The 144179-nt window shown below is 36.6% G+C and overlaps 1 protein-coding gene and 1 long non-coding RNA gene across 3 annotated transcripts; one reads left to right on the forward strand and one right to left on the reverse strand.

Moving 5' to 3' along the window:
• Nucleotides 1–31445: 31445 nt before the first annotated feature.
• LOC107309549 (uncharacterized) lies at nucleotides 31446–106174 on the reverse strand. 2 transcript variants are annotated; one of them, XR_014942812.1, is made up of 5 exons: nucleotides 106092–106174; nucleotides 103902–104018; nucleotides 98352–98506; nucleotides 35735–35774; nucleotides 34912–35631 (listed from the first exon to the last, which is right to left on the reverse strand). It is a non-coding gene; the product is annotated as an uncharacterized LOC107309549 (long non-coding RNA). The 2 variants fall into 2 exon arrangements; XR_014942811.1 differs by having other exon boundaries at nucleotides 31446–35774.
• Nucleotides 99648–102286, forward strand: LOC116652925 (uncharacterized). The gene is made up of 4 exons (XM_085537833.1): nucleotides 99648–100626; nucleotides 100847–100960; nucleotides 101112–101230; nucleotides 101400–102286. Exons 1-4 carry the CDS (start codon nucleotides 100163–100165, stop codon nucleotides 101825–101827), a joined length of 1125 nt encoding a protein of 374 aa, XP_085393959.1. The 5' UTR covers nucleotides 99648–100162; the 3' UTR covers nucleotides 101828–102286.
• Nucleotides 106175–144179: the final 38005 nt, after the last annotated feature.

The raw sequence follows: 144179 nt of genomic DNA on the forward strand, positions 1-144179 counted from the left end.
GTGAAAATCAATCTATTACTAAATATAAATTGAATAATCTGAAGCTCTTTTTTGCAATGGATCATCACAATCTTTTTATTTTTATTATTTTGGAAAACATTGTTTCAGAATAGTCAGTAAGGCAACTACTCCCTCTGAAATATGGCATATATTCTATGTATTCTATAATTTCTTCCAGAATTAACTTTCTACCAATCTACGTTCATTTCTGCTTCTTCATGAAAATGAAATCCTTGAAACATGGATAGAAAGGACTATTATAAATGAAAGTAGACTATAAAATTTATATTTCACTGCTCTCAAGGAGTTTTTCTCCCAGTCTGTATAAATATCTGAGATTGCCCTTGGCCTTCCCCTGCACACTGCACTTGGCCTTATTGAACCTCAGCAGGTTCACCACATGCCCACTTCTCCAGCCTATTCAGGTCCCTCTGGATGATTTCCCTTCCCTCCAATGGATTGACTGAATTGCTCATCTTGGTGTCATCCTCAGACTTGCTGAGGTTGTACTTGATGCCATCAACTGTATCATTGATAGAGATGTTGAATAGCACCGGTCCCAAGACTGACCCTTAAGGGACACTGCTTGTGACTGGCCTCCACCCAGACATAGAACCACTGATTGCAACACTTTGGCTGCAACCAGCCAACCAGTTCTTAATCCATCAAACCGTCCATCTTTCAAATCCACACCTCTCCAGTTTAGAGAAAAGAATGTAAGGAGGGACCATATGTAATATAAGGATTATAACTGCAAGGCCTGATGAATCATTAGGAAGATTTAAATTTTATCGCTAGCCTAAGTCTCTCATGGTCATTCCTCATAGATATTCTCATAATTTCCCACAGAGACCAGCAAAGAAAAGTAAAACTGGCATTAATATACATTCTAGGAAAAACACATGCCAAAACAATTTGAAGTACTATAATTTGAGCCAAGTCATTGCAACAGACAAACATGTGCTTCATAATGAATAAGAAATATGTAATTCTGCAACTGATACTACCTAGTATCTATGGAATAGAAGAAACCTTTCAGGAAGAAAGAAAAACTTTTCAGGCAAGGCTGGATCTGGCCCTGGGCAGCCTGTTCTACCTGTAGATGTCCATGTTCATTGCAGGGTGGTTGGACTAGATGACCTTCAAACGTCCCTTCCAACTGTAAGGAGTCTATAATTCTACGATTCTATAATTCTAAGATTGTAAATGGCCTGTCTATAATATGGGAAATTGACAGATTAAACAAGAGAGTCATTCCAGACAGAATATCTGACTTTGTTCTTTTGTGACATTTGCTTCAATTAGTTAAACAAAGAAACAGATAATGTAAAATAATTATGCAGTTCATTAACCAAATACAATTAGACACTTGAGATTAGACTAACGATTTAAAGATTAGAACATCTGAAAGGAAGTTATACCTAGAGATCTAACATTAAGGAAGTAAATTCAAAGAGCAGCCTATCTTGACCAGTTACTGTATTTTATTATTGTTTAAAAAAAAACCATGTAACTGCTAGCTAGTATTACACACACAGATATGTATATGCAAATATGAGAATGAGTAAGGGCTCTTCTATAGTTCTTTCAAAGAATAACATTTTTACCTTCAAAAGTATAAAATTCTGACCATTTATTTTTCCAAGGATGAGGAAGTTGCTATATCAAAAACAGACTAATCCACTGGAATGGGATTTTGTTCCCCAAAGTTCCCATTAAAATTAATGAGATGTCTTTTCCACAAAAATCAACAGAATGATAGTTCAAAAACTAGGAAAGGTAGGATATTGGTATTGCCAACAACAACAACAGCAACAACAAGGAAAAAATGAATAAAATTTACTTATTTTTACGTGATTCTTTAACACGTGCTGGCTTAAAATAGGCAATTATATTAAAGGTAATGCCATACTTTGAACTTAGAATCAAAATACTAGAGGTATTTTGTATGATTTACAGTTGTGAACTTAGATTCAATTAAATATCCAGCAATACCCTTTCCCTGTTTGACTTAGTAAAGATGACTGTGTATACACCAGAAAAGGGAAGGAGATGAGAGAGGAAAATTTCTTGCATTATTATAGATTCTGTGATATTCTGGACTTCTTTATTTATGTGGATTATATATTTTTGTTAAGAAAATAACACAAATAGAAATCTTCAATTTGAGAACTACATCAAAACAAGGGATAAATTTCTTTCCATGCCTTACATTTTTTCTGAAATAATAGTCTATAACCATTAACACATTACCATTGTCTTATCACTGATTTCTGCTGAAATTATCATGAGAACATAAGTTTTACAGGAAAGTAACATATGCTAGTAATCAATTTATTATTTTATATATAATTCTGCTTGTGACACAACTGCTTTATTTTGTACTCACAGTAAATTAATCTATTTCAAACTTTCCAAACACCACAGATGTTAGTAAGTATTTAGCAATTAAAATGAAATGACCAAGCATGACATCATTGCTTCCAAACTCCTTGATTCAAATACAGATATGTATTAAATAACTGGAAATCTCATACTCAGATAAGAAAATTAAAGTGAAAAATCCTGAAAGTAGCTTATCAATTTTTCTTCCTTAGTTAAAATTTTCTCTTTGCTTGCTTACAATAATGAGCACAATAATTTTTGAAGTGCTACACTGTATTATTTAAGAACACAATGCCACTGTATTTTTTCTCCGGTTAGGTACATGCTGGAGAGAGAGTGGCCATAATGCACCTCTATGAATTGTTTTTTCAATTTATTATAAGTACAAAAAAACATTGTCCTTAAATAATTCTTTCTGTGAAATCAGCAGAAACTTCAGCAAATATACATTACATTGCACAAAAGTGCATTTTCTGGTATTGCTTCCATGCAGAAAAATGCCCCACCATGACACCAGTGAAGAGATCTTATTTCTCAGAATGTTGCACTATATCTTACTGTCTTGTTACTTTCCTAGTAGTAGGAATTTGCAATGGCTAAGCTTTGATTTCTGCCGCAAATACTTCTAAAGGACTTAAACCATCTGGTGGAAAAGACTTCCTTCATCCTTTCTCTGCCATATTCTGTCATTTCTACTGTTTGACTTAGATTAATATCATAGAATAACAGAATCCTTAGAGATGGAAGGGACCTTTAAAGGTCATCTAGTCCAGCCACCCTGCAATGAACAGGGACAACACAGCTAGGTCAAGTTGCCCAGGACCTGAACCAGCTTTGCCTTGAGAGTCTACAGAGACAGGGCATCAACCACATCTCTGGGCAACCTCCTTTAGTGCCTCATCACCCTCACTGTAAAAAAAAACTTTTTCTTTATATCCAGCCTAAATCTACTCTCTTTGAACTTGAAGCCATTTCCCCTTGTTCTATCACCATAGGCTCTGATAGAATCTGTCCCCTTTTCTGTAGTTCCCCTTTACATACTGAAAGCCTGCTACCTGGTCACCTCAAAGACTTCTCCAGGCTGAACAGACCCAGTCTCTCAGCCTGTCCTCTTAGGAGAGGTGCTCCTTTTCCTGGATCAATTTTTGGCCATTTTCTGGATGTACTCCAACAGGTCCATGTCTCTCCTGTACTGTGGACACATTACAGGTGAGGCCTCACCATCACCAGCACAGAATAGAGGGGCAGGGTCACCTCCCTCGGTCTGTTGGCCATGCATTTCTTGATGCAACCCAGGATACAGTTGGCTTTCTGGGATGTAAGGGCACACTGCTGGCTCATGTCCAGCTTCCCACCCACCAGTATCCCCATGTCCTTTTCAGCAGGGCTGCAAACACTCTTTGACTCCCTTTTTTTTTTTTTTTTTTTTTTTTTTTTAAATGAAGTACAGCAAAACATGTAAAAGCTTATTTTAAAATGTCTTGGTTAAAATGAGAAGAAGGAGATGAAGTTGGAGGAAAGCAAGCAATATCAGTGTCCATGCATCAACAAATTACAGGTTGTCTCTTTAGATAATCTCACTGGCCTCAAATTCATTACCCTTACTCACAGTGAATAACTGCACAGATTTAATTTCACAACAAGCTACATGCAAAGTAGTGTATGAAATGCCACTAATGAATGTAGAATCAAGCCCACTGACAGAAACCAGAATGCAATCACTGCTGGATGTAAGACTTGCTGAAACTTGCCCTGTACTAGTATCCTTTATATGCAATCTCCATTCATAAACTTGATCTTTATTTGTAGTAATTTCCTAAACCTTATTTGTATACCATCTACTCATCTTGTTTAACTTGTGAATAATGTATGTTTCTTATACCCACTTAAAACTGAATTCATTATGAGATGATGGAATGAAACACACATGAGCATCATATTTACATGCCTGTTACTATGAGTTTTTGATGACACAAAAGATTCTTAGTTTTGACTCATTACATCAACAATAACTAAAAATCAACAATATCAATAGTTTGAAATATTTTACAACAGAAGAGTTTATAATACAAATGTAAAAAATATCATGGGTTTTTTTGGTTTGTTTTTTTTTTGTTTGTTTGTTTTGTTTTGTATTTTTAGAAGTGGTAATAAGCTCTCATGAGAGTTGTGTCTAAACTAGTAGGATTTATCAGGAAGAATATAGGAGCGTCACCCAATTATGCTGAGAAGGAATAAGGATAGGTAAAGCATAGCTGTAGTTAAAATTGGCAATGGAATTGGAGGACAAGAAGGAACTCTATCTGCATGTTAAAAGCCAAAGATAGATGACAAAAAATATATTTCTACGACTAGAGAAATTTATGACAGAGAAACAGAAAAGGTACCTGGCAGCTTCTTTTTTTTTCTGACTTTATTAGTAAGGCTATTCTCAAGCCCTCCAGATCTCTTAGACACAAGACGGAATCTGGAATAGGAAAGTATAGCGCACAGCACAAGAAGAAAGTAATAGGGACCTCTTGAGCAAATCGGCCATACACATACCCATGAGACTATGGGGTTGTATCCAACATGGTTGCCAGTGTTCAGTGATACCACTGTCTGGTCATGCTCTATTATCCTTAGAAGTTCACGGTGATTGGGGGAAGTTCCTTAGGAATAGGAATAGACAAACATATCTTTCTCCATTAGAGTCAAGAAGAAGGACCTTTGGATCCATTTGATAGTCAGCACGACCCTAATCTCCTGGGAAAGAGATACATCAGCTTTTCTTGGAAATCATATCCAAGGACAAAGAGGACAAGAAGGTGATAATTGGGAACGGTCAACATGAAATTTCTAAGGTAAAGTGTGCTTGATGAATCTGATTCCGTTTTATGATTAGATGACATGCATGAGTGGAGAGAAGTGAAAACTCTTTACTTTGACTTTGGCAAGGTCTTTGACACAGGTTATACTTGAAACAAGCCTTCTTTTAGATGCACATGGGAAGGCTGCAAACCTGGGCAGAGACTTGGTATTATATATGAGAAGAAATACATTTTTAAAATTACATGATTTCAGTGATAACAATTAATTTGTCTTGGAACAGTCAAGATGATGCTCATTCCTGAGGTGGTTCAACAGCTGATTTCTTTTAACAATGAAATGACAGAATCAGTTACCAAAACAAAACAAAACAAAACAATATTTAAACCAGTTAAACTAAACAGTAGAGTATTTTTCTGAAGTTTTCTCCAAGCCAAAATTGTCCCCTACTCCCTCCCCAAAATTTTTAATCAAAGTCCTAAATCTGAGACACTCCCCACTTCTTCCCCCCCACTCCTTTACTCCCCCCAGACTAGTTTTTCACCAGTATTAAATACTGTGTCCTCTGCACTTATTTACTTGTTTTTAACTACTAAAGTTACAAGCTGTTTTTGCTATGTCTGAAGTCCACAGCCACTGGACGTGATTGAGTTTACACTGATGTTACTAAAACAATTTACTTTTTTATGGTGACAGATTTTGTTTACAGTTCAAGGGGGAAAATATCATTTGATTTGCCAGGTTTGAAGAAATGATTTATGTAGCATTTTCTGACTACTGTAATCAAAATTGAAGAACTTATATTACACTCTGTGCACAGTGATCTAAGATCTCATTTATAAACCTAATATAACATATAACAGAATACTGGACAATCAATCAAGAAGTGGAGACACTGATGACTAAATTATACAAAATGTGAAAGATTCATGACTGAACTGCTGAAGCTGGATTTCTTGGGTACTGTAAATATCAGAGAATTCAACCTATTTTAATGCAAGTTCATAAATTCAGTTTACAAGCTAGTGTAAAGAAGAAAAAAGAAATAAAACCACCATGAGTAAAACATTTCTCTCCTAAGAAACATGACTTCCCAGTTTCATATTTTATACACTAATGCACTCCAAGATATAAATATAGTATGCAGGTGAAACTAAATGTAAGTTAATAGGAACCATTTGCATCAGGAAATTAACAATTATTTGTTTCCAAGTTACAACACTGAATTTCAGCTTTGACTTCTTGTCCAACACAGGGAAATCAGAAGCCAAATTATATCTGATTGTTGTTTCTTGCAACTTGTGAATCCAAGCGATTCTGACTAAAAAATCTGACAAATCTCAAATTAATTGAGAGACACTGTTAAAACTAATTTTGATTGCATGAATTATGAAAATGAATTTATTTATGTAGAGGACAAATGTTTCTGTGTGATGTAATGTGGCCTTTGGATAATGGCAAAGCCCTGAACAATGAGGGATTCAAGAGCTGTGTCTGCCAGATCTGAACAGTGATGCCTGAACACCATTGTCACTAGGAACTGATTATTAATTTTCCTTCCATTTTCGTCTTCCTGAATATCACTCTGTGAGGCAAGTGCTATTGATTTCTATGTGCTGGCACAGTAAGGCTTCATGTTCAGACACAGCCTTTGTGTGTTTCTATAATGCAGTTAACAATCAAGAATTTGTGACACTTTCAAGTGAAGCTGAACCACAAAACATTTATATTAAACCTTTACTGAAAGTTCTGTCATGGATCTAAGTGTACTTTAGGAGATTTTGTTGAGTTTTAATGGGATATCACATAGACCTATCTTGACCTTTCTCTAGCAGAAAAATATAGGAGTGGATCTCCTCCCATGCATTGTCTCATGGGGGAATAACTTTTTAATAGTAAAAAGTGAATTACTTCAGTCTTTGACACTTCTGATTAATTCCTTCTTTACCACACTAACCACAGATTTTCAAATATCAAAATTAACATGAAAGTATAAGAGAATTTCTTCTTATGTTCTAGTTTGCCTTTCTTAAGGTAACTTTCTTAGGTGACTTTTTGTTTGATCTGTCTTGTCAAAAATCACTCTCAAGAGTAGAAGTGGAGACTGAGGCTTTTACCAGTGAAATGCCACATGATGCCATCGGTTTTTTTTTAAGTACAACTCTGCACTGAGCTAAGTAAGCTTCTCTGCATGAAACAGCAGTTAATGGCTTACTTTGGCAACCTTGCACACGGTATGGGTTGAATACATTTTCCAGCACATTATCAACAGTTCTCAGCATAACTCAGGAAGAATCCTTTAACACCTTCAAAAATATTTTGCAGTTATATATTTTGAATCAAAATTATGTTTTGTCATTTGACTATATACAACCTCATTTTTGAGTGAGAAAACTAACATTAGATGATAATATGGGTTTTTTTGTATTTTAGGATATATAATTTGAAAACTTTCAGCCTTTCCTAAGTGGAAAGAAATGTTAAATGCTATACCACTGAGATGTACATTTTGTTTGATTGGTTGTTTTGCTTTGGGTTTGTTTGTTTTGGTTTGTTTTTTTGTGTGTGTTTTTTGTTGTTGTTTTGTTTGGTTTTGTTTGGGTTTGTTTCTCTTGTTTCCTACTAGGTATCATATTTTTTTTGTTGTTTGGCAGTTCTCTAACAACACAGGCTTCTTAGCTGGATATAAGGAAAAACTTCTTTACAGAAACAGTTGTTAAGCTCAGGAATAGGCTCCCCAGGGAGGTTGTTGAGTCCCCATCTCTGATTGTGTTTAAAAACCATTTGGATGTGGTGCTCAGGGACATGATTTAGTGGCAGCTGTCAGAGTCATAGGGTTCGGTTGTGATTTGAACTTGATGATTTTTAAGGTCTTTCCCAACCTGAGCCATTCTATGATTCTCTGACTTGCTCTTCCATGCCCCGTTATTCTAAAAAACAAATAAGAAATTGTAACCACAAGGTTAAATGAAAATAGTTGAACATATTTGCTAAAGCCATAGGTACAATCTTATAATAGTAGCATTTTGGTGTGTTTAATAGAGTGTGCAAAATTTCACAGTATCGGAGAGAATTTGCTTTCAGAGTTCATGTATAAAAATGTTTTCATTTCCAAGTTGCTTATGTGTGATGCTTGAATTGACTAAGTTCTAGGAAGAAGGGCACTCTACCCTTAATAAAAAAGCAAGAGTTTTATAATTACAGATTTTTAATATCTCTTTAAAAAATTAGTCAGATACTTCAATTTGTTTACTTGTTCAAAAAACACACAAATACTATCACATTATTCCTACTGGCTTATTTGGAAAAGATTTAGTAATTTCTGATGACATTTCTCTACAGTGAGTAATAGATCCTGCAGCTGTTTCCTCTCAAGTTAAATACCAAATATTTACATTCTTCAATTCTTTCCAAACTATATTTCCACTCATTCATATACAAAATTAATTTCAAGTTACATAGAGAATTTGAAACTTCCTGAATCAAGGCTATATGCAAAGACTTGATACAGGAATCCATGGAACACTGTGATTACAAAGCAACATTCTGAAGATACTTCAGTCTTAATACTCCTCCAGAGATGTCATATACTTGCTGTGCTCTCTTCAAAACAGATGACTCTGCTTCCTTTATCTATGACAAAAGCTGACACTGAATGTCAAATACGAATATGAACACAGTTGCTGAAATACATTTGACATGCATTAAAGCATAGTCAAAACCATGCTACAATGTCAACTCTCTTCTGCAAAAAGAAATAAGCACTGAGCCAATGTGTTCTTTCACCAAGACATGCAAATCCCAGTAGGAAATTTCCAGATTACTAACTAGAGGAGACAGAACTTTTTTCTTTGGAGATTTCTCAGCACAATTCTTGCATTTGGAAAATGATTACAGTTTTATTTCTCAGTATCAAATATGCTAGGATAGATAATCACATTCATCAAGTGTAGTGTGTAATAGGTCTTCTGTACAGACTGATAAAAGCAATGTTATAATCAGCAACCTAAACATACAATTGCACTCTATTACCTGCAGCTGCATTGTAGGAAGCTTCTTAATGCTCTAAGTTAGCATTTCAGTTTTAAACTATTTTTTAACAAATAGAAAGGAATACTGCTGCAAGTATAACCCACGTTCAGGTTAAACTTCACCTGTTTACTTTTTTGTTGTTGTTGTCTTTACCAAAGTAGGAAGCCAAAGGCACTTGCTTTGTAGTTTTTAACTTTTAAAGAGATATTGATAGATAAAAAAGAAAACCATATCTAACCATGTTTGGAATCTTCCAATGGGTGCTGAGAGAATATAAGTCCCTCTCACTAGATTCCAAGGATAATAATGGTATCTCTGAGATAGAAAACAAATCCAACAAGACATCAGAAAAGAAGGAAAAATAAACACAAGTCACAAATCATATATCCTAGGACGTACCTCACTCAGTTGCTCTATTAACTTTTAACTCTTCTCAAATAGTTTCCTCTGTCAGAATAAGAACATCAGAGAACTCTATAATAAATGCACATGAACATATATGGTATTTAAAAGGCAAAAGCAACAAACTTGAAAATAAAATTATTTATTACAAACTTAACAATGACTCTACTAAAAACATCAGGCAGTCACTGAATATGAGATCTCTAAATGGTATCCTTTATGAATGCTATACTTTATACCATTGAAATCCAAACACTGAAATCTCATTTTTGATAGAATCTGTAAGCATACTGACCAATGTAAAAATCATTGCAAAATATGCCCTGACATTTCTTTATATAGAAAGGCATTAAAATCAGCTTATGTTTAAATTAACTAAACCCTGGATATATTAAGGTACACCCTGTAAAATGAATGTTATTACTACTATGTTGTTAATTCTTTTTAAGATTCACCATTTATTTATCTACACCCTTGAAGAAAAATCTATCAAATATAATGCCTCAGCCAGGGGATCAAAGAACAATTCACTTTTTCAGTATATCCAACTTCTCTGCCTGTAAAATATCTAAGAGTACTTTTCTAAATGTAGATTCCTCCCTACTGATAGTTCTCATCTATGTAGGTTTGCCAAGAGTGCAAACACTGAAGAACACAATCAAAAAGATTCACAAAAATCATGTACAGAGAATAGCAAGCAGTGGAAAATGGTCTAAAGGATACATACAAGAATCATAGTCAGATACTATGGAATTCTCTTCTGGATTATAAACAGTCACATCTTCCTTGGTTTTTGTGTTTGTTTGCTTTAAATAAAGTTGATGTTTCTAGACAAAGCATAGCTTAAATTCTAAACTTGAGCACAATACTAACTAAGGAAACTCATCTCTGCTTCTTTGCACTGAAGAACAGGCTCTGTTAAGGTATTAGTTCTTTTTGTGAGAGTCAGCCACAGTTATCTTTTGTGACCTTAAAAACAGGAAATTACATTCCAAATTAAATATTAAATTACTTAATTTTATTGAAGCTCACAGTAAAGTGCATATTGAAGTATGGCACTAGAGGGTGGGTTATCACATGTGACAACTGATGATAGTGGCATGGTTTACATTGCTTTACAAATTATTTCAGCCTATTGATTTATAGGTGAACACACCAGACAATAACAAACCAGTGTGAACTAATTTAAGATTCATACTAGTCCACAGAAAACATCAACATGTGTCAGAATCACTCAACATCAAATGGTATCAACATTGTAATATACTTTCAGAACTAAAAGTTTATATTTGTCTTGTATTATGTTTGATGATGTTTTTACTTAAATACAATGCATGACACAAAAGGCCAGGGTAGAGTTATTTATGTCTCCATTTGTAATGATATATACTTTATCCTCACAAAACATGCTCTTTATGAAATATATTTTCTGCATAAAAGGGATAGCCTCTGCTTTTACCTTTATCCTGCAACATATATAGTGGCATGGAAAAGAAAACATTACTATTGTTCACAAACCATGCTTGGAAATCTGTCTAAAAATGATCTTCTCATACCAAAAAAAAATGACTGAAACTTTACCCTGTTATTGTGAAGAAAGAATGCTATCTTCTTCCTACTATACATTCCATTAACTTCGCTGCTATAAAACTAAGAGCAGTCATGGCTAATATGACGTGAATTCTAGAAACGTTGTTAAGACATCTCTCTTTTTAGGAACATTGAGGCTGCTAATCTAAATCCAAGATTAATTCAAATATGTTAATCCACTGGCTTTGCAGAAAATGAAGGATTGACAAACCCTTACTTTAAGACTCATGGAAAATATTTTCCTATACATCTGAAAGCACAGAGTGGTGCAGCTGGTTACAGGATCATGATAGGTGTGTCAGCCAAATAGACAGAGTACTGTACTGTCAAATCAGATTTCTGTTCTCTGAACTGGAAGCTATCCCCTGTACTTTGTTAGATATATGAGAACATATTTCTTAGACCCTTTAGTCAAAAATAGTAACATGACTTACTCCATTCCACAGATTGTAGAAATTTCCTTTCTCACACTACTTTTCTTCAGTAAAGAAGACCTCTCTAGGCAATCTCATGGCACTTTAATTATTTAGTAGATAAATAATTAATCAAAAGATTGGGAAGATATGACAGGATAAAATGATTTATTTTCTCAAGACGGGGAGGCTACCAGTAGCATCCCTACAGAGATCTCTGAGGGAACATGTGTTTTTCAACATATTCTCAAAAGGGCAGAATAATAAGGTGGTAGGATTTGCTTTTGATGCTAAGCTACTAAAGGTATAATGGGAATAAAGGAATAACTACACAAGTGCTTTCTAATACTGGCAGATGAAACTCATTGTAGATAAATGTAAAATGCTGTACTTTGGATAGGGGAAATCAGTCCTAAGGTTACTGGCAAAATGATGGACTCACAACTGACTTAGTGCTCATATGAAATCTTGGAAGTGTCATAGATTTAAAAAGGTTAGTTTACCATTCAATAGTGGTCAAAAATAATCAATTTAAAGCTAGAAATTACTGAGAAAATAAAACAGGAACCACAGTGATTTCTGCCACATTATGAATTTGTGTGTCAGTAGCATGCAGAATATAGTGTACAGTTCTGGGCACGCTCCATCTGAAAAAAAAAAAAAAAAAAAAAAAAAAGACTCAAAAGATTCAGCAAAATGTTGGAGAAGGCACAGAGTAAGGATGAAAAGAGTTACTTGGAAAGGTTTCTGTGCAGTGAATAGTGGAAAGAGATGATTAAGAGAGACATGAAAGAGGCCTGAAAGGTTACAAGGGGTAGTGAGCAGGAAAAAAAAAATAGGGATCATTTTTCACTGTTTCTTCCAAAACAAGAATTAAGTGATGTCAGATGAAACTAGAGGACAGCAGTTAAAAACAAAAGATTTTTTCCTTCACATGATGGATAGATAATCTGGAAAACAATGACAGGATACAGGAGACAATAAAAATGTATGAATGTTGCAAAACTAATTTGAATTTTCCTCCAAGGATTTGTTCACTGAGGGTTAATAAAATACAGGATACATTCTTTGGTATCTATCATACATACTTATACTTTGTTCCTATATTCTTGCCTAGGTGTAGTTTTGTTACACCTGGAGACGCTATTGGCTACACAGATTATTGATCTCTCACAGCACAATCACTGTGTTCTTATGTCAGATCTGCTCTGCTCCTGGCAGGGCTGTACACAATTATTGTGCCAGGAATTAAATGTTTGCCTCACTGGCAACACTGTCCTAATTAACCTCTTTTTATTACTCATTTGTTAAGGAAGGATAAGGCTTTTTTTTCACATAATGCAATATTAGAACATATATACACATACCAGACTATTTCTGCTGGAGCTGGAAAGGTAGCAAGGAGAGACTGAACTCAAGATAGCTGAAACCTTACCCTGATTGAATACTCTGACTAAAAATGTATTTAAAAAGAAAATAGAAGAGAATTATATATATATATATATATATATATATATATATATATATATATATAGTGTTCAACTTTAGCCAGTTCTTGATGAACTGCAATGTGTAACAGATTGAGCTGTCATTAAGATTAAAGAAGATGTACTTTTTCAGTTGTTCTTCAAAGTAGGAGCATTCTTTATTTGCAGTGAATTAGCAGAAAATCAGCTTTAAATTCATCAAATCCTACTGAGATGCATTCTTTATTACAAGGTAATAGAAGTAGTGGAAGCATTCCTTTGTCTGTTTCCCTTCACCTAGATTAGCTTTTAGTACTGCTTGTTCCTTATCTGCAAACACACACATATATATACACATACACGCATATATATATATACATATATATATATATTCAGAAATCTACAGCTTTTTACTTAATACTAAGAATGGAGTAACTTGAACCGACAGTATTCTTCCTGAAGGTCACTTTCTAAGGCAATAGTATATCTCTAATGTAGAAAGTGAAAACTATTAAAAAGCACTAAAGCTGAAGATACTTACACAGAATATCTTAAATGTTTTTTCATGTTTTAGAAACAATATACGAACATAACTAATTAGCAACATAAAACCTACACAGAAAAAATTCAATTCTTTGTTGGAAATAGTGTTTTTATTCAAAGAAGGAATTAAACATTATCCCAGAAATAGACCACAGCTATTTCTATATAAAGTATGAACTTTGAAAAATGAGAAGCATAAGTCTTGCAATAACTATCTCGCTATATCAAGAATATAGATGAAAAATTTGGTAGTTAAGCTAAATCCCTCTCAAACACATGCTGAAATATCCATTATATTGTGACCATTTGTAGCCTTTTTAAAATTTAATTTTTAAAAATCCTATTAACTGAAAGTATTAATATCTTCATGATTACTTTTGGTCCTTGTTATAATCCAAGATTATGATTTTAGACTGCATCGGCTAGGAGTATGAGTTCTCAAACAAGTAATTACATAAATTTCAGACCTAAGTACATGGGAAGAGGACATATTGGTCCTGCTCAACTTTCTGTGATATCAGCTGCTAACTAGTCTATCTGATACAGCTACTGCAGAACGTTCAGATTTTTATGTACAAAAAAGAAAAAAATCCAGTTTTCTTACCGATTTGTTTCACAGTGACAGGTTCTGAGTTGTCTTTTGCTTTCCTTTTTTTTCACATTACTGAAAACTTGTCTCATGTAACTACATCCACTACATCAGCACTGATTAGAAACTCAATTTAAAAGACTGAAAATTCTAGAAGAGTTAATAATAATATGAAAATGACTTCACTACAAATACTGCATGCTTAGGAACAGAGCCTTAAAACTTTTCTCTTTTACTGTGTCTTCCCTAGAACAATAAAGATACAATTATAAACCTTTTTTATTTCTTAATATGAAGAAGTAAATAAAAGTAATGTTTGCACTGATATTAATTGTATAGCAGCTTTTAAATTTTGACTCAATTCATATTATAAATACATGCCCCAAACCTCACAGACTCACTTGCAGCAATATTCTCCCAGGTTCCACTAACACTACACAAACTGTGCAAGGAGGAAAAATCAGAAACATGCCTAATAAAATGTGCATTGTGGTATCTATGATGGTGGTATCCGGCAGACTGGCAAGTTATCTACTGTGCCAAATCCTACAGAAACCATTTCAAAGTCAGTAGATTAGATTAACTTTTACTCATGTTAACTCTTCTCCCCCACTACTTTTGCATGCAAAATTGCATTCACAAACAATGCCATGTGCCTCCTCCTTACTCTCCCAATATACACCATGCATTAAATGCGTGAAAAAGAAGGGAAGAATGTGGCTAGTACAAGCACTATAATATTTCTCACTTGTAACCTGGCAGAGGTTTCCATAGCTATAACTAACCTTAACTGCATGTTGACACTGAGCTATGCAGAAGGCCTATACTTACTTATTCCTTTCCTTACAGCAAAACTGGGTTAGGTGAAAGGTACTTGCTTCCATGCTGAAGAACTCTACCCCATACACATGGAGTATTCAAATGACTTTCTCAACCAAGATTTCACTGAACACACACACCATTTTCCATCAGCTGGATGAGGAATCCTTTGACTGGGTTCTGACCTGTAATCTGAGGCAAATCTGTTTGTTCATTTATCTGAAGTTGATTAATTTCATTATTGATCACTGCAGCTTTTTTATCATGGCTACACTGTCATAGGTTAATTCTACTTGCTGTGGTCTTGGCACCATATCTACTGAATTATTGACTTTTGTGCATGGTACTCCTTCATTTTGCTTAACCACAGTAATAAATCTTCAGCTCTGTTTTCAAATAAACAACATAGCACTGCTTAAGTGACTTAAACTTCACTCCAAGTAAAAAGTCCTGCAACCATTAACTTGCAAAGCAATTTTGGTTTCTTCTATCCTTAGTATTCTGTTTGCTTCAAAAGTTGTAGTCTTTTATGAACAACAGTTAATTTTCCTGTGATTTTCAGGATAAAAAAGCCTAAGTTTCCTTTAAGAAGTTCTCAAAACAAACAAACAAAAAAAAAAACACCACCACAAATGACCTGATTACTAACTTCATATTCATCTGAGTATTTCCTACAACTCCCAATGACTCTCTGTCATAGAGTTACTTACATTCAAGCCCCACAGTGTGGGAGCAGGAAAACACTGACCTGATATCAGTTAAGTAAGAAGAATACTGCACTAAACAGAGCTAGATTCTTTACTTCAAAAATTTTGACTTTTATTTCAATTAGAGTTCTTTTCACTGAGGAAAAAGCATTGATACTGACAGGAGAAAATTACCTTGCAAATAAATTCAGAGAACCACAGAAACCTCCACACCTATCATTATATATTGTCATTCAAACTCCAACAACAGGGTTCCATATTTGATCACAGAGTGCATCACAAAAAAGAGTAAAGCTCTTTGTTAGCCTACAAAACTAAACAGTCCTTATTTTAAAGATGTTCTTGGAGCAATAAATATTTGTATTCAAATAGCTACTGGGCATGTTCAACTGTTCTATTGTGAAGATTATAAATTACTATTTGCATTTGATTTCAATTCAACCATATTTAACTTTTTCAGATGTTTTGTTGCCATCCTCAAGGAAAACGAAGCTTGCTATTGTAGTCACAGATGCTATATGTGAGAATGATGCTTTTGTCACCAGAATATTATTGTATTTAAAAATATCACTCTATTTTTTTTATGTTGAGAAAGATCCAATGTCTTTGCAAATAACTTCAGAAGAAAATGATATAAGCATACCCCAGTTTACATTGTTATAACAGCTCAAGAGTCTCCATAATGAGTGATTAAATAGCCAGTGTATAATATCAGAAAGAATCACAATAATGTAGTGTTTCATTGGACAGAGTAAGAAACTATAGCATAGTAAAAATTTATTTCTAAAGTATTTTACTGAATACTTTGATTTGATGAACTGTCAGGAAAAGTCTCTGCTGGAGATAAACTGGAAGCTAAACTGAAAAGCAATTAAAAGTAGATTATGACATTAAAAGCAGGGAAATGAAGTGGGGAAGTTATTTTTTGATTACACATTTACTTACAAGTAGAAGTCTTCAAGATGAATCAAACCATAAGCATAAAGTTAAGCTTAAGATCTCTTATTAAATAGATCACTATAGATTTTTTACCATGGCTATAATGTCACTGGTTAATTCTATTTTTTGTGGTCTTATGCTGAATTGTTGAATGTTGTGCATGGTATTGATTCATCTTAGAACAAAAGTCAAAGGTCAGAAAAATGAAAAGATTCAGAGGAAGTGTATAGTGTGATTCTTTAAGGGTATGGTATGATTCATTTAAGCCAAGCACCTGCTTCTTTCATCAGAAAAGTATGAACCCATTGGAACAGGTCCAGGGGAGGCCACAGACATGATCAGAGGGCTGGAGCCCTATTCTAAAGAAATAGAATTATAACTTTCAACGTGTTATCACATCTTCTAATTTAGAGGCAAAATAGAAAGTCTTATATAGAGAGTATTCAGCAGTATTCAAGATATTTGGCCGACCAAATGCAGTAGAATGACAGTTCTCTGTCAAAGGCATTAATGTACTGACCAGAAAAGTAACATCTTCACTCCTTTTCCAAACATAATACTTCATATCAGAAGCTTTCCAAAAGCATATTTTCCCTCTAGAAAAATAATCCCCTATCTTACACAAAAGTTAGTTCCTTCATTTCTACCCAGTCAACACAGTACTAGGCTGATTTCATTAAGTGGTCCAAGGAAGCAGTACATGGTATCAAATATATATATATAAGTATATATATATAGTACCAACTTTTTGCATCCTTTCATGACCTCACTTGTTCAAAAGCCTGAAGTATTTCCCTACCAGAGTTCTCACTTGATTCAGTGTAAGGAGAGGCTTCATTTTCTCTTTTCCCTTTCAAGGACTTAAAAGCTCTTCCTAACTCTTACCTTCTCAAATCCATTGAGATTCGTTTAACAGCATATCTGAACCTCTTGGCAGATTTCAGAAATAAATATTAGGTACTGGAAAGAGAAATTTAATAGCGTGGTGAGGAATATTTTACCTGCAAAAATGTGAATCTTCAGCAGGGATTTTAGCAAGTAGACATTATTCTTCCTTAGACAAAACTTTATAGAAAACTAGAACAAAAGAAAGCTCACCGGTAGCAATTTTAGTAACTTAAGAGAAAGCAGTTAAACACATGGAAAAAGGAAATTCAATATTTGCTACATCTAACTTCCAACACCTTTTTAAAAATAGTCTACCCAGCTTCCTTCAGACAGGCTCCTGGCCCTGCCCAGCATTCCCCTCCCTGTTCCTTCAGCCCAGGACCCTAATTCAGATCAGCGCTGTGTATACATGGGGGCAGTCCCAGTCCCAGGTGCTGAATATCTCCTTGGGGATGAGGCCAGGACCAGAGCAGACCAAGCCATGGGCCCACCAAATTATGTTGCCATTAGGTAGTAAGCACAAAGCCTGCCACTGACTCAATGATTCTTTAGTTCGTTAAATCTGATTTTGCTATTGCTAGAAAAATGCTCAACATGACAACACAAGGATCAAGGCTTGTCTATCTATCTGCAGTTCTCTGGAGTGTGTTACTGTTACTGTAATATGATGAATAATCACTACTAGTTGTATTTTTGTTAAGCTGTTAATATATTCATTGTGCTAATTCAGTTTTGTCCATAACAAGATTTCGAGTTTTAAGAAATGTAACTAACTTTATTTGGATATCTCATTTTCAAAAGTAACATAAAACATTACTGAATTTGAGTGAGTGGAAAGGCTGAAATCTGCTCAGCTAACTGATTTTGTAAACGTCATTCAACTTTGAAGTCTTGTACAGTAACTGTCTTAACGCAATCATCTGAATGCCCATATAATTGAGATTGGTTGTTTTGACAGGGATTAAAGGGAAACATTTTTGAGCTATTGATCTGACTTTCAGAGGTCTCATAAATGCAGCAATATTGTAATTCAGTGGAACTATGTTTCTTTAACTTAAATTATTCATTTAGCTAAAATACCAAAAACTTGATACCTTTTCCAAGATCCATAATTTGTAATTCAGTGCAAGTGTTTTACTGTGATTCCCCAATCTTCATGCTAAAGTAGGGAAAAAAAAAAAAAAAGAAAGAAAAAAAAAAGAAAAAAAAGAAAGAAATGAAAGAGTAAACAGAATCCTGATCCCTTTCTTCCCAGCTCACCCCCACTGAGTACACTATAATTGGACAGCCCTAGAGTGACATCTACAGATCAGAATAATAGGCAAAAGAAGTAAAAGTCGCATCCACTCATACTTTGTTAGCTAGGAAACAAGAGTGAACTAATGATTAAATACTGCATTAGGTAAAAATAGAAGAAAAGGAAATCATTTTACCACAAAACACACTTGCCAGGAAGTAACAGGAACAATTCAGTCTACCTGTCAATTCAGATCTTCTGTCAGCAGTTTCCTACCACCACCACTTCCTAACAGTTTTAGAAAAGCTTAACTCTGCTCTAGGAAAGGAACATCAATTGAGTACAGCTGAGAAATAGTCAGACCTGGGGAAAAAAAGTCACTTGATCAATCACTCTTTTTAGATGACGGATCACAGGAACTAGTAGGAAGTAGAGCTTGAGGAGTGATAGCAAAAAAACTTAGTACAATACACTGTGAAACAACAAAATTGTACATTATCAATAAATATAAAATTCCATGACTTTGCCGGTAGTTGTGCAGACTGAAATACTTGCTTTACACTAATAAGCAGAATCGTTGCTCTCTTTAACTTCATAAAGGGAGGTTGTAGTGAGGTGGGGGAAGGGGTGGGTGGGGGGATCAGTCTTTTCTCTCATGTAGTGATAGGACTAGAAGGAAAGGCCTCAAGTTGTGCCAGGGGAGACTCAGGCTGGATGTCAGGAAATAGTACTTTTCCAAGAGAGTGATCAGGCTCTGGAATGAGCTGCCCAGGGAAGTGACAGAGTCACCAAACATTGTCACGGGTTACTTAGATTTACCTATGCCCGTGACAGGGGAAGCCACCCCGTGGGCCCCCCTCCCGGGGCCCGGAAAGGAGGGGGAAAAAGGGAGTGGGATAAAACAGCGACAATCTAAGGAGGAAAAACTTATTTTACTAAATATGATGCCGAAATACAAGATAACACAATATAATATAATTGAGGCTAACAAATTGAACGAAACAGAGAGAGAGAGTCCCCGAAAACCGAGAGGCCTACTGTGAGCTCTAGGCGACACGGCTGGAACGCTTCCCACTCTCCGAGAAGTTCGAGAGAAGAAGGAGGGCACTCCAGCCTGGGAACGAGATTATACAGCGTCCTGGTCCCGTGACTTATCATTAACCCTGTTGTTCTCTGGGATATGTAGTCTTCTTCTGTGGACTGCACATTCAATAGAAGTATCCATACTTTACATGATGTTATGATGTGGAATACTGATACTGATAGCAAAATTACAAAACCATGACATTCCACCCCTTATTCTACATTATTACATCATGGTAAAAATATATATACATATATATACACGTATGTAAAATTATGATAGCTAAACAGTAGAATTACATGTAACATAACTAAATGTACAACTATAATACTATAATAACTAAAATACACTACACATGCAAACATATATACATATAAATACATAAAATTATTGACTGCACTCCCTCAGCATCAAATTCCCTTGTGGTACACACTGAACATCCCCATCCTTCTGCATTACCCACCAAGTGCACCCAGGTCCCTGGGCAAAGACAGTTCCACGGATAGGTTTGCCCTTTCCAGAAGCTGGAAGGACCCAAACAGCTTTTCCCAACATGTTCTTTACATGTACAACAGGGACCTTATCTCCTTCTACAGTGTGTAGGGGGCTAGATTGACTAGGACCATCACGATTGACAGATCCTCTAGTATTCACCAACCAAGTGGCTTCTGCTAGATTCTTCTCCCAGTGCTTAAATGTTCCGCCACCCATTGCTTTCAACATAGTTTTCAACAACCCATTATATCGTTCAATTTTACCAGAAGCTGGTGCATGGTAGGGAATATGATAAATCCACTCAATGCCATGATCTTTGGCCCAAGTATTTATAAGGGAATTTTTAAAATGTGTCCCATTATCAGATTCAATTCTTTCTGGGGTGCCATGTCGCCACAGGACTTGTTTCTCAAGACCTAATATGGTGTTTCGAGCAGTTGCATGGGGTACTGCGTATGTTTCAAGCCACCCAGTGGTTGCCTCTACCATGGTGAGTACATAACACTTACCACTGCGAGATCGTGGCAAGGTGATATAATCAACCTGCCACGCCTCCCCATATTTATACTTTTGCCACCGCCCTTCCTCCCAGAGAGGTTTCATCCTTTTGGCTTGTTTAATTATGGCACATGTTTCACAATCATGAATAATCTGCGCAATAGCGTCCATGGTTAAGTCCACCCCTCGGTCTCTGGCCCACTTATATGTCGCGTCTCTTCCTTGATGACCTGAGGTCTCATGAGCCCATCGAGCTAGAAATAATTCACCCTTATTCTGCCAGTCCAAGTCAATTTGAGCCACTTCAATTTTGGCAGCTTTATCTACCTGATGGTTGTTTTGTTGTTCTTCAGTAGCCCGACTTTTGGGCACATGTGCATCCACATGACGCACCTTTACAACCATATTCTTTGTTCGGGCAGCAATGTCCTTCCATAATTCAGCGGCCCAAACAGATTTACCCTTCCGTTGCCAGTTGTTTTGTTCCCACCTCTGTAACCACCCCCATAAGGCATTTGCCACCATCCATGAGTCAGTATAAAGATACAGCATTGGCCACCTCTCCCGTTCAGCAACATCTAAGGCCAGCTGGACAGCTTTTACCTCTGCAAACTGACTTGATTCTCCCTTACCTTCGGTGGCCTCTGCAACCTGTCGTGTGGGGCTCCACACAGCAGCTTTCCATTTGCGATGCTTCCCTACAATGCGACATGATCCGTCTGTGAATAGGGCATATTTCTTTTCATTTTCTGGTAATTCGTTGTATGGTGGGGCCTCTTTAGCACGTGATACCTCTTCTGCTGGTGATGTTCCAAACCTTTTATCTTCAGGCCAGTCCATGATTACCTCTAGGATTCCTGGACGATTGAGGTTTCCCATTCGCGCTCGCTGTGTAATCAGCGTAATCCACTTGCTCCAGGTGACATCGGTAGCATGATGAGTGGAGGGAACCTGTCCTTTGAACATCCAGTTCAGCACTGGCAGTCGAGGTGCCAAAAGGAGCTGTGTTTCAGTCCCGACTACTTCGGAAGCAGCCCGAACCCCCTCATACGCGGCTAAGATCTCCTTCTCAGTTGGAGTGTAGCACTCTTCAGACCCCTTATATGATCGACTCCAGAATCCCAGGGGTCGGCCTCGGGTCTCTCCTGAGGCTCTTTGCCACAAACTCCAAGTGGGGCCTTTCTCTCCAGCAGCAGTATAGAGGATGTTCTTTACATCCTGTCCAGTCCGTACTGGCCCCAGTGCTACAGCTCGGGCTATCTCTTGTTTAATCTGTTCAAAAGCCTGCTGCTGCTCAGGGCCCCATGCAAAATCGTTCTTCTTCCGCGTCACCTGATAAAGGGGGCTTACAATGAGGCTGTAGTTTGGAATGTGCATCCTCCAAAAGCCTACTGCACCCAGGAAAGATTGTGTCTCTTTCTTGCTAGTTGGTGGAGACATGGCAGTGATTTTGTCGATCACATCTGTTGGGATGTGACGACGTCCATCCTGCCACTTTATACCTAAGAACTGAATTTCCTGGGCAGGTCCTTTTACTTTGCTTCGCTTAATAGCAAAGCCGGCTTGTAGAAGAATTTGGATGATCTGCTCTCCTTTTGTGAAAACCTCTTCTGCTGTATCACCCCACACAACAATGTCATCAATGTACTGCAGGTGTTCAGGAGCACCACCTTGTTCCAGTACAGTTTGGACCAACCCATGGCAAATGGTTGGGCTGTGTTTCCACCCCTGGGGCAAACGGTTCCAAGTATACTGAATGCCCCTCCAGGTGAAGGCAAACTGTGGCTTACATTCTGCAGCCAAAGGAATAGAGAAGAAGGCATTGGCAATGTCAATGGTGGCATACCATTTGGCTGCTTTTGACTCCAGCTCGTACTGGAGTTCCAACATGTCCGGCACAGCAGCGCTCAATGGGGGTGTGACCTCATTCAGGCCACGGTAGTCTACTGTCAGCCTCCATTCTCCACTGGCTTTACGCACTGGCCATATGGGACTGTTAAAAGGTGAGTGAGTTTTACTGATCACTCCCTGATTCTCCAACTGGCGAATCAAATCATGAATGGGGAGCAAGGAATCCCTGTTGGTGCGATACTGCCGTCTGTGCACTGTCTTTGTAGCAATCGGTACCTGCTGCTCTTTTACTCGTAGCAGCCCCACAACAGACGGGTCCTCTGACAGGCCAGGCAAAACAGACAGCTGCTTAATGTTGTCCATATCTACAGCAGCTATCCCAAAGGCCCATCGATACCCCTTAGGATCCTTGAAATGCCCCCTTCTGAGGTAATCAATACCCAGTATACATGGAGCCCCTGGGCCAGTCACAATAGGATGTTTTTGCCAGTCTTTGCCAGTGAGGCTTATTTCAGCCTCCAGCACAGTCAATTCTTGAGAGCCCCCAGTCACTCCAGAAATATGGATTGATTCTGTCCCTTCATGACTGGAGGGCATTAGGGTGCACTGTGCACCGGTATCCACCAGCGCCTTATATTCCTGTGGTTCTGATGTGCCAGGCCATCGAATCCACACAGTCCAATAAACTCTATTATCCCTTTCCCTCCCCTGACTGAGGGCAGGGCCCCTCTATTGGTTACCTGTGATGACTGGAGCAACTCCACTGGTGGTTGGTATGTCTAGTAGTTCTTTCACCCGTGCTCGTAGTGCAGAAGTGGGCTGATCATGCCACTTCCTCATGTCTTCTCCACGGTCACGTAGGTAGCGCCACATGGAAACACGCGGTGCAATCGTACTGTTGTTCTTTGCTCGAGCTGGGAAGCGTGTGCGTTTAACAGCTGAGACTTTTGATGATGCAGGTGAGGAGTAGGACTGGAATACTTTGATCAGATCCTTCATTAGACCTGGTGGCCCGTACGAGGATTGACCTTCATCAGTTGTTTCTGATACTATTACGGGATCATCATTATGATTAGTTGATGGAAACAATTTCTTGCACATTTCATCTACTCGGTTTTCTAGCCGTGAGATGGCAGAAACTGTGGCATGCAGTTGAGGGAGCTGCTGATCAGTGGTTTGAAGCATTATAATCAGCTCAACAACTCGGGGCCATCTGTCCACGAACCCTTTAGAACCTGTTACCAATGACTGTGCCATTCTCTCTGGTGCTGTACTTGTGATTTTCTGCCACATGTCAGGATCGGCCCTCACTCTCTCAGGGTCAAGTTCACTTGGATCAGGGCTGTACAACATTTTCGCCATGGCCAATTCCCTCAGGCGCTGAATACCTTTTTGGACGGTATTCCAACTATCAAATTTAGGCTTCAAAGCATCCTTATAGGGGTACCTTTCTCTCACGGCTTCTAACAGCCGCAACCAGAGAGTGGCAGCTCCATCCGAACATCTGCTAATCCCTCTGTCGATACCTGCATCTTGGGCAATGTTTCCTAGTTGGCGAGCTTCATTACCATCTAGAGACAAGCTGTTGGCCCCGTTGTCCCAGCAGCGAAGCAACCAAGCAAGGATACCTTCATCTTGACGCCGTGTGAACTCCTTTCTTGAGCCTTGGATTTCAGTCAGCTTCAGAGGTCGACAATAGGTGATTTCCTCCTCATCATCAGTCTCTTCTTCATGCCTCTTGGTTTTTGCCTTTGCTTTTTTCGGTACTGCTCCATGCCCGGCACCTGGGTCTTCTGCAGCCCCCCCCTGTGCTTCTCCTTCTTTTCGTTCTAGACGCGTGGACACCCGTTTCCATTTCTTGCCTTCCACAGGGGCAACTGATATTGCTACTGATGCCTCCTGTGACTGATCAGAATTAACTTGGGCTTGAATCTCAGATCGGAAACTCTCTCTCTCCAGAATAGTATGATACAAAGCACGGTATGCATAAGCCAAACCCCACATAAGGTTTACCTCCTTAGATCTCTGACCCAAATACTCACTTAATTTCTTAGGGTCCCTTAGGTGTTCAAGAGTGAAATCCCATGACACTGCGGGTCCCCATGCTTCTAAGACTTTTCCTAAACCTTTCCATATTCCCTGCCAGTCATCATTCTCTGGTTCTGGAGGAGACTTCCGCATAGAACGAATGCATAGGAACATATATGCATTCATTAATAGTGATAACATGGATGCAAGTATGAACCCTATCTCAGTTATTGAAAGGTGTGTGGAAATCTGAGAGTACAACCTAAATAAAAAGGGTTTTTTTAGCCTGTACAATGAATTAAACATGGTGGTGTTTGTAAAATTGCCTGTTCCATCTGGGATGCAAGTACTTGTAAGATTCGCAATTCCATCTGGGATGCAAGTGTTTGTAAGATTCACAATTCCATCTGGGATGTAGGTGCCAAAATTCTGACCATACCACATCTCATAAAAGTACCAGGCAGGTGTCTCCATCAGTATCCACCTTATTAGGCTATATACCTGCACAATTCCACAACACCAAATTATGGTGTTAATAGTTGACCAATACTTTAAGAAGATCATAATTGCTTTCAATCCCTTAAACAGAGCAACTGGGATGAAGAGTGGATTCATAGCTGGCAGGCTCTGTAAAAGTCAGAGCTAGCTAGCTTTGCTCTAAGGGAGAAAGAAATCCCTTTGTTTTCTACACAAAAGTTAGATAGCAGTGCTGAGAATGTACAGCAGCCCTTAATGTTGACAATTTGTCTGGTATTTCAAGGTCACGTTCTCAGTGAGCAGCTACGAAAAGATAACACTCCCCTAACGAAGCTCTTTAAGAGTAAAGAGAGAGTTGTTCTAAAAGCTAAAAAGCTCTATGCCCGCATTCTCCACCAAAAAATCTGTCACGGGTTACTTAGATTTACCTATGCCCGTGACAGGGGAAGCCACCCCGTGGGCCCCCCTCCCGGGGCCCGGAAAGGAGGGGGAAAAAGGGAGTGGGATAAAACAGCGACAATCTAAGGAGGAAAAACTTATTTTACTAAATATGATGCCGAAATACAAGATAACACAATATAATATAATTGAGGCTAACAAATTGAACGAAACAGAGAGAGAGAGTCCCCGAAAACCGAGAGGCCTACTGTGAGCTCTAGGCGACACGGCTGGAACGCTTCCCACTCTCCGAGAAGTTCGAGAGAAGAAGGAGGGCACTCCAGCCTGGGAACGAGATTATACAGCGTCCTGGTCCCGTGACTTATCATTAACCCTGTTGTTCTCTGGGATATGTAGTCTTCTTCTGTGGACTGCACATTCAATAGAAGTATCCATACTTTACATGATGTTATGATGTGGAATACTGATACTGATAGCAAAATTACAAAACCATGACAAACATGAAGGTGCTCAAGGAACATTTGGATGTTGTGTTGAGGGACATGCTTTAGTGAGAAATATCGGTGATAAGTGGATGGTTGGACTGGATGATCTTGTAGGTCTTTTCCAACCTTGGTGATTCTATGGTTCTATGATCATGAATTACAATTCAGATAGCAAAGCTCTTCTTCTGCTGTAAATGTATTATACCACTGTACTCTAGTTTATGGAATATTTTAAACACATAAATGTTAAACATAGCATTCAAAAATTAGTAGCCATTTCTGAAATAGGGAAGCATTTAATACTGGCTTTAATGCACATATGAAGAAAAATCCATTCTGTTGATAAGGACAATGACACCATGAAAAAAAAAAACAAACACAATGCGTTTTTTTGATCAGATGACATTTCTGGAACTAAACACATGATATTTTAATACCAAAAGAATGCATTAATATAGTAAAACTTAGTCATACACAATGGAGTCATGCTGAAAGTCAGAAAAGTTGGAAATGTCATTAGAACATTCATTAGAAGATAAGTGCCGGTTGCAAAATGATTCATGATCCCTTTAGACACAATAAGAAATGATAGCTAATTTGGAACATGCAAGTTTATTATAGATCAGCAAGCTTTGAAATATGATTCTGAAATGATGCGGCTTTCTTGCTAATACCAGGTTTTGACAGTCGGTGCAATGCTTTGTGTGTGATTAGAGGAAATGTAGGGGAAATTATCAGCTTTTCGTGCTTTTAATTTTATTAATCATGCAAAATCTGGAATAAAATTCTGATATGCATGTACCATAAATTATGTCTGTACTATACAGATTTTTAATAGAAAATAGGGAAAGAAGAATGAATTTTAAAAGGCAGCAGAAAAGATAGGAGCATGAGCAGGGGAAATAGCACAATAAATAACACATTTGCATTAGGCATACAATCCTTGTCAGGAAAGAACAGATGGTTTAAGAAGATTTCAAACTTTCTGGACATGACAGGTTAATTTTTACTGAAAACAAGCTAAAGATAAAGCCAGTCTGAGTGAAGGTGAAATGAAAAAGCTAATGTATGATGTATGATACCTACTTTGGGTCATGCAAACAACTTTGTCAATGAATGCGTATGTGTCCTGTCACTCAGAGTAAATATGGAGCTCAGTCACTAGTATGTGTTCTAACACAAATGAGATACAAGAATTATCTTATTTAAAACCAAATGCCCCCAGAAATCTGTAAGGTAACATTTCTACTCATAGCAATGATGCACATCAAAAAGTCAAGCAAGTCTGATCATCACACAGAATGCTATGGAAGATTTCAATATAACTCCCTTTCTCATATATGCTCAGGGTATTTAAAAAAAAAAAAAAAAAAAAAAAATCAAAGAAGAGTCATATAATCCAAGAGAAGCACAGACACTGCAAGAGTATGCCATGTTAAGAAAACCAAAGCCCACCTGGATAATAATCTGGTCAGGAATGTGAAGGGTGACAAGAGGGATTTCTACAGGTACAGAATAGAACAATGTATCCTGAGTTGTAAGGGACCCACAGGTAACACTGAGCCCAACTTCTGGCTCAATACAGCACCACCCAAAATCCAAAGCTTATGTCTGAGAGAGCACTGTCCTAGCACTTCTTGAACTCCAACACTTAAGGTGGTACCTGCTGCCTTGGACAGCCTGTTCCATGCCCACTGCCCTCTGGTGAAGATCCTTTCCTCATATCCAGCCTGAACATCCACTGATGCAGCTTCATGTACATCTTCCAGAAATTTGTTTTCATGTGTTCTTCTGGGTACCTGGAGGAACTGAATGAATTTTCTAACTTTTCTTAATTCATTTGGTTTTATGCTCCCAAAAGAGTGATGAACATATGTGACTTTTATTTTCATAGCCTCCATTTGTCATAGATGTAAGAAGATATTTTTTGATGTAATTCTCAGTACTATTCCTTCAAGACAAAAAATCCCTGGGGTAAATAAATGTACTTCAGAGAAGCAGAAATCCACTTTACATAGCTAAATGCTTTTAAATGCTATCTCCCTATGAAAAGCCCAGAGAGCCATGCATTTCTGATAACCCAAGAGATTTCCTATATCTTTATGGAGAAAATTGAGTTAAAAAGGTAATACTGAATTTAACCTAAAATTATATGGGACTGAGGTAGTACAACGTTTCAGAAAAATAGCAATTGTTCAAAAAATAAAGAGAAAATACACAGGGAATCATGAAATGTAAGTATTGAGGAAATTAGTTCTTCTTTTTCTGTGGATAATTTTAGGGTTTTGTTTGTTTTTTTTTTAAACTCCTTTTTATTTTTCTTTTCTGTTTTTTGTTTGTTTGTTTGTTTGTTGTTTCCTTTCATGTAGCTCAGCCTATTAAAAAACAAAAATAATATTTCAATTATAAACTATCAAAATGCATCCATATGACAACCAAGAACATCCTTGAGGCAGAATGAAACTCCAAAATCCATTAATATCCTATGAAGTCAATTAGTCAACAAACACTATCAACTAACCATATTTTACATATGGAAAAAAAAAAAAATGTTTGTTTTTTTCTCAAATACAGATCTACATGGGTACCCGTATTATGAAAATATACAGCCAGATTTGTAACATTTGTAACAAGCATTCTGCTTCCCTAATTTTTAATATGACAACACATCCCTCGAAATAATAATCTGCCTTTCAAAATTAATGATCATTAGCACTGTAAATACGTAATTCATTAACACACATATTCTATTAACACTGATAAACACTCCTTGCTCACCACTGTGTTGTGCTTGAAGAATTTTTGAAGTCTCCATTTTGTTTATTTACTTGTTTATTTATTTTGCTGGCAAGATGCAATAAATTATTACTTTCTTAAAGACACGAGAGAAACTTTAAGGCACGCACCATGCTGTCTAAAGAAGGTATTTGAATGAGGCATATCAAGCACCAAGCAGCAAGACAATCTTTGGTCAAAAAAAATACACACCCATACTAAAATTATAATTATCTTCCTAAACAGGGCATAATAGTATAGAATTTCAAACTGGTAATCAATATATTAATAAATATATATCAGTAAATTCTCATTCATTTCTTTGGCTCAGTAGGACACTTACCAAATGCTCAATAGGAATGTTTTCCTACAAGAATCCACTCTGAGTGCAATAGGTCTACAACAAATCTTCTTGTCTATTGAACTGCAAAATCCAAATTCAGAATTGTTAATGGGTTTCTTCCCTGGCCAACCTGACAGCTTTCTACCATGTAATGAATTATTTAAAGCAGTAGATGTTCATTATCTATATTTGAGCAAAACATTTGACACACATTCTCTACTTGCTGTTGGAAGGTCCTTGCAGTTTGAGCTCAGCTTTTTCTAAGTACTTTGTGATCAGGAAGAGGCCCTATAACTGATTCCATCTTTCTGCTTCCCAACCTCAAAATCGCTAACCACATTCATGACAGCAGGGCTGAGGAACTCATTCTCACACTTATTCAGTGGTTGTGAGACGAGAGTAGAAGTACCAGGTCCAAAACAGGACTCACCACAAAAACAAGGACATCTTTAGCAAACTACAGCAAATGCCCAGGAAACCCAGGTGAGCATAAGGACAGAGCACAGGACACATGAGGACAGGCTGACACAGCTGCCTTGAGTCATTCTGGATAAGAAAATAAGGTACATTCTGCTTTCTTCAGCTACATTTTAGGACTCTCCCACAGCCAGGCTCTTCTCTTAGCTCCACAGTGAAATCACAAGAGGAAGTCATTCCATGTTTCACTACAAGCTGTTCTCATTTGAGAAGGGAAAACAAGATTAGAACATCAGGATGGCTCCCAAATAGAAATGAGGATCCTGGAGAAGGTCTGCAGTCCCCTCTATTTCGAGCCTGCATGGTTACTTACCACGCTCCAGCAGCTTCAGCTGCCGCCTGCCTGTTCAGCCCAGCTTGGAGTACGGGTTTGGCCCACATGCCATCCAGATTTCCTCCCTCAATTTATCTGGAACCCCAGAAAACATCCAGAAAATATCTCTTGTTCTTGGATACACTGAGATAAGAGAGACATGAGAGACAACGTATAATTCCATGAAATGAGAGTGAGATCCCCTGTACTTGCTCCATGTCATAGACAAGAATCCATTGTAGAGATGCCTTAAAAGACATGAGTGAGTTCAAATGCAAAGCAACGATCTTGGTTATCTTGATAACAGATGTTGGCTTGTGTCAAGGATCTGCTCAGGATCTTATAAACCTGAGAAGAGGATCAACACTGACAATTGAGCAGCAAACCTGGTATCCCACAACCCCACAGGAACTCATGGGAAGAATCTGTAGATTCTGAGAGAGCCAAACCATCACATGGTGAGGAAGTTGAAAGGTTGTCATGGTTTTGTGATTTTTGGTTATTGGTAATATCATGACATCATGTAGTGCACTGGGAGTTAAAGAGTTAATGCTCCAGTTCTGAGCACCTGTACAGATGGTAAAATTCCTTTAAGGATTTATTCTTTTCCATCTCTCCTATTCTCCACTGCTCATTTGTACAAGGACGATTCATATAATGGTAAAGCTGGAAGAGAATTCTCTGTTCCTGGTAATATTAATACCCAATGGGGAAAGTAAAGCTTCAAATTTCCTTCAAAAAGGACTGATTCACTCCCTGACATTGCCTTACTTGATGCCTTTTTACCTTTCTCAGGTTTCCAGATTGATGGAATGTAGAGAAAGTAATTTGAAGGTTTCATAAGGAAATTCAAAGTAAATTTAACTGTTTTGACCCCAGTTTAATAGATCTCCATCTCCAGCTAGCTTGATTTAATCTGTGAGGAAAGCAAGGAGGAATCTAATGTAATAATATTTTTATCAATGTATTGAAAGAGTATTGCATTCCTTCTCATGACAGTCTTTATATGGGCTCCCTGACCTCTGCAGATGATTCATAAGTTCTACTTTATTGAAAAAGCAATGTTGGTACTGCCTCCAGTGCAAGAAATAGACTTAGTGTCTCTACTAGACATTGGTCCTCTATAGACACTGTTGAGAGATCATTAAGAGCTTTGATAGCAGAGCAATCCCTACGTTACTGAGCTATGTACATCTCTTTCAAGTGAGTTATACATAGAATAGATATAAAATTTGCAAATATTTATTTTCCAAGACATAACACATTAATCCATATAAAATGAAAAGAAATAAGAACGTAGTGAATGTTAAGAAGCAAAGTAGTACTTTCCTTTGGCTGTTATGTAAAGCATAAATCTAAGTATTTTCTGCAAATAACCAAGGCGGCTATTCCCCAGCTTTCATAAATTCACATTTAATTTTGACCTAATTTGTACTATGACGACATCTACCCAGCATAGTACAGATGAAATACAACAAGCAGAAGTTCCACTTTTATAAACGATATAAATGAACTACATTAGGTGCATATAAAATACAATACATTAGATGCAAATAAACTACATTAGCAGTCTACACCAAATTTCAGCATCAGTGAGGACAATCAGCCGAGATTTTGCCCTCATTCTTACTTGTGGCAGAAAGCACTGCTACAAGAAAACAGCAGCACCCAGTTACCTCATGCACATCGAACACAGGGACTGTAGCACAGTCCCTGGGTTTGTGATTCTGCCTTAATAGGCAGCATCTCCAGCAGCACTGGCTTCTACTTACCATTTAAATTGCACTTTCACATATGACTCTATAACTGTTATTTCAGTCATACATAAAGCCAAATTCTATTAAATATATGCAAGCTTTTCTTTTTCAAAGATTGGTACTGTTAGCAATAAAAAAGTGATTGTTATTTTTCTTCATAGGCGTATCTATTTGCCAAATCCGTACATGCAGCTAGTTGTTTCGTTCAATGACCACAAGATGGTAGTCTTGTCTTAAAAATAACATGCTGACGCGGGTTTACTAAATAAGGGAATGACCATCTATCTCCTTTGAGAGCTCAAGGTTTTTCGTATCCTATTTCTTTGAAATAGCTTCACGTCTACTGTTAAAATTAGAGAACGGGAGATTTAAATCTCAGCTCAGTTTTCAACACAAAAATACAATATATTCATAGGGAAATAAAGAAACTACAATTGTGAATTAACACAATCAGTAATTTTAGGAATGCCAAAATATCACTTGTGTTCAGTGTGTAAAGCTCTTTACTCAAAGGACATTCATTTGTATTATGGGCCCGAGTCTGAGAGTTTCTTGTGATAAAAATAATGGGTGAATTATGCATATAAATCTGCTACTTGGGCTTTCATAGCACTAACAATGTACTAAGCATCTCTAGTTCTAAGAATTCGGGACAGGTTCACAAAACATGTTACAATCAAGCAACTAGCTAAAGGAATCTTCTGCGAGTTTTCCTGTTCCATATCTGATTCTAGCAGTTGGTTGTTCAAACTGGGCTGAGCAGCTAACTCCTTTTTCGCATGCATTGATCACCTGGTGACTTGGTTTTATACATTGAAAGGTGGATTTTAAAATATGTTCTTTGAATCAAATATTTAAAGTCAATCTCTTGGCTCAGCAATTCTTACTCATGTGTACTAAGCTAGAATCCCAAAGGTAGGTGTGCAGTGTTTTGAGGGGCAGAACAAGCAAGAAAGCATCCATGAGATTTGGATTGTGGTTGTAGCCCCCAGTTCTTCAAAGCTGAGCTAGTTTTCTTAGCCTTTGGTTCATTCCTAACTAACACCACTGAATAAAAAGTTTATTTTCTTCACCAAAACTGGTAAAACACTCTGCAGTGATGAGTTATGCCAAGTGTAAGGCAAAATAAGTAAATAGGGTGTTCCCCCAGAAATTCTCTGGTACCCAAGATCATTGAGTTACAGACAGATGAATCATTAGGTGTACAGCTTTTCCTGACAAATCTTGTTTTGTAACAAGATTGTGGTCTTCAGCAACAACTCTGTACAAAGTTTGGTTTTGTCTACATAACATCCTACAGTAACTCCTGCCTACGGTGGTCATTGATGGCCTTGTTCAAAACCAGCATCTTTCAATCTCTGTACCTGTAAGACAAAGTTTTTCATGTGTACAGGTTTTGATAACCATAGTTGTCACGAGTATTGCCGGATTTTGCTTCAAACCTACAAGTTTTAAGTACATAGATTATAAGTCTAAAACATATTCAAGTATTGCTGGAAAAAAATAAATAAATCCAAACATGATTTAGGTGGAGACCTATCACCTGTCCATGAAATCAGGAGTGTTGTTACCTATTCTGTCACAATGAGATGACATGGCTGGAAAGGATTTAAATTCTACACTGTTCAAGACTTTGTTCAAAGAAATTTTTCATGAGCATTATGTCTATGGATTGGAGGAAGGAGTGTGTGTTTTGTTTTGTTTTGTTTTGTTTTTTCCAGTAAACATTTCAACATCTTGGTATATCAAGCATACCACAGAAAGTCAGAACATATTTTTTTCATTGGTCCTTTATGACAATTCATTGATTCATTAACAACTGAAAGACAAGATAGGTTCATAATAATGTAATAATGTGGGAAAACATCAATGGCTGTCCAGAGTCACATGTGGCCTATGGGCCACAGGTTAGACGAGTTTGGCTTAATGAGTACTTTTAAAAAGGAAGGAAACAATTCTATCACTGACTTTCTCCACTGTGAAATCATGAGGGAGGAGAGAACACCTTAAAATGAAGGAGTTATATTCACAAGAAAGCTTATGTACCATGTGATGAGTGTCTTACTGAATCTATATCTCTGTCCCAAGAAATGCTATAGCAGTGATGGAATGTGTGCTGGGCTGTAAGTAGAGGTGCTCCCAAAGATGATTAATTTTGGTACGCTTAATGCAAATGTTGAAGGTTTACTTCTTAATGAAAATCTGTAAAGGCATAAAGGTCTACAGATAGAAACATAGGAAATCCCAAGATATTTTGTTTAGAAGTAATACTGCAGAAGGAAGCAGAGCAGGGGTAAGCAGAATATTACACTTGTTGCACCAACAGCAGCTTCCTTTGTGTTTGAATACAGTCTTTAAAACACTAAAAACATTATATATTCAGAAATCTATTACTCTTTCAGATAACATAACACAGTACAGAGAAGAGCATATGCAGGACAAAGAGACTGCATTTATACAGGACCATTTGTCTTATCAGATTCCTCAAAGCCCCTACAAGATAACAAGATAAAGAGATATGTCACATTCTGCTTTTTCCATATTTAGCTATCTCAATATTTGTACACAGTTACAGGGTTTCATCCATATTAGCTTTATTAGAGATAAACCTAAAAACAGTGGGGATATTTTCCTTAGATGTCAATGAATGTAAGCAGAATTATGCATCAGAATGAAATTGCATGCATGAGTATACACAACAGAGGTCAATTTTCACATAAATTGCTTAGCTTGACTTTGGTCCAAACAACAGTAGCTAAAGCATCTGCTCTCTGGCAAGCAATTTGCTTTTCAAAGTAAACTTCTCATCTGTGACTATCGATGTTATGATTATGTCTTTTCTCTTTATTTTGCTTCAGTAGTTCAACTAATAGCAACAATAACTGCTGTTATATTTTTGTGTTCGGCGCAGGAAATGTCAGACTGTAAGTGGAAACACATTTACATGCTATAATAAGAGACAACCTTTGTAAGAAAACTTCAAAACAGAGAAATAAAGAAAAAAAAAATATGATTGATTAAATCCTGTACTATATAGGTATTTGAGCAACACAACCATTTCCAATGAAATATGCAATGCGAAATAAATAAATAAATAAATAAAATTCCTTTAATGGATACAACTTTAAGAAAATTTAATATGTTCTGTTAGATTTCCAAGTATCAAACATTAAACAGAGTTTATTCAGTACATGAATTTAAAAGCAATAAGCTGGATCAGAAGCTTTCATTTATTTATTTATTTATTTATTTATTTATTTTCTGTCTTATTTTCTAATTGTTCACTGTATTTATGTTGTCGCACGATTAATGCATTCTTCTGGAAAGCTACCTAAAATTAATGCCAATATTTCATGAGATTCCAGATGTAGTTGAAGTGCTTATATGATCACCAGTAAAAAGTATTCTTATTTACATCTCAGATCCAATCAAGACTGCTGTAGATCCACATTTGTAAATAGAAAAACAGTGTGAATTTGTACATCTTCTATATCCACTAGTTTTATTTTGCTATTCTATCAGAGAATCCAGAACAGCCTGATAGCATGTGCAAATTCCAGATTAATAACGTGGTTCAAAATCTGGGCAGTATCTGTTTGCATAGGTGCTGAATAAATACAATAGCTTTTAAGTGCAGGTCTGGATTTCTACAACAGCGCTCTCTGAGACATAGGCAATCCCAGAAAAACTTACATTAGAAGTCATCTAGTCCAACTTCTGGCTTCAAGCATCTGAGGTAAGAACTAACTGCCAAAATGTTACCCGAGAAGAGACCCTGAAGGTTTGAACATCATATCTGAGGTGGCGCTTGATTTTGTTCAAGCAGCTGACCTTAAATGAAATACATGTCAGAAATTTCACTTCAAAAACATTTTTGTAATCTCAGAAATATTAGTTTAGGTTATTTAGTCTATCTCAGACTTGGTGATCTCACCTTTTATCACAAATTTTGTCCCTTCTCCCAGTGCAGCAAGCTGAAAAATAAGCATATGTATAGGTCAGAGTTCCAAGTATGAAATCCAGGAAGGAAATCACTAACATAAAGCAAAAAATAACTCAAAAAATGTAAGCTTTTGCAGAATTGCATTTGTCAGCAATCCTCCTTGAGTGTCAGTAGCTTAAATTCAGATATAAGCACAGACCCACCTCTCCCTCAGATTTCTGTTGGGGGGGAGGAACAACATTTATTTTAGTAGGAAAAACAAAAACAAACAAACAAACAAACAAACAAAAAACCACAAATCATAGCCACAACTTGGACACTAATTCAGTCACAGCTTAATCAGCAGTGTCAAGACTCAGAGAACAACAGAAATTATATCTGTGTCATCTTTAGGAACAAAAATGGAAGTGGTCAAACAATCTTTATGGACAGAAACATTACTAACTAAAGAGACTAAACTAGACTGTTACAAGATGCAAATTCAAATCCTTCAGAGGAAATACAGAAAAACAAACAAACACCTTAAGTGAAGAAATATAGCAAATAAATGTACAGTTGTTCACTGAATGCCTAAAAAGACTTGTCTCCTGTTTCTCCTACTGTCCAAGAGAAAATGATCTGGGGATTGATGCTCAGCTGAACATGAGCTAGCAGTGTGCCCACATGTCCAAGAAGGCCAATGGCATCCTGGCTTGCATCAGAAACAGTGAAGCCAGAAGGAGCAGGGAGGTGATTATCCCCCTGTACTCGGCTCTTGTGAGGCCACACTTTGAGTGCTGTGTTCAGTGTTGGGCCCCTCGCTGCAAGAAAGACATTGAGGCACTGGAGCGTGTCCAGAGAAGGGTGATGAAACTGGTGAGGGGTCTGGAGTACAAGTCTTACAAGGAGTGGCTGAAGGAGCTGGAATTGTTTAGTCTGGAGGAGGCTCAGGGGAGACCTTACCACTCTCTACAGCTGCCTGAAAGGAGAATGTGGCAAGGTGAGGGTTGGCCTATTCTCCTGGGTAACTGAGATAGGACAAGAGGAAATGGCCTCAAGTTGCTACAGCAGTAGTTCAGATTGGGTATTAGGAAAAATTCCTTCACAGTGGGGGATTGTAAGATACTGGAACAGGCTGCCCAGGGAGATGGTGGAGTCATCATTCCTGAAGGTATTTAAGAACTGTGTAGATTTGGCACTGAAAGACACTGAAGCCAGCTTTATTAGCTCACTTGTCAAAACGAAAACTAATTTAAGTATTAGCACATGAGTATCTTCTTGTCATTTTCCAGGTATTTTGAGATCTATTTCAAATATAGACGAATTGCATTACTCAGCTTTTTAACTTCTTGAGTTGAACATTTCTCATCATAATTGAAAGGTTTTAAAACATATCTCCCAGAAAGAGATGGAATGAAAAATAACTAATTATGATAACTGTGAATATTATCTAAGTTCTTCCTATAAACCAGTAGCAATAGCATTAATAGTTTCACTTTTTAATCCTTCTGGGCATGTATGTTGTCCATTTTTATTACTAAAATTATCATTGCTACAGTTAATTTTCTTCCAGTGTTTTGATTCTCCATTTTAAAAATAATTCTCTATTTTAAGTATTTCAGAATAATGAGGCAAGTTCCAGTAAACATTTAGTTTAAAACAGTGATAAATTCACATTTGTACTTAGACTGAAATTAAATACAGAATTATCTTGAGCAAGACACTTCTGGGTCAAAAAAACCCCACAAACATTTCTTGTTTAGAACCTCCAAAAAAAAAAAAAAAAACGGTCTCTGATCTGCAGCATATGCTTATTCTGGATAGGAGTCTGTAGTAACAGCACTTCTATACATGAAGGGCTGTTAACACCTTTAGCTAATTTAATGGCCTTAAAAATTCCAACCTATTTTAATTTTAATTTGTAATGAAGATTTCAATATACTCTTCTTTCTCAATACTGCTCATCCTAGAGAATGTCATAATGCATAGATAGTATTTCCTATGGTGGTATGATGTTTTCTAATCCTTCTGTTTACTACTTTTCCTGTTTTTGTAAATATTTTAGAATTCCCTTCACATAGACCTTCTCATATAAACCAGTGTATGTATAGTAAAAAAACCCCAAACAGCTCATAGCAAACTCAGCATGTTTGAGTGAACATGAGTCTGAACATGATGTGTTCTGAGGTAAAGAGAAAGACAGAAAAGAGGGTATGACAGTTTAGCCAAACTAAGTGAGAAACTATGACCTGTGCATGAAGAAATATATATTGTATATATTTACTTACACCAGAAGGACAGTAAGTATTTTCAAAAGTTTATGCAGATGATTAGTCACAACTGAATAAAGGTTTGACCTGACAGGGCAGTCTAGAAATTTGCAAATATGCTAGATGATACAGGAATATGACAGTATTAGTTCTAAGTGGGAGAAGCTAAAAAGACAACTGAGCTCTCTTTGTAATTGGAGACGACTCCATACTACATTAATAAATAAAAAAATAAAAGAACAAAACCAAGAGTTGCCTTGTTGTCCTAATAGACAAGGCAAACCCCTCAGCGATGTGGCAGAGCTGCCCCCAAAGCAGACCTTGCTCCTTTGCAGTCAGTTCCAAAGTTAGGGACAACATTCAGGACATTCTTACTCACCCACAGAGGTACACCCTGAGCAATTTCAGGAAACAGTGCACGATTTTCTGAAAAAGGCTCTGAGCATTTCTAGATTTTTTGCTGCTTAGCTCACACTCTCCATGTGCCAATGGCCAAATAAAGATTTTCCACATACATTGGTTTAAGCAAATGACTTGTTGAATACACAGTGGTTACAAGAAATACATTTGTGTGAACAACAGAGTGCACACTGTTTCTCCAGCTCAGTTCTTTTCTTCAAAATAAGTTAAAGGAAATTTTTATAAGAATTCATTTAAAACCATGAAATTAGCATTACCTGTGAAATTCTCAAATGGTTCCATATATATATGAGTTACAGGAACATTATGAGCCATGTATCTCACAGGTGTATTCTACCACAAGCCTATCTCATTCAAAATCCTGAGTACGTGCAAGTGCTTGGGTGTTTTTTTGTTTTGTTTTGTTTTGTTTTTTGTTTTTGTTTTTTTTGCTTTTGTTTTTTTTTTGTTGGTTGTTGTTGTTGTTGTTGTTTCCACACTTTATAGAACAAGTTTCTACAACACTGCCATTTGCAGTTTCCAAAATGTTCAACCTGCTGTTGGTTCCAGCTTTTTCTCAGCCAGTAACAATGTAAAATATTAATGAAGTATTTGAGAGCTCAGCTTGGCACAGACATCTCTATGTGCATTACAAAAGCATAATACCTGTAGCAATATACTTAGAAACAATGAGCAAGGAAAATTCCATTAGCAGATGTTGACTGTTTTATTTTTATTCTTTAAAACTTAAAGCTTTGTGCTGTTAGACACATGGTTCTGTCTATGGATATGCTCAAGGAAAAGAAATATTAGAAAAACTCCTACTTTACTTTCTCTAGCCTCTGAAAATTACCTCCAATGAGGGAATTAAGGAATGACCTTTAGCATTATGTTATCTCTAGCACAGCTTTTATGTACCAGATTTTAGGAAGGTTCTTCCCCTGGGAAATAATTTCTAACAGAACTTTTCCATGATTATTTGTTAATAATGCTGCTTAGTACTAATACTATGCGGTATCACTGCACACAGTAATTTATATGTAAACCTCTTAAAAAAAAAAAAAAATAGACACAAAAACAGGCAGGCAGGCAGAGACAGGATGTGTATGTCTTTCTTCTGATTCAAGTAAAGTGTAACCTTGGCCTGTTCAGGACTTTGTGATTTTCTTATCACAGTTCTACAATTCATAGGCTTAACTTCTTCACAATATTCATGATAGTCATTTGCATACCCTAATAAGATATTATAAATAAAGAATGCATCCTTCTTTAGAAAATAGGGTATAACCTTAGCAAAATGAGCCCCTTTGCCTCCAGCTGGCTGTAAACTATACATAGGAAAATGAACCGTTAGAAAAGATTGCAAAAATAATTCATTATTAGGTTCTGGTGTAATGCTAAATGCTAATGTTCATGTACTTTTCAGGAAATATTTTCTGTTCCCAAAACGACATCACAGTTTTGTTTGGTAATACTGATAAGCAATGAGATATAAGTGGAAAGGAGCGCTCAAATTAAGCAACAGACCCTCTAAGAAAGCACATTATTAAACAAGAAACGATCACTACTAGACTATCAACGAGTGGTAGAATAAGGGCAGGAGTGTCTGTGTCATAAAGCTAACTTAGAACATACCTAACATTAGCACTAGATAATTATATGTATCATATCATGACAATAATAACAGAATTTAAAAAAATAATAATGCTTGTTTTCATTCTTACTATTTTAAGAAGCTTGGCTGTCCCTGTTGTGTATTCTTACACTCTGCAAATGATCTGGGTAACTGTGTTTTGACAATCATTTTACTTAACCTTCTGGCACACTTTGGAAAACCACATAATTCAAAGGAAGACTTTTGAGGTATATCTCCAAAGATAAGGTGCTTTAATTTTTCTGAAAATCCAGTCCTTTGAAGTTGTTGTGAGGGTGTAAAATTATCACATAAGCATTGCCTGGACTTTAACTTGTCTTTTCCCTCACTTCTGGTGATCTGAATTTGGCTATTAAAATTTTCCCCACCCTCAAGACAACCCCAAGTACCATATAAACTTTATTTGTGGGAAACTTCAGTACATCAAACAATGGGAAGGTTTTCATATTAATGACACTTACCATGTGGGGCATAACCTCCGCCTTTTATCTGGAGTTATACCTTCATTAAAGAATAGGCATCTGTGTCTGTGCTGTCTGGCTGACCTCTTTCACTGTCTCCATCCATAAGATCAAAGCCAGACCCTGTCCAGCTTCTCCCATCTGCTACCTAACTCCCAACTGCCTCATCAGGACTTGAAGCCCTTCTGCACGCAGCCAGGAGGCTGCTGCACTGTGCCTGGCCTTGTACTGGTGCCAGGGCCTGCTTTTTGGCCAGATGTCCTTGCTGGTTTCCTACACTGACCTAGACTTGCTACTTATCACAGCCTCCTCAGCTGCTGCAGTGATCTCCCCCTCCATCACATTTCTTGTGAAAAGTCTAGAAGTACGTCTTGCCAGCTTTGTAAAATGAATTTGAAAGCAATTTAAGCTGTCTTCTTAAAGTTAAAATTTCAACCTGGGGCTTCAGTTTAACTACATGCACTTAGTTTGCCAAGCTGTGACTATTTTCAGCTAAACAAAATCAGTGCTTTTTCTTCTTTGATGATTTATTTAATTATTTATTTATTTTTAAGACAAATGACTGTGTTTCATCGCACTTTCAGCAGTTCATCATTCTCTCCAGTGTAGTATAGAAAGAGGTGAATTTGAAAAACTTTGGAAGTTCCCTTGTATTATACTCCTTGGGGGTAGCTCCAAGAGATATAGTTTGGAGCGTCTAGTAAATTATAGCTGCTATACTATGAAAAGAAAGAAGACAAAGGCTAGGACAGCTTATGAGCAACACAGAGTAATACATGAGTAATCAGAAATACTATGTATGAAAAAGAAAAACTCAAAAATATATTTTTCAGGCGTGACATGATTTATACTACTATTAACATTATCATCTCAGTCGGTTTCAGGGCCTGCTCATTTCGTACTCTGTTGAAGCTAACAGTGCCACATTTTTGCAAATATGGTTTTCAAATTAGAAATTTCAACCATAGAGAGTCAAATATCTGAAGTATATCCAGAGCCTTCATCCCATAAAGCTGTATAAGTGGAATAGCAGAGTAAAACAATAAGGCTAATGAAATAAATGGCTAAAATATATCTGCCTTAAGTAATTTGTACAGAGATTGTGCTTCCATTCAGGAGTTGATTCAGGGTCAAGATTGTCCTGCTTCAAATTCTAAGGTCAAGCTCAATAGGCAGTATCAGTTCTCTTTTGACTGCTTATTGTCTAACCAACATTTATCTCAAAATCCTTTGAGACGTTTTGAATACAACGCAATATTCTGTTATTTATTCTCAACAAGATATCAGATGTTTTTTGTCATGAGCTTTCAAAAGGAGATCCTCATGGTAGCATAGTCCAGCAGGCAGTTTGAGATTTGCATGTGAGTTGTAAAATGTGGAAACAATTAGCTTTCAACTTACGGATACCTATGTGTGCATCTCTGTAATTTAACATAAAACAGACATAACTCCTGACATTACTTCCTTATTCAGATTCTGTTTTTCCCTTTATTAAATAAAAGGAGTGATACTGACATAAAAACTGCTCTTGGGCTTTAATATTTTTACTTGATTGATTAATGGCCATCAGCCAGGAGATGCTGTTTTACCTTCCCAATAATTAAAAAACCAGCAAGGAATATTCAATGTGCTTTCAGATATTAGAGAACCAGTGAATACGCCACTGGAACCTAGATAATATGCAGCACACTTCTTGAACAATAATCACACTTCCACAAATCAAGAATAAAACTGGAAATAATCATTTCCAGTAAAGCAGGACTACAAGAATGCATATAGTGGAAAAAAAAATTATCTCAATAACAACCCACAAGTATTTGTAATTTGTCCAGTTTCAGTATCCATACACCATATCTTTTTTTTTTTTTTTTTTTTTTTTTTTTTTTAATCTCTTTGACAAGTTCAAGGGATGTTCAAGCTTCAATCTTTTGAGACAATTTAATTATATCTATAGTGTTTCCCAAAATGGATTGGGGTCCTGAAACTTTTAATAATTTTCATGTTCTCTGGACATTTTGATGACTCTACTTCAGTATTAGAGATTGTTTTTACAGCTCTTTGCCAGCTGTAGTCCAGAACTAATCACACTGCAGAAAGCTGATAAACATTGCTCTGTGGATTTTATTCCACAGTTTTTTTCTGGATAGGTAACATCCTGCCTTCAAAAGGTAAGGGAGTAAATCTTTACTATTCCTTTTTAAATCAGGAGAAATCATATCAGTTAAGCAACATATTACATTGTAAAATACATATAGTTAAGGTTATCTGTCTACCAACTCTTATATAATTTTTCCCCTCAGGACTATATTGGTGGGAACACTTATGATTAGTTGGGGGATAAACTCATTCTTTAGTTTTAAAGAACTTTATATGAGTCATTACAGGCCACCCAGGATTTGTTCTCTTACAGCTGCTACTTCTTAGTGATATTCAGACACAAATGTACCTTATCTAAAAATGTATTATTTGACAAGTACCTAGGAAAAAATAAAAACAAAAAAAAAAACAAAAAAAAACATTTATTAAAAAACAATTGCTTGATTTGCAGTCGGGTTTATAATAGCACATTCCTTTGAAAGTAGGCATTTTAATAACAGTGCTTGATTTATCACTGTTTGCCTTCCATTGTTTTTAATATACTGACACAATATACTTCAAAATATACTTACAGAACATCAGTCAATAACATTATAGATAAGGAAAAAGAACTTTCAAATTCAATTTTAAATCCTAAAGTACCCTTTCTCACAACAGTTAAACTTCTTATAGTGAAACTAACAAGGATTTATGAAAAGAAGTGCTGTCTGGCAGTTAAATTTAGTTGAGAAAAAAATATCCATCTAAAACACTGCTGTGATAAGAGCATTTTTTTTTAACGTGGAGGCCATGAAAATATTAAGTAGATTGGTGTGCCTCTTTGAAGTTCTGCACTGCTGAAATATAATGGCATTGTTCCTAAAAAGATGTTTGATATTTCTTTGTGAGAACTTTTTGAAACCCCTAGCTATGAATAAGTTCAATTTCTCTTCTTTCTTTTTGTTTAAAATCCTTTTCTACCACTTCTTCTTTTCAGCCTGCAAAGACTTAACACAGATAAAGGGCAGAATTTCATCTGAAGGGAAACACCAGACAGTACTCTGAAATAACTGCAATGGAATTTTCATATAGATGACGTATGAGAGTAGTGGACTCAGGTAGCATCATACTATGAGTCTGATCTGAATACTTCTCCCTCTTGCTCAGAACTTGTAAGGGAATGAGAGAGGCTCTGATCAGTCATACTGATTGATACTGTAATAAAAATGGATTTGCCGAACATTTACCCCAAAGATTTCCATTTTCATATAAACAATACACATAATATTATTGTTGGTTTTGTTATTGTTGCTTGTTTTGAGAGAGCGGGGAAGGAAAATTTTTTAAGGGAGAAGTTTCATTGCTTACTCATGACTCCCTGTTGTGGCTTGCATGTACCAAGTCAAGGAAAGATGCAAAAAGTGTTCACTAAGTTTGGTAAGCCGATAGACCAGCACTCAAAGAAATAGAACAGGCAAAAACATTGTGTAGCTGTTTGATGTCATGCTGAATTTCACTAAAGAGCTGTTGAATCAGACAGCCAGAACTAAGCCTAAGTATAGCAGCTGGCTTCCCTAGAAAGTGAGAAGGAAATTTCAGCACCTGAGTTGTCAGTAACTTGACTGCTTGTTCATTCTATCTATCTTCTATTTCACAATTTCCCACTACAAACTCACTGTATTTCAAATATTCATGCTTTTGCTTTCTCCAGTTTATTGCCCCACTGTCTTCCCCTCTTTATCTAGTAAATCTAAAAAACTGAGAGCCGAATGTCTTTAGAGCAATAAAACATATTTTAAAACCTTTCTTTTACACCAGGAATCCAATGTTGTGTTTTATAGTATGCTTAAAGATACCTTCTCTTCCATATAATTACATTAGAATATTACTCGAGCACTTTAATAAACAGGTGTGATCATGTATGTTGCGCACACAATATCTTCTAAAGCAAACGTTTCTGCTGACCTTTGCAAGAAACACAAAGATGTCTTACATGCATGAGACACTGTAAGATCTGATTGTGAATCATCCATTTGTGCAAAGAGGAATGATCTGCCTAGTCTGAATGGGGATAAAATACATCATTAAAACTAAATAAATAAATAAATAAATGGAGATAACACTTAACTACAGTTGGAATTCACCAAAATCCACAAATGTTCATTTTGGATAGCCTGCCAGTACACTTCTAAGTCAAATAATTTGACTCAGAGCTGAAATGAACTGCATTTACTGATGAGGAAAAAAAAAAAAAGAAAAAAGAAAATAAAAAAGACCAACTTTTGCATTTGAAGTAATTATATAAAATACAGCTGAGTTATACTGCATTATACTGATTTCTAAATTAGGAATAAGAATGTGTACAAGACTGTGCAGTCCATGCATCTTCCCTTGTGAATCACAGAAATAACTCTGTAAACACTTTTTTTTTTTTTGTATGTTCTTTTGTTTTTGTGCCATTAGCTTTTACTTCCATCTACTTAATTTAGGTAGCATGTAGAGGAGTTTAATAACTGCCACATGTCAAATTTACAATAAAGTCACTGATATCGGTATGGCAAGACAGTTTAGATGCAGTGAGATGCTATAGCTTTAGTTGGAAATATCAACTAAATTGGAGAGAATTTGCCTACGACTCTACAATAATATGTGTAAAATATCTGCTTAAAAAGTCCCAGAAAATTAGGGTTAAAAGAATATTAGGCTAAGAGCATTGTTTGTCTCTCATGTTTGTCACCTGCTGCTTCTTCAGTGCTCAATGGGCCTTCTCACAGCAAAACTGGCTAAGTATTTATAGCTCTTATGTAGGACAGTGCTCAGCTAAAAGGGGATGCCTTATGCACCAGCAATGTGATATCTGCCTGCCAATTAAAGAGGAATTGAGACTGCAGTGGAGGGTTTGATGTACTATAGCTCGAATTGCTACCTCCTGATGGGAGACATCTTGTTCTTCACAGATGCTGAACTTGGAAGGGCTTTTTCCTTTTTTAAATACTATTTTTATCCAGTTCAGTGTGGAAATAAAGATTCTTCAATCACAATAAAAGCCAGATTCACTATATACTGAACAGATTAATAGTGATATAATAGACTTCTAGCACAATTACTAAGCACTTACACTTTCAGATGTCACAGTTCTATAATGATGTCCTGCTCGCCATGAGTCAGTCTGTAGATCAGTAAGACTGATAGATGACGGTGTGAAAAATCATTTCCAGCATTCAAGTTATCTACAAAAACTTGTTTTAGTACTTCAGTATTTTCAGCCTTACTTTGAAAACAAAGATTATCTACTAATTTCATAGGAGTAAATAAAGCATCCTGGGAGTTGCATGAAGTCAAAATTTTTCAACATACAACTCTCAAGTAAATATCAGTGTGTTAAAAAGAGACAACAGTACAGATGCTGGTGAAATAATAGTCCATTGCCTTCTCACTTATAATTCTATACAAAACTTGAGGAGATTCATTAATAATAATTCAGACATTATACATTCCCCAGAATAAATGTTATTAACATAAGCTTCCATAACCAACTCATGAACTTGCCTTGAAACATCATCCTCTGAAGCACTAGCTGATGGAGGAAATTAAATAATTTGGGAAATCATTCAAATATCTTAAGTTGTAAACAAGAAACTTTGAGTGTCCTCTATGTTGTAAAAAAAATAATTAAAATTATATTAAAATAACTTTGAGTTCTGGCTATATCCAACAGTAGAGATTTCTTAGCCTTGTCCAGACACCTTTTCCAATATTTAGTTACTAATTTAATTTTTTTTTTTTCTCCTCTGATAATTAATAGGATTTTTCTTGTTGCATCTTGTTCATCAGCCCTCATCATTTCCCTGTGCCCCTCCAAGAAGAATCATGGTAGTCTATTCCTTTCCACAAACACAAGAATGATTTTGCTTTGATAGTATTTGAATCTTGTTTGTTCTATGTTCTGAAGTGTACTGAAATTTAGAGATTATATATACTGATCAAAACTCAACTGCTTCAAATTATTTCAGAAATACTTACATTATTTCAAAATGAACCAAACAGGCTGAAGAATTACTGCAAGTAAAAGCTGGCAGTAAAGAATAGTTTTTCCCTCTTGAATCCTGAAAATTCTTCATGAGTCACAAGCACAACATATAGTTTCTGTCCAATTTTATGTATGCATAGAATGCTTTTATGATATCAGTTGTGTTACATTAAAAAAAAGAAGAGTATTCTAAACTAAGCGTAGGAAGTGTCATTAATCAGTGATTGTTGCTTCTTCCACAGATATCAGCTAAAAAGGGATTTCTCTAGCTGTAGGAAACTATTTATTTTCCTTACAACAAAAATGACACAACAGTCTGAGGAAAGGTAATATTCAAGCATTACTGCTTTAGGGAATGAAAATTAAGTAAACTTCAAGGAGATCAACAACAATCCTTCATTTAAAGAAAAACACACTAATTAAGGTTAGCCTGATAAAGTTCTTAATTGTCTTATAAAATCTGAGACTGTTAAATTTCCAGAAATCATTTTAAAGAGGGATGTTGGAACCAAATTAAGGCTCTGAATTATTTTAGATATTTTTCTTAAAAATGTATTCAATGTATTTTCTTTAGATACGGTCCATAAAAAGTAGAGAGAAAAAAAAAAAAAAATCTGCATTAAAAAATCTGCAGTTGCAATGCTTTTGTTGACACAGAGATAAAAATTGTCATCTTCATATATTGTATGTGAAACAGATCAGTTAATTTTCTTCCCAAAAACTTATTCTAGCATATGTTTAACTCCTACATAACTGAAAAAAAAAATAAATAAAAAAAAAAAAAATTAAAAAAAAATTGTGCTCAAAAAATGTTCAGTGAAAGGTAAGAATAACTGTAAGTGCAAGGAGACTTAATCCTATCCTAGAACTAGCTGTTCCTAAGTTCCTATAGGTCAATCAACTACTGTGTAGGAATATGATATTTCTGCACATCCAGTGTCTAAGTTGTAAACTGTCTGTTGGAAGATTGTGGACTTCTGTGTTGCTAGCACATCTCAGACTTTTCATTATCTTTAAAAAATAAATTAGCAGTACAATATCAAAAAAAAAAAGATAGTGATTTGAATCTGTTGTCACTCGTTTTAAACAAGACTAAGATCATCACTTTTGAAGGTTACCAGTATATCAAAATAAGGTGTATGAAATCTTCATTCAGGTTTGTGTTAGTTATTTTTAGGAATCACAGAATAAATCTTGCAGACTGGCATCACTATGGGATTCTTCATACTTCAAGTACTCTGTGAGTGAGCGAATGGCTTTCAGACTGGTGGTAGTGAAAGTTTAGAAAAAGTTACAATTTACTTTTGATTTTAATTTCTGGTTATTTCTTTCATATCTGCAATGCACTGCTACTATTTTGCTGGTGTTATGTCAAACATGTATGAAAAAAAGCATGATGAAAATCATGTTCTGTCCTTTCATGTGAGATGAGACCTGACTTCAGAAGAATGGGTACAAAGCAGAGCACAACTAGGGGCAGATTTTAACAAGGCAGTCTTGACTATTTTCACTCCCTATGAAACAGAGTATGGGTCTGTTGGGGGAAGAGAAGGAAAAGGAGAACAGAGGAGCTGGGAATAGAAACTACATGGGATATAAGCAATTAAAAGGCTTTATTTTTATGAAAAACTATTCTAAGTATTGTCCCAAAGAGACAAATTAAAAATAACAACTCCTCATCTACTCTGGAACCACACTACCTATCCAAAGTACTGACATTTAGGCTAAATAAGAAAGACAGAAAACATTTTGTATGAATGTCCCGATGTAAAAAACATTGCTGCAATATTACTTTTCAGTGTAAATTAAAAAAATGTAAATAAAAAACATGAACTAAATGTGCTGTTGTTTTTTGTATTACTATTGCATTGCTTTTCATGTTAATATATGAATATAATACATTATTGATATATATATATATAATTTATGTATATATGTATATATATTAATAATACATTATTCTTAGCTATACCAAATCAGAAGTGAATAAAGAAGGAATGTTTTGAACAAAACACAAATGCAAGAAAAGTCAAATGATCAGAGCACTTACCTGCACTAAGAAACAGCAGCGATCTTGTGTGCACTATACCCAGCATTTCCACACTGAGATATGACCAGAATATACATGTTCAAACATCATTCCAGTAGTAATATCAGTTCCACCTAGTGTTGTTTAGACTTGCTGAAATAAGTGAAACTAGTTTACCAAAATCACTACTTGCAAAAATAAGACAGAGATTGACAGAAGTCCCTTTATGCATGCTGACACCTCATATTCACAATAAGGCTCTTTTGAGCCTCCTGAAGACAGCTTTGCAAGTAAACAAAATTGCAATGAGATCAGAGACTTTATCAGGTATGCATTGTGACTTTATAGATGAGGAACACCTAAACAGGAAAAGAGCCTGCACTGCTTTGCCATGCTCTCAAATGAACAGAAACAATGCAGCTAGGTTAAAAACAGCTTAAAATGTTGCCCCACACATTACATGGAAAACTTCATAAATCTTATGAGGCTTGGAAATAGTTATATATAGCTAAATTACAACAGACGAGCCTTCACATTTCAGAAAAATAAATAAATAAATAAATCAAAGCTTAAATATAATTTGCACCAGCTTGATTAAAAGAATAATTGGAGATGTATTTCAGTATATGGGGAACTCATACCCACTCATTACCCATCTATGTAAGTTTGTGTCCTCTAGGAAAGCCAATCTAGGTAAAAACTTAGAATTGGTTACTTATGACTAATTTAATAAACCTAAAATTGTGAATCAGTTCAAATGAAAGTTTTGTTTTTCTTTTAACAATCTAAGGATATTGTATCTAACTGCATATTCACAGTATTCTTTGCACACTCCTCTTAATTTTCAGAATTAGAATTAATGGTAGATTTCAAATAATGATTAACGGTAAGAAAATGCTTAATCCCAGATCTCTTTGTAATTTGTCTTTTGTTTTTCAGTTCTTTCAAGCTGCATAGCAAGCAACTTTTTGATCATACTGAAAAAAAAAAAAAACAAAAAAAAAACCTTTTCTAGGAGTTTTTCAGGTGGAAAATCATAATTGAGTACAAAATATATTCTGTTGACACTTATCCTAGTTGTGTAAAAAGAATCATTTTCCTGTACAGAAAACTGAAGCATGTAGTGCCCACTGTCTCAAGTGATGGAAGAAATGTAGGATTAAAATGACAATTCATGAAATTTGCACATTTCAACACAGAAAGAAGTGGATAAATTCTAGTTTTGGTAGACTAAGAGAGAGGTGAAACATTAGATGCCCTGTTACAGCTGTATGGGAAACTGTTAATCACAGCCTGAACCTCTGATTAAACCATCTGAGGCAAGTGTCAAGTCAGCTGTGGGAGCACAGGTGAAGGTAATTGTACAGGTATCTGCCTAGCTCGAACAGAAAGAGTTGTGGTTTTTACATACCAGTTATACTCTGCAAATATTACCACAGGTAGTATTATTTTACCGCTCACAAATAGAAAATAGACCTCAGGAATCTGATCTCGATTTTGAAGGAAAGTAGAAGTCTATGAAAGTTTTCCCAGGGGCTTTGTCACTCCCTAAATACTCAGGTTCACAAAACTTTTGAGGACTCTTTGGCATTTGAAGAAAGCTGCGGCATTTTAGCTCCAAAGATGAAACCTGAAGTCCTCCCAGTAGTATGATAAAATCAGATCTCATGATTAGTAATTAGTGCAACATGAGTGGGAGCACTCTATCTAGAAAAAAGCAATCCTCAGTGTGGGATAGTTTTGCTCCAGCTGGGACTGCCCATTATCTCAGGTACTAGCAGCCAACTTGCAAATGTGGTGACATACAAACCAAATGCTATGGCAAACAGCCAACAAAACACTGGTGGAAAATATGCATTCAGCATGTATGATTACAAAGACCACACATAAGTAAAACCATTTATTTACCACTGCTGAAACTGCATGTATTCATGGTATCATAAAACTTAAACTGGCTTAAACATCTATTTCAGCAGTTTTTTCAGGATAGCTAACAAGCATATAAAATACTACATAATAATGAGTGATTATTTTCACTGGAACGAAATGTCAGTGGAATAAAAGTGAAAACACTGAGTACATCATATTTAATCTAATCTTTAGCACTCTGTTCATCTAAACTGCAAAAGTGAAGTGGCTAGTATCACTCCTTTTTCTGCATCACAAGTAATGATTAGCTTTAGATACTGTGTAATTCCAGTGCTGCTGTTGACCCAATGGGAAACATGCAGAGTATCTGCTAAATATTTATTTAAAAACAAAAAACAAAAAACAAAACACAAAACAAACAACAACACATACAGCCCAGCCTTCATTTTTCTTTGAAGAAATTTTAAAAGCAATTGATATTTCAGTACAAAAATAGTACATAATAATATACTCCTAAGATGAGGTTAGGTGTTTAGGTCAGTAAAACAACTGTGCCTGAGACCATTCTCCAATGCTGAAGCCAGCATTTAAAATGTTAAACACTTTTCCTTCAAAACAGGGTCATGTACAAACTCTTGGGAATAATTCCTGGAAATGATCACTTCATTTCATAGACTGAACTCAAGTAGCCTGAGTGCTACTTGGCATAGGCCAAAAACAATACAAGAGATGTTCTAGTTTGTTGGCAGTACAGATAATTTACCATCATAGATACAGAATACAAATGCTTCATTTGTAGTCTCTAAAGTACAAATAGTACTACCAATTACGATAATAAGAGACTGAAGTAAAAGGAAAATTTGTGAGATACATATGATTGTTTTGCATAATTATGTTTTAAAACTTGTTCTAAGTCTTTAGGTGATTACAAAGATTAAAATCAGTTCAACAATAAAACCCACCACAACAGATTTTAGGGGTACTATTTCAAAGGAAACTGAAAGACTGGGGCAATGTTTCCAAAGGAACTTATAAAATTTCCATTAAATGTATAAAATTAAGTATGTTCCAAACATACGTTTATTAACGCTGCATTAACTGCCTGAATATGAATGCTTGTTTGTATTCCCATGCTCTCACATAATTAAATCATATCAACCCAAATCTTACCTTAAAGAATTCTGAAATTCTTAGAGTTCTGAAATTTTCACACACTTTAGTATTTTATGGTGATAGAATATTGTAGTAGGCAGATATAAGATAACCTTCTTAACAGGATTTTATGATTGACATATGGCCAGTCTTCTAGGATGCAGCTTTGCTAATGATTATTTTGCCACAATCAGATAAAACGTAGTTAAAAGAATGCTTTAAAAAATTGACCACTTGGGAGGATGGGACTATAAAAATGTATAATGTATTAATTTTAATGTATTAATTTTAACACAAACAGTAAATATGTTTGGAATAATTTCAAAAGAAGATAATGCTTCTGAGTTAAAAAAACAAGCAAACAAACAAAAATTAAAAAATACTAAATGTGCCAGGTGATTCAAATCTACATTTGTAGACAAAAGCATTTTGGCCAGCATTTCTTTGTCATTGTTTACTTTTCTAATATTATTTAGCCCTGCTATTGCATCAATGTTATTAAACTTGTTTCTCTACAATAGTTTAAACAAATCTAAGCTAGAGTTTTTGCCAGTCTCCTGACTTCTTTGCACAAGTACTTGAACCTATGCAGTAAGATGGTCTAAATTTTCATTCAGCTGGGTGATATCCTGGATCTAGCTTATTGTGTATCCGTACATTTGTCTGAGGTAGTATGGTTAGAATACGTAGCCATAAACGGGGAAGGGGGAGAGATAGATAATAAATGTAAATGAGAAAAGAGTAGCTTTCTCAGTGCAGCAATTTAGTCAGATGCCTCAAACATTTGCTAAATTTAGCTAAACTTCAGGACTGATTCAACTTTGAGACCATAGTTTCAATGCTAATGCATTTAAAGACAGTTGTTTAGTTTCTCATCTATACTTACATTGCATAGAAGCAGCAACTATAACGTTATAACACCATCAGTTGCCTTACATTTGGAATATGCTTATGAATATTGTATTTTAAATTTATTTTAATCAATAAATTTAATGATTCATTAAAAATAGTTATTTGACCAGCATCAACAGAAAACATTTATAATCAAAATGAGAGTTTTCATTATGCACAGCTCTTGAATCGATATCCATTACAGTCTTCTCAGAGGTCATTCCTCTGAATTGACAGTGTTCTCAAAATAAGTTATAGGAAGCTTCAGTTGGGCACAACTGCAGTTTTGCAATGATTTTTTTCCTAGCAGGAATGCTTACTTACCCTAACTGGATTCCTCTGTAAGTCATTATAACAACAGCAGTGGCAAGCTTGAAAAGCAAGAAAGAAAATATAATTCTAAAAAGGAACAGACTGGTCTTGCTGATTGTGATTATAATATTTTTCCACAGTAATTTGGAATGGAATTGAACAAATTTAGTTGCTAGGGATCTCCTAAGACCATCAACTACAACTACCTGACCACTTTGGGAATGACCAAAAGTTAAAGCATATTAGCATTGCTCAAACATCTCTTGAGCTCTGACAGTCATGGTGCATAAACAAACACTCTAACAAGCCTGTTCCAGTGTTTGACAACCTTCACAGTTAACACATCTTTCCTAATGTCCAGTCTGGTCTTCCCCTGGCACATCTTGGTATTGTGCATCCTGCCATCAGTGATGGTACCTCCCTCTTCTTCCTCTCCTCAGGGAGCTGCAGGGAGAATTGAGGTCACCTCTTCTTCTCCAAACTGAACAGCAAAGTATCTTCATGAAGGCCATCCTCTTAACCCTGTTACCAGCTTTTGCATTCTCCTCTAGGTGCTTTCAAAGACTTAACATTGTGTTTATATTGTTGAGTCCAAAACTGCACACAATATTTAACGTAAGGCAAACTTGATACTAAATAAAGCTGAAGAATTGCTACTTTTGCCTGTCTGGCTCTGCTGAGTTTAACATACCCCAAAATATGATTTGTCCTCTTGGCTGCCAGGGCGCACTGCTGGCTCATGTTGAGACTGTTGTAGATCAGTGCTCCAGGTTCCTTTCTTCTGAGCTGCTATCCATCCACTCATCTCCCAGTCTGTACCTATATTCAAAAGTTTATTTTTATCCACAAAATTACCTGATCTTTTGAAGTTTTATGCACTTCAACATGAGCTCTGTTTGCTAGCACCTTACTAAATGTAATTCCTTATGACAAGGATGATGGAGCACTGGGACAGGCTGTCCAGAGATGTAGTGTCTCCTTCTCTGGAAATATTAAAGACCTGCCTGGATGCCTATCTGTGCAACCTGGGTACTAGGGTACTGGAACCTAGAGAATCTGTTTTATCAGGGGTGTTGAACTCGATGCTGTCTTGAGGTTGTTTCTAACCCCTGCAATTCTGTGACTCTGACTCCAACCAGAAAGCAAACAAGCATCTTCTGTGGATAAAACAACATGAATTTGTTAATAAATCTATTCAGTATATAATTTCTGTCTTTCATAGAAAATGGAACAGGATTTTGGCAAATCTTTATAGCAGTGAAAAACAAGTTCATCCTCTGCTTTAATTAGGTTTATTAATACAGAAAGTGTCATGGAAGTGAACTCTACTGTACTATACATTCCCTGGTGATCTTAATTCTACCATCCATTAACCAAAGTGCTTGATTTTGTAGTTCCACTGAACATATATTGTTTAGTTTCAGTAGCTTTCAACTTTATCCTTGTCAGATGCTTTTTCATCTTGATGACCTCATTTGTAAGATTAAGATTTCTTATATTTACAGAAAGTTGATAACATCTTTCAGTAACAAATAACTTTGTACAATAGGGAAGCAACTTTGAAGTTTTATACTATTTAAGCTACAAAGGATTTTATGCTGTTTTAAGCTCTCCAAGCATTCAGATACTCAAGTGATCCAGAATTCAATGTTCAAGTGAACTCAAGAGGAATTATCAACCCATAAGGTCAAGAATCCAATGATGACAGAATACCAAGAATTGTTATTAGGTATGCATGATATGGACAATTAACAAACAGACCGAATTAAAGTAAAGGAAGTAGAACTCTGTTATACACATGAATTCTCATTCAGGTGCCTATCGCCACAACAACCAATGTGGAAAGCATGAGATTTTTGCCCACAAGACAGTCCCACTGTTCCACCTGCAGGCCTACAACTGCAAAATGGGTTTGATAACCTCAGAGCTAATGAAATACTGAGCGTTATGTCAAATGAAGAATCTATGCTGACTAAGCATGATCCACAAAGATGAATTAAAAGGAAGCAGTGTTACAACTTGGTAACTCCCCATGAAGCAAACAGATTCCCATCTGCCTACTTTTCTCTTTGCCTAGAGGGGCTTGCAGCTTGTTGAAGATTCAGTATCTTCTCTAGAAAATTCTCTGAGGCTTATCCATGCCTTCAGACTACAACCTCCTGCTACTCTTGCCCTGACATATGCACCTGGCAAGTGCCACAGAGAATCTGGAACATAAGAGAATTGACTACGCAGCCCTGGGCATAGAAGCCCAGGTGGTGCTATCCTAGAACCTGCTGAAAGGAGAAAGTAAGTAGAAATTGATAGATCCTGTAGGTCAGCAACCTCTGTTTGCCTCCACTGCAGGGAACTACCAACATTTGCTGCTTCATCTTGATATTTTTATAGATGATATCAGCAATAGATCCTCTCTGAGGATTGCTGAGAGCTTGAAAGAACACTGTGCACTTGATGAAGTGGAGCGGAAGTGCCTTTGCCAATATTCTGACAAACCTGGTGAGTAGAGCCTTACACTAGATTTACACTAGACATGAGGAAGAAATTCTTTACTATGTGGGTGGTGTGAGACAGTGGAACAGGTTACCTAGTGGGATTGTGAATGTCCCCTCCCTGTAGGCATTCAAGGCCAGGCTGGATGGGGCTTTGAGCAACCTGGTCTTGTGGAAGGGGTCTCCACCTAGAGCAGGGGGTTGGAACTTGATCTTAACGGGTCCCTTCCAGCCCAAACCATTCTATGATATTCTGAAGTATCCCTGGGAAAATGCATTTCGTTGACTAAACTCGTAATTCTCTCATCTCTAGCAAAGCAGGCTTCCACAGTAGCAGCATTTGAAACTCTATTTTTAAACATAAAATAGATACCAAAATTCTCAGTTCTCAACATTGCCATCCAGGGCAATAAGCAAACAAATATAGCCTACACCGTCAATGTGTAATATAAACCTACTAAATCATGACTTCCTTGTCAGCTTTAACTTAGTCCGGGTGGCATGAGCAGTTTGTAAAAGCGAAACAAACAAAAAAGAGAGCAACCAGACCATAAGAGTGGTGGAATATTTGACCTTGTTTTTGTGAAACTGATGCTTCGGTTGAAGCAGCTGCAATGTTTAGACAGTTTTCAAGGTGTCCACCTGAGATTTTTGATGAAATTTTATCCTTCCTGTGCGTCATCCTTGACAATAGCTGTTCACAAACATACAGACTGCCAAAAAGCAATGATATGTGTAAGATGTGATTGTGAAACAAGGGATATTTTTCTCTGCTAAGATCTGGTAAAGAGACATGATCAAATTTTAATTTCAGTTGAATGTATGATTGCAACTTCAAACACACGTTATGAAAATTCCCAGCTAATGTTGAGTTGAAACATAAAAAAATTAGCTTTTGTTTTTTGAAACATTGAAATCTATTCTCGATTTCCTTTATCAAAATAGAAAGCAAGGCTGCTTATTTTTCTGTTGATAAGGACTGTGTATCAAAATACATGAAATTATTTGTCATAACTTGAGATTGCCAAAATTTAAGTTTTATTTTAAACAGTTGTCGTCTGAAACATAACACAGAGAAGCTGATGTTCACCTTGAAAGTGCATGTTTAGTTCATTTAAATGAATGGTCAAATCCAGTAAAACATGAAATCTGAGAGCCATTTTTCGAGTTCTAGCACGAATTTTCCTTTTGATTCCATTAAACAACTTGTTTTCATTTCACAAATACAGTATTTTTAGCAATTTACATCTTCCATCAGAAGAGTAAATAATGCTCCCATAATCAGCATCCACCCTTTTAAGGAAGTCCTGGAACTGGCGATAATGCAATCCCCTGGGCTTTATCAAATTTGCAGCTTTGATGATGATTTTCACAACGTTATCCATTTTTAAAGCTTTCACTTACAAATTTTCTTGCTGTGTGATGTAGTGATATTTAATCACACGTGAGTTGCTGATGGCTAATACATGATCTTCTATTAATTTTATAATTCTTTTTTTTTTTAACCAGTTGTCATCGGGATGCCTAGCAGTGCCAGAAGGAAGCTAAGGAAAGTTACTTTTAATGTATTTTATAATGCTTTATGCAAATCATGAGATTTATTGTGTCTTTTAATGGCACCAAAGAAGTCATTTCTTCAGTGATATCATATTTATTAATATCTCTAATGAAAATGGCAGGATAAGACATATCTGTAGTACCGCTAATTTTACCTATTACCAAAGCATAAAATTTGATATTAAAAGTTTTATTCTCTAATTTTCTTGCAATAGATTTTTCTGTTTCATTGATTCACCTGGATACAGTTGGGTCAGACAAAGTGATTTTAGGAAAATCTTTTTTTTTTTTTTTTAATCGGGACAGATTATATGTTTCAAAAAATTGCTTAGTAAATTCACCATAAGCAAAGGTTTTGAATTTTTTTGCAATTAAATTTGCTACCATTTAATTAACTTTAATAATAGAGTCTGAGCTGTAACTTTTAAGAAAGACTTTGTTGAGATGGCAGACATTTTCTGTACTGATATTTTGTCTTTCAAAAGCATTCCTTGATATTCATCAAATTTGGCAGCATGTTTCTACATATAATGTCTTTTCAGATTGTGATCTTTGGAAACTGACATGATTTCCTTGCAAATTAAGCAGAATGCCAAATTATTTGTCTAGACAAAGAAAGCACTCATCTGACAAATTTTTATTGAACACTTCATTTATCCATGTTTTTTCTTTTTTGAGGTTCTGTTTTTCTATTGAGATCCCATTACATATTTTGAAATATCAGTGTTGGCAATCACTGTTTTACTCAAAAAGAGGCATAAGCACATGTAATGAGTAATACATATGGATTTCAATATTACCGAGTGCTTGTGGTGGAAAAGAAAGGCAAAGTCAGCCCATTGTGCCCTCCTAATGCCTTAGTTTCTGCTCAGACATTCCTAACAAGATTTGACTGGTTTAAGTTGCATTTCAGATAAAGTATCCTGCCTTCAAGTCTTTATCCTGAGTTGCTAATTTCACCATTTTTATTATTACTATGTATTCATCACCACTGTTATTTATCTAGGCATCTAAATCTGTAATTGTTGGTCTGATATCTGCCTATGACAAAAGTGCACCAATTCATAAAGTATAGCAGAAGCTCTATGTCTTTTTCTTTAAAAGACAATGTTTAAAGTCTTCCATTCATATATTTCAAGTTACTTACATGGGCTACTATGCCCTCGTGTAATTCTCAAAGCTTACAAAGAAAATGGATTTTTCTCTGCCTTTTTGCAATCTATTTGATGAAATAATAAATATATCCATGATAAACACAAATAGAACTATTTCTAAGGGAAGAAAGATATTATGCTACTAAAATCCACAGTATTTCAGCTGTCTTGTCTTTCTGGTCTTACCTTGAATTGACCCAATAGTGTAAATTTAAATCACAGCTTTCCCCCAGAAAAGTATATATACTTTAAGCCTAAGGTTTGGACAAGCTGTGTAACCTTCAAAAACTAGGTATTCTTTACAGCATAAAAAAATTAAGTTGTCTACAATAGATTGACATATGAATTTTTATTGTTCCATATGTGCTTATATTTTTGAAGCTGTGAGTTTTCTGAAGTAAGAATCAAGTGCTAAAGCCAGTATTTCCTTTTTGTCAAATATATCTCCACAGTGTACCAGAAAACACAAATTGTAATCTGGTTTTAGGTCATCAGAATAGCTTTATATCCTCTGAGATTTTCTGTCTCAAGTTACTGAATTGCAAGCTATATTTCTCTGGATATTCAGCTCCATTGTGTGGAGAATACAAGGCAATTCTGGAACATAATTCCCAGTTGACTAACGACCAATGAATTCTACTTAGTTTGATGCTTTCATCTCAAATTACACTACTTTAAGAACTATTCTTATTATTATTTTCCAGAATATAAAACACGTTTTTGTTCCATCCTCTAATTCACACTAATGAGGTATATGCTTGGAGAAATAACAGTAAATCAAATTCTGAAGTTATTAAGTACTTTCATTTTTGTGGCTAGAAATGATTAATTATTCCTTCCTGTCTTGTATCAGTTTACAATTAACATTTTAAATTCCAAAAGGTCCTCCTGGAACTATGTAACTAGATCAAGAATACATTTTTTTTTTCTTTTTTTTTTTTTTTTCTTGCAAATCTTTCTATCAAGAACTAATTCCTAATTAATTTGATATCTACTTTAGCTACTCAGGTGACAAAAATAAGATTTACTCATTAGAGATCAATTTACTAAACCAGTGCAGTGGAGGGTAATATCACTGAACACAATCCATTTTTTGCACTGTCTTCCATAGCCAGGCATGTGATGGTAGAAGACAGTCTGGGAAACAGTGATACATCTTCTCATATGTCTTTCTGTAAAGTAAGGAATCAACCATTTGTTTAGTATCAGGTCTTAAAATTATGGCAACTATAAAAGTTTTTAACCTGGATTTCTAAAGCAATGTAAATGGATAGATGGACAGTATCACCTGCAGTGTCAGTACTGGGATCCATCACATCACCAGATCTGATAGATACTGTTATGAAAAGGATCTCATAATCAGTCAACACTAGGTTTCTTCTAAGAAGTGTTTAGGTTGTTTTTTGTTTTCTTTCAGGAAAGCAAGATTTCTTCACAATCCAATAAAGAACAAATATCTACACAGTGACCTGTGGAAAACAGCCTTCCTGGAATATCTCAGCTTTTGTCTAGGCCAACCTTTAAGCTGCAGTATAACTTTTACAGTGCCTTTCTGGATGGAAACAGAAGAGGATCTCCTGCATGTGTCTCCAGTGGGAAACGTGGAAAATATTAGTCTCCAAGCCCAAAGTACTTGCACAAAAGAGTTTAACCATACATATTTTATTTCAAATTTTACTCTGCTGTAATTAGTTTAGGTAATAGACTTCAGTGTTCTTCTCATCACTTCTGTAAAATAAGAAGTAGGCTGACCAGATTTTTTTTGCCCCAGAATAATTATGCAACAGATGGATCTACATTTGCCTTTAAATGCTTTTGTAACAGAAAAGATACTTAGTTCAGCATGAGAAGAGGTGTCAAAGGACATCAAGTATTGAAAATTATGTATTTCCCTAAATGAACAACTGCTCATGCATATTTTTTTTTAAGCATTGTAAATGAGTTAATGTGCTCCTCTTTTTTATTAAACCTTTTGAAACCAATTAAATAAGGAAAGTTAATATAATAGGAACAGAACAAGTTCTATGAGAAATTCTCCTTTTCAAACAAGTCTGAGAACATCAGCATTTCCCACCTGAAATACAGTAAGGAAAGAAGCCCAATAATGGTGTCTGGAATTCAAAATGCTTAAATATTTGAAGTGTTAATTCTTTCAGAAATAGACAATACCTATTCATCTGCATTGTTATAGGAAGGATTATCTCAAATTCCACCTCAAATACCTCATGTTTAAACCTTTCAGAAGAAATAGCTTGAAATGATCAAATAAATTATAAAGTGACAGAAAATAAAACATTTCCTTTCAGATCTGAGATGAAAATTAATCTAATAAGGAAGTAACACTTTCTTCTTTGTGCATGAATTTTCCTTCAAGGATATTCCAAACTTCTTATGATAATGATCCTTATCCATATTGACAAGTGAGGTCAAAAGAAATATTTTAAAATATTTTAAAATACATATTAAAGTATCTCACTTTTTTCCTGGGGGTTTTAATTCACACAGAGATATTTCTTAATTAACTGTTACTACAAAAGATTACATGAAACTAATTATTTTCCTGAATAATATTTGGTTTATGAATTTCCATTATCCTCAAATTTATTCTATATTTATACTATAATAACCTAAATAACTAAAATATGTAATATTTTATGTAATATGTAATATGTATACAGACAAAGAGACCCAATTCAAATAATTCAGATGAGTTTCTTTAGGCAAAGGCTATGCCCTACAGATAAACAAACAACATAGTCTTTCAAATCTGAAGATACTTAAGTATCTATGATCACCTCACAAAAGACATCTGGTATAGACTAGAGATGTCATCAATGGAAGAGATATTATTTATGCTGAAACCCAGAAAGATATGAGACATTTACTGGCTTATAGGTATCTTCACACATACTTAAGAAGTCTGTGGCAAAGATAAATACTCACTGGTTGCTTGTGTTTAGACAAAAATGGAGAAAAATGTCAGAGGGATAACAGATTTCCTGAAAAAGGATGTTTCTTCTGTATACATGCATACGTACATGAATCTGTTACATGAACAATTGAAAACAGAAAGCCTAAGCTAAGGAAAAAAATCATTGAAATACATTTTTACTTTTTATCAGTTATCTTTTAATTATTACATGATGTGCTTTGTTATAAACCACACTCAATTTCAAGACCAGCTATGCTTTCTGTGGTCCAGGAAAATGTGTACCCTTGAGCATACAGTTGATTCCTGAAGGTCTTTTCTAAAGCAAAAAAATAAAAATAAAATAAAATATTCCTCCCCCCCAAAAAACAGTTTGGTTTTTTGTTGTTGTTGTTGTTGTTGTTGTTAAGCTTCTTCAGATGACCTTGATATACTACTATACCTAATGATGTTAACTGACCTTCTGTGTTTTCTTTTTATGTGCCAGCTAGCTCTGCACCTCTTTTGACCCCAGGCTTGCCCTTGCTCAAACTGATTAAAGAATAGATCCGAAAATTTTAAAACCCAAAAGAGACAAGACAAATAAATGACTTTTTCCTAGTTTCTTTCGTACTTCCTGAGGAAAGGAGTTCTACATTCTTAGTAAAATCCATAGACTGTCCAGCTCATAAAAACATCTGGGTTCAATTCTTGTCAGACATGATTGTTATTTGATTCAGATTTGATAATGAAATATTTATCACTGTAGACAAAGGATACTGGTATTCACCTTAACATTTCAAGCTTTTATCAGTTTCATGTGTACTTACCTGGAGGACCTTCTGTCTACTGTTTCTCCTGAGAGGGATAACTAGAGATGCAAAGTAGCTTATATGAAGGGTAGCACTCTATAAAAAGATTAATTTTTTTCCACGTAAATAGATGTGGTTTTGCTGTGTTGTTTTTGTTTTGTGGTTTGTTTGTTTGTTTTTTTCCAAAGCACTGTGCCCGCATTTAGATGTTCCCTGTGAAACCAACATTTCTGCCTCTGAAAAGCCAGTACAAACCTGAGCTACTGTTAAAGGCTGTGGTTTCATCTTCCTCCCTTCATATTCTCTCTTTCATCTCTTACACTCATACAGGTATGCAGAAATTTGATACAAACCAACAACAAAAGAATATACCAAGCCAACCAGCTTCAGACCAGGTCACATATAATTTTGGTTGACGCATAAGGATTGGCTCCAGAATATTCAGAAAAGGTAATATTTTCTACATCAGGAGTCTTTCAGTAATTTAAGTCAACTAATAAGTAGAAAGAAGAAAATGAAATGATGTGTGTTACTGATGCAGCTCAGGGTTTACAAACAGATATTCTGTAGTGTTAACCTACTATACAGTATACAGCACTGTCCCAGGATAGCTGCACTTCATTGAGGAGCTATTTTCACATGTTGCAGACAGTTATTTAGGAGAAGGACAGGCAGAAGAAATTATAAGTTCAATGCTTTTCAGAACACAACTGCATCTACTTCCACAGGAAGTATTTTCCATTCTTGACATTTTATTTATATTTTTCTACACATTATTATTCCTGAAGCAAGTAATCTCATAACAGGGCACTATATCATACAGTATTGTCTGCTAAGGGGTAAAAAGTAAAGTAAATACTTACTCCAGCTCCAAGATTTGTCTTCAAAGTAAAAAAATCCTAGCAAAAAAAATCTGTGGTCTACTACTACAAACTGAACATATCTGAAAGCATCTCTTGTTATGATCCTATCAGAGGACATGCAGAAATATTAATTGTCAGTAGGATATTACACAACTGATTACAACTAGATATCTGAGCACCTGGGAAGGTCTAGGAATTGGTCCTAAATCATTTGCTTATAACTGAACAGCACAACCTGCTTTCATAATGTTGACTCACTTGTAATTGTGATAGGTGGAGAAATATGATCTGCTGGAATATACCCAATTCCCTAGACAGCAGGAATTAAAAATAGGCTATTCTACACTAAACTACTTACTAAAAATGCAGCCATTTTCAAGTGTCAGCATAGAAACGTTGTCACATCCCAAACAGGCTTTTCTTACACAAGTAATCCATTATGTAATACACATTGTCTGTGCAGCTCCGTGCTTAGATGGTTGCAGTATCCTCTGTAGAGCCAGCAGGTGGAGAAATGTTTCCATTTAAAAAAATCCAAGTGGGAAAAGACAGTTCAGCAGCTATGGAGGAAAAGCAGCTGGGCTTGCCAAATCGCTTCCTTAGAATCACAGAATCTATACCAGTCTTTTAGTTTCCATGGTAACCCTGTGAGTGTGAGGCTACTAGTAGAGAGATTGGAGGAAGTATAAAACAGAAGACAGGATTTCAATTTCACCTTACAGAATCTAAGTTAAGAAATGTCAGCTTTGGCAGGAAACACATTTAGATTTTTCTTTTTCTCACCCCACGCACAGAGTTCCAGTGACTTTGTAAGAGACCAGTGTGCTGCACGGGGTTTGTTTTTTTGTTTTTTTTTTCAAGACAACATACACTAGCCTCCACCCATTGTTATAGTTGGCATGTAGTATTTGATAACTTGTACTGAATATAAGCATGGACACTGAAACCAGGGAATATTAGTATCACACAATCATTGTCATGCACTTCACTTGGAAGCTTGTTCACGAAGCAGCCAGCAGTTGATACATTAATGCTGATGGAACCAGTAACATTAAGCTGACCAAAGATGTTCAAATAGCAAGTAGAAATTCCTTTCTGGCATTTCTGTATCTACTGTCCTTCTAGGGTGAAAAAATTCCACACTGTGCCGGAATAGAATTCCATTCAATATGCACACAGGGTTCATGTAAAGCAACAATGGTCACATTCCCTTCATCAAAAAATGAAATTTCTTATTCCCTATTATCACACTGTCTGTTCAATTATCAGCTATATTAAGAGCATAAGAACACAGACTCTGAAAACACTATGGATGGAGAGAGACTATAAACCAAAGAAAATGTGTATTTGAAGGAGGAAGCTTCACAGACATCTTTTTTCAGGCTTATTATTTAAGCTAATATCACAGACTTAAGTACCTAAATAATTATAGGACTATTTTGAAGAAAAAACATCTCTAAACTTTAAATTGCACTAAGATGCATTAGCATGGAATTGTGTCTCTTCTCCTAGAAACCAATCTATGTTGTTTCATTTATTTTCAACTAAAAAATTCTACATTTACAAACATTTTAGTATCATGTGGTCATCACTAACAGTGATTGAAAACTCCAACTTCAAAGTTGATTATATGATTTAATTGCAGTAACATAATCAACACTTGAAGGATGAATTAAAACCACTCTCCTAAACAACTCTGAACTCATTGTTCACATAATTAGTATTCTGTAGTCAAGCTGCAAGAGGGAAAAGCCCTCAGACACACTGTAATCATCTGAAGTGATTATTAATAGTAATAGCAATCAATATGAAGGCATTGTGAGGACATTTATGCTCTGGATCCAAAAGTCTCATGAAAATGTCCTGATGTTGGAAAATCCTTCAATTTTTTTTCAATAATAAACCAATATAAGGAAATGTCTTGCAGTAAGAAGTGTTCAAATATCAGCAGTATCGTTGAGCAACCTTGTAAGAGAACCTTGTGCTATATTTACTTGTAAATTCATAAACATTCCACATGCTTTCATTCTATTTTGCTGTCTTTAACAGAGAATGCATGAAATTGAAATGTAGGAAGAAACTACTCACATCTTTCAGTGAATGGGTTCCAGATATTTCAACATGGTACTGCATGGAAAACTGGAGGTGGCCAAAGTGTAGTTGATGAGAGTTTGATAGATGATAGTTTGATGGAGTTTGGAACTGTGTTTTAGATCTCTAGATCAGCCTCAAGGTGCTTAGTGTTAACTGCATTTACAATTTAAGCAGCCATTCTGTCAAATTTTATTTTTATCCAGACCTGACCCATATGTGGAAAAATGTAAAAAGAAAAATAATAATTCAGTATTAACAAACCTTAAGTTTATTACAAAGTTCAGTGAATGAAATTTGGATGAGACAATGATATTTTTAAAGGAGTAGGGGGAGAGTAATAAAAATAATCGTTTAAGGAACTTTTAACTAAGGAATATAAATGTATAGTTTTATTTTTTTTTTCTCTATAAATTCCTTAGGGAGAGTCACAGGTACAAATACTCAGATATAGCTGGGCCATCTGCTACACAGGCATTTAGCTGTGCACCTGTGATAAAATTTAGGGAGAATGCTGATTTTGTATGACTTGAGATTTCTGCACTTATGTATTTAATCAAACCCATTGGTTAAGCATCCGACTTGACTCATCAATAAGATTTCTGAAGACAGTTTGTACAAGATACTTAATTTTGGCTATTTGTGTACAGATGCTGCACAATCAGTGAAATACATACTGTGACTGAGAAAATAACGCTATGAATTATGCAAAAAACAACAACATCAACAGCAAACTAAAAATCTATTTGATGATATCACTTTTGAGAAAAATAAGTAACCAGATCTCTAGAGTTCAGGATGGCTTTTCAACTGGTGCAGCCTTTCAGTCTCACATGAACTGATTACTATCTTGCATGACTTAAAAACAGAACTTTCATTAAGATATGTTTGCATTTTATCTGTGAGCTGTAAAACGTGACTAGCATGCAGCCTTGCCCTACAAAGCCACAGGCCAGCTAGGAATAATCAGATTTCAAGATTCTGCAGCATCTTGCCATACAAATTTTTCACCATTTTGAGATTTTTCTGACATACCTGCAACTCTTTCCCTATGCTCTGCAGCAGCATCTGCAGCGATAGTGCTGAATGAAGGCTGTATGTGGTTAGTCTGTACAGCTGGGATAACCTAGAGGACCAACCACTTTACAGTTTAGGAGTCCTGATGAAAATCTGAGACATTTTGTATGGGCAGGTGCCTAATAAGCATAATTAGCCTGTGCCCTGCACAAACCTGCCAAACTGGCTCTAATCCAGATGCCCAAATTAGCCTGGAGCTACATCTGAATTCATGCATCTTGTCAGCCGTGGGCTATACAGCTTCTACAGGTTGTCAGTCAGGTCTGCAGGTTTGCTTTTGTGTGTCCCAACGAAGACATACCTCAGAATGGTAAATTAGAGGCTTTTACCATATAATTGATAGCTCCTTTCTGGGTGAAATATTCTCAGCAGCACTGAGAATAAATTGGTTTAGATATATTAGATTTTTTTATTTTTTATTTTCTAAATATAGAGAAAACAAACCTCAGCTGCTCTCTAGTTACCATAGCAACTGTAAGGTATTATGGCACATACTGAGACCAAATGTATGCATATAGTTTTTTCTACATATAAAACTAACATTTGAATCAACTTCACTTTATGCAAAGAAGATTTTTCCTTATTCTGCCTGTTTGAAGGTGACCCTTTGATGGAAATAATGAAGCAAAGACTTGCAAGGATACTGTTGTTACAAAGATGGTAAGAGTAGATGAAGCATTCAGAGGTTTGTGACCCATTTGTGTAATAGAAGCAAAACACATAGCTGCTGCTATGTTGAGCTAGCATCAGGATGGGAATTAATTTCATATAAGGCTGAAAAAAAGGTAGTTAGTTCTATGTCAACAGACTAATGGGGCACAAATTAACAGTGGAAAGTTCAGGGGTATACTAAGCAAAAACCACCACCATCTTCAGTAAGCCTTTTTCCCAGTGACTTCATTTTACAGACACAGCTTGTCTATGTATTTTTTCTCCACATTCAGTTCATGCTAACACTTGAAATTCTCTGATAATTTGGGAAAGAGAGCCAGAATATTTAAATTAAATAAATTCCACTACTAACTGAACTGGCACAAAGGCTTAGAAGTTTCTTTCAATACCTCAACTCTGTTAAAATAATGACTATCAGTAGGCTTGAAGATAGTGTACATCTCCAGAACAGAGGTATCTCAAAATGAGTGCTGAGAAGGCTGCCGTATTCTCACAGGTAAAGATTTCTATAGTAGCACAATAGCTGTCACTCCACTGTAAGAGTTTATAATAAGGGCAGAATAAGACCACTAGCAATCTTTTGTCTTTTAAGAGAAATATTAAGCAAAATGAATAACCCTAAATGAATATTCATTATTCATTTTTCAATCATGTAGCTTAGAATTTCCTCACTTGATACAGGGGGTGGAAATGACAGAGAGGGGAAAAAAAGAAAAAATAAAGAATTTTAACTAACCTGTTCTAATTCTGTCAAAATAGTTAAGAAATGTAACTCTCATTAGTTTCTCTTCAGAGATATCTGTGCTTACAGTCAAATTTTTACTGTAATTCAACATGAAGTTCAATCTCACTTGTGGATTTCTTTAAAATCTTTTTTGTCTATTGCAAATTAAGTAGGTTAAATTCAGCTCTATATTCATTATAAAATTATTCTGTAATGCATTCCTTTTCTTTTTTTTTTTTTTTTTTTTCCTCTCTCTCAAAACAGAACAGTTGCTAACCAGAGCAACAGCTTTAGAAACTTTAGGATGGTATCTTGAGAGAATATGGCCATACAGACAAAAAGAAAAAACTAGGGCGCTGCAAAACCATACATACAGATAAATATATAGTAGCATGAAATAAGATGTTGCATATTAGCTAAGGGCCTTTTTCCCCAAGGCTTCAGCCTTGAGAAACTATTTAGACAAGTATTTCAGATAAGTGGTTGGATAATCAGGCTGTGATACGCGATGAGGGCTGAACTCAGAATGCTGCTTTAAGACAGTTGTAAGAAGCCAGGATGCTCATTAAGTTGGAAATAAGATTGCTCAACAATGGCTGAAGATGGCCAGAAATTCCTTCTGGAGGAGGCTGCACAGTGTAACTACCATAACTCTGAGAAACCTGGTAAATGGGAACTAAAGATGTGACCTTATGACTCCAGGCAAGGGTGGGCATAATTAATGTGCTTCTGTTTTCTGTCTGGCTTTAATCAAATTTAAAGTGTTAGCTTTTGTACTGAGCCTGAAACAAACAATCAGAAAAACATGTTTAACTAGATTTTAAAATGCCTGTTGTGTGTCCCTTGCAAGTACCTTTAATGTTGAAAAGGAGATGGGTTTTGCACCAGATATTCTGCTTATACTTTTATTCAATTCTCCATAGAGCAGGAATGTGCAGAAACAATTTTAATCTAAGACTGCAGAAGACTCACTGAACTGTTGAAGAAACACTGAAGTGCACTTATTTATCAGAAATAATTTGGACAAGAAAATCTGCTTCTTCAGCCAAAGTGGACACTCCAAACTAACACTAAATTTAGTAAGAATGAATAGCTTATGTTTTCCAGTGCAAAGAAAATATTCTAAAATGAATCTCAGAATTTTCTGGATTGGAAAGGTGCTTAAAAATCATCCAGTTTTATTCCCTTGCTGTTGGCAAGGTTGCCAACCATTAGACCAGGCTGCCCAGAGCCACATCCAACCGCATCCATCCAAACAAAGAGGAGAAACACTACAAAATGGAGGAAGAAAATGCTACTCGTGGACATTTTAGGATTCTATAATACACAGACACCCACAAAATAAGAAATTTAGCCTCTGAGTCTCAAAACCCGCTTCATAGGATATCCAAAAATTCTACAACATCCTGATGAAATGTATAGTTATATGTTCCCTAGTTATACTGACATACTGATTGGTTATCAGACTAATCTCCTTCATTCACTGTTTTCACTCATGAAAATTATTTATATGCCACAGCTGACATCTTTAGGAAATATTATTTTTCAACCTTTACATAGCAGATGTTCCATTTAATCTCCTCCAGAAATGTCTAAAGTCCTTTCCTTTGTGCACCTCTAAATAAACACATAATAGTTACTTTAAACTTTATTTCTACCCAAACAACTCTCTATCAACAAGAATTTATACATATAATCCTCCACTCTGACATAAAGCCTTGATAAAGGCAAATTAAAAAAGAAAGAAAGCCTTTAAGCAAATAAAACAAATGCCTTTGGCATTTTCCCACAGGAGCCCTGAAGATATAGAAGGTGTGAAAAAGACAACGCTTTCTGAAATGAAAAATGCCAACCGTTCACATTCAGATAAAATGTTCAATCTCATAGTAAGCCACTGTAAACTAACATGATAAAATAAATTCATGTCTATAGCTAGATATATAGATATAACATAAAAATCCTCTAAGTTCAAGAAAGTAATAAATGCCCTCTGAAAACTGCAGGAACATAGCCATACTTTCATCATCTAAGGGGCTTCATACAGCTGCCAGTTCTGGCCTGAGATAAATTTTCTCCCCAGGGTAATTCACTGGCCTTATGCACACCTAATTCTGACACCTCCACAAAGCCACAGCAAACTGGGCCCTGCCCTTAAGCTTCCTGCAGCAAGCAGTTTCAAGTATCACACAGGCACACACCATCAATGGCATAGAACACATACATGGCCAAGCATGGAGGGATGTTCCAAAAAGTGTGCCTAAGACCAAGCCGACTGAAATATTTTCCCATTCAAAGTACTTAAAGTATAAACACATAACAAAATAAATGCATAGCTGAGCAGGCAGTGGAAATAGTGAAAAAGTTTAAAAACCTGGTGTGAAACATTTAAAAACATTTCATTTTTTGGGTGGTGAATTCTACTCAGTGTGTCACTCTTCTGTTACGATTCATTTATGAATAATAATACTGCTACATCACAGTTTGACAGCTGTCTTCTGGCAAACAATAAAGTCACTTCTGTACCTTAATGAGCCTTTGTCCACCAATCTATCCTGAAAATGAGTCTAAAACCATAAGAAAGGTGCTAAGAACAATGTGACTACTGTCAAGGGACTTGAGAGCAGTCCTCTGGGAGCCCTATTCCGCAAGTACACATACTTGACAGAACATAATCCAAAAAGCTTTTTAACTGGTTAGTAATTTGGAATAGCTGTGCTTCAGAAGGTCTAGATGTGAAGAGAGACAGATATCTTTGCAGGGATTTTAGAGGGAGAGAATGAAGATTCCTCTTCAGATGTTTAACTCATAAAATGAAAGCTACAGGAAAATAAAATACAAGTATCTAAACATTCTTGAGTTCCTGTATATTTCCCCCCAAGCCCGCTCCCAAAACTCAGAAATTCAAAGGAGCTCTGACCTTCCCCAGCAAGAGTTTTCGCTGCTCCAGAACTTTTGTTAAAATAATGCAAGTAAGGTATTTTAGAATATATCTTTTCATATGGAATATCCACTAATACATGTATGTACACTTGTAAAAACAAAGTCCCTCAATCTTTCATAGAATCATAGAATTGCTCAGGTTAGAAAAAACTTTAAAGATCATCAAGTCCAATGCAACATAACCTAACTCTAACAACCCTCCCCTAATTCATGTCCCTGAGCACCACATCCAAACAGTTTTTAAACACATCCAGGGATGGTGACTCAACCACCTCCCTGGGGAGCCTATTCCAGAGCTTTCAAAATATCAGTCCCACTTTCAAGAAGAAACAAATGCATGCTCATCACCCTCATGCCCTTTTACTGCATATTAGTTGGCATGTTCTCTGACGATGTGTTGCCTGGCACTGTACGAAGCCTGAAGTTTCCATACTGAAATCTACCTTAGCTTACAATATTTCTGCTTTCCAAGTGTCACAAACTTCACATGCACAGTTCCTTTTAAGTATTAGGAAAACAGCTCAGCAGTTCTTTTGAACACATTTATATTAGAATGTGTTGCTTAGAAGAATTCCTTTGAAAGGACTACATTTGACTTCTGAAAAGTGAGCCAGCTTTGGCTGTCTGCACCTCTACACATGCCCTCTCTTTCATAGAGATGACTACTGCAAATAAGCCCCAGATCACACATATAATAAAAATGAACTATTGTTAACTATAGCCTTCAGTGGAGTCTGGAAACAACTGTTTCATATAAAGTACATGTCTCAGCATCTATATTTAAGTTAGATAGAGTAGCTGGTGAGCATTAAAGCAGCTACACAAATGGATTCAAGATCTTTCCAAAGCATATTTAATACTTAGGATAAAAGTTGGATTGATAGCCCATGGAAACAACTACTTGTTTTGCCATGGAAGAAGATAATGGTAACAGCTGCATGCAGTATTCATGTGGGCATGAGAAGGATTGTTGCTATTGTGAAATCATATTTTCACATTGCCTCCAATTCAAACTTCACCATTACACTAAGGCTCTGGCAGAAAGGCTGGCTGCTGCGATGCAGACAAGATAGGCAGGCATAAATTCCAGAAAGAACAATCTACTTGATAAGATTAGCAGTCAAGGTTTGAATCTGAGCTTTAGCCCTGAAGTCAAACTGAAGGAAGACTCCAAATTGTAGCCTTCTTAGAAGGGCAAGATAAGATTACAAATATATGAATGTTTTCACAGCAGAAAAATATGAAATCATTATAGGACGCAGTACAAAACCTTTTAGTTTTAAATGTAATGAAAATAATTATTTAATGTCATTAGTCTCCTCTTCTGACTATAGAAACTGAGGCTTCCAACTCTGCTCATAGGATACAAAAGCTTTTTAGAAAATAATTATATTTATTAGTACAGTGTGGATTAATACTTGATTCAAACTCATGTCCACTATTTAATTACTATAAATTTATTAGTTTTCAGCTATAAAGAATTTCATATACTACTGTGCTTAAACAGATCTGTTTTATTTGTTTTGAGGCCGTTATCTGAAGAATAAAAGAATTATTACTTTTGGAAAAGAACAAAACAACTCTAATTTCCTACTGCCTCCTTTTGAAATCCTTTAAATTAATAAAATTAGTTATATGGGTTAAAACTTAGATGGATTATGAAGAAACAAAATAGGAGCAATGCTGGAAGTTTATTAAATGTATTGTACAAGGCCTTTTAAAGGCTTACAACATATGTAATGCAAATTGTTTCATCAGTTCTCTTAGGGTAATTTTCAAATAAGCATAAATTGGAGAGTCTCATACTAAATTATAATACCCAAAAAGAATAGTTTATGTTCTTTCAAAGCGGTGGTATCCTTTGTGCATTAAAACCATCCATTCTGTAAAATCAGGATGTGATTTACTGAAAGCCTTGTATAACTGATCTCCCATGGTGGCTTGCCAAAATGAAAACTGTTACTTTATCTTCAGCATACAAATGAAACAGCTTTCACTGTTGATATAAATAGAAAATAGAGACGTCTTAATAGAAATCATTAGGTTTTAAAATTTGTTACTCTAGGGGCTATCATCTTAAAGAGATTCCTTCATTTTTGCCCTTCTCCATAATAACATAACAGGCAAATCATTCTCCCACCTTTTTTTTTTTTTTTTTTTTTTCATTTTTATTTTGCTTTAGTGCCCTGGTTGAGGTTATACACAAGAGAACCATATACCTCACGAACTCTTTAACGTGTCTCATTTATAGAACATTTAGGTATTTATTGATATTAAATTAGTTTTACAACATGCATGCAAAATAAAGGATCGTGAAAATCTCTATGCCATGTTTCCAACAGTGGATAAAGCTTAGAAAATACTCAAAAAATCGGCTTACCCAGCATGACTATGCAAAACAGATTATTTTATCCTCAGAATAGCTAGATAATCACAGTAACTTCATGTTCAAAGCACAGTCTTCACTAATCTCAAGTGTACCAACTGTGACCTTGTATCTCCCTTGACCAGACAAAACAAAGCACCTCAGCAAATTACTACTGACAAACTCTTCCTCTTTAAAACTTAAATCACTGACAAATACAAGAATGCAACTAAATTTCCAGAGGAACATCTGAGTCCCTTGACTGATGCACTTTGTTTTTCTTGCATGCTTTCTAATTGATGTAAAAGTTAAGTCAGTGGCTTTATAATCAGACATTCCCTAGAGTGCATACAGAACCATTTGGGATACTCGGTACAAAAATCATAAAATAGTAGAGAAGTCCAAGCACTGAGGAAGACCATATACACAGCTAACATTTTCATTTTTGGCAACTTTCAGGAGAAAGTTTATGTCACTGTCCTTATATTTTTTTTAAAGGGGAGTTTGAACAGAACAGAAAGGCGATGATCTATTACAGCTCACACACACACAGCCAGGGCTGAAAACACTGTAGCCAACATACTTGAACAAGCAGTAGAGTTGGCAGCAATATTTCCTTATCTTCAGCTTGGAAAAGTACTTGAGAGAAATAAGAGACCTTGACAGTATGTTCTTCATTTGCTGATAAAAGTCAATAGTGAAATGCAGCAACCTCAACATCTATTTGAGGCAGCATTCATGAGTTCATGTATTGGAACAAATTACTGTGTTTTTCTGCTCTGAGGACCATGTTCAAAGCTTCTCTCCCTGTTCTAGCTTGAGCCTCTTGCAGCTGCACTATCTTGCCCAAAATCTAGTTCCACTTACTCCTGTTCCCCATCAGGTTTCCACGATGCCCCGGTAGCGCAGGTGGTAGGAATGCCGCATTGCAATGCCGGGGCCCGGGTGTTTGAATCCCCCTGTGGCGCAAGTGGTAGAAGTGCCGCTTGGCAGCACAGAGGCTCAAATCCCGGGGGTTGGACTCGATGATCTCTAAGGTCCCTTCCAACCCGCACGAGACTATTACTATTACTATTACTGTTACTGTTACTGTTACTATTACTGTTACTATTACTGACTCCTCACTAAACCTTCCTGCAAACTTAAGCTAATTTTCCCTTCAACACAACAAAAACTCTCAGTAAAAGCCAATAAATTGCTCAGTTTTCACCCAATCTTCATACTTCTTTAATATTATACTGGAATTTATTCTGCTTTCCTTTTCAACTTAGACGATTCTAATTGAAAAAAAAATAATCCAAAAATGCAGTCCAGAGACTGCATGAAGCTGCCACAAGGTTAGAAACCAATGGTTGAAATCAGGTGCCTCATAACAAGATCTGTCAGAGAAAACATTAGCTCCCTTATTACAAGTGGTATGGTTAGAGCCATCTCAACTAGATTTTATTTCAAACTAAACTTATTAAATATATATAGTAAATTTTAAATGAATGCAGTTTTTAGTGCTTCATTTTTGTACCAAGAATGTATTAACCCGAGGTCAGGACTCATGAGGGAAAGAGAAGAAAGCAGCGACTGAGCTTTCATCCATTTTTTGAATGTATACAGATTAATATTTTACTTTGATTACTTGTTTAAACTGTATTAGTAATAGGTGTGTACTAATACCCACAGTCTTTATCACTATCTTTTAAGTACCTAGGAACTGTCACATATTTAGAATGATATTTTGATATTCACTATGCTAGAATATTGTACATCTTCTGCCCTGTGCTGAGGAAAGCATCCATTCAGAAATGCATATAGCAGGCAAACCCTTGTACCAATTAACACATCTTGAATGGTTAGGGATTGTTCAACCAAAACAGTATATTTAAGCTATTGTGTATCTTTTTCTTCTAAAAAAGAAAATCAATAATTACCCCTCCTAAAGAAAAAATATTTTTAATTATTCGTGTTTGATCATTATTTCATGAAGATGACCTTAACACATCAGCTACATTATGAGATAAAACATATTTTTCTTTATCACCCAGTTCCTCATACAATCATAATAAGAAAAAAAAAAAGTGTCATTGCTTATTAGCTTATCTTCTGAGTAAACAAACAGAAAGAAACAACACATAGAAACACCTACCATGTTATTAAGGTGCCCTTGGAGCTGCACAAAGAGATTAAAAACTGTTCTGCTCTTCATGCAGTTTAACTTAAATGTATCTCTTGAGTTAAAATATACAAGTGCTTGCACATGGTCAGAAGATTGCACCTTCCTCAAGGAAAACCTCATCTTAGTCAGAAACAGGGCTGGTATGCATTAGCTATGCAGCACAAACTGTTAGTGACAGCAAAGAAATCTGAACTACTAGAACTACCAGCACTGAAGTTTATCAGCAAATTGTACAAGGAATTACTGTTGCATGTCACAGAAATCAAACTGTAGACAACTAATAATTTTGATTTAATATTTTTAACACGAGTTTTAGTGTTAATATTAAAACTGACACACTCAAATTTAACATGTTATTTCTAGTATTTAAAGTAATAGTATATCTTACAAATTAATTCAGTATATGAGAAAAATCATTTGCTTTAAAGAGCCTGTTCTATCGCTTTCATTTTCCTATGTTTTTCCTGTTAGTCGCAACCCTCATTCAATAGTTAAAATACATCAATATGTATTTTTTTTTACTTCCACATCTATTCAGTGACAGCAGAAAAACAGAGGATCTGCATCATTTGCTTAGCAGCAAATAAATTTCCTTCTATTTATTTTGCTCAGTTGAGATGAACTTATTTCCAGTTTTCTCTCTTGTCAAGTAAGTAACACTTGTTCTTTGTGATGCATGCCAGCCTGCTCACATTAATTAAAACTCCAGTACTGCTTGGTTGTGTAGGAACTTCAACTCATACTTAGGGATATCTATTTCATTGTTCTCAAGACAGATCCATCTTGAAATTAAACCACATAGAGTTAGGATTGAAAAGAAATTAAAAGGTTGGAATACCAAATACCAGAGACTCCTTCTGCCAAGCGTGTATATGAAGTTGGAAAGCAACATTCTCAATTTAATTTTATAACCCTCACATTCAGAGCAGCTTGTTTAAGCAGTCATACCTGATTCCTTAGATTTTTGTGATATACTCAGAAAGTGATGTTGACAGCTGTTTCCAAATTCATTGTCTGTAAACAAATAGCTGTGTGTTTGACTTGCAAATCAGGGTGAAACACCATCTTCATCGTATTAGTGGAATCAGCTGTTTGGTGCAGATAAACTCAGTCCCCAAGAAAACAGCATGAGAAGAAGCTATATTTAGAAATCTATGCCTGCATATAGAATGTCATGGAAACAAAGTTAAAAACAGTAGACTAACTTTTGTCACTGTTTCAATAGGTAATACTGACAAAGCATTAAGGCTAAAATCTCCTATGTGGGAACGAGTGCTAAAAGTCCAAATTTTGCTGAATGTGCTGAACACTAAACACATAATTCTACTGCTGTTCTTCACATGTCTAGAAAAGGAGAGCAGGAAGAACTGACTCATCTTGCAGAGCTCAAACCCTATGCATATTTGATTTCTATAGTAGTCATTATTCTCTAGACAGGAGTTGAGCTACAGTACAGTAAATCAACAGAAAGCAAAGGTGGATTTGTCTCACAGCAACCTGAGATACCACTTAAAATCAGACTAGATTTTTGCATTCCAGCATTCACTTTCATCAGACACTAGATTTAGATACCTTAACACTTTCTTAAGTGAAATGACCCTTGCAGAAAAAAAAAAAAAAAAAAAAAAAAGCAAGAATATTTCTAACATATCTATAACAAACTACATATAACTATCAAGTCAAATTTTGGCAGATTATCCTGGAAGCCAAGAGTTGATCAAAGAATGGGATTAAGCACATTGTGAGGAAACCACAAAATGATCAACTTGGTAACCAGTTTCCTAACAGTAAGTGGAGCATTACCTTGTAAACAAATGTTTCTTTCTAAATTTCTTACATGCAAGCATAGGACAATGTACCACATTCAATTCATGCTCCTTTTGGGCTTTTAAGACCCTTTCTGAATATTTCCTACAGAAGTACTCTTATTCATTTTTCTACTGTTGGAAAAGGGGTGAGATTATTTTTCCTCAGCCTACACAGTGAGATACGCATCAGCAAGACTTACCAAGGAGTTGTATCATTGAGGCACCAGGTGGCCCTGCCTCGTGCCCAGTTGAGAGCATCCTTGCCCTGCCTTAAGTGCTAACACCAGCCTGAGCCAGGAAGTGACAGAAAGAAACGTCATACTTTCTGTATATATAGAAACACAAGTAAAAACATACATACAAGTATAATCTACCAGCTGAAACAAATATTCAAACTAGACACATGTTGACCATATTGGAAGTATGAGTATGGAAGAGGTGAAGTTTCCCGGAAAGAAGTTTCTCCTGTTACTTGACAAAGAGAGCTCTGATCATGTCGTCAACACCCGTGTCAGATATAAAACTATACTTGCCATAAATTGCAAGATGCTGGCAGTGGGTCACTGCAGGACTGCCATGTGAGGTGAGGTCAGGACTACTTAATGCTGGGCACAAACTGTTCCTGCTGACTTCGACAGGCCTCCTTGAAGGGCATCGTCAGACCCAGAAGACACATGCGGGCATACTAGGGAGAGCCTGGGGAAGAAGGGGGCAAAACATTGCCTAATAGCCAGGGAGAACTGAGAGAAAATTAATAAGAGCAGATGGACCACCAATATCAGAATGGTAGGAGGCACTCTGTGGTAGATGAGTCACACAGCCAGGGAGGAACTGAAGCCTCCAGAATGCCCATAAGGCTCACAGGTAGGCAGAGACCTTCAAAAGGTACCCTTACCTCCACTGCCAACCCTTAAATGAGGTCTGGGAAGGAATGGATCTTGGCTCCACCCTTTCTGGTCACTCAGGTACACTGCATGCAGCTGAACTTCCCTTGGTTGGCCCTGCCTTCCTACCAGGTGTTCAATTACTGCTTCAGGTTGTGAATTAGCATTTACACTACATGAAGGAAAGAGTAGCAGAAAGAACTCCTCTATACTGTTTGCTTCCATACTGAAGGGTAGTTACAAGACAGGTGTATCTGAAGTAAAGATTAGCCTGGGAAAAAGGGGAAAGTGTCTTTTTCCACAGTATTTTAAATCTGGGGGAATTTTGTTTGTTTCCTTCATACCCAAATAAGTTATTATATTTTTATGTTAATTGGCAATAAATAAAATTAAATTCACCCAATCAGGTCTGTTTTGCTTGAGATAATGATGACTAGTAGTTGGCATCCTGCTTGTTGTATCTGGTATGATCATGTCTGCAAGGTTATTGAACGGACATACTGATAGATGGGTGAAAACAGAAAATATTCCAATTTCACTATGATAATCCATATCATAGCTTCAAAAGCAAATCTAAGGACCTATTGAAAGTATTTACAGATATTTGAGAATATAGCAAGGACTGGTAGCACGTCATGTACTGATAACTATTTGCCACTGAATCCATTGCATGAGAAGACAGCATTCTTCTGGTATTTTGAGGTAAAGTAATGAAGAAAAGAATTCAGTACAAGATTTTCAGTATGATAGTTCAAGAAAATCTGTAGTGTTTTAGGACACATATCTGTATATCTCTAACCAAAGCTTTGCAAACATGGCAAGCATTTGGAATCACATATGCAGAACTATCATCTCCCTGTAACATCTACTCCCTCTTGTTTTGTGAAGATCCAGAGCTTCCCAGAATCTAGGTGCAAACTAGAATAAATTTAATTTCAGTAACCCAAGTTAATTCCACAACCACCTTTTAGCATTCCAAATAAATTTCCCTGTAGGCAGAAAATTAATAAATCTATTTCCAAACTGAATAGCCAGCTGAATATAGATGCCAAGAGTGAAGATACTTATCTTCATATCTTCACTATCCATCTTTAACACTTAACTGATATGGGACATATATGCATATAAAATTTAAAATATGTTAAAAAAAAAAAAAAAAGGAAAAAAAAAATGAAAAGTGGGAGAAATGGAGTAGGAAAGAAAAATGAAAAGAATACAATAAGGCTGTAAATGAGCCTTGTTTGTTCTTTTTAATGAATTAAGCTCAATCCCCTTTGATTTGGTTTAATTATTAAAACAAACACAAATCTTCTAAATGGAGAAAGTAAAGCAACACACATGAGACGCAAGGCAAAATAAGTATTTCCAGGACAAAATAAAGCAAATAAATAACAAAATTTCTCAAAGCATGCATTTAGAATAATGTTATATGAGTGGTCGTTAAATTGAAACCATTTACATATTTCAGTGTTATTACATATATACATATCCACCCACATACTCCCGTTCTTATTCTCCCTTCATTGTATGAACTCCAAATTAGAATAATTAGAAAAAACAGGAAGAAAAGACTCTTTACTAGAACTTCTCTTTCAAGAGTAACAAAGGTGATTATAGGCCTGGAGCAGCAGCTCTCTTATGAAGAAAGGCTAGGAGATCTGGGACTGTTTGGAATTATAGAACAGCTTGGGTTTCTTGAAGTTCCATCTGAACATGAAAGAACTTATTCACTTTGAGGGTGACTGAAGACTGGAACAAGCTTCCCAGAGAGGTTGTGGAGTCTTGTCCTTCAGGGATAATCAAAATCCGCATGAACACTTCCCTGTGCAATCTGCTATCAGGAACCTGCTTTAGTAGGGAAGCTGTGCTAGATGATCTGCAGAGATCCCTTCCAACCCCTATGATTCTGTGATTCTGTGAAATGACCATTAACCAATAAAGAGCCTTTGATTATTAATTGCAAATTAATAAATGTACTACTAAGTATAGTTATACTAAAGTCATTGAGATTCTTCAACTATATTAAAACTAAGCATATGCAAAGTGAATAAAATAGTAGAGACTAAAGATGCTTGTATGCTTACTTGCACCTGTAACATGACAAAATTTTATTTTTTCCATTTTCCAGTTTTCTCCTAAAGACATGAGATTAAGGTGAAAATACAGTTATATTAGTATAATTTATCTACAGAGAGGGAATTTAATACCAGTTTCATGCCAGAGAGGAAGTGTAGAAAAGGATAATAATCTTTACTATATTAAAAAAATAATAATATTCTGCACTAAAGAAAGCCAAAAAAAAAAAAAAAAAAAAGATTTATTATACTGACCTCTATCTCAGAAGCCCAAAAATTTAAGAGAGGAAGTCTTCCAACTAGGTTAGCTCTCTCTTAGAGGCTTCTCTTTTAGGCAGAAAGAGGACAAAAAGGTTTCAATTTCAAAAGTCTTGTTTTACTGAAACAAATTACAGTGGTTAGCTTCTTAAATAGCAAGCTTGGTAGCTAGAGAAGGTAGGATAGAAAATATTTTTTACAGAAACACTCCTCGCTGTATAGCATGGCATGTCTTACTTCTCATCTTGGAATAGGTCGACTCTGGCTTTTTGGATTGCAGCAAATTCTCTACACTCCCCTCTGATCTCCATCTACTAGCACTGAGTCATAACCAACCAATGCATGTCTGTCTAATCCCTGCTTTCTCATGATTCTGTCGTACCAGAAATTGTAATTGTCAATTGGTGCAGTATTAGTTGCCACTGCTTCACTCCAATTCATGTTAACTACGTGTTTGATCTCACAGCTGTTGAGAGAGAGAACAAGACAAAAATGGCATTCTGACATGTATAAAATTTCTACTTTTAACTAGTTTGTGAAGCTACCCAAAAACAAATTTCAACATAGAAGACAATGACAAAAACACAATAGGGGCTGAAGTTACATGACAAATTAATTGCATAAATAAGAGTATGCAGCTAAAGGCTAAATATCCAGACAGCTGGTGTCCACTGAATCTTCAGTATGACTGCCTGGTTTCAATGTCAACAAAAATGTCTTTCTAGGCTATTTCATCAGATATACTGATATTGACTAAGTGTTTCAGACAGAATTTAGCTCAGGAATGCTTACCCACTTACTAGCAACTAATTTCTAATGTGGAAAAAATTACCATGTTCTCATCTGAAAGTCTAATGATAAGTGCTTGAGGTCAGTTTTCAATATTATGCTCAGAGACACACAGGCAATGCTTTGCTTTAAAAAGGTCTATGTGATTAAGCTTTGAACTCATGGCCTAAATTCTTCAGTTTCCCATTACAAGTCTGCATGGAACATAATAAAACAGACTTCTGCTTTATCTGAGTCCTTCAGTGTTTGTTAACTAACAAATCCATTTTCTGCCAGTTACTATAATTCTACCAAAACCAGATAATAACACAGGGAATGACCAAAGACTAAAGCATGCTATACTATTTATTTTGGACTAAGTATAGGAGCACCTATTCTTATCTAACTTATAGTTTTCCCAGTTATCTTTTTTTTCTTTCCTTCATAGTTAGTACACAGTTACAGTATTTGCATTATTTGTACTGAGTTGAATGAAAGCACTATCACTGCCTGAATCGTGAATGATTTGAAATGTATCACTCCTTCAAGGCAGGCTAAGTACCTTGCAGTCTTACTATTTTCCAGCTATGTCACTACCAAATAGGCATACTGATCAAATAATTTCCATAGTTGACTATTTTATCAAGCTGTATTATATTTGTGTAAACAAACAAATTTTCTTGGAGTCATGTTTTCTGAACTGCTAACGTAACTTGCACTGCAGGGTCCCATTCTCCTCATTACCTATTTAAACGTAGCCCAGCCATAGAATGTTTCTTTCTCACACACAACTGCTAACAAAACCTTACATGGTTAATTTGTTTTGGCTTTACAGCTATGTAATTCCATGGCTCTCGTGTAATGAAAATCTCTAGTATGAAGCAATGTATATATCACGCATCCTAAACACACTGCTTTTAAGTAGCCAACATATCATAGTCATTTTCCCTATTCTTTATAATAATAAAGCCAGTAAATCCAAAGAGGCTGACTTCACTGCCTAATATTTGTTTCCACTCCCAGCATGCTTGCTCAGCAAACTTGCAATAACGATTCTCTATTTCTTTAATAAAATGACAGTGCCATCAATTGCAAGACACCTGAGGACAGGTCATGTTATAGCAGGGCACAATCTGCTAACACAAATAACTACCTGAAGGGAGGTTATGGTGAGGTGGAGGTCAGCCTTTGCTCTTATGTAACTAGCAATAGGACTAGAGGGAATGGCCTCAAGTTGCTCCAGGGGAGATTCAGGTAAGACACTAGGAAATAATTCTTCTCTGAGAGAGTGGTCAGGCACTGGAATGGGTGCCATAGGAGGTGGTGGAGTCACTGACCTTGGAGGTGTTCCAGAAATGTTTAGATGTTGTACTGAGGGACATGGCTTAGTAGGAAATATTGGTGATGTGGACAGTTGGACTGGGTGAACTTAGAGGTCTTTTTCAACCTTGGTGATTCTATGATTCTATGATTGAACTCTGATATGGTAGTAGGTCATTCCCAGACCTGTGTAGGGTAAAATGGACATACTGTCATCAAATAATTTAAGTTGAAGTTACACCAAGAGGTCTCCAAACTCCTGCTTAATCAGCTATTGAGATGATGAGACTTGGTTTCTCAGTGCCTCAGGCAGTCAGAAATCTAACAGCATGAAGACCTCTAAAGCTGTGTGGGAAATCCATTCCACTGTTCTTTTCAGTGAAAAAGATTGTCCATATAGCCATAACAATGTTTTCTTCTTTCAATTAATATTCATCACCATTGTTCCTGAAAACATATATCACACCTTTACTTACAAGCAAGCAGATTAGTCATTTCAGACTGAATGAACTCTGCATTTCTCAGTAAACCTGAAAGAGCATCTTGTAATATAATTTTAAATGTTACTGAATGTTAGGCTGCATTTATTAATAAACTACAGGGTTTCTATAAACTATAGATCTTCTCATTAAAAAATGTTTTTAAAATTGAATTTTCATTAGCTGTTAGCAGGCCCATTCTGTTGATATTTAATTAAAAGAACAAATTTACCACATGGTTTTTAGGCCTTGGAAAAATTCAAGTTAAAAAAATAAAATAAAATAAAAATAAAAACAAATCCACCACTTTCTTACATTTATGACCTGTTTTCATCACCTGTGCCTCAGTGTCAGGTGGACCAGCAAATGATGTTTGAATTGCATCTCATGGAGTCAGAATTTGTGCTGAGTTAGGACAGCAGGGGCTGAAGAACTGTCTACTTACACAGAACACAAAAAAGGTACAACCATGTAGTGAACAGTCTGTATAACTCTGTGCTACATGGCTGGGAAATGATAAGTAATACTGCCAGCATGCCAGCAGTATGGAGCACTCATTGCTCTTTCCTATCTGAAGAAGCAGAGGACTGCTTCACTGATAGCATGGAGAAGGGAAGGGAATGTGCTGTTTCCAGACTGGGGCCTCACACTGCAGCCCCACAGCACTTTGTCAGGGAAACCCTGACAAGTGGACAGAACTAGGTGGCATCCAGTTTACTTCCAAGTCAACTTTGCAATTCTGTAGTAAACCAATAAACATTACCATTCCTTAAATCAGGTGATAAGACAAGAGATCAGACAAATCTAATAATTAAAAGATAATTCAGTTTGATTATCTGTAGTATGAGTATCTTAATGTGGCTACAGTTTGCTTTTTTATTGACTTGTTAACTGTACATCTATTTAAGATACTTGCTAGAAGGGTTGCTACTTTAAATTTCAAATTAATTATGATAAGGAATAGCAGCCTTTCATGCTTTAAAAACAAATCAATGTTGAGAAGTAAAAAATGTATGTTTTCTTTCTGAATAGGAATCTGGAAGAATAATAACTGCAACATTTAAAATACTTATATCAAAGAATCTCAAAGCAGTGTAGAAATCATCTTACTTCAAAGAGTTACTTCACTGCCAACACTACTGATACCCACCAGCTGAAACAGAGGTCTTTATTAGCACAATGTAGCTGCTCTAGTCATTTAGATTAAGAGTTATAGCTCCTAAGACTGAGCAGAAAGAAAGCCACCTGAGCAGTTCCATGTGGACTTCTAAGATATCAGATAATCTCTGAAGTCCAACTGAAAAATGCTTAAATTTTTTAACAGATAGAGCTACAAACCAAACACACAAAGAGAAGACAACAGTAAACTTCCTGAAGCAAACCAAAATTTTCATGGCTTATCCTATCGTAATTATAATTCCATGACAAATTGTCATTATAAGTGTATGTATATAAATATATTTTCACATCTTTACAGACACCTTAACTAGAAGTACTTCATAATTTAACAGTGAATTCATGATTGGCTGTAGGACATAGAGGCTGCCATCTAACACGCAGACTGCATTATAATGCAGATGTACTTCAGCCCTTCATGCTCATGATCCACATATTTAACATTCCTGAAACAAAAGAGACCAGTAGACTCATGAGAGGGAAAAGTGTTGGATGTAATAGCGTTATGCACATGAGCCTTACAGGACTGAACCTCTGCTAGAAAACTGTAAAACTGGATGGAGAAGTATTTCATTTTAAGACCACAAGCTGTATGAATTTGGGGCTATGGAGGAGACAGAGAACAAAACCCACACATAGGCTCACTGGCAACAACCTAAAATCACTATTACATAGCCTGCCACTTCATACAATCCTCTGGAGATCTGTCCTGTATGGTGCGGCGAGTGTCCCAACTCCTACGGTTCTGATCTACTTCAGTGCACTGAACCTAGTACTATCCTGTTACATTCAGGTCTCCTAGCACCCACAGAGGGATCCAGAATAATTCTGCTGATGTATAAGGGCTGCTGTGAATGTAATGCTTCCTATTTTATTATGTCAACCCACAAAGCCAGAGATGAATGCTGGGGAGGTGGCAGCAGGGATAGAACTTTCCCACCACTATCTGATTACATGTTGTTGCCATGTGATAGATGGCAGCAGAGAAGGTGAGGTATCTGGTGGTATATTTTAGTACTTCGGTTGCACTTTGTACGTAAGAGCTACTCCAAGATTTTCCACAAAATTTTAAGCCACATTGACTAGCTGCAGTTTTCCCATGAAATAGTCCTAATCCCCACTAATATTTCTAAACTCAATGCCATTTTAATTTGTAATAACATGCAGTGAATTTGTTACTTCGCTAAAGGTTTGGGAAGACTTTATTCTTTGTGTGTTCCCATTTTGATTTTGTTATCAAATGCAAATATTTTCCACTAAGGTAGCTTGTGCAATCTAGTTGCTAGGCAACCAAAATCATTCTTCCTATCATAGTACAGCAAACATAGACATTTACCAGCCTGAACCTTGCAGAAGTTTTAGTGTTTTAATTAGATTTCTAATGTTTATAATCCCGTGTTATTCATAGCTCAGCATACTCAAAATATAACTTTCATTCTTTTCATTTGAGTTTACTGCAGATAGACAGACTGCTTGCTGTATGCACAAGCAAATAACAAATTACCTGATTCTTTAACCATAAATTAGAAGTTGTGTAAATTCTTAGAGCTTTCTGCCTGGTGAAACACTACATTCTAAATTGCTAGAATTAACTTCCAAGTCAATCACAGAACGTTTGCTGCTTTTAGTGCTCAAAGTGTACACATTTCCAGACTGATGGATAGAATGTCTATATAAATAAATAAATAAACAAATAAACAAATAGAGAAAAAGCTGAAGTTTTCTGTGAACAGTATCTTAACTTTCTGCAGTAGATTATTATCTTATATTTGAAATGGATCACTTTCCACATTTAGAAACCTGTTAAGGGATCTCAAATCATTATACTCATTAGATGCTTATCAGTCAGCACTGAAATCTTGTATCTAGACATGTGTCTGAAGAAATAACTACAAATATAGTTTTAAAAGCACAAGATTAAACATATTCAATGAGTCAAAAGTTATATATAGCACTTTCAATATAAGAGAGGAAGAATGTGTCAGTTAATCAGATGACTGTATCCCATTACTAATTAGGGAGCAAAATAAGAACTAGCTATATAAAAAATAATTCCCTTTGTACATAAAGCAAGACAGTACTGATAATAAAATCAATGCTTTGTAAATAATATTGATATTTCAAAAAGTTTATAAGCTTTTACTTTTTTACTTTTTTTTTTTACTTTTTTCTTTTCCAGCAGAGTTACAGATTTGCTTGCTGATTCTGGACGAGTATTTATAAAATAACTGCTGTGATAGCCTGAACTTCAGAAAGCCTCCAGAAAGTAAATTTTGATTAAAATTTCTTTCCCTAATGCAATTCATTAAATACTGTTTGTTTGTTTTTTAATAAAAAATAATTAAAAAATACCAAGTATAGCAGTTATGTTATACATAAAGGAGTGGATTTCAAAGACAAGAAGAAGCTGAGGGCCAATACAGTAAGAAGAGGGACAGTGGTGGTGGGGCTGGCTCAGATGCCAAATGATTTCATCACCACAGCTCTACTATTTATGCAGAATAAAATAATTAGTTCTTGCTACCTGGGCAAGGTAGAAAAGGTAGAAAAGCGGCCAGCAGAGAGAGGGAAGGGATTGTTTCCCTTTACTATGCCCTTGTGAGATCCCATCTGGAGTACTGTCTCCAAACCTGGTGCTGCCAGTACAAAAAGGATGCAGAGCTGTTCTAGTGGGTCCAAAGGAGGGCCATAGAGATGGCTGGAGCACTTCTCCTATGAAGAAAGGCTGAGGGAGTTGAACTAGTTTGGTTCGCAGGAGAGAAGGCCTCATGGAGACCTCGCTGTGGCCCTTCAGTACTTGAAGGGAGCTTACAAGCTGGAGTTGGACCAACTTTTTACATGGTCTTAAGTGGTAGGGCATCGAGGACTGGCTTTAAACTAAAGGAAAGGAGATTTAAGTTACAAGTTACAAATAAATCTTACAGTCAGATGGTGGTGAAGCACTGGCACAGACTGTTCAGAGAGGCTGTGGATTCCCCAACCCAGGCTGCATTCAAGACCAGGTTTGATGTGATCCTGGGCAGCCTGATCTAGTGGCAATGGGATTGGAACTAAGCCTTTAGATCACAAAACTGTTCCTTAACTGAAGGGAAGAATACACACGTTGCCAGTGAGGATAGTTGGAGAGGAACAAGTTGAGCAGTGGAAGCACCCTCTCCAGAGCAGCAGCAACCTGGAAGAGTCCTTGAATAGAAGTGCAAGGTTAGGACAGATGTACCTTGTTGCCTGCTAAAGCCATCAGTGTCATTCCTTGTTCATTTAATGTCTTCAGGCAATTAAAATGCCACAAGTAATTTGCTGAAATGAGCACTTTCTAGCCCTTGTTTCCACCCAGTCTATGCTGGAACAGCTGGAACGTAGCTGCAACAGTCTGAATTCAGGATCTGCGAAAAGCCAGAAGCTTTAAAAAAAAATGCAGTAAGAAAAGTGTGCCCAGGACATTTCATAAAGAAGACTTATCAAAAAAGGCTGTCCACATTTTTTTCTTGGACACACGTCTCCACATTTCCTCCAGATAATTTACAGTGGTAGCTCAAACAGCTCAAATGTCTTAAATGCAAGCTTTTTAAAATGTGACTACTAGTCTGGTTTTTTGAAAGATGGCTCTTTGAGCCAATTTTGTTTTTATTTTCCTCTGCAATTTACAACAAAAATGACACAAATAAAAATGGAGCAAGGACTTCATCACATAATGCACTACGCAAAATTAACAGAACAGTTTTGCATGATGGTTCCTGAAGCATACTGAGCCACCTAAAACTGCAGGAAACCTTCCGTCAACAAAAGTAAAAGGAATGTCCAGAGGGTCATAACTGCCTGCTTTAAGGCAGTGTATAAGTCACGATTAAGTAGAAACACTGAAATGTGGAATTTATTTATTTATTTATTTTGCTATAAATAATATCTCTAACAAATAACCTTTTATCTCTTCACAGATTGACCAGTCAAATTAGCTGTAATGTTTTCACTGGAATCACTTGTAATAATGAGAATATTATTGGCTTTAATACTTGAAGTAAACTTTCTTCTATGCAGAATAATAATAAAAAAAAATATTAAAAATTGCAGAATTTAGTTAAATATACCTAGTATCTTGCCTAAGAAAGCTTTATATATATATATATATATATATATATATATATATATATATATACATATATATATAGAGAGAGAGTATGCTTGTAACATTTTTGGTTGTAAACAAGGTACTGAGCTAAGAGAAGCAAAATTATGTGGTATGTAGCTAGAATTAGGGAGTAGTCGATAAACTTTGTAAACCTGACTACAAAGAAATTATCCAGAAATTTGAACCCAGCCAAAAGTTGCATACATTTTTAAGATTAGGCCGTGCCTTGAAGATACTGTTCTAGGCAGGATCAGAAATATACCTTTATCTTAGTTTTATTAAACAAAGTAAAAAACATCAGAATTAAATGTCTTGATAAAGAACAGAAGTCAAACCACACATGTTCCTGAAATAACTAGCATAGGACAAATTTTGGCAGCAAGGGTATTTCTTGCATTTTAAAACTTATCTGAAGCTGTTTTAAAAATAACTGGTCTGTCAACTTGAGTCAATCATTACTTTTTTTAATCCTCTAATACTCTGTAGCATTTCTCTCCAAGGAATGTTTCTGGTGTGCTGTCATGTCGTATTAGGGAGGTTGATATAGAGATTGTATATATTGGTGAAACTCATTAAACTCAATCTTTATCCCAAAAGAAAATGCAGCAAACATAAAACTGGACTCAACATCTAACAAACTGGTTTCAAAGCCAAATTTTAACATAAGAGTAACTTTTAGTGAACAAAATTATGTGTTGTTTTTGTTGTTGTTGTTGTTGTTTTATGAATCTCAATGAAATGTAGCAGTGTTGTAATATTTAATTGAAGTGTCTCTTTGAATGCCTCCAAACATTAGCTGGATTTAACTGTCTGGATTGATTACTTTTTCAAAACCAGGCTAGAAGCTCGGACTTCTCAAAATGTTTCATATCTACACCTCATCTAGCATAGCAGAAATTGAACACAAATTATGATAAAATTGATAAATCATTGAATGTTTGCATTTCTTTTCAGACTGCTTAACAGAGGACCAAAACATTTTTGGAATGTAGTAGTTAGGATATATTTTTCTTCCCTGATCAGAGTTTTTCCTCAAATCCTTCACAATACATTGGAAGAAAGAAAGATCGCTCTTTCTGCCACATAACCAACAAATTCTTTTGACTGATTAATCTCTACATTAGGACTCTAACTTGAATAAAGCATTATTAACTGTATCTGATGTTCTCCATATAGAAATTTTTCCAAATAAAAACAGGATAAATATACATTTAGGATAAACATCCTAGCTCTGGAAGATACATTAAAACTATGATAGATATAAAATAAATTAATTAGCAAATATTTTAGTTTGATAGGTCACTGTTCAATTACAAGGAAATTTTGCTGTGGATTTTCTGAGTATCCCATCATAAATGCTTAAAGTTTGCCTTTAAAAGCAAAAGCAAACAAACAAAAAGCAAAACAAAAAGCCAAGTATTACAAAAAGATACAAAAAGATAAAAGTCAGCCTTAGAAAAGAATTAATCAATTGAAAAATGTACATCATTTTGGTTAGTACAGCATATGCCACGCTATTGTATTGAAAACGAGGTTGTTATTACAGCAGACAGGGCAGAAGCAGTGTGAAATATAGACGTATAAAGTTTTCAGCAGCAAGCTTTGGCAAAAGCCAGAGCTTTACTTCTATTCATGTTTCCAGATTTTCCGATTCAGTAACTTCTTTCTTAAAATAAGGTACAGTGTAGTGTAAAGTGTACAACATGTAGTGTAAGAGCAGGAAGAGGTGCTTTCATTTTGAAAGATCTCTGGACAGAAAGCACAACTTTGCAGTGTTCTGAGATGCACTAACTACACTCAACTCTTTTTGGAGACATCTTCCTTGCTCAGGTAGGGGGGAAGGTGGCATTCTTTTTCTTTACTGTTTACTACAACTCCTTTGTGAACATAAAAGAAGGGGAAAAAGGAAAGTTGAAACTAGGGCAGAGGATGTATAGTTACAACTTATAAAGATGATTTTTTTTCATATTTCCAGCATTACCTACTGAATGCTATGCATCTTACACAGAAGATGGAAACAAAAGGATGTGAATTTATAATTGAGAACACTAAGGGTTTTCATATTAAAAAAATAAAAAAGACATTGAAGATTATTTTGGAGTTGCTCTTTTATCAGTTGTCCTCTTATATGAGATAATAATACAAAGTTTATTACCCTTTTTGTCAAAACAGCAATTTTAACTGTAAAATAATTATTAGATATGTGTCTAGTAATTAGCAGTAAGAGACTGGACCAAACAAACATTTTTTTAAAGAGCTTAGTTTTCTGTAGTGGAACAGCTCAGCATGTTGCCACTCTCCATTTCAATACTCTGTTCTGGAATCTCTACTTAACAACTCATTCTTTAAAAGGAATCAATAAAATGCTGCTAGAATCAAGGCATGAGGTTTAAAACACTGGAAAAGACCAAATGACTTACTCTAAACTAAATGTGGCACTGAAAACTTTCAACTTTTATAAGTGATTTTCCAGTAAGATGCCAGTGTTTAGAATACTGACGTTTTTGAAATATTAGTGTATTTGTGTGCATATATCATTATAATTGTCTCTAAGCAAACTAAACCAGAAATGATAACCATTTTATCCTAATGAGTTACTTAAAGTCACATATGCCATTGTAAAACATTTATTCATTCTTAGTGTGACCAATGTAGACATACTCTTACTTAGCAAAGTAGTGCACACAAATAAGCCAGAAAGCAGAACAAGGATGGCCTTAAAGTAGAAAGGTGCTGGTGCTATCATAGATTTCACACTAGAGCAATTAACTCTTCTGTGTTGAATCCTCAGACCAACACACGGAATAGCTTTGTTCGATACATATCCTGCAGCTGCTAATAGAGTGGAACTGGATAACAGCGTCTGGCAGTTTTAACTAGTTTATGTGCCTCTATCCATCCATCCTACTACTGCTTTCTTGTGAGACAAAATGTCTTCAGTGCACATACTGCTCCCATCACTGAAGATGTACTTGGTCTTGTCTTCTGTGATTCATTTTTTGAAAATCACTGGTTAAAGTTACCCAGACTTTGCTTGCTTCAAGAAACCATTATTTCACATTTGTTTCAAAATGATCTGTATGCTACTAAGCATTAGCAAAATAATTGCTGCATGCCCTTTCCTGCAGGTCAGAGTTACCTTTGACTTTTCTTTGAAAGGTCTCAAAGTTATCATGCAGAATAAAATGAGAAAGCTCTATTTTTCAAGTACAAAGGACCTCTTCACTGAGGCATATGCATACCTATGTGAAGATTTATGAACCTTTTTTTTTTTTTTGCACTCTAATTGTTCTGTAATGCTGCGTATCTCAACAGAAGTACAAATTCCGCATTTGTATTTGAGATGTTGCCCACAGACATAAAAAAAAAAATTGCCAGTAAAACTACACATTACGACCTGATGAAGCACAAAGTGCAAAACAATTTCTAAAATAGAAAAGTTCATACTTAGACCTAAAACCAAACATTTTAATTCTCTTTTGATAAAGTATTTGAAATTAGATTCTGATTTCCTTTAAAAATATTATCTGTATAAAAAAATATCTGACTACTGTAGTGAATATACAGAAAATATTTTAGGATAGTGGCTAAACAGACCATATTCTACATTTCTTAGTTCTTTCTGACTACGAGTAATTTTTTCCCCAAGCTGTTTGGTCATTTCACAAGACCCAAGTAATTAATGATAAACTGATGGACAGATAGAACTGCTAATATCTCCTAGACATTCCAGTTTGTCAGAGCAATAATTTTACTTTTCAGTTTTAATAAAAGCCCCTCATCTCTAAAGTAAGCCTTCATAATCAAATCATGGATGGAAATAAATTAGAATGGAATCTAGATCTAAGTAACCTCTATTTTCCAAACTAAATACTTGTTGTAAAACTACGTCTCAAGCAGAAAGCTGCTGAAAACGTGTTTAAGTTAAAACTAATTTTCTAGAAATTAAATCTCAGAGGCTGATAGAATTCTTTAGTTTTTTTGTTACACCATTAGTGAATACTTAGGATTCACAAAGACCTTCCAAAATCTTCCTCCAGTCAACTTGAACTCTCTAACTCAAAAGTGAAATAAAAATTAAAAGGTATTATTGGCTTCCAGTACTGAATATAAACTACAGGCCATCTCTGAAGATAGGATCATGTTATCTCAGCGTATTTCAAATGTTTCCAGGGTGAAAAACCTACTACTGTGTTTCAACTCATCTAAAAAGAGTTGGTAGTACAGAATATTATGCAGCATAGCCTTATCAGTAGAAGAAGACACTTACAACCAAGCCCTTAACTTGGAAATCTGAGCTACTACTATCACCCATTGGTTCCCACTGCCATACTTCTTAATCTGCCTTCGGTCCCCAGTATGTAGCTCAGGCAAGAACAGGAATGGCTAGCAAGCTTTCTACTCTATGCATTTTTTGGTATGCATTTTGTGAGAACAGTTCCAGACGGCTTTGACATCAGTGCAGAACCGGGCTGCATCATTTCACATCAGATGATTCAATCCTCCACTAGGTACTGAAAAAATTTTGTCACTTTTGTAGGTCTCTATCCAGCTGAAGTTCATAGGTAATCTGTGCCTTCGCTAATTAATGTGCATACCAACAGGACCTGTAACTCTTTTCCCATAAATCCTCAGACCTGCAAGTCTTTCACATTCACCTTGTTCTGATGTGAGGAATGGCTTTGGTGCCAAATTAGTAATTCTCTGGATCTTTTAGTGCCTATCAGTTTAAATCTTCCAAGTGTACCAGGCCTCAGCAGGCACCAAAGTAACATCAAGAGACTAGAGAGTACACAATAAGTGTGTAAAAAGACTTTGCTTATTTACCACTGCAATACAAAGAGCAAAAGGCTTTTTATAGGTAGGCTTGCTGAAGTAGTGGTATTAGCAAGTGAGAAATAATTAAGATAGAATCTATAATGGCACAAAAATAAGCTGGCAATTAAAATATATGGCTTGTTAAAGATCTTTTGTAAACATCTGGAAAGGAAATCAGCAAAGATCATAGTCACAATTACAAAACCGTCGAGGAGAGAAAAATGGACTGATAACCTGAACTGTTTGTTACAAGTGTTTTTTTTACATTCTTTGGTTGCTAAAACAGGTATATGCCTATGATTTCCTCAGACTGGAGTTAATCTGTCTGTTTTATTTTCTATTATTATAATATTAAGAGACAGTAAGCTTAATTGTTTCACATTTCATTTTAAAATTGCAGTCAAAACGTGGACTCAAATAAAAAAAAAAAAAAAAAACAACACTGAAAGAGTAGGTGCTATGGTAGACGGAATAGCAGATAGCCATGAAGTAGGTGATTTTTCATTCGCATGTGTAATACAAATACAGATTTAAATTGTTTATCCTAACCAGAGCTAAAAATAGCAAATAAGTTTGGAAAAAAATATTGAACATGACAAGAAAAACATGGTACTATTTTTTTGCAACAGAAACACTTCCGTATTTCATGGGATGGAATTCTTGAGAGCTGCAAGAGCACTGTGAGGTAGAGGGTTATGCAGGAAGAAACAAGTCCCCAGAGATCAGAGGCAGGATAACCTACAGAATAGATCTGGAAAATGGGATAAGTAATATGCAAAGCCTCAAGAGAGCCCAAATTTGCTCGCTCTCTTATAATTAGAAGAAAATAGATTGTATATGTGAACTATCATCAATGTAGAGAATTATATTTTTTCCCTCTACCTAGCATATTCTATTCTTAAACAAAAAGGGATACAGAAAAAATAAAATCCAGAGTCCCCTAGTTTCTCCTTATGTGGTAATAAAGATAAGCCTTTGAAAATAGTTTATTTTGAGCTCTCGGTGCAATAGAAACATAACAGCAAGAGGATCTCCTCTGTGGACCAGTAGAGTAAAAAGCATGCTTACATTTCAGCTCTTTGTGCCTAAACTTAAGTAAAGTAAGCACATTGCTCACAAAAAACATTTTTCATTTTCTGTTTAGATATTAGACTAAGGATGACACATCTGCTTGCTAAGAGGTGTGGTAATGGAGGATCAAAAAGAAAGAATTTGATTACGTAAGAGTAATGATTGAACACCATGTTTTCATTATGTAAATACTGAATAGCAGCAACAGTCCACCTACATTTCATGTCCGGAAGAAAAAGCCCATCCAAATCATTCCAAACACCATAGTTTCATCCAAGATTACAGAGCATGACACAAAATTACTGGCAGGTGGCAACTACTCTTCTACTATCAGTTCTTCAACACATAGTCACATTATTTTAAGAGCTGAGCGCATAATGAAAAAAAATAAAATAAAAATGAGAAACCTGAAATGAGAAAGCTCCCCTTTTCCAAAGCCTCATTCCCTAAAAGCAAGAAGTCTATTTCAAATACCTTGAAAGTTTAAAATGCTCAGACCAACAGTATTTATAATCATCTCCAGGTTTGCCACTGTTTTATATCTGTCATAAAAGTTTGCCCTGCTCAATATCCTAACAGCAAAAAAAAAACAGACCTTGTAGTCTGCTTCCAGAACATGCCTAATGCTTACTGTCGGGAGAGAGGGAAAAAAGCGTACAACAGAATCTGTGGCACTTTTATAGGTTCTGTTGAATATCTCCAAGAAAGGTTTATGCATGCATTATAAACTCCTTCACAGGAGAAAACATCACTGAGGATGAAGAGATTAGTGTTTTAAGAATTGTTCTAAGAGTGTGAGCTTTTAAGTTGGCATCTTCTCCTTTTTTCCCAAGCCTGAGTCTCAACTGCCATTGTCCTTCCATGTCTGTAGAGATTATTTATAATCTAGTATTTACAAGCAAATTACAGAAGCAACTACAGAGGATGATATATTAAAAATTACTTGGTAACATTACTAACTGAAGTTGCTGGCAGCTCCACTCATCAAAACACCTTAGAGTCCTGAACCTTCTAAGCACAGCAACAAGCATAGTATTTTGCCCTTTAACAACTTCCACTCTGTTTCAAGCAGCTTCATGAAGAATCCATTAATCCACCCATACTGCAGGGTGGTAATGCTGCATATACTGTGCCATTATGGGAACTCAATCACTTCAAATAATTCACTCTGGGTCACTTCACAAGTTTAATAAAATCAGGATGAGAGGAACACCTATCCCAATTCCTGAACCTTTTAGAGTTTTAATTCTCCAGATGAACTGAAACACACACCAATCACTTACCACTCACCTCAACAAAGACAGTTCTAAAATGGTATACTACTACAATAAAGCTGTGATGTCTAACAGCGTAGAGTAACTTGCATCTAGAACGTGATATATGTAAACAGTCAGAAAGTAATAATGAAAACTGGGCAATAGCCTTCTTATCCATGCTGTCTGGAAGTATCACATTGTCTTCAGTAACTGTCTGGTAATAATCACAATATTATTGTATCCAAAAGCCACTATCTCCAGAAATACTTTGATCCCAACATCTGGTGAGACACGTCTGGCTCTAAGGGCTCCCCGCTGTACCCCGGACACTGGCATTCTCAGCATTGTCACTAAGAAGGTCATCACTACATCATCACAGTACCAAATCTACCTTTCCAGACTTTCATTTTCCACTCCTAAGGAGAAAAATGTTTCTCAGCATCTCGCCACTCACACCTGACAGAGAACCCCCAGTGTAATTGATCTATACAACAAATATAGTTGCTAGCCTTGATTGCTACTCTTCTTTCTGGTAGGCAACATATCACATATTCTTAGAGGAGGAATGAAGCAGTACAATAAGCTGCATCTGAGCCTCCTGCTTCACAACTGGAATGTTGGCCTATGGCGTGAAAGATTTGCTAGCTGGTTGTTCACTACTTCCCTCAGTAGTAGTTTACAAACTGATAAACCAGTTGCTTTTCTAATATTCACCTGCCTTTGGTCTACTGAGCAGAAGGAGTTTCAATAACTGTAAGTTTTATACAATTTCCTCAAGAAATTCTAATGTTTTCTAGTAGTTAGATGCTACATGTGTTACTTACATTATTATTAGTTTACATTAGCAATCTATTTCATTTTACAGACTTACAACCTGTTCTTAACAACTGTAATAAGTACCTACATGTTCAAAAAGTAAGAAACTGGTGTTTAATACTGCTGCTTAATAGTATTACTGTTTGTAAGGTCTGTAAGGAAAGTTTTGTAGGGTTTGTAAGGAAATAATCTAGTTTCTATTTTCTCATCTAAACTGTTCTTACCATGTTACAGTCTGGAATATCAGAAAGTAAGACAAAGCCATTTGTACAAAGAATGAAAATGATGCAAACAAAAGTACAGAATGGGTTACAGACCACAATATATACACCATAATGCTGTCCATATGTTGAAGTTTTTGTAAGAGCAACTATTTTCTTTTTAAGAAATTTAATTATTCTAATGGAAACATTAAAAATGAAACCAGGAAGCTGGGTTCTTCCCACTAAGCTGTGATAATCCTTTGTAATATATAGAAAATTTAATTTGGTCCATACTCGTACTCAACTCAGGAATCTGTTAATTAGTTCCTTTTGTGGTTTTCCTAATATGTCTCAGATGAAGTTTAAGGACAGGAATTGATTTTTCAGGCATAGTGCCAATCTCCCTGCTGGTTTAGGAGTTTATTTAGCAACTGCAGCCTATTTCCAAAGTGAAGAATTTGGACAGAGTATAGCTTTAGAAATATCACACAGCATACTCGTCAGCAATTGTCCACAAGCTTATGATTTTCTGCTAAGAAGTGTGTAATTTAAAGAACTTCGTGCCATCTTTGAAAGGTTACACTGTTGGGGTCAGTGAGTGTAATTTTAATCTTATCTTATTCTTCATCTTCGTTGTACAATAACACAGACCAAAGATAGAACAATTGTATAAAAATTCAAAAGCCAACTTTAGTTTTACGTCTTCTCATTTCTGACAAGCAATAACAAAAGACAGAAAACAGAAGTCTCATGAATTGTAACATGAAGGAAAATAAAAGATTACAAAAAAACAAAAAAACAAAAAAAAACCCAAAAAAAACCAGACATTCAATAGATTGCATAGATGCAATATCAGGAAGAAAATAAAAGTTACTAAATTTGATAATAGCTTAACAGCTGCAGCATGCACACCTTTCTTGTCTGCTTATTTGTCCGTATTTGAAAAATGGGATTTAAATATTCCAAATAGACTTCATCTTCTTCATTTGAAGGGCAGGAAAGGAAGGAAAGACTGACAATGTTTATTCCTAGTTAACTCCCACACTTCATCAAAATCTTAGGCATCATCTCTGGTCTACTCTGTACCTGCTCTAGACACAGATAATCTAATCAGTAGTCACATCCTGCATGCGCAAGAATCACACACTTAACTGGAAATTACTTTTTCTTCTCTAACCCCATTATAAAGCATGCAAATAGAATGTAGTTCCTACACATGCAGCATCCCTAGAGATTGCCCTACTATAAACTGTATTGATTTTAGCAGTGTTAGCCTCATCTATGCAAGACAGCTAGGACTGCATAAAATATAAATGAGACTCTAGAGTGACAGACCTATGTCTTGCTGAAAAAAATCATTCTTATTGTGATGAAATTATTTTAGTTCAGACCCCAGATTGCTGTGGACTTTTCCTTTAAATAAGATCCTCTACCATCTTCTCTGCTACCTTTTTTTGAAATAATGACCTATAATTATGACAGGGTCATAAGGGCTGCTGACTGTTATGCTCCCTATTGTAAACCTCCACTCCTTGCTCTGCACCAAAAATCTGATAGCCATCAGGCTTTTCACTAGCTACTCATTACTTCAAATCTTTGTTCGCTTCCTCTGTAATTAATTTGGTCAATAATTAATATCTAAATTTTTCAATTAATGTTATAAAATAAGAGAGATATAACTACTACTCTGCAAATCTGATTTCATAATTGTCAGCATTTTTAATTCCCTATAATTAATTTACTTTCTCCATTATCAGCTTATGAGCTTCACACTTACTTCATTAATTTTTTCTTTACATTTTTTTCTATTGCTCCTCTGCATCAGTTTCATTGTTCAATCAGTTTTAGATTAATTTTAAGTCCAATATTAGGCTTAGAGACTTACTGTAACCAAAGCTAGCTACTAACTTTTTCATTATTGCCATTAACCCAGTTTTATTACATTCTCATCCTTAAGGTTCTTTAGTTCTTTAAACATTTAGGCCTTTCAGATTCTTCCAGTATTCATTAACATTTTCTACTGAAGCAATAGGATCACACACAAAACTTTGTTTCTACCAGTTTCTCTCCAGATGTGGCAACATGATAGTCTTCAGCTCACTACAACTAAAAAAAAGATTTCTGCATTTATGAATAGGCCTCATTTTTCCCCTCCTCAATGACCAATTCCTCAGACAAGCACTAGTGTGTAGTTTTTGTTTGTTTTAAAGAACTATCTACTCAGGATTATGACTTTTATTTTTCTTTTTGTAAAGGTGAAATTAAAATACTATACTTAATAACACAACAAAAATGCAACTAAAACAATGAAATCAAGCCTTGAGTAGATTATCATGCTAAAAATATCGCTCATTCATTAGCCCATAGTGGTTTCAGATTCTAAACTTGCTGAACTATAAGTACTTTAAGTACAGACTTGAATGTCCAACCCTTTGGCTTGCCTGGGCTACTTTGAGTGAAGAATTGTGTTGGACCACATATAAAGTACATACTTAATTTATATAAGCAACCAAACTTCTTCTTCTTTTCTGTAATTTACATGAAAGTATTTTTGAAAAGAGAAGAAGAAAAAACGAGAGTACCCAGTTCCTTCAGCAGAGCACACATACCTGGTTCTTTTAGGGCTGTATCCAGATGGAAACCTCCTTTCATCCTACAGCATGGTAGCACACATTAGCTCCAGGCCCCGCTCATGCTCCCACTGCATGTGTTTCTGCTGCAGGGACAGCCCCTGAACAGTGGCATCTCAGCTTCCAGTGGCCCTCTGCAGAAACAAGAAGCAATTTTGTTGAGAAATGCTCACTGTGAGGATGAAAACCCCACTCCAGTTGGTATTGAACTGCTTGTTCTCAAGATGTTGAGCCTGCAAGAGCTGTGCTTGCTCAGGGACTGCTCTGGCAAGCCTGGCCCTTCACTACCTGTGAGTGTTGGTCTCATCTTCACAGAGAAGCTTGAAACAGGATTGGAGTGAAAGGGCAGGGATACCCAAGGGTGGCTCCAGGGCTGTAGCCCTGGCCAAGGGACCACTCTACTGCCAGCAGGTGGAGGGAGGCTATCCTTCTGCAGCCCCCAGCACCTCACTCTGCACTGGCTGCAAGAATCATCATCCTCCTGCTTCAGTAACAAAGGCCCTCACCATGGTGAGGTGGTGACTGCATCAGGGTGGGTGGGAGGGAGTGGTCCCACTATGACATGCAGGGCTCAGAGCAGAGCAAAGGCTGCCAGGCTCAGGCAGCATCAGGGTGACCTGGTCACACTGCAAACTCAACCTCAACCTGTCTCTACCTCACAGTTGGCAGAGGAGTGTGCAGAGAAAGCCCAGAGCTGTCAGGGCAGGAGCTTTGCAAGTGCTCACTGTCAACGTACACCATGTCCTCAAAGACGCAGGAGGCCCCAGAATCAGGGGAGCTGGGTGAGAGCAAAGTATCCCTATGTGCAGCCCCTGCCACCAGGCATAGGGGTGCAGGTGTTGTGCTTGTGACTGAGAGGAGAGGTATGCAGAGGTTCCCCAGCTGCTGGCAAGCAGGGCTCCTCAGCTCCTTGGCTACATCCGGGCTGTGGCTGCCTGCTGGGACCACTGCATCTGCAGTGCCCTCTTCCCCTCCACAGCCTTCAGCACTGCTCCTCAGCCAGCAGGGCAGGCACAGAGCAGGCACCTGGGCACAGCGCTTGGGGACACCTGTCCCTGCCAGCTGCTCACTGCATTTGTTCTCTCTAGCATGCATGCTGTGTGGGCAGACAGACGTGAACCCAAGCATCTGTGGGCCCAAACATGTGGACTTTGGGATCTGTGTCCATGCATTCTGTGCGGTGAGTTCCCCCTGGGCATTTCCACCTTCCTCTAAGCAATGGTTCCTTCCTTTCTGTCCAAACAAGATCTTATTCTTTTCTCTTGTACAGATGTTCTCCACAAGCCTCCTTCAAAAAGCAAGAATATTGAATGGAATCGTAGTGCTGCGCCCTGAAGACATCAGACACACAATCCAGCAGGCAGAACAGAAGGTGAGGTCCTGACTGTAGCAAGGAGGTTTGAGCCAGGAGAAGTTTGGTGAGTTTAGCCATCTCCCAAGAAAGGAACATCAGGCTTTCCAACCACCTGTTCTGGCAGAAGAGTTTTGCCAACAAGATGGCTATGCAGTGTGACCCAGCTGTGCCCTGCCCAGAGGTGTGGGGCCAGCCCACAGCTGGCCACTGATAGGACCGCTGTGCTCTTTCCAGCACTGTTTCATTTGCGGCAAGAGAGGGGCTTCCATCACCTGCGCAAAAACAGGCTGTGAACGAAGCTTCCATCTGCCCTGCACCCTAGAGGGCGAATGTGTCAGTCAGCACTTTGGAAAGTACAGGTAAGGGCTATGAGGCTTGGCCTGTTAGCCTCCAACCCCCTGCCATCAGCATCAGCTGAAGAAGTGAGGAACCTGCCATGATACCTCCCAACAGCCTGCCACAGCCAAGGCCTGAGGCTCCTTCCCATTCCTCTGCCATCCTCGCAGCTCATCTTGCCCATCCCTTCCAATCTTTTCCTAGTTCTTTCTGCAAAGAACACAGCCCTCAGCAGGCAGTGGAGGCAGCTCCAGAGGAAGACACCATTTGCATCATCTGCATGGATCCCGTGGGAGACAAAAAGTCCTACAGCACACTGGTGTGTCCAGCCTGCAAACACGCATGGTTTCACCGGGCCTGCATCCAGGTAGGAGCCCTCCTCTCACCCTGCAGGTGTGACAGCACTCAGCACCACCAGGCTCTGCTCACACTCATGCTGCATATATTTCTGCTGCAGGGACAGGCGACACAAGCAGGTATCAACTGTTTCCAGTGCCCCCTCTGCAGAGACAAGGACAAATTTAAATCAGAAATGTTCATCATGGGAATCCAAATCCCAGACAGGTTGGTGTCCTGCTGACTCTTGAGAAATGAGGGCACAAGAACTGTGCTCAGGGACTGCCCCAGCAGGCCTGGTCCTTTGATGCTTGTGAATATTGGCCTCATCTTCATGAAGAAGACAATTTCCAGGCAAGCTGGAAATTGAGTCAGGGTGGAAAAACAGGGATGCCTTGGATCAGCAGGAACAGTGGGGACTTACCATATTCCCTCCCTTCACTGACAGAAGACCAGCATGGGAGGACAACGATGCCTACGCATTGCTGGGAGACAGGCACAGGCACTGTGATGTCAATGAGTGCCTTTACCAAGGAGGCAGGGAGCGGGCAGAAGGAGAGGGGTGAGTTGTCTCAGCAGCCCTCTGGGGCTCTGCCTGGGATCTCAGCCTCATCATGGGCTGGAGAAGCAAAGACTGAGCACCAGAGATGTGTCAGGCACTCCATGGCTTGGCTCACTTTGTTCTCACAACCACAACACATGTGTCTACTAAGGCCCTGGCAGCTACTCCTGTGCAGTTCCTGTGCTGCAGAAGGTACCCACCGGCAGTGCTCCTACTTGAGTGACAGCACAGACACCTGGGAGTGCAACACCTGTGCCAGTGCGGGCACTGGTAAGAGGCAGACAGCCACATACCATGGGGCTGTGGCTAGGAAAGGCTTGGCAGCTGGTCATCAAGGCAGCCTTGCCAAAACCTCTCTCACCAAGGAGAGATGAGAGCCTCTCCAATGGCAGAGCTGAAGGTCTGTCCTTCTGACTGATCTTTCTGCCTTCCCTTACAGCTTCCAGTGACAACTTGGATCTCAGTGACCCCAACACTGCCAGCCAGCAGGGAGTGGGGCCATCATACGGCTCTGCAGCGCCTGAGAGCAGCACTGCCAGCGGGGAAGCACTGGGGTCAGCTCCCAGTTCCCGAGTGCCTGAGGGCAGCAGCCAGAAAAGCCAGACCAAGACAAAGCAAAGAATCCACTCACATTTACATCAGGATGAAGACATCCATAACCAGCTCCAAGGACATCATGGGAACAGCCATGCTGCAGCCCTGGGGAGTGCCGCTGAGAGACGGACCTTGATATCTGCCAGCCAGGGGGCATCAGGATCCTCAAGAGATTCTCCAGAAGCTGGCAGTCACAGGTCCAGACAGGGAGGGTGTGCCCGGGCTCGAAGTCGCTCCCCATTAGAATCTCAGGCCCCAGATTCCCAGAGCTGACCACAGAGATGCTGTGGGAGAAGCCATGTACCACTTACAGGAACTGGGAGCTGTACCCAGGGATACATCAGACAAAGAGCACCAGGGTCATCAAACAAGGTATTCCCCAGTGGCTGATTGAAGAAGTGATACATGCTGTGCAACATGCAATAGCCAACATGCCAGCTCTCATCTACAGAGGCCATTGTAATAAAATTTGGAGATTCCATACACATTTGAACTAAATGCTAATTTTGGGGGGTAGACTATGCAAGACAAAATATTTTTCCTCCTTGATAGATGCCAGACAAATAGTTAAATTCTATACATAGCACAAAAAATCCAGCTGTCAGCTTGAACATCTTTTCACTCCATTATATAATTCAAAATATATTAAATCCCTGTTTCAGGAATCCAGATCACCTGTTTCATCTGTGTCAGTAAAAAGACTGATTTGAGTTCAGTTTGCCCTCAGAAAGTTCAGGAGCTACATCAAATCCAGTTCTAAGATCAGGCCAAAATAAAAGAAGAAGTAAAATATTCCCAAACTGTTACAATTTTATCTTAATATGTTGTTCAGAAACAAGTGTCTATATAATAGCACAATTGCTAGCATTTTCTATAGTTTTTACTAGGTGAGACAAAATCTATTAACTTCAAGTGAATTCAGCAATTTGCCACTCAGAGCAAGAACCAACTTAATTGGAAAAAAAAACTGGAAGAGTTGCAAAGAGCAATCAGAAGCAGATTTTATGAAGGCCTATGTAGGCAATAGCAACCACAGTGTGCCAGTACTACTGCATAAAATTTGCACGACTCATAAATCTTCCTTTTCATTTACCCAATGTGTTGTGGCAGAAGTAAGCTGCTACAGGACAGACAGGTTTTGATCTTGACTACTGCTGATGAAACATGAAGTCATTTCTACTTCCTTTTCCTAATGATGTATTTCCTCAATTATAAGACTGTTTACACACCTAAGATCTTAGAGCTGAAATATTTGCTTCCTAGAAAAAATGAAATCACTTTGTGATGCAGTGAGTAGACCTGAAACCTGATGACATCACTAGAAAACCTTATCTGCAAAATTTGTGATAATCTGGGAGGGAATGTTGATCTGCCAGAGGGGAGAAAAGCACTACAGGGGGACCTGGATAGACTGGACCAATGGGCCAAGGTAAACAGTAGGAGTTTCAATAAGGCCAAGTGTCAGGTGCTGCATTTTGGTCACAACAACCCCAGACAACCCTACAGGCTTGGGGAGGTATGGATGGAAGGCTGCCTGATGGAAAAGGCCCTTGGTGTGCTGATGGACAGTCAGCTGAATAGGAGCCAGCAGTGTGCCCAGGTGGTCAGGAAGGTTGATGGCATCCTGGCTTGTATCTGGAATGGTGTGGTGAGAAGGACTAGGGAAGTAATCCTGCCCCTGTACTCGGGGAAACCTCACCTTGAGTACTGCATTCAGTTTTGGGCACCTCAATACAGAAAGAAAATTGAGGTACTGGTGCAGGCCCAAAGAAGGGCAACAAGACTTATGAAGGGCTTGGAAAATATGCCCCATGAGGAGCGACTGAAGGAACTGGAGCTGTTTAGAATGGGGGAAAGGAGGCTGAGGGGAGACCTTATTGCTCTCTTTCAATACCTGAAAGGTGCTTATAGCAAGAGCTGGAAAGATCTCACTGGTGACAGAACAAGGTGAAATGACCTCAAGTTGTGCCGGGGAAGTTTAGGTTGGATATCAGGAAAAGCTTCTTTACAGAAAGGATCGTTAAGCATTAGAATAGGCTCCCCAGGGAGGTGGTTGACTCACCACACCTGGATGTGTTTAAAAACCATTTGGATGTGGTGCTCAGGGACATGATTTAGCAGAGAGTTGTTAGGCTAGTATGGTTAGGTCATGGTTGGACTTGATCTTTAAGGTCTTTTCCAACCTGAGCAATTCTATGATTCTATCAATAGCCATATATCTGAGTATCTTAGGTGCAGTGGGAGAGTTTCTTCTTCATAGTGCCTGGTATGATGCAATATTCTGGTTACATGAGAAAAAAAAATGTTGAACACACACCAATGTTTCTAGTTGTTGCTGAGTACTTACATGCAGAGACAAGGATGTCTTAGTTTTTTCAGCTTCTTGTACAATCCTGCCAGCAAGAGAGCGAGGTACACAAGGACCTGAGAGGGACGGCTGACCCAAACTGACCAAAGGGATATCCTGTACGATAAGACATTAGTCAGTGAGCAATGAGCAATTGTTTGTGCATCACTTGTTATATACTGATTGTCATAATTATTCCCACCCCCCCCCCACCACCACCACCACCACCTTTCTCTGCTCTGTTTTAATAAACAGTTTTTATCTCAACCCATGCATTTGACTTTATTGCTTTTTTCTTTAATTCTCTCTCCCTAGTCTCACTGTGAAGGGGGTTAATGAGTGCAAGCTGAGCTAACTGCCAGCTTAAACCACAACAGCCAGCATGATTCCTGAGGGGAAAAAAAACAAAAAACAATCTGAAGCGATTTAACATTTTAAGATTCATGGATTTTTCAGAAGAAGTTTCTGCTGATTTGAAGTTAGCTCAAACTTTCTCAAAATATCACTGACACTGAAAATAATACCACCATATTATCTTCTATTGAGTTAATATAGCCACAGGGACTATTGTTAGAATAGCAATTCCTTCAGTGGGCAAAATAGGCATCCCACAAGTGAAGTACATTTTTTACTACGTGAACTTAGAGTATTTATCAAAGAGTAAGTATTATGTATTTCATGTTTTCCCAATTACAAGATTTATCAATCTTTCTTAGCCTTAAAAAATAAATAAATAAAATTAAAAAAAAAATCAGTATCTTTTTCACTATTGTCATTTGTGATTTACTGCATTTCAAATGGAATAGGTTATCCCAGTGTTTGCTGATAAGTAATGAACTGTTTGAAAATACATCGGGATAAAACTACTTAAACAAGTAACTGAATCTCACTTTAGAGCTAGCACTCATTTAATGAAATGGAAACTACATTTTAATTAAGATAAATTTTTATAGCTGAGGTTTATTTATTTCAGATAAACAGTCCGGAGAACCATGCTCTCACAATGAATGGTGAGAGAAGAATGTGTTATACCATTTCCTAAAGGTGAAGAAAGACATACTCTTTTACCCTGATGATATTGCTAAGACAGATGCCTCCTGATTTCATTTTAAGCTTTTTTCCCCAAGGAGCAGAAGAAGAACCAGTCTTGATCATTTTCTGTTTTGTTGGCTAATCAGTTTCTCATTTTAAGAGTTAAAACTCCTTTAAAAATAAAAGTATTTAAAATCCTTCAGTTTATCTCACATTTCCTTTAACCCAAGTCTGCTGGTCAAAATTTGGAAGACTCACAATCAGCAAAAGAAAATCAGTTCTAAGAGTGTGTATGGGAAACTGGTAATCACAGCCTGAACCTCTGTTTAATCAGCTGAGGCAAGTGTTGGGTCAGCTGTGGGAGCACAGGTGAGGGTAATTCAGCTGTGCTCCCAGAAAGGGTGGAGCTTGACTCCACCTCCCCTAGACTTCATTTAAGGGCTGATCACCACTAAGCATCTATTTGAGATTGCCTCAGTGTTTTCTAGCCAGACTGAAGGCTTCTATACTGGTAAGTTTTTCCTATAGATAACCTTCTGGATATTTATCACCATCCTTCTTGTATTATTACCACCTTTGTATTATTTTCACCTTACAGAGTGACGATCAGTATTTTGATCAGTTCTATGTGAGGTACATTATAGGAAAGAAAGATGCTTCCTCTACAGCTATTTTCTCTCATTCTTTCTCATCTCCCCCTCCTCAAACTTAGGGAGGAGTTCAATTATACAAAAGTATGACTACTTTTCATTACATCTGCCATACTAAATTGTACTCTAGAAACAACTACAGTTGCTTTAAAAGATAATTCAGCATGTATTTGAAACTCAAATGTTATTTCCTAGAGCAATTTTGAGACATTGGTTGTATCGTCACATGAACTTGAGTATGAAATTCAGAAATGACAAGTATGTCTTTCTCCAGCTTCAGCCCTCTCCAGTATGTCTCTGCTGTAAGTGTCAAAAAATGCCACAGCACATATACCCAGCAAAAATCTCTCAAGCCTACTCTAATGTTTCATTTGTTAACTAGAATTAATGTTACTAAGTAGCTGACCAGTTACTGGGCTCTCTGGGAGATAAGCAGAGAACAACTGCTCCTTGTCATTGTTGTGGCTTAAGTAAATAACAAGATTAAGAATTTTTTTTTTTTTAATACCTGTTAATTTATTTCTAGATGATTCTCACGTCCAACTTCTTCTTCCATAACCTACCAAACCTTTTGGCATTCTCTTTCTCCTTGAGAAATGGAGAAAAAACATAAAACATTTCACTTCCTAATGCAAAGTTCTTTACATACTTATAATGTGCATTTTGTGCTCAAACAGGAGATGACTGTACTATCAATCATTATTTCAAGGCTGTCTCTGGCCAATAAGCTCCTTAAATTTCTCTAAGTGTTGTATGTTCATTAATAGCTTCATGCCTTAAACAGTTTATTGAGACTGATACATTCAGAAGTCATCCATGTTTTGTGGCAGGAAACATGTGAGTGCGATTTTTTTTCATAACTTCTTGAATTTTAAATACCTGGCATTAAAATCATGAAATGTGAGAGGTTCTGAAGCCATTTGAAATAAACAGATTGGATGGGAAAATACAAAACCAGAAAAGCACACAGGAAATCACAGAGGAAAAAATGATCACAACAAGTGAACCGATGCTTGAAATTAATTCACCCTCATATCAAAATACACTATAGGAAACTAAATAACAAGGTCATTTTATGTAAATTCTCACACACATAAGAGCTTTATGCTTACTTTCCACTTCCACAGCCTTTGTCACATTAATGAAATATTTCCTGAGTGGTTTAGATACACATTAAAGAAACACCAGAAGTTTATTTGAAGTATGTGGAGACAAGCTCAAACATATTGGACAAGGTGTCAGTAAAGAGTTTAGACACGGAAGATTAGAGAGGTGTTGTAGAATCTTTTAATTTAAGACCATGTTAAACAACCAGTTCCCACACATGTGGAAGTTTAATTTCACAAATACAAGATTGAAATGGAATCTTAAAAAATCTTTCAGGACTACTGTACAAATTACAATATCACAGTAGCATTTTTCACCTTTCTACGGAGTCTCAGAAGTGTTATAAGGACAAAACTTAACCAGTCCCCTTTCTGTTTGAAAAGTTAATCCCCTTTAACCAGACTGAAATGGAATTGCACACTCCACCTTCGTATGAAGCAGGCATTTGTTGTAAGACACAAAACAAGACAGAAACAGGGCGGTGAAGAATTTTATGAGCTATGATTGATTCATCCACCAAATAACAGTATTCTTCACAACTTTCATCAGCTACCATTTTAGAGATTGTTTTGACTTCCCTACACAGTACACACCCATTTTATCTACTTCCAGTAGAAGTAAAATACCCCAATGGCTTAAAACAAGCTGTCGCTTGTTTTTAATAATGCTGAAAACAAAGAAGTAAGGATTTATGATGCATTAAATTGATCAAAAATAGTTTTTCCTCTTATCTAGTTATTTAAATTTTCAAACTTTGAGATTTCATTTTCTAGAGAAGAATTAACCCAGTTTCAGCACTAGCTTTAGCTGGATGCACGGAACTATTATTATTATTATTATTTTAAATGAGGCTAGATCTCCATTATTTCCAAGTCATCTCTTGCAGTCATCACTATACTTATGATGACAGTCCTCAATGCGGGTGGCAACGCCAGAGAGAAGAGCAATTCATGGTTGCATTCTATACTGCCAACAAAACTGCCTCTATTCCCTTTTAACTCAAGTTTCTTTTGCCATTAAGGCTTTCAGTTTAGTTTGGGCTTACCTCTCACACTCCAGTATTTTTCAGTTTAGGGCATTATCTCCAAAAGAACAGTAGAAATGCTAGGATTAATTTTTAAGTTCACATTCTTGCCTTTTATACTGTTATTCACAACTAAACAATCTTGCAGTTTCATCTGAAATGAATTACATAGTAAAATACTATTAGCATACATCTGCTTTTCTCTGCAAAGAAAAAAATCTTTGAAATCTGCCAGCAACTTCATACCTACATACTATGCCTTTTGAGCAGGGTGGGGGGAACATTGATGTTCTCAGGATTAATTCACTCCATACCAGTATTTGTACTGACTTTTTCTACCCCATATGAAAGTCTGTGAATTGTTATTCAGTTTTTCAGATCAATTGATCGCTATTTTCTTTCATCTCCTTCCACAGACTGTCAGCAAAACAACTTAAATTAAACTTGGATGTGTTTTCCTACTTACCCTTGAAATTTAACTAAGCAACAGAATTGGGATCACTGCAGTCCCTATAAAAATAATAAGTTAAAATGAGTTGTTGTTAAGCTCAACAAAACAAAGTTTTATTGCAGAGGAAAAACAACAAATCACTAGTAAGATTGTTCTATACATTTTAAAAACAAAATAATCACTTGGTGGGTCCAGGTTCTACAGTTTTAGATGAGCATCTGGGATTTCAAGTCTTGAATCACAATAACTAAATTATTTTACTACGAAATGTTGCTATATTTCACTCAAATAGACAGACCACTGACATTTCCTCCACTCTTCTTTCAAAAACAAACTTAATCCAAGATAAGTCTCCCTGGAGTCTCATAAATCTAGAATGCATGACAAAAGAAGTCATGCAGTAAATGTTCATTTGATATTAAAAAAAAAAAAAAAAGCCACACAAATAACTACAAATTACTTAAAGTAGGAGTTCTTCACAGAGCTGAAGAAGCTTGCAACTAGACTATAGCTAACACTGCAAAGAGTTGTATAGCAATATATCACTGCTCAATGTTAGGTATTTCATTCATATTTTCTCCTCGCTACTTGTAATTTGTGTAAATGAGCTTCATTTGACTTACATGAGTATCATAAAGGCAGCAGAATAGGGAATGCTGCCTCAGACTTTAGCTTTCTAAGTACTGCTAGAGGTTTTCCACCCATAAGGAAAAGACCCCTCTAGAACTTAAACTGTTTTTCCTGAAGCCTTTGAGATTAGTATTTTCTTTGAAAAGCAAACAAACATTATACTATTATTTTATCATATGCTGGAAAACACCACATAAGAGAAATAAAGCACTAAGACATTAGACTTCCCTTTTCCTTCTGCATAAAGAAATGACCACAGCACATGTCAAGACTACCTTATACTCCAGGTAGCATGAGAAGACATGCTACCCAAAAACTATTAACAAACTTGATTCACTTAAATTCAACATTATCCTCAAGAGGAACTAAAGTGTAGCTCCCTCCACAAAAACAGTATTCACAGAAGCATAGCAGCTGGAGTGATTCAACTTCTCAAGATCATTCAGCCCAACACTCTGCTAAAGCAGCTTCCCAAGAGAAGGCTACCCAGGGAAGTTTCCAGATGAGTTTCAAATACATTTAGATAAAAACACTCTACAACCTCTTACTCAATTATTTAGCTGTTCTGAGGATTGTGCATTCAGAAACTATGGTATAATTAAGCTTAACATTAACAATAGGGACAACTAATTAAATTAACAGGGAAAAAATTTGTAGGACTATCTTGTGTTAAGATGTATAAACTACTAAAGAGTTCTTCAGGTCTGCTTCATGTTAAACTATAATGTAGACTTAGAGCCCTTCTGGGAAAGGAAACATAGGGACAAAACATACAATCCTCACCCTTAGGACCTAGAAGTAAACATTTGCAGGTGTTTAGTTTTAATCCTTCAAGACCGAGTCCTGTTTAGCAATATCTGCTGGGAAAATGTCTTTCAGGAAGTCCAAGTCCACATACCCAGAAAGGTAATCATACTGAAACCCTTCTTCCCATTCACAGAGTCATGGAAACTAAAGCATAAACAAAGAAAATTAAATGATCCTCATCTATTATTGACTTTTCTGGAGTTTCCCATATAAGCAAAAGACAAAAATCTAAAGCGTGTATTTGTTCTAGTTTGTGGGTGGGTTTTTTTTTGGTTTTTTTTTTGGTTTTTTTTGGGTTTTTTTTGGTTTTTTATAAGCACCCACTCACAATGGCTATTCTAGTCCTGAAGGAATGTCTCTTGATAAGTTTCTTAGAGATTAAAACACAACTGAAAAAAATTTAAATCATGTTTCCTGACATACTAATATATGTTGTCATCTTAATTATAGTGCAGCTTTAGAGCCTTGTGGCTCAGCCACTGGGCAGCTAAGGAAAACAGGAGTTCATATGAAGTTCATGCTCACTAAGTCCTCAAAAGTCTCAAGATAAGAAGGAGACTCCACAACTTCTCTGGACAGCCTGTTCCAGTGCTCCATCACTCTGACAGTAGATATTCTTCCTTGTGTTGGTGTGGAACTTCCTGTGTTCTGGTTTGTGCCCATCACAAAACTAATTTGTTTATGGGCACAGCCTTACCGAGTGACGACATGATATTATTAATCTACCTCTCCCTTACTCATGTGCTTTTAATTTCTTTTTCACCCCACTTATGTCATGGCTGTTTCAGCTTGAAAGGTCTTCAGGGGTTAACTATTCTTTGACTTCCACATACCACTGCTCAGCTTCCTCAGTAAGTAGTCATTGGTTATGGGTTACAATTTGGATATAAGCTTTCACAATTCATTAGACTGAATATGTAGAAGCTTCTTAGTTCTTTTAACAAAAGGAAAACATTTATGTTGGTTTACACATACTAGCTGGCCAATGTCCTAATGAAAGCAGATGACAAATTATCCAAAAGAATTTATAGAACAAGAAAGCACTTCAATCCTGTGTAATCTTTACCACAACATACTTTACTATCTGAAGAATTTTACCTTATGTATACCTGCTGTGTTTTAGCTAATATATAAATTTACAAGTGGTTCTTCAAGGAATTGCTGCAATCACCAACATAAATAACCTAGTTCACAGTAAGTAGACATAATATACTACCTATACTGTCTGTAATTTGAAATTTTACTGTTTCAGAAATAATTAAGGGTAGAACAGGACACAAAAAATTGTTTTTCCAACAACTTTGATATTTCAGAAATCCCAATTAGGAATAAAAATCAAAATATTTATCATGTCATATACTGGCTCACAAACGCCTTGGAGAAGGCCTTAAAGAAAAAAAAAAAATAAAAATCAAAAGCTGTCTGTAAGATTAGTTTCAGTGGAACACAGCCAAATTATCAGGAAGCCCATTTGGCTTGTGGCCTTCCTACTAGATCTTTTTCTGAATGAGTTGCACCAAACTGCTAACTTTTAGTGGGGAAAAAAAAAAAAAAAAAAAAAGTTTGTTGAGATGTTTTCAAACTTCTGTTCACTCAGGTAACTACAGTCTCCACAAAGGATGAGCAATTCTGAGAAAGAGTTTATTAACCACCCTATGTTTTCCATAAATCTGCATGAGTGAAGTTTCCTATGTTCTTACACACTGAGGAAAAAATGAAATTTAAGATCATGTCACCTTATCACAAGAAAGTTGACCTCTATTTCTAAATCAGGAGTGCCATGTTTATGAATTTGAGTTTTGAATAGCAAATGGTACTTAATGGTAGTTTCGTAAGTTTCAGAAACATTGGCTGAATATGAAATGGAAGTCAACACATGGTCTTGGTACAACATTGTAAAGCAACGGTAACAAAACAATAGTATTTGTTTCTGAAGTCTGGTTCATAGAGTCTTATAGAGTGGTTTGGATTGGAAGGGACCTTTAAGGTTCCTTGAGTTCCAACCACCTGCTATAGGCAGGGACACCTCCCACTAGCCCAGGCTGCTCAAAGCCCCATGCAGCCTGGCCTTGAGTTCTTCCTGGGCAGGAGCATCCACCACCTCATTGGGCAACCTGTTCCAGTGTTTCACCATCTACACAGTAAAGAATTTCTTGGTAATATCTAAGACAGTGTTGACATACAGAAATAGATGGTTAATTTCTGCCAGTTTCCTCACTTCCCACAGAAACATATCATGGATCCATAAAGTCATATATTGTCGTCCTACCCCACAGCAGACTCCAAAGAATAGGTAGAAAAGAAATACAATTACAGACTAAATGCACCTCTGACAGCAGAAAGCACTAAAAAAAAATTAGATTCCCAGATTTTTTTTTACAAACTAGGAATGCAGCTGCATGTGAATCACATGCCATAATCAACAATAGTTTCATCAAAATATTAATTCCAGACAGTTTATCACTTAAATGTAGCCTTCCACAAAACTTTTTTTCCCCCAGCAGAAAAATCTGAATTCTAAGAAGGGAGTACGTAAGGCAGGTCGATGTAATCATCTACCTGATTAACCGTACCATATGCTTTTCTGACTATGACTACCTGATTTGGCAAGTACTTTCTTGATATTTGGGCTGCTTAGCTACTTCACATGCCAGTAAGGAACTCCTACCAAAAAAGCTTATCTTAAGGAATAGGCATTTACGTTCTTCACATTCCTTGGTTGCTTGTTGTTGTTTTGTTTAAGTGTTGAACTGCTCTACTTCATATGATAGCATATGATAGTTGTTTCAAGTATCATATGATAGTTCACATAACACAATTGCTTGTTTCCAGAGAAGCATTCAGTCATAAGTATAGTTACTTTATTAAGCTAAAGTTCTTTGTTTTTAACAAAACAGGTGGACACATCCAGAATTATTGCTGAGATCACTCAGGTAGAGAAGAAAAAACATCTGCTAAAATATAATACTAATAGAAATTGGATAAAACTAAGAGCTTGAAGTTATCAACAGAACTTCTAAACTAGAATACAACACTTTTGCTGTTAAGTTGGAATAAAAACTATGTTTTAAACTTGCTCTTACATACTTTTGCCATCCTGTCTTCTCATGTCATTCTTCAAAACTTCATTTTTTTCAGTTGCAATGAACCTTCTACGCAAGAGAACTGCTGCAAGAGATTGTAAGGTACTCTAAGGAAACAACATTTAATACTGTTCAAATATGATTGAAATTAATTGATTCTTGCAAGAAGATTAATGACCAATCACCTCCTAGTAGGTAAGGCCTACGTAGAGGTAATTATTTTAAGATTCAGAAAAATTTAATTTTTCCAATAATTTTCCAAGAGATCCAGTTCATGTAATTAGTTAATAATTACCTGGACTGATGATCCCAAGCTATAATTGCCTTTAACTAAACACATTCCATGATAATTGCCTTGAATGTCAATTTAATAATTTCCTATTTCAAAATTGAAATGGAATATATTTGACTGACTTAAAGCTATTAGCAAAAATTGCTTAAAATGTTGAGTGAACCAGAATTCAGAAATTAACAAAAAGCTTTTTTAGTCTCCTAATAATTAGTTTCACAACTAGCTGAACACCAAATTCATTTTGCAAAAGAAAATTAATTTATACACTCTCCTTTGGAAAACTGAAAATATAGACATATTAGAAAACCCCTTTCGAATTTTAAGTCACAAAATGTCCATCTTGATACAATTTCTGAAGTTAAAGTAGGGGGAAAAAACTACATCTGAAGTTTCTGACTACAAATATAGACCAAAAAAAAGCCTCTTGCAAGCGCCTGATTTTGCCAACTTACAGTGTTGAACACTTTCTACTCTGAAGTGCTTTCAAGTCATTTCATTTGTAAGAAAAATCTAAAACATTTGGACTGTAAATTGCCTAATGTATTACTGAAGTAGCCACATCCAGAGCACCAGATCCATGGACTGTTACTGCAGAAAGAAAGAGTCCTGTAGTATGTGAAAATGCCTTTCAGACATTTATAGTCAGCAGAAAGATGACCAGAGGTCATAATACTTAAGTTTTCCTTTAAATGGCAACATCATGTGAGGGCATTCCAGAGGAAGTTTGAATTCCTTGCTTTAAAGATGCCTCCAGAAAGCTGAGAAATCTATACCAGATGTCATCTTCAGTATTATGGCTGGTAGTAGGGCTGCTGAGCTCCTGTAATGAGATACTAGTAAAGTCTTCCTTTGGTCTTCCCCTGACAGGGGAGAAAGATCTGCTTTTTACTGTGCACTTTTTTTATTCTAGAAGTTTCATTTTCATTTGGCATTCAGATTAATAGCATCAAACGTGCTGGTAGCAGAAACTTGCTTTACTTGACCAAATTAATTATCCCAAGTAAGAATGTTGGAATTACAGCTTGAGACAGTCACTTCCCTCCACAGGGCATGCTGTTCGCTCTTCAGCAGAGGCTCCTGTCACCACACAACAGTGAGGGAAAAGATACTCACCGGACACTAGGTCACCTGATTGATAAAAGATCAATTTAAAAATCCATGTGTTCATGCATCTTTGAGTGAATGAGCATCTACTCAGGAAATGATGTTTTTTTTTTTTTCCCAGGCTTGTAACATCTACCCACTCAACTCCTAGATGAATCCATTTTACAATAGCTGAAGTTTGTCAACTACTTTTAATGGACAAAATAAAAAGAATAAAAATAACAGATTCCATGAACAAATTTGGTTGGCAGAAGCATTGACTTGTCTTAGAAATCTATAACACCGAATATGCTTAAGAATACTTTAAAAAGCCACTGTTTGATACAACAGCTGTTTTGCCTTAACACAAACTTGCAAAGTTAAAATGGTTTCATCAATTTCACATTTGGGAAACCTATGTTAAATTCCACAATTATTATGCAATAGTACACACAGACACTCAGAAAATACATCCATTTACTTACCTCTTTTCACAACTGATAAAAGAGAGTTATAAATTGTTAATGACTGATAAATGACAAACTGTATCCTAACCTATAAGAAATAAGTTACAGTTTGGGATTTATTTTTTTTTTTTTTGGGGGGGGGGGGGGGGGCTTATTTTCATCTTTTTTCAAATATTTACTTTTCCCTTTGGACAGAACAACACTACAACTTCCCAGAACAACATTGAAGTTCGATTTCATTGTTTTTTGGGCATTTAGGCTGCACATGCAATTTGAATTCCAGACACTCCAATGCAAATAAGCCAGCAGCTCAACCTATTCTTTTGTTATAACATTTTTTACAATGACAATTTACTAATTGCCAAGTTAACACTGAATGAGCAATAAATGTTTGGATTAGCAATAACTCAGTAGTTGACTCAGATACTATGCCAGAGTCAAGGTGAAATAATTTCTTAAACAATAATTCCTAGAACAAAGACAAGCAAACCAGTGCAATCACTTTTTCCTCCAGACTGACTACTCACTGAAAAAAAAAAGATAACTACTTGTTCTAGGATGTTCACAAACCACACAAGCACCTGTACATGACATAAGCACATAAGGCCATTTTAAGCTTGGGTAAAAATCTAAGAGGCTGTATATGTCTGTCAATTATCTTTGCACTCTGAGCATGCAAGTACATGAATCTAAAGCTACCAGAACTGGCAACAGCCCTTTAGCATGGTAAGTAAAATAACAATGTTAAAAAGGCTCATTTTAAAGTCACAAGTGCTAGTAATAAGATTTACTGAAATAACCTAACAACATCCTGATTTTAAGTATAGTGTGGGTGTCCTGGAATGTATAGTTCTGTCAAGCATGCTTCCTTTCTCACCCATCCACACTGATTTATTGTAATAAATCACATGTACAGCTCATGCCTCTGTAAATTATTCATATGCTACAATAAACAGCATTGAATTCCTTCATGATAAACAGTCTATTTTACTGATTCTTATTTCCTCCAGAAGCAGATGAGAGTTACATTGCCCATATTATTACTGTGAGGACATTTAAGTCTCAGGATAACTGTAACACACAGGAGAAGTATTCAGTAATACCTAAGATAACGTTAACAATTCATTTCTTTTGTGAAGACAGTTTTTTTTTTTACAGAACATATCTACAAGTATTAAACACAAGATTGGACTTTCGAAACATCTTAACCTCACAGTGTTAAACTTCCCCACTTATAAAAGCAGAACACTGTGCTGGGAGCTGCTTTAAGGCAGGAACGAAGGAATAGCCTCCGTTGTAGAAAGCATTCACTACTGCAAAACAAAACAAACAAAAAAAGCATCTGAGACCTTGATTTTTCTGAACCAGGTACCATATTCAGACCTGTTCTCATAGCATGTCACTGAAGCTCCATGCTGTGCTACAAGTCAGTGGCTTACCAGATGAGGTAGCCTCCTCTCACTGGGTCTGTTCTTCCATGAAACAGAAGTTTCTCAGGAGGAGGGAAGGAATAACCTATGGATGACCACAAGAAGTCAGTTAGCTAATTTGGATGCGTGGACTCACGCACCTCTTACAAATACAAGCTAATGAGGAGAATGTATTTATTGGAGGAGGACTACAGCATGAACTAAGCTTATGAATACAGACAGACAACTGCCCTGGAAGAGTTATCAGAAACTTAACCTTACTCTGTATCTTGTGCAAGCACAGTCCAAGTATCAGATGACAGAAAGTGTTCCACCAAAACTCATAAAACCATAAACTCACACTACACATGCTAAGTAGATGCATTCTACCAGCAGATTGCTGGAAGTTATTACTACACGAACTATGGCTTCCTGCAGCATCATATCATCCTTCCTTTGCTGGTATCTCATTTATCATTTCAAGACAGAGCTGGATCTCCATACAATATTTAGTATTTCAATTCAAATGGATACAAGGCAGAAAAATCAATTGAGAAGCAGTGGTTTTAATTAATTGTTCAAACAGAGTATACCTTCAATATGTCAGACTTGATGATTTCAGTTATTTGAGACTCAGAAGCATTAATGCATGAAAGTGGAAAAGGTCAGAAAGAAGTTACAATATGGAGTACACACCAAGTTCTCCAAATAATCCTTACATTGAAAAATTCACATTAAGAATAAACTGTGCACAGAGCCTGTAAAATAATGACTAAGAAAACTTGACTCAGGCAATGAAATATTTGCAGAAGAAAACTGTGCATATACATATGCTGACATTTAGAAGGATGGAAGACAGATCTACGGAAGACCCATGTTTCTTCAAAGTCTACTTCAGTATTCAGGTTTGCCTGAATGGAAGAACAGATTAAATAGTAGACTATCTGGAATGTTACCAGATCTATACATCAATCCACCCTAATTCCTTTTGTCACTGAACCTCTCTCAGTGTTTTAAATATATTTCATTGAGAGCAAAATGAAGTTATTTACTTCTGTTGTAACATCACATTAGCCACACTGCAAAGAGTTTCATTAGATTCCTTATAGTTCCTTATTATTATTCCTTGGGGTTAATTGTCTAAAATAGTGTTCAGATATGGGTTTCCCATACCTTCCCATCCTCTTCTTCCCCTTTAACTCCTTATCTTCACTTGTAGCTAAAACACAGAAAAAGGGGAAATGCAAACAAAAAGAACCAACTAGATACTCTACAGGATCTCACCATGGATTCTACAAATAAGTTACCACTAAATTCACATAGGTGAGATACTTTCAAAGAAAATAAAAAGAAGAAAGATGATGGATAAACAGCTGAGAAAATAATCTTGATTTTCAGAGAACAATGAGAAACAGATGTGAAAAAAAGATGCAAATGGTAGAATTGAAATAGGCTTTATAAGAATTCACTCTCTGGGCACATGTAAATGCAGAGATGTAAGCTAGCAGGTAAACTCAGAAATAGCACATCTTGCAAACCTTACTCATTAGCCAAGCTTGTGAAATTTTAAACATAAACAAAATTACACATCAGAAGCTTCCATGAGTTCACCCAGATAGTGATTGCAATGTCTGTGTTAGGAGTAGAGAGATCTGAAGCTACAGGAGGTTCTGGTTGTCACTGCATTTCTTCATTTCGCTACAGAGGGAGCTCAACTTCAGAATGTACTGTAGATTAATCTCTCCAAGAAAGCTGTCCAAGCCAAAGCTTCTGGACTGCTCTCTGGGATAACAATTGATATGCTTTCATATATGTGACTTCACTACTCAGATGGTTTGTCTTTTCCCGTGGGGGCAGCGCTAGTAAACAACTCACACTGGCTGCCACACTTCCCACTCCTTAGACCATCTGGCCCTGCATCTGCTGCTACCTACATATCAGCCAAACAGACTCTGCTTAGGCTTCTCCTTCCCCACCTGGCTCCTCTTACAGCCAACAAATCACCATTAATTATTACTTAGTCCAAAGACAAAAGCTAGCTTGACGGACAAGATCATCGAATAAAAGTTACTGTGTTTTCCTACAAACTTCGCCTTGCATGAGAAAACAAATCTTCTGAAAAGCCAACAAGATCCCAGGACTCTGCAGAAGCTCTTTCAATAATGTAACACCTTTTAAGCATACACTATCAATCAGTATTTGCACAAGCGACAAAGGAAAAGCTGAAACAGGTACAGTCCTGCCCCATGTGTGGCTCTCCTCTGTATACATTACATTAAAATCACACACTGAGGCACAGTTCAAGTCAAATCTATGTGGAATTGCCACAGTACTGAATACAGACCTCTCTTTAATAAATAAATAAATAAATAATTCACTATATGTGCTGCAAATGTGAACAGGTTAATAGAGAACACAAACAGAAGACAAGAACTCATGGCAAAATGCTTTTAGTGCTTCTTCAGAAGGTCACAAAATTTACAGTAAGATTATAAGCTGAGCCTTTCATAGGCTACCATCAAAGAGCATGTTACTAGTTGTCTGCCATTGGGATGTCAATCTTCATTTTGTTGAAATTCTAAATATTCTCTCTAATATTGGAGGTCAGTGGGATAAAAGCAAGGGAATGAGATAGAATATAAAGTGCTCCAGACATTAAGGAATTCATAGACTGGATATACTGTGAAAGCATGTGAAAACAACTGGTAAGGCAACAGCTTACAGCACATCAGTAGTTCCTCCTGAAGTGTCTCTGAGCCTGCTTGCTCTTTACAGCATAGACAAGCAGCTTACTTTCCAGTTAGGGTAAATTAGCTTAATATCTGTCTAATAAGAACATTTGGTCAATTACAATGCAGGAAAGATACAGTCACACTCAAGCTAAACCTTACATAATCAGTTCAGTGCCCACCTGTGTACTACATCAATCAGCACAGACAAATACAAGCACAATTAAGCCCTGCAGACCTCCATGCATGACTACTATGACCAAAATGAGACCCAGGCTATACTTTGCAAACAGAAACAAAATACACCTGCTCATTTACTGAATTGTTAATTCTATGTGAAGCACAATGGAGAAACTATAACAAAAGATATAGCCAGAAAACACAATACGTTTCAGTTTAGGTGAGCTGGGCAATTAGGGTACACTTCACTACTCCCTAATGCTTAACTTAGACCCCCCTTTTTCTTTCAGTTGAATTTCACATCAGCAGTTTCTCAGCCTTTCTGATAAACAGACTAAAGAAGAAAAGATTCACCACATTTTCACACAAAGTACAGGAGACCAGAGCTGCTGGAAGAAACACAGTGAGCCAGGAAACAAGGACAGTCTCACTGCAGGCAAAGCTTTCCTTAATGATCTTCAAGCCCACAGCAGAAAGCAGTAACAACAGTACCCATCTATCCACAGACATAACAAGAAAACCTTCCAGTACAATGGTCTTCACAGAGCATTCAGTAAGAAACAGAAGGAAATAGGTTCTAAGTCAGGAATGGAGAGAAGTCACTACACAGGTCCAATGTTCAACTAAAAGTCAGGGTTTGAGACAAAACTTCCATAAAAATTCAAACACACAAAAAAATAAGGCCACCCAAAATACAGTAGTTAGGAGACAAAAAACTAGTTGCAGCATAGATCTAGAGCCCTCCTGAGAAAAACAATCAGCAAGACAGTACTAAACACACAAATAGGTCAAGCAAGGCCTGGCTATCTTGGCTTAAGTCCAAATAGACCCACAAGGAAAGAAAAAGGACTCGGGTGAGACCATTAGCACAACTAGCACTAATAGGTGCAATTAAGTCCCTGGCACCAGGTCAGTGGTGTTCACCAGGAGTGCCTCTATTAGGTCACCTGAGACCCCATGCATCTACAGCATAGAAACAGTGCAACAGCCTCTGTAATTTATGCTGTATGAGAAGTAAGCAGGACAAGGTTTTATTTGTTTTATAACACTTCATACAAATCTTAAAATCAGATTTTTGTTCTTATAAAGACCTTACAGTGTTTTCTAAATATTGAAATTCCATATGCATTCTCACATATAATATAGGATTGTCAGTTTAAGAACAATAGAAAATTAAAGTAGATCCAGAATTGTGATTTACACTACTGCAAGCTGTAGAAAAGTATTAATTACTTCTCTGTACTCTCAGCTATCCAACTGGTTTCACTCTACTATTGTTTTGCATACATTATTCTTCCTGTTTTAATCTTCACAAAATTCCCCCAGGATATTATTCTGAAAGGGCCATATTGACAGCAACCACAGGAAGGAATTCTGACAGCATTCGCTAAAATATATTAAAATGTTCTCACAAAGCGCTGCCAAAATAGCATGGCTTTTCACATATGTTCATACCATAATTGATTAGACCAAAGAATATTGCATGCCAATAAAACCAGTCAGTTAACTAAACGCTGCAAACTGTTGAATAATTCCAGCTATCAGTAAAATCAAGAGCATACCCAGTGGGTGCCTGATTCTCCTAAAAACCGAATAATCACTTTGTATTTGGAGCTTTTCTCATAGAGTTCAAAGGTAGAGCGGAAGGAGAGATCAGAAGGTCAGATGCCTGTGGTTTTCTTATACATCATATATTTTAGTATATACAAACATTGAGTTCCAGTACATACGAGGAAAGCATAGCAAAGAGAGCATAGACCCAGATTACAGCAAGTGAGGATTTGCTCAAATGAAGCAGGCATGGACACATAAACAAAGAAAAGCAGCAGCTTACCCTTGGAAGACCTCAGGTAGGCAGCAAGAAACCTACACCTGCACTGCCAAACCTTAAATATTTGAGGTCTGGGAAGGGGTGATCCTGGCTTTACCCCTTCACCCAGGCACATTGCATGTGGCTGAGCTCCCCTGGGTTGGTCCTGCCTTCCCACCAGTGCTCAGTCACTGGGTTAAGCCCTGACTTAGCATTTCTGCTACACCTGCTGTCAGTAGCTTGGCTGTTATCACAGACACATTACCTGAATCATCTCATTCCACTAATTGAACCTACAAATTTTCCTGAATATCTATGTAATATCCCTCTTCAGAAATTAATTAATTAGATATCTAGTAAGCATTAGCATTTTTCCCTTATACATCTTGAGGAAGCTATGAGTCTGAAGTATGACCCTTCCTAAATACAAATAGTAAAACATCAGCAGGATCAGGATATCCCTTGCAGTAAAATAAATAAATGAATCTAGACCAAAAATATGATTAAATAAATGAATTCATGTTGAGCTGCTTCTCTTAGTTTACAACAAATTGAAAAATATGGCTGGATGAACCCATATGTACATTTAATTTCCTGCCTGGATCGAAACGTTATTTAAAATGAAACCTGAAGAGAATTCACCAGAGTTGATACATTGTTTCCAGTGTGTAAGTGCCTTGTGATAGTACTGATTTACCCAAAAGTTCTTTCTGTCAGAACAGATGAATTTACCCATTTTTAATCAATTTGGTCCTCGGGTTTCTTAAAGAAGATCTGCTAATTTCAGTTCAATTTCTATATGAACCCTTATTGATGGTTCCATTAGTATCTCCTTTGAAGTAAGAGAATGGATATTCCTATATCAGGATGAAGAAATCATCACTCTTCTTTAATACAGTTCAAATAAAGAAAAGAAAAATCTATCTAAAACAAGAACTGAGCTCTTCCTTGATAAAAATCCCTGGTACTATTCAAGAGCTTCTGAAAGTTGTGGGCTGAATTGCAAACAGATAATTCTGTGAAAATTGCCAGTGCAGTTTTGCACTTAATAGTAAGTTAGTAAAATAATAGAAGGGAGGAGGAGGAGGGGGGAAGGCTACAGAGCTACATTCTTTCCTTTATGGACTTAGCTGGACTAAACTGGAAGCATCTTGCATCTTGCCACTGGTTCTAGTTAAATATCGTCTTTACAAATGAAGGCAGACAGACATGGCTTGTGAAGCAGAATGTTCAAGCCTTGCATTTCATTGTTAAAATATTTCCTACTGAAGAAATAATGAAATACCTCAGCAAATAATAATATGGCATAGATTCAGAGTGATGGAAAGCTCAGTAAGGGTTTTCCTGGCTAAACATAGATAGGTAGATGAACCTAGGATTAAGTACTGACATTTGCCACCAAGAAAGCCAGAGTAACATTTGCTGCTAAATGTGTCGAGAAAGTCCTTGCTTTCCAACAACTAAAAGAGAAAATCAAGAAATATAAGCATGCTTTATTACATAAAGTAGTAAAGTGGCAAAATAAATTAATTAATTAATTAATTAAATCTACAGTAAGATAAAAAGAAAATAATGATTAACCAGTTATTTGCCAGTGTTCTGATTTTAGTACATATAAAAGGAGGGATTCAAGTTTTACCCCAAATCAGCACTAATCACTAAAATATAGCATGGTTACTAAAGTTTGGCTGCAGATCAGAACCATCTGCGATTTAAATGAAAGTAAAATATTTCCCAAATTTTGTATACAGTATGTTTTAAAAGAAGACAAAACTTGAAACAATGTTGTGCTTTCACTATTTTGTTGGGCATTGCAGTAGCCTGTGATCCCAGAAATCTGCAGGGAGCAAATACAGTTTTTCAGTGCTTTCTGCTGCCATACAGTCCAGGAACACAATCAGTTATAATTGGGCAATACAAGGAGAAACTTTCATAAAAAAAAAAACAAAAACAAAAACTTGTACTGAATTAAGTGAAAAATTACTTTTAAATAGGAAAATCATCCATTGAAAGTGCCTACAAAACTTGATATATGCTGATCTTTTGATATACTTTCTTTAGCTCTTTTTATATATGACTGTAAAATTAGATTATGGCTGTAGAATTCTGCACAGATACTCTACCATCAAGGTAAGACTGTTCTCTGTATTCTAGTTAAAATTTCTATGAGTGTTTTTTACCTCAATGGTAACCTAATTTATATTAATGAAATTGTGGAGAACTGTGCTGTTAGAGACAAAGAAGATGACCCTGTACAAGCCTCAAAGGGCCATGACTGTGAGGACTGACTCAGTCGCCATGTCCCTCTGCACACATTCATTTCCTGCGGGCACCTTCACTCCCTTTTGAGAAGTGCCATGCAATTATCCATACTGACGCTCTTCACTGTCCTCACCTGCACTGCCCTCACCATGAAATCAGCTGTCACGTACCTTGTACCCAACTTCTGCCAGCTGATGGAATTTCTGTATACCTCTCTTCTTGTAAAGGCAAATTGGATCTGACAACAGCATACTAAGAATACCTTACTGGCCTCCCTGTTGCAAAAGAGCAATTCACCAGACTTGGGTTACCTAGAAGTAATACAAAATGCCCTTCTACAGCTGAAATGTCTGTTCAGGGGGAGAAAAAAATGAGGGAGGAGAAAGAATTTGGGCATGATTCTTCTTAGCTGGAATAACAAGTAATAACTATAATGCATGACACAGAAATACAGTGTTTCCATATGGAGATAAGGCTTGAAATGTCCAGTCACTTTTATTTGTGCTCACACAGAAGGTTTTCCAAACACTGACCAATTCTCACAGTCTGTCTTGAGCTCCAAAGTTAGATATGGCCTGCTAGGATACATGAAGAAAATGAACAAAACCAGCAAAGTTAATCATGGAACACTTTCTAATATTGTTTTCTAACTGCCGTTTGCTTACAACCTTAAGTCACAAGCACTGAGGTCTGCTATACAATGTGACTGCAAATTCTGACTAGTTAATGTGATGTTCACTGTAACCATGAAAAATGCTATGGTAGCAGCTATTGCACGTCTTCATCCAAATGCTTGTCTGAAGCTCTCTCTTGGCAGTGATAACAAAAAAAGGCCTCCATCTAGTTTCAGAATGATATTATAAGCACACAGCACTGTTGCAAAACACTACGTGCATGCACAAGCCCACAGGTAAAGCACAGGCCTAATTTCTCTTCTAATGGCAATGTCAAGGAACAAAGGCACATTTCTATGCCACTGTAGAGAGACAACATTTCTTTTGCTCAAAAACTGAACAGAACTGACAGAGAACAAAATTAATAAACGGTTTACAAATCAGTGCTGATCATGATTGTAATACATAATCACTATTTAAAAGACTCAGAAATGTACTGGTGTGGGGTTTGAGTTTTTTTCTTTTGTTTCGTTTGTTTTTCATCTGATTATTCTGTAACTGGGGAATGGGCAACACTGGTTGTATGTGCTAACTGGAGGAAGACAGGCCAGAGATCCATCCTGCAGAAAGGGATCCGGGGATTCTGGGAGACAGCAAGCTGAACATGAGGCAGCAAACCCAGTAGCCCCAGCAGCCCAAAGGGCCAGCCATACCCTGGGGTGCACCAGGCCCAACACTGCCAGGCAGGTGGGGGAAGGGGTTGTCCTGCTCTGCTCTGTGCTGCGTGGCCTCAACTCCAGCACTGGGTACTGTTTGGGTGCCACAATATATGATGAACATAAAACTACAAGACAGCAATCAAAGGAGGGCTATGAAGATGGGGAAGGATCTTGACAGCAAGATGCATGAGGAGCACCTGAAGCAGAGGTAGTGGGCATGGAAGAGGCTGCCCAGGGCAGTGGGCACAGCCCCAAGCAGCATCTGGACAGCACTCTCAGAAATAGGGTTTGGATTTTGTGTGGTCCTGTGTTGAGCCAGGATTGCAATTCCATGATCCCTGTAGGTCTCTTTCAAATCAGGATATTCCACAATTCAGTGATTCTATATACTTTTTTCTTTCCCTTTCCAGTATTGCCTGAGTAAGTAAAATTAGATTTCAGTTATAAGTTATGCAAACATCTGAAAGATTTACATGATTTACATTTCAAGCCTCCTTGTTCCTTATTTCCTCAGTTGTGGCCCCTTGATGTGAATAGGTGATCTAAGAAAAAAAAACACATTCACCTTATGGATTACGTTAACTTAATCTCAAACTTTTGAAAATTCTAGCCCTCTGTTACATAAGCATTTCAGATATTTAGACAGGGATTTTCTGCTTAATATTGGTTTAACTTCAGCCATTGTGAGATAAAATATGCAGAGCATTAACTAAACAGTGCCAGGCTGCAAGGAGGAGGAATTGTAAGAGACTGTCTCAGATGACATTTAATCCTAATGAGCAAAATCCCGGTTTTTAGTGGAATACTTCTACGTGTGTTATTGAGTAAAACATACTGATCAGGGTAAATTTTTCTGAAGAATATTCAGAATATTGTGTAACATCATAGAAACTAAAACCTTAAATTGAGACTTTAATTTCTACTTTTCCTTCTACAGCTAGCTAGGTAGTCACATGAAATCTTGAGATAACAAATTGGGATGCAACTCATGTTCCCCAGCATGTACAATTTTGGAAATTTCAGAGGAAATGATTCTTATTACTGGCAACAGAAACAGAAATTCTGAAGTGAAGCAAACTCTAAAGCATTTTGGTCTTGCACTTCTCCATGTTCATCCATTATGTATAATACGAAGTGACACTATGAGCCAGAAAAGAATCTTCGTTCACCTTCTGCCCCACCACTGTTATATCCCCAGGCACCCTGCTGAGTCACTCAGCTTCTAAACCTACGTAGGCAAAGCCTCAGACTGTGCCTCAGGGGAGGTAGTGTCTACCTACTTTAATTCAGTCTTCTCTTTTTCCTCTCCTTTGCATTTAAACTTTCTTTTTACAGCCCAATCCTGAAACTCCATCTCAATACTTTGATATCACAGTTCATAAATCTTCTGATAGGCTTTCTTCAGTGCTTATCAAAATAGGTTAGTTGGCTCACACCTTTGGAGTGCCAGCTAGAATCCTATTTTTTGTAGCTGCTGTGAAACTAGAGAAGGGCACGTTTCTTAAATTTCATAACTTGTATGCCACACATCACGACAGTCGATTATTAAAGCAAAAGCTTAAGAAAAGGACACATTTCCTGTGTTCGAAGAAGGACAGAGAGATTTTGGTCTGTTTTGCTGTTGCATTAAAGGGGGAGAAGGAGTCCTCCCATTTTGAAGTGAATGCAAGCTAAACAATATTAATTACCATTAATAATTGTCAAGGATTAGCAACATCAGAGAAGAGTAATTGGGTTGAATTGTATTAACGAATACAGTTGTTGATTTCCTTTTAATAATTGATGCCTGAAAACACAATCTTGCAGTTAAGAGCTATGATTTTCTCACATTGCCTAGCAACCTGTGCAAATATAGAACTGCAGATGCAAAACTAGTGACCTTTCTTTCAAGCCTGCTCTAGAGCGCTTATTATTAAAATAAATAAATAAATAAAAATAAAAAAATCACCAGAAAGAGGTTTCAAACACTGAGCTCTTCATTATATACTTAGTATTTCATATAACAAAACCACAACAATACTTTTGCCTTGGAAGGAGGTTGGTACATGTGGGGAGAAGAAGGTAAGATGCAATCAGCCTAGGTGGAAATACTTCCTTAAGTTATGACAAATGAACATGGATAAACGGAGATATTACCTTTTTCATTTCACAGACAGAAGTAGATAGTCATCAAAATATATCAAATGACAAAATATTAAATAGATATATATCAATTCTATGTTTGTAAATAAGCAAGAACATAAATGCATACACATCCATACATCTCATCTGAAATCTGCTGAAATTAACAGTCTACTATGAGATTTTACACTCAGTTCTTGACAATGGCTAGAACTTGATGCTGTTTATTCAGCTGTCTCCTGTTGTTACCTTTTCCTGCACAGTTTAATTTCTTCCTGAAAGCCTTAGTCAGGCAAAAATCTCCCAAGACTTTGCAATTATCTGGAGTAAAATAACTAGGCACTAGACTAAACATCCACATAATCTGGATCATCTAAAAAAAAAAAGGGGGAGGAGGGGGGAGAGAGGAGAGGGAAGGAAACAATATAAACTATTCATATTGATTTCTCTTACTACCTTTACCCTTAAAAATTTGTTGAAGATCAGGCTATAACATATTAAGTGGATGTCATTCTTACATAAAAGGTACTAATATTTTAATTAAAATTTACTTGCAATCCCTAGAAAACTGTAAGATTTTTTTTCAGGAAGCATAATGACAAAAAAAAAAAAAAAAAAAACTCAGGGAAAAAAGCAGCGGAACTTTGTATTACGAAATTAAGACTCAATTAGATACAGAAATCAATAAACATGTCAGTTTGCTCCTTGCTGTGCTAAATTTCCTTTTCTCAAAATTCTATGTCATAGAGTTTTTTTTAACTGTTTGCTTGTTTTCCTATACACTGGAAAAATATCAAGTAAAATAAATTTTATATAACTTTGGGCATATGTGTTGTTGCTGCTATTAGACAAATTGTGACACTCTCTGAAAAGTTACCTGTTTCTGTTCATCTCTCCTCATTAGTTTCATATATTACATGCTATGTCAGGTCTCAATAGTCTCTGCTATCATAAATGACACTTTGAAATAAAACAGTTTAGTCCACTGTGCTTGCTTTTTAGATAACAAGATATTCAGCACTCAGAAAGTCAAGAAATTTGTGTCTAAAAGCATCTCTAAAAGAAGGAATGGAGAATAAAAATGAGTAGGAGGAGAGATAATAATTAAATTTTGTCACTGTTTCTTTGAAATGAAGCACTTTAAAACATTTTGACAACCAGGTGTGAATAATTCTTTTATTTAGTAGAATAAATTTTATTAATCTTCTTCAGCTTTATGCGTACAACTACAATCTTATTAGCTAATTATAACTTATTAGTTAGCTAAATACTGCTCATCTTGGAATTCTTAAATTAAAGATGTTCAAACCCCAATTACTTCCTTAAAGTATGAATGCATGTAGAGTTCCTAAGCAATCTAGCTTCAGCATTCACATCCTCATTCACAGAATGAGAACACCACCATATGATACAAATACTACTGTGCAAAAATATTTGTATAGTTAAATGTAGTTGTGATAATACTTTCTCTATAGAATTTTGACTGCCGGAATATTTTATGCAAAATATGCATTACTTGTTGCTTGAATAACTCTATTTAACTGGTCATTCTTAAAGACAGTTACAAAAATATCCCTCAAATAGACATACATAAAGCAAGATACATAAAGCTGCAGTTTCTGGACTAACAATAAACGATCCCATTGCAATCTTTTAAAATTACTTTTCTATACTGTTTCATAAGCAAACTTATAAATCATAGCAGATAATTTTAACAATTTGTTTGAAACATGCTTATTGAAAATAAACAAGATACACAAAACTTCATATACCATCAATGCATAGCTTGCTCTAGTCTCTTCAGCTCTCAGCTGTTGCTCAAAGATGTTATATACTCATTACACTCATTTATGCTCAGCAAGGAATCAAACAAGGAAAGCCACAAAACACTGGACTAATCTTAAAGGACTGAACACCATTTCTGACTTTGAAGTAATTTGCATACATCAGCTCCTTTAAGTCTAGAAAAAATGTACAAGCATGTTTTAAAAATATTTATTTTCTTCCTCAATAGTCATTTCACAGTAGCCAATTAAAATTTTCAGGATCCATCAATTATATTAGTCGGGAAGCGATAGAAAAGTATTCAGATATTTTAAAGCACTTAGGAATTACTTTTCCTATAATTGCATTTCTTTACAATGTCCAGCATTTTTTAAATGGTAAAGGATTCCACCCAGGAGATAGATTGTAAAATTCAATTAATTACATTGGTTGCCTTGGAAGTAATGCCTCCTATTTATTCCCATAGAAACTACAAGAGATACAAATTTATTGGATAGAGCAAATTTTCAGCTACAAAGTACTATCTTTCAACAAAGCCAGGACCATTAGCTAGGAATTTTTGCCAGGAATGAAGAGCATGGATGCTACAATCATACATACATGCATGGCCACCTGGAACATGGTCTATCTTTCATATCCCTGTCATCTCTACTGAAATGCACCACCCACCGCCTCACATCCATTCTTTGGTCTTCATCAAGTATTCTTGACTTCATCAAGTAATGATGAATTTCAATGGCTTCCATTCCTTTCTGCATGCAGGAATTCAATGGCACAACTTTAGTTCCATGTAACTTCCATTTCAGAAGCCGTATTGTCAGACTGCCCCTCTACTGCTGTCTGTCACATGGCAACAAAATGTAACAGAATATTGGTGGGAAGGTTTAACCTCTACTGCCATACCACCAACATCCACCTCTGACATCATGGGCCAACATAGTGAAATAGGAGGAATTATTTTTGGAGCAGCCCTCTTAGAAGTTTGTATCTAACCACACTATTCTTTGTAAGTAAGGACATATATTCCTTAATTCTTGTTAAAATCACATTTAAAGACTTATTTATTGATACTTTGATTATTTTTTAATAAGAACATCTGAAAAGGCACATGTTTTTATTTATATTACATGACATGGTAATAAATAGTAGTAGTCCAAATCTGTGGAGCTGCATTATTTTCCTGTTTTGGATGAGATTCTGCAACATGACCATGATTTACAGAAGAAAAAAATATCACATGCTATCTCATCTGTAATTGTCCAGCTGAAAAAGGATGTTACAAAAGGAGTTAAATTTTTATAAGAGCTCTCATTAAAAATTAATATTTTCTGACACAGTTTTCACTCTGGGTTAATTCATTTGGCTTTTGGAGAAAATTCAGTTGGATCTACTATTTAAAACACATACTGTCTCTTTTCCTCACCTGGGAAACACGTGCATTAAAAATAACAGTCACACTTTTAATGCATTATTGGAAAAAAATCTCAAGTATTCTAGCAATAAAGATAATGAAATTTATGAAAAATTCTATTTTACTGAGACACCACAAGTTATTAAGCAATTATTTAGCCTGGCTGTTGATAAAGAAATCACACATATTAAAATTTACTTCAGATCAGCATTTCCAGAAGTATCCATATCAAGTCACTCTAATAACAAGTCATGTATAAACTTCATTTAAACTTCGCAAGTTTTCTGTTTATGTTTTGCTTTGACATTCCTAAAGATAATATTTCCTCCATACACCCAGTTAACAACAGTAGGAGTCCTACTGCAGGCCCCACCAAGAAAAGTTTCATGTTGTACATAGGTAGACTGTAGAACTTCTTCCAGGTAAGTGAAATTAATTTACATATAGAAGTACAATTGTTGGATTTTTTTTTTTTTTTTTATTTTATTTTATTTTTTTACCATTACACAGTTTTAGGGTGATACAAATTCAGTGTATTCTGAGACAGACATAAGAAAACCTTGTCTAACTTCCACTGTGGGCATGTTAGAAAACAACATAGAGACATAAGTTCACCCTACCCTGTAATATGTGACTACAGTGTGGAATTAAATATTAGAAAACAGAAAAGCACATTTGTAGGATTATAAAGTGTTCAGTTGTTTTGTGGGAAAATTCCACATCTTTACTAAGAACTGAGACCTAAAATAAATCTCATTTAAGGCAGCAATAAGGTGCATTAAAAATAAATAAATAAATATTTCTCTAACATTTTTTTGATAAACCATGCTTTTTCACATATAATCCATTGAGCAAAAAGAATAAATGAATGAATGAAGATCTGATTCTGAGCATCTGTTGTTTAAAATATATTTATTATTCTAAAAAATAAAGGCATCAAAACATCAGCAACAACCACGACTATGTGTAAAACACAAAAGCATGTGTGAACAAGTCTATATGTGTATTTTATTTTATAATTACATCAGTCTTAAAAGTACAGGTGATGAGGACATAAAAGCTAGGAACATTCTTAAGGCTTACTAAATCAGAAATATGCTGCATTAAATTTATTAGGAAAAGAAAATACTGTTTATAATGGCTACAGTCAAATACTGTGATTATGTAATTCTTCAATGTAATAATGTGCCACATTTCACCTACTTTATAAAATTTATCTTTTTTAAGTTACAACATAGAAAAGAATGGCAGTTTTTCATGTTTCAAGTTCTTACTGCTATATTTGTAAAGCTTGAAAAATCATAATGGAACACTTAATGTCATCTCCACATTCATGCATTGAAGGTTTTTAAGCAGGCTACATTTTTCATTTCCAGTCTTCTGCATGATTTTAATTGCCTTTACAATAGTGCTTTATTCTCTTAGCCCTACTTTCTTTCCATCGCAATTATCCAAAAGTCTTCAACCCTCTTTTTAAATGCAACATTAAATAAACAGCATTTTGTTATGCTTCACAGTAACAAAAAAAGGTTTGTTTATTCTATTCACTTTTCATTTAAGAATGCTTACAAATCACTTCTCAAAACTTTAGAACTTAACTGTTTTGGCAAATAATAGATACCTCTATATCTATTTCTCTATCTACATTTATATCTACAAATTTTAAGATTTACAATTAAAATCCAAAACAAAGCCTAAAAATAAAAACCAACATTCCAGGGTTGTAGCATATATCCTACACTAGTACGCTGGACAGTGAAATGTAGCAGCCACTTTTAATTTATTATTGAGAAGAAGGATCTCCACACTTTCCACATTTCTTGAAAGCAACTGAGACGAACTCTTCACAGAAATTACTGATGGACCACTGCAAAACCTTAGCTGCACTAGCACAGCATGAAGATGGGGAGGTAGAATATCACAGAATCATAGAACCCGTGGAATGGTCCTTAAAGGGCACTTGGTTCCAAACCCAGTGCTGTGGGCAGGGGGCTCAGGCTGCCCAGGGCCCCATCCAGCCCAGCCTTGAGCACCTCCAGGGATGGGGCACACATAGCTTCTCTGGGCAGCCCTGAGAAGCTCACTACCTTAACATCTAACCATCCAACTTCCACCTAACATCTAATCTAAATTTCTCCTCTTTTAGTTTAAAGGTGCTTCTCCTTGCCCTTTCAGTATCAGACTGTGAAAAAGACATTCACTCTCCTAACTTCCTTTCAAGTACTGGAAGACACAATGAGGTCTCCCCAGAGACCTTCTCTCCAGGCGGAATAAACCATGCTTTCTAAGACCATCTTCACAGAATAGGTGCTCCAGTCTTCTGATCATCTTTGTAGCCCTCCTCTCCATCTACCACACCAGCTCAGTGTCTTTCTTGTCCTGGCAGCCCCAGGTCTGGATGCAGTAATCCAGACAAGGCCTCATGAGTGCAAAGCAGAGGGGGTCAATCCCTCCCTTTCCCTGCTGGCCACCCCTCTTCCAATGCAGTTCAGGATACTGTTGGCCTTCTGGGCTGCAAGAACACACTGCTGGCTCCTCCACCAGGACCCATCATGGCTATTCTTAATGAGTTATTCTCCCAGTCTGTACACATATCTTGGATTGCTCCATCCTTTTATCTTCCATGGTAAACTTATTTCAGCTGCTTTTGACTGATTTCACATTAGAATCATGTTTCCATCAAATGCCCAAATGTTTCCTTTTATATCACAGAAACAGTGTGCTTGTCTCTATAACCTATTAAAGGTTTCTGAGCTTTTCTATTTTTCCTTTTTTTGGCACACAGTCATCTCAAGGGAAGCTTTGAATTTATTTTTTTCTGATGGATAAATCCTTCTGAAACTGCCTTGCTTTTCCTTATGACTAAGTTGAGAGTACTGAGAAGGTAGAATATAACAGTGCACAAAAAAAAAAAAAAAAAAGGAAGCATACGAATTTGCAGGCTGCATGATATACTGGTATGAACACAGTTTTCTTGCTAATTATTTTTCTTTCTCGGCACATAATAAAAATAGAATTATTTCATTTTTTATTCATATTCTGATTTCTAAAATTTTTCAACATATCTTCCTCATTCCTCATAGGTAGAAAGACTGTAAATGGTAAAAACATGTTCTAACAGTCCACTGTGCCTTTTTTCCAGTACACCAAAGCCAAAACAGTAACAGCAGTATACAAATCTCTATCAGTGTCGTCTGCAAATTTGCTGAGGGTGCACTCAATCCCCTCATCCAGATCATCAATGAAGATGCTAAACAGAAGCGGCCCAAGCACTGAGCTCTGGGGGACACTGCTCCTACCTAAGTCTTTTGCCTAGTTTCTACACTATAATATATAGATATTCAAATTTACAAGTATTCAAAACCAAAATTCCCTTGTTGTCTTTGTCACGCATCATCAGTCAATACTAAAAGTAAAGCTGGGACAGAAGTTAAAATTTAGCATCCACTATCCATCAAAAAACATGGTACAGTACTTTATAGGATTGTTACTCAGTATAAAATCTTATACTAGATTTCAGAATTAAAGTTCATAGAGTAACATACCGAATTAAAACCCAGTGCAAATAAGATAAAGGAAATTTCTATGAGACGAAATCCAATAAAAGCTTTGATCTATACAGTAGAAACATTCAACTTAAATAGTTTATTGCCATGGCCTCTATTGACCATAATGTTCATAGAATGTCATGCATATTAGAGAAGATGAGTGTAAATTATTTTGAACTTTATAAAACAAGCACTACACACCCAAGAAGACTAAGGAGAATGATAGTAACATGAGGTGAAACAAATATATTAGGGACTTCTTTTTCCATTAGAATCTTAGTTACAGCTTTGTGTGAGAAACACAAATATCAAGGTTTCATGAAAGCTAAAGGAGATTGACTACAGCCTACATATTTTTTGTTTTCACACCAGTAAGCTTTCTGCCAGCACTTGCAATCTATAATAAATTGATTTTCATATTACATAACAGCATATTCTGCTTTGTTCCAATTCTTGAAGCAGAATGCAATCACTCAGCTGATATTTTGCATCCAGCAGTGTTTTAGAAGAGAATTAATATTCTAGTACACTTATTAACAATAAATAAATAAATAAATATGGAGAAAGAGAAGGAAGGAGAAAAGGAAAAAGGAGAGAGAGACCAGGGACAAAGGAAACAAACCAGTTCTGTGATTTGAGATTTGAGCCTGAAGGCTTACATGCCTCATCACTCAAGGGAGTTATATTGAACAAGTGGCCAAAACTTGCTTCCTTCTACATTATGCAGTTCTGACACAGGGTTCTGAAGACACCATGCCTGAATTGCATGGACATCAGCCATTTCTGCCATCTGCCCCACAGCGGGAATACCAGATGAGATCAAACCAGTTTGCTGAGTGAGTAGAGTGGAAAGCAGTTCCCTACAGCTTATGAACTGTGGAAAAATGTTTGAAGTTGAGTACTGGCCATTAACAGAAAAGAAAATATATTGCACATCTGAAGCAAGAGAGATTTTAAAAATACAATGATGGAGTGTCAGGAAGAAGTAAACATCATCCCTCCCATCTTGCAATGGAAATTAGAATTAGTGATTAAAGGGGAACTAGAAATAATCCTGGGAGCCATTATTTAGTAATGAAAAATTATACACAATTCATGACTACATTCCTTTTCTTTGCAGGAAAATAACTGATCATTAGCAAGTCTAGAGACCTGGGTTTTCCCATACCAATGATCCAAATTTTTGGCTGATGAATATTAGTAGTGTTAATTTTATTTTTATCCTCAGGATAGCTAAGCAAAGATTTTGAAGCATGGCTGAAGAAGCTAGAATAAATATGATCATCATATATAATTTTGGAGACTCTTCCAACTCCAGGAAAATTGGTAGGCAAGGAGTTGAGAAGTTAAACACCAACTTACAACAAAGATCAGCAAAAAAGTATAATATTTGAGATCCTGACATCAATGGCCTGTAGCTTGTTATGCAAGACCTATACAGATTGTGAAAGGGAATGCTTAGGATCATGACTGATTTAAATATCATAGACTTATGAGTTGAAACAGAGAGTGACTTTAATGGGAAACTGAACAGTGAAAATGACATTTTCAGCAGCAGTTTCTCAGATGGAGGGAAAGGATGAGCAATTAGCAGGAACCCAAACTGACACATCTACCTTACAAATTAATGAGATGTCTGTCTGGACCTAAAATCTCATGGGGACTAGAGGGAAGAGACAAAATTTGTAAGCTACAAACTTGCAAAGTTGCAAGTTACATTCACAGAACACATGACAAAATGTGTTAATAACTAAGCTTCTTTGGAATACACTTTGGCCAGGTTGGACGGGGCCCTGGGCAACCTGATCTAGTAATTGTGTATGTTTGGTGGCCCTGCTAGGCAGGGGGGTTGGAACTACATGATCCTTGAGGTCCCTTCCAACCCGGGTAATTCTGTGATTCTGTGATTCTGTGTAACAGACACTTCAAAAAGACAAAACAATCCCTATGAATTCTAAATCTAACATTCAGAAGAACATCTCTGATTAAACAGAAATTAAGAATAAATAAATCTAGAGCTCATTCTCCAGTTCAAGGTGTGACCTCATCCCTAATGAGGTGTCTACATTTGCATAACCACCCAAGCTCAATTGCCTCACGTACTATTGGGAGCCTATGCTTCTCCATCCAGTGCTTACAAACACATCTACTCATACAAAATCCACTCCAAGAAATCTTCAGTCATAACCAAGGTATTTCAGCTTGAAAAATTGAATGGGTTAACTTTTTTTACTTACATTGGAAAAGCTTTCAGTCATAACATTCTATTTTTTTATTATTGTTGTTCTCAGACATGAAAAATCTACAGACAACGCTTGCGTCTGCAAGACCTCAAATGGAGCTTGTAATATTCACTGAGACGTTCCAAGTGCTCCCTGAAGTTCAAGCTTTCACATCTAATAACTCGAAAACTTACAAAACCATTCTTAGCAAAGCTGTCTTGTACTCCTGCTTTAATCAATTACTGTCTCATCTGTCATATGCATTCATGAGGAGCATCACGGGGAACTGGTCAGCTTCTGCTTTGACCAGCTCACTTCCTACACAAAACAAAGTCATGGATCATTTACTCTAGTGACTCACAGACCATTTCCAAGATGTCTTTTTTTTTTTTTTTTTTAATCCTGGTGAAGAAACATCCAGTAACTCAGATTTTAATTACCAGCCTGAAGATCTAATCACAGACAAAGCAAAATTCATTCTCCAAAGAAGCATATAGAACCCTACTGCAACTTGTTATTTACACTTTCAAACAATTTTGGTTTTACTTAAGCTTTCAGAGAGAAAAAGAGAGAGAGAAAGAGAAAAGACTATTCCAAAACCAGAAGCAGAAATAGAACTTTTCCCCTATTTCTGCGACAGTTCATCCAGTGATTCTAATTGTGGCTATGAACACATTTGCCCACACAGCACAATACTAGTGTAAGCTGCTTTCAACTCAAGTGCAAAAGCACTGGTACAAAGGCATCCTTTTTTACTAATAAGAAACAGGGGGGAAAATAAATATGAATACTTAACATAGAACATCTATCAGAGCTGGGGTTTCATTCACCTGTAGAAAGAAATCATGAGTTGCTGGTCCTTTTCTTTTTGGAAGTTTGAAGTCAAAAATAGGTAGGTTTATCAGAAGGCACTTGCTTATGGATGTTGAAAAGTAGATGTCATAAGATGCTGGCTTTCTCCTACTCTAGTAACAAAACAAGAGGAGGAGGATTACACAGCCTTAGTTGTCAGACAAGATAATAATAATTAGCCCCAAACTAACATTAGAAGTTATTGTAGACAGCCAAGAGAAAAATGGTGAATCAGACAGTCTGTAAATGAGGTGTTTATTTTTAGCTCAGGTTTTCACCTCTATTGGATTTGCAATTTTGGTAGGAGGGCTGTAGGTGCTGCACCATGAGCAGAGCCCAGAAGTGCCCAATATGAGAACAGAGCAGATCCAGCTGCTCCAAAGGGACCCCCCACTGCTACCACAGCTGAGTTGTGAGCGACAGTGGGTGTGTGCCTTGGGGAGAACGGATCTAAGAGAGGGGAAATCTGCTGATCAACAGCAGCTGGGAAAAAGGAGTGAGAAACGTGAGAGAACAGCCCTGCAAGCACCCAGGTCAGTGTGGGAGGAGCTCCAGACACACAGCACCAGCTACTTGCAACCCAGGTGAGGCCCATGGAGGAGCAGGCTGTCCTCCCGCAGCCCATGGGCTCCACATGAAGCAGATTTAAACAGTGGGCGAGGCCTGAAGAAGGCACAGCCCTTGGATATACCTGCAGGAATGGCCAGGGCCAGAGCTGCAGCCCATTGGGAGTGGCAGGGCTGGGGGAGGTTGTCCCTGAGCGATGCTCCTAAAGGATGGGCACCATAGTACAGACACACATTGGAGTAGCTCTTAAATAACTGCAGTTTATTGGCAGCCGATACAGGATTAGTTTGGGAAAGACAGCATCCCGTGGGAGGTATCCCACTTGGCAGCAGAGGAAGAAAATGAGGAAGAAGGAACGGCAGATGACAAAGTGTTATGGAGTGACTTTAATCCCACTCCATAACCCCCTGTGCCACTTTGGGGGAGGAGATGGAACGGGTTTAATGATGTGAGGTGTTTTCAGTTTGCCTTTTTTTCTCCTCTCTTCTAGTTGCTCTAGTTCCTTTGTAAAAATCAAACTACATTAGTCTCCCTACACTGAATCTGTTTTGTCCATGATGGTAATTGCTGAGCAGTTTCCCTATTCTTTTCTCAATCCATGAGATTTATGTCATTATATTTTCTCCTGATCATTTTAGGAGGGGGAGTGAGATAGCACTGCAATGGTGCTCTCAACATCAACTGCCCGAATGCTTCATAAGAATTGCTTTCAAATAAAGAACCTCCAATTCACCATTTCTACATGGTAAGGGGGAAAAATAATCAGCGTAGGTATTAGTTACAGTATCAAAATAGAACTGCATTACTGCAACAGGTCTGAAGATGCACTTGTGACACCTAAAAACTTACCTACTTCTACTATTCAAATCAACCAGTATAGTCAGGTAAGTTTTCCTTTCATATAGGAATTGTGAAGGTTATTTTTGAAGCATTTAATGCAACCCACATCTAAATCCCACTTCCACTGTCCAGACAAGATAGTAATAATTTCTAGTGCAATGATTCTTTCAGGCTTGAGAATTTCAATCCAAAACAAGCCACATACCTACCCATCTGCATCTAAAGGAGAAGATGACTATTTTACAGACTGATGCTTTGGTCACCTCATGAATTGGGATTTTTCTTGTTTTTCTTTTTTTTCCTTCCCCTTTTACTTATTATAAAATATTAGATTTTCATACAAATAATATCTTCTGCTTAGTCTCCAACACCACACAAAATTTTGGGGTGGAATTTTCACATACATTGCCTCATAGACTGTTCACCCTTTTATTGTCTCAGCAATAATTTCAGAACTCGGGACATTAGCTTTTGCCTTTCTTTCAGTTTCAGTTACACATGCTCATCCTACAGATCTGTTTCACACCTCACAATAGAAAAAAAACATTAAGACAAATACATGTCCACAAGGTCAGCTTTCATCTTCATATGCACATCTCGTGGCCTCTGAAAAATCAGATCTTCTGTACGTGCAGACAAGCAAGAAAACAGCATGTACATTTCTGTTTCATTGTCTTTCAAGAGCAGATTCGAATAGAAATAAGAAGTACATTCTTCTGCAAGTGTTCTGCCTATTACTTAGGATATAACGTGTGACAGCAGTCCTAATGTATTGGGAATTCAGGACAGCAGTCCAGAACTGGGAATCACAGTATTAGAAAAGTGCACACAGTGCCTCTCATACAGAATATAAAGTGACATTTCTTAACCTGCTGTACCTTGTTTATAGAGAATCTACCAAGTCTGGTCATCTGAAAGACTTTCCATCTCCTTACTTACAACTTAACAAATTCATTTCTTTTCAAGAACTGACTTTACTAGAAAGAAAAGCCAAGGGAAAAGGTAGGTAGAAATGAAAGCATCCAAAGAAACAGAACACTAGTGGCACTGATAACACTAGGACATCTCCTTAATAACCCAGAATACTGTTACTATGATGTGAAATTTGAGAGCAGAATCTATCAAGGTTTCAGGAAAGAGAAGAACATAAAAGTCAAATAGCAAGCCTTTGTAAATTTTCAGTAAGCAAAGAATCAAGCCAACACAGTAGAACTAGGTATTAGTATTCCATAGAACATGAATATAAATATCATGGCACTTTATGGCAATGATGTTATACACACTGGAAACTGTTTCCAGAAAGAAAAAAATAAAAATAAAAACAATAAAAATGAAAGAATCCTTTGGGAGAAATTTGGAAACAGAAAATAACAAAAACCTTCAGAGTACTTATAATCCTTTATATCTTGCTGTGACATAAAGCTTTCACAGTCTTTTCCCAGCACAAAAGACAAGAAATCAGCAACAACTACAGGAAAAGGGGTAGAATGCACACTACCAGTATTCTTTGCAGTGGAATAAGACAGCAGGACGTTCAAGAACACTTTTTCTAATCTTGAGAATTTAAAGGAAAGAACATTCACATGTCATCTCCCACTGAATCATTCTGAATAACAAATAGATGTTATTTTCTATTTCCCGTTTTGCTTTTGACAAATAGATTTTATTCAAATCACTTGTAAAGCTTTGTTGTATAGCCACAAGGAATATAAAAGTTACTCTCAAGCAAAACCACACAGACCTAACACATGATCGTAAGAGTCAAAGCTTTAGAAAACCAGCACCAAGAAAATCTCAAACAGTTCAGTCAAGGTTATGGGAATCTACAGTCCTGTGAAACACACAATAAGCTTCTGCACAGACTGCATCTTGCTTTGCAAAACAGTGCTTCATTTCCTCGAAGGTGGCCTCAGGCAGTGGGATCCACTCCCCATCAAAAATGCTGTTGCAGTCCAATTTCAGTTTCCATCCTTCCTTTCAGAGACTGCACGGAATAACCCACAACCATTTTCCAGTAGAAAAGTTGTATACACAAACATACATTAAACAGAACTGAAATACAGCTCTTCTAAAAAAAGAGAATGCTAGCTAGACTTTGAGAAACAAAAAAGGAGAGAGAAAAGGAAAGCAAGAGCAAAAGATCCGACACTAAAATAGAAATCTTGCCTCTAGTGGTAATATTTCCATTCTTCTCAATAGAAGAACAGAAGTGCATTAATAAAAAAAAAAGTACAAAGTGATTTCATTTGGAAGGCCAAGGGAAAAGTTTTCTTCATTTCTCTACTACAAAACATCTGAGCGTTAAGTAATACATACACAAAGTACATAATGGCTACCTACCAATTCCGTTACAGGATTAATTATCGGCTTCAAAATATAATTTTAGGAATCTGTAAACACAGGAAATGTTTTATAGTGAGGTATTCATACGTACAGTAACAACACTGGGCTACACTGCCTACATATTCATATAGCTAGCTGTAACGACAGTATGAATCCAATTATTGCAGGACAGTGCTTACAAATTGATTATATAAGATATATAAGGATATGTTCACATCAATGAGTATATTTTTAAAACAAATTTTGTTTTCCTTCTAGAGGTCTAGAAGCATTTGAACTGGATTCATATTGGATTAAGCTAAAGTATAAGATGCACTACTCAGCTGTCCCTCACCAACTACTGATCATTCAAATCCACAGGACTAGCAAGACTTTACTAAGGAACTCCTTATCACAGCGTTCACAGTAAGGATTCCAAGCCCTCAAACCCAAGTGCTTTTCCTACCCTCTCTGACCCTATTAAGCTGCACCAGTCACTCACATAAGAATGTTTTTAAAATAATTCAGGATCTTTTCTGGTCAGGAAAAAAAAAAAAAAAAAAAAAAAACTTTCAAAGAAGTTGGATGATCAGAATGATCAGGGGAGATTATATAGTTAAAATAAAACACATGTCTCAAAAGTCAGAAGCAATGCACTTAATTTGTGAGCAATGGATTCATGCTCCTGGATTCACACATGATGGCAGATGATAGAGCCATTAACTGCCCTCTTCCACAATTCCTTTTAGCACCAGCTGCTTTTGAATGCAAAATAATAGCCCTGCCTGCCCAACTGGAGACACCTGACATTCTTTCTGCCCAGCCCCTGCAGTACCCTAACAATTATTCTCTTAACAATACCATAAAAACAGAGGAAAACTAAATGAACGTATACATTCTCTACTGAACTAGGTGCCATTCACTTCTACCACCTCGTAAGAAATGTTTTTTTGATGTGTTTTACTTCACATGTGTTAGCTAAAGTTACTGTAAAGATTTAAGAATACAAAACTCTTCATCCTGCACAGTTACAGGCTAAGAGACTTTGCCCAACAGGATCCATCTCTTCTAAATAATGGTTAATAAGCAAAAAATAAAAATTGCTTTTGACACTGTACAGGGCCTTTTTATGTACCTTGTAATGCAAAATGAATCTGGCTAATTAAATCTTTTTTTAAATCATTTTCCAATTTGTGAAAAGACTTTTGATTAGCACTTGAACCAAGAATCTCTAAGCCAAATATAGATTGTTTGACTTCAGGACACAATAAGATCAATATTTTCCTTCCCTACCCTTCAGCCCTAAACAGATTAAACTGTCGTATCACTGACACAATTTCAGAATGTTAGATCATAATGGGTCTTTTTTAAGCATGCCTTTGAATTAAGGCAGGCACTATAATAAAACTGTAGCAGGCCTGGGATTTAGAGAGCAGCATTTTAACAGCATGATGCCCATCTTCTCATGCTGTGAACATATTCACAGTAGTTCTATGAAAGTCCCACGACTGCTGGTGTAGCATCTGTTCACTACCAATGAAGACTTGGATGTTACACCAGAATCTGTCTTATTTTTAAATCAATTGCAGTTAGACAAACATGACTTCTTTTACTATTTGGGCTTCCTCCTGTAAACATCCTAATTGTTAAATATGTACCTTTACTATATTATTGGACAGTTATCAGGCTTCAGCTACACTCCAGGTAAATAGGGGATCTTACAATTAGGTGTTATCCAAAAAACACATACACATCTCCAAAGATATCAACAAGCTATTGGAATCTTTGAACAAACAAATATTAAAAAGGACCCAAACTCAGCATAAGCGAGTTACTAACACATCTCTTCACAAAGCAGTAAGTGCACTGTCAATTCACAATCCTATATACTTGGACTGACATTAATATTTATCACTTCAGACCTTGATCAGCATTGAAGAGTGCATGTGTTGGTTCCATATAGGGATTCCACCATCAGTTTCAGTGGGATACTCCCCAAAAACAATTTAAACAGAAGTTCATGGTGTTCGTTAAGCTGAATGCATAATTTGCTTCATATATTAAGGTTTATTTATGTTTGAATGTGCATACTGTATCAGTTATGCTCATTTCATAAGCTGATTCAGGATGAAAGACTGGTGATTGCATAAAGACGGTTCTCTCCCAAGTTTTCTTCCTACAGAGCACAATCAGGAGCGACCAGCCATTTCTCACCCAATCACAACTTAAACTCAATTGACCTAGTAGTTTATATTGCATGAACAAATGCAAGACCATCCCAGACAGGATGGAGGCAGACAGAACAAGTATGTCTTCCTCTTCTTTTCCCAGAAGATAAACTCTTCCATCAACTCATCAGCTTTAAATGTACCTCAAACTATTTTTTTTTAATAAAATGTAAATGTGTGACCAGTCAAACATCCTTGTCCTATTATATAGCTGTGGAAGAAACATTAACATACCCTCATACACACAACACACGCAAGTACATGCACACACTCTTTAATTCTAGAGTCAGTCATCTGGTCTCCAGCATTACTGTTCTCTGACAGGGAAGTAACAAGGAATAGGTAGTGTTAAATCTTAAGTTCTCTTCTTCTCCATCTGTATTCTAAACAATGCATGTTTCAATGGAAGGAAGCAAAAAAGCTGAGCAAGGTAAGATTGTCACAGGCAATTCTCCTGAGTGTTCTCAGACTAGAAGACAGACAGATCAGCAGGTCCTATTTGCCCATGTCAAGGTTACTGAGAATGGTTGTTCAGTGATTTCAATAAATCAGATTACCTCATAATCCAATAGGAACATTTAGCATACTACATATTAAGAAGCCACTGTAAAATTGTCATGCTAATTAGATAGTCATAAGCAAGAGTACAAAGAATGGAATAACCATGGAATTACATGGTGGTATGAAGCAGCTGATCATCACCAATTAAGTGCCAGTATAGTTCTTGAATAGGATTACATTTCAGAATAGAATACATTTACAGCAGCTCCACTGGCCATCACTAAACTAGCAGCAGATTCCATATACAGACCTTTATATCCTTTTGATACGAACGCCCATTGTACTTTCATGCTTCACTCTCTGATGTGGAAGGCACATTTAGCAGCCATTTTGCGTAGCACAGCAGAGAATATTTACATGGGAGAGAGGAACAGCACAATCAAGGACATATACTGAAAGCACAGATAATTTAGAAACATTAGTATCACTACATAATTGTTAAGCAGCTAATCAGTTCAACATCACTTAATTTCCACAGGCTTCCTTCACCTCACTCACTCTTTAGCATTGTGTGAATAAAGGTTTCCCATATTGAACTGCTGTTGTATTGTGAGCTGCCCTTTCAGTCCAGTTGAGCACACACACAGTTATGTGGAACGTTTATAACATTACACTGCACAAAACGCACCAACAGGTACCTGCTTTTTTTGTAAAAACCAAAACCTGAAATAAAACAGAGTAAACTGTATTACTGCTGCTACAGTGCATTCTAGATTAATCACATGCCGAGACAACTACTGAAAATGTAATTTGATTTTTGAACTAAGCATATTTATTGATATTTAATTGGAGGCATCACCTTTTTTCCCCCCACTGCTGAAGCATAATGAGAAGGAAGCAATTTCAAAGTGTATTGAGAGGCCTTCGGCTGCTCTTAAGTAGAGCAGGTTGCCATAGCAACTGCCATCCCACCCTCAATCCATTCTGAGGAAACAGAAGAACAGGGTGCAGCTGCAGCATCAGTGCAGGCTGTCTCTGCCAGCACAAAGCAGGGCTGCACACCTCTATGACTGCTATTGTTGCCACGTGGACTGAAAGTCAGCGTTAAAAAATAAAAGGAAAATAAACTCTGAATAGGTCTCATTAAAACATTAAAAAACAGAGCATACAGCATAGCAGCTCCACTTTCCTCAAGGCATGAGTTGTTGTGATGACCTTGACATTCAGTTGTACAATTTACCCTTGGGTAAGAGAATTTACAGGCCTATTCTGTTTAGGTTCAACATCTTCCATTGTTTTCATCTCCAAGTGAGATTTGTCTTAATAAGGTATCAGCAAATCAAATTCTCTGTTACAACAGATCCACTTCTGTGCGTTTACAGTATTATTGATTTGTAAATCTAGCACCTGAAAAATGCAAAACCAGCCAATTAAGCTTTGGAAATGCTTTACACATTGGCTGATCCCTTCAGTTATGTGCAGGATAATAGTACTTACCCACACAACTGTGAAATAGTCCGGAAAAAAAAGAG

The sequence above is a fragment of the Coturnix japonica genome, chromosome 2 (assembly GCF_054131305.1).
Source record: "Coturnix japonica strain WE chromosome 2, WE-NBRP24, whole genome shotgun sequence".
NCBI classification, from domain to species: Eukaryota; Metazoa; Chordata; class Aves; order Galliformes; family Phasianidae; genus Coturnix; species Coturnix japonica.

Bases quoted from the DNA above. Each gene is read 5' to 3' on its own strand.
- LOC116652925 (XM_085537833.1), top strand. From the start codon at position 100,163: ATGATACCTCCCAACAGCCTGCCACAGCCAAGGCCTGAGGCTCCTTCC. The intron at 100,627-100,846 runs GTTGGTGTCCTG...CTTCACTGACAG, and splicing joins GGAATCCAAATCCCAGACAG to AAGACCAGCATGGGAGGACA. The intron at 101,231-101,399 runs GTAAGAGGCAGA...CTTCCCTTACAG, and splicing joins CTGTGCCAGTGCGGGCACTG to CTTCCAGTGACAACTTGGAT.